Source organism: Nycticebus coucang, chromosome 10 (genome assembly GCF_027406575.1).
Source record: "Nycticebus coucang isolate mNycCou1 chromosome 10, mNycCou1.pri, whole genome shotgun sequence".
NCBI classification, from domain to species: Eukaryota; Metazoa; Chordata; class Mammalia; order Primates; family Lorisidae; genus Nycticebus; species Nycticebus coucang.
In genome coordinates, this window is record NC_069789.1 from 52,527,667 (window position 1) to 52,670,351 (window position 142,685).

The 142,685-nt window shown below is 47.2% G+C and overlaps 2 protein-coding genes across 4 annotated transcripts; one reads left to right on the forward strand and one right to left on the reverse strand.

The window, feature by feature from the left end:
* The first annotated feature begins 8,621 nt into the window (after positions 1-8,621).
* On the forward strand, positions 8,622-49,212 carry LAMB3 (laminin subunit beta 3). 3 transcript variants are annotated; one of them, XM_053607863.1, is made up of 23 exons: positions 8,622-8,814; positions 14,443-14,507; positions 15,809-15,963; positions 24,651-24,765; positions 25,352-25,425; positions 28,387-28,578; positions 29,783-29,846; positions 30,178-30,371; positions 31,685-31,805; positions 32,497-32,685; positions 33,955-34,110; positions 34,967-35,163; positions 35,548-35,659; positions 36,408-36,786; positions 38,254-38,414; positions 38,551-38,768; positions 39,052-39,249; positions 39,743-39,887; positions 43,584-43,791; positions 44,195-44,336; positions 44,697-44,873; positions 45,596-45,749; positions 48,686-49,212. In XM_053607863.1, the coding sequence occupies exons 2-23, from the start codon at positions 14,480-14,482 to the stop codon at positions 48,820-48,822; spliced, it is 3,516 nt and encodes a 1,171-aa protein (XP_053463838.1). In that variant the 5' UTR covers positions 8,622-8,814; positions 14,443-14,479; the 3' UTR covers positions 48,823-49,212. The 3 variants fall into 3 exon arrangements, with proteins under 3 accessions (XP_053463838.1, XP_053463837.1, XP_053463839.1); XM_053607862.1 differs by lacking the exon at positions 8,622-8,814 and adding an exon at positions 9,752-13,099; XM_053607864.1 differs by lacking the exon at positions 8,622-8,814 and adding an exon at positions 13,419-13,439.
* Positions 49,213-50,163: 951 nt separating this feature from the next.
* CAMK1G (calcium/calmodulin dependent protein kinase IG) lies at positions 50,164-78,926 on the reverse strand. Its single transcript, XM_053607872.1, has 13 exons — positions 78,837-78,926; positions 68,201-68,324; positions 63,377-63,505; positions 60,473-60,547; positions 58,239-58,377; positions 57,484-57,607; positions 56,097-56,172; positions 54,967-55,079; positions 54,129-54,207; positions 52,509-52,596; positions 51,851-52,275; positions 51,181-51,308; positions 50,164-51,052 (listed from the first exon to the last, which is right to left on the reverse strand). Exons 1-12 carry the CDS (start codon positions 78,856-78,858, stop codon positions 51,218-51,220), a joined length of 1,485 nt encoding a protein of 494 aa, XP_053463847.1. The 5' UTR covers positions 78,859-78,926; the 3' UTR covers positions 50,164-51,052; positions 51,181-51,217.
* Positions 78,927-142,685: the final 63,759 nt, after the last annotated feature.

The following is a 142,685-nucleotide window of genomic DNA, read 5'->3' on the forward strand; positions in this document are numbered from 1 at the left end:
TGAGAACTTGTTATAAATGTAAATCCTTGGGCCCCACCCCAAATGCACTGAATCAGAAATCCTCTATAGGGAGGAGCCATTTGTGTTTTTAAAAGTCCTCTAGGTAATTCTGGGCCAGGTGCAGTGGCTCATACCTGTAATCCTAGCACCCTGGGAGGCCAAAGTGTGAGAGCATCCCTTGAACTCAGGAGTTTGAGACCAGCCTGAGCAAGAGCAAGACACTGTCTCCACTAAAAGTAGCAAAACTAGCCACGTGTTGTGGTGGGCACCTATAGTTGCAGCTGCTTGGGAGGCTGAGGCAGGAGGGTTGCTTGAACCCAGGACTTTAAGGTTGCTGCAAGGTAGGCTGATGCCATAGCACTTTAGCCTGAGCAGCAGAGTGAGCCTCTGCCTTTCCCCACTAAAAAAGTTCTCCAAGTATTTTTGAGGCATCCTAAAGTTTGAGAACTACTGATGGTATGGTATGTATGTTTATGAGTTCCCATCCCCAAATTTATATGTTGAACTGTAATACCCAATGCAATGGTATTAATAGGTGGGTCTTTGAGAGATGATTGGGTAATAGTGGTGGAGCCCTCATGAATAAGATTAGTGCCCTTACACACGTATAAGAGTCTGAGAAGGGCTTACTTGTTCTTTCTATCATATAAGGACACAGCTAGAAGCTGCCATCTGTAATGCAGACAGTGAGACTTCACTAGATACTGAATCTACTGGTGCCTTGGTCTTGGACTTCCCAGTATCTAGAACTGTGAGAAATCAATGTCTATTTTTTGTAAGTTATTCAGTCTAGGGTATTTTGTTATAGCAGCACACATAGAGTAAGATAGTTGGCTTAAGTGCATCAAGATTTAGCGCTGAGCTGAAGATAGGGCAATTGCCCTGAGAACCTGAAAGACATTGAGAATCTTTTAGCAAGGAGGAAAGTAGGGGTAGGGTATATTAATCTTCTCAGCTGCCATAACAATACTTTCGGCTGGGTGGCTTAAACAACAGAAATCTGTTTTCTCACAATTCTGGAGAATAGAAGTTCAAGATCAAGACACACTGATTTGGAGAAAAGGAGGGAGGAAGGGAGAGGGCTCATGAGTGAGCTCTCTGGTGTCTCTTATTATAAGGACACTGATCCTGGCTCGGCACCTGTAGCTAAAGCGGCTAGGGTTTCGACCATGTACACCAGAGCTGGTGGGTTCAAATCCAGCCCGGGCCTGCCAAACAACAATGACAACTATAACCAAAACATAGCCTGGCCTTGTGGCAGGCACCTGCAGTCCCAGCTACTTGGGAGGTTGAGGCAAGAGAATTGCTTGGGCCCAGGAGTTTGAGGTTGCTGTGAGCTGTGACGCCACAGCACTCTACCCAGGGTGACAGCTTGAGACTCTGTTCAAAAAAAAGCTCAGCACCTGTGACTCAAACGGCTAAGGTGCCAGCCACATACACCTGAGCTGGTGGGTTCGAATCCAGCCTGGATCCGCCAAACAACAAAAAATAGCCAGGCGTTGTGGCGGGTGCCTGTAGTCCCAGCTACTTGGGAGGCAGAGGCAGGAGAATCGCTTGAGCCCAGGAGTTGAAGGTTGCTGTGAGCTGTGATGCCATAGCACTTTACCCAGGGCGATAGCGTGAGGCTCTGTCTCAAAAAAAAAGACACTGACACTTAGTGCCTGGTACAAAGTGCTCAATAAATATTTCTCAAATGAATTAATGAATTCAGGTTGATGTGTGGTTAAGTAGAAGTGAGTAGATTAATCACAAGGCAGACAGGCCAGCTTGGGCTGTTACCCTCTATGGGGCTGTCTACATGGGATGGGAAAGGAGAACTGTGCGTACAGAAAGGGGGTGATCTTTGACAAAGGACAGTGGGCTCTGGCTCTAGCAACATGGGAGGATCATAGATAAGGAGGGAAATAATAAAGAATATGCTATGATGCTGGATGATTCTGGGGGCAGTGAGAGCTATATATTTATTTTTAGGGTATAATTTCCCCATGTTGTCTCTACATTTTCAATAAAGTTCTTTAAACTCAACAGTTATGTGTTTTGTTCTTTAGAGAATGGAAGAAAGATTTGTTCTTGCTTTGCTTTGGGGGCCAAAATAGGCTGGAGAGATTGGAGGAAGCATGGAGAAATGGTTCCAAGAAAGCCGACGTGTTGGAGGGCAGCAGCCACCAGAATGGATTAGTCTGTTAGCATCTAACCTTAGAATTCTCAGAATCATTGTTATTTGGATAGTAGAGAAAAGAGTGACTCTTGGCTGGCTAAAGAAGTTGAGGTTGCAAAATTAATAAATTATTTTGTAATTATATGTTTAATGTCTGTGTCCCATGAGACAGTGATTGTGTCTTACTTGTTTACTGCTGTGTTGCTGGGTGACTGGCCAACTGGTGGATGCTCAATAAATATTTGTTGAGTGGATGAACAGTTCTGGATAGTTCTCTGCTTCTGGGCCATAAGTCAGAAGGGTCTGCTGACATGTGATGTGGATAACTGGAAGAAAAGTCCAGGCCCTGAGAATGGTACCAGATAGAAGCTGCAGGTAGAGGGGCGTCAATAAACAGACTGATTTGCCAGGAGGGTTCAGATGCACAATTCAGGTCCTAAGAACCACTGGAGGGATAACAAGCACTGTCAAAGACCCAGCCAGAAAGAGCAGAAAAGCAGCAGACCAGACACACAGAGTCCGGGGTCAATGAGAGAAGCTGCTCCGATTGTCCCCTGTGATGCTCTAGATCCCCAGGCACTGGACTTGGAGAAACACACATTTCTGGGCCCCAGTTTGTAGGGGGGAGGAGTCTTAGTGTATTTGGCTTGGAGCTCATTGGCCAAGGATTAGATGGGTCTGAAACTGCAGCACATTACTATTAATAGCACAGGGACAGGCAGTGACTAATAGACCTTTGACTACGCATGTTTCCTGACTCTTCGGGAATGACATAGAATCCTAAGAACATATTTAGAGATGCTGGCTTCCTGAGACACCTCTGTCTATCTGTGCCTTCCTGTCCCCCAAACACCCATTGGCCTCTTTATTATCTCTCAAGAGTCTAACAACTGGGCCTTAAAGCCTTGAGTTCTTACATCTATGGCCTGACCCCAGAACTATTTCACTTACAAATACCACAACAACCACCAGATTAATTCCTGGCCTTCCCATCCCTGAGTACCAGCCATGGTGGATAAAACAAGAAGTTGGCAAACAACTCAAGCCTGCATAGACTTGGAATTCTGCTGATGAGTGGATCAGCGTTCATCATGAATTTTCCCAGGTTCTAATTCTTAGGGGGAAAGAAATTGGTATTTGATTTTCTCTATAAGTTTTTCTGACTGGGAGTTAGGGGAGTAGTATTCACAGCATCATAGTCTTCAAGCACTTTTTATGTTTGTTTTTCCCTTGCTCTCAGAATCCATTCTAATAAATCGACGTCTGCTTATTGGGCACCTACTATGCACTGGCTGTGCATTCAAGCGTTGTCCTTGAGTTCAAGGAATTTACAATCCATGGTTGGGGAAGAATCACAAAATCATTAAAAGTTGAATAAACATAAGTGTGCAAATTGGAGCTATTTAGAAAAGGGATATACAAAACAGAAGGGAACTTAGTGCTGATTGAGTTATATAGGCAAGGTTGCTAAAGCTGGGGAAGAATTTACAGAGAATACCAGGGACGCCATCACTGACTAGGAATCTGATCTGAGTCTTGGACTTAGGATTTTGCCAAGCACATATGAGGTGGATAGTGCAGCGTTAGATGCATCAAACCTAAGTGTGGTTGAGGAAGCAAATGGCTGAATCAAAGCACTTGCATGAAGGGGTTTGTGTGAATTAGGGCTAAAATGCAGCTTTTTCATCTGTACCCTGAGTGTCTGGCTGAAGCCTTTAGACTTTAACCTCGTGTTGATGGCAAATGTGCAGGATAAAGTCCATGCCAAATCCAACTTACAGTAAACACAGCATACACCAAAAACTCAGAAGGTGATGAAATTCAGCAGGAAAAAGTGCATAGGTATGCATGTGTGTCTCTCTGTGTGCTTACCCATACACATCTTAAGAATAACACAAATTCAACTTGTTTTAATGGTATTTGACTTAAGAAAGACAGAATTGTTAGTGTATCTGCAAGTTCACTTTGGGTCAGTGATGTGATTTGACTGGGAAAAATGCTCTGCCCATCAGGACGCAGCAGTGAGCTATCTGCAGAACAAAAGCCACCTTGGCATGCCTCAGCAGCGTCTGTGGAGAGAGCTGCTTTACTAAGCGCCACGAAGGAGACTGCTACTCCCACGTGCTGTTTACAACCAGGTTTTTCCTGGACTCAGAGCAAACTTTACTTTCTCAGATCACTGCTCATCTTCTTGAAGTGTTTGCTGAACTACTTGAGGGACACTTTTAAAAGCTGTCTGGGAGAAAAAATACTGATGTACAACGAGAGTGATCAACTGTTCCAGTTTGCCTGGGACTGAAGTGTTTCCTGGGATGGAGAACTTTCAGAGCTAAAATTGTAGGAGTCTCAGACCATCCAGAATGATTGATCACCTGGCAACAGACCAGAATCATCTCCTGGAAGACTTGCTGCCACCCCTAGCGGTGTTCCTCTTAGGGACGGAAGCAGCATGCGTGTCTCATAGATATTTACCCTCGGCTATAATTTGCAGAGGTCTCATCTGTGTGTTTAAGGGCTTTTACGGGAGACATTCTTGTCATGTTCGAGGTTTTGCAAATTTAGAATATTCATCACAGCTGCATTTCCTACCAATTTCCTTGAGGTTTTGTTTCTGCAAGTTCTCCCATACGACATTTCCTTTTTTGTGAAAAATATAGTCCTTCAATCTCGGGAGGTTAAATGCTGTAGTGAAAAGAGCGTGGACTTTGGAAGCTTAAAGATCTGCCGTTGAACTCCAGTTTTACCATGTGCTAGTTGTGGTAGCCAGTGCTGTGTGTTCACCAGGTCCTTCCCTGTTTTCCTCTGTGGGCACACAGGAAGATTACTTGGGAACTCTGGGAGTAGTTCTGACCAGTGGGTTGTAAGCCAAAGTGATGTGTCAAAGCATGGAATAAGTGGGGGGAGTTCCTCCATGCTGCCTCTAACCCTGCTGCTGTGACTTTTAAGGCCATGTGTCCTGGTTAGGGCAACTACAAGAAGTCCCTGGGTCACTGTGTGGAACAGAAGGTCCCTCCCCCACTGCCGCCACTGCCTTACGTATTTCTTTTTGTAAGCACCATATTAACTTTTGCTATCTTAAACTACTGAGATTTTAAGGCTAATTTATTACTACACATAGCATATCCTAAAACACTAGCCTTGTTACTTTGTACAAATGACTTAACAATGCTATAAAAAGGGGATAATAATATCTCCTTCCCAGAGCCATCTTCAAGGGCTGCAGTGATGCTTAAATGGGATATTGTATATGTAGCAGAGCAACTGGCATATAGCAAGAGTTAGAAAGATATTTTGTTTTCTTCTGTTCTCTCAGGAAAATACACAGCCATTTCTTTCTGGAGTAGTATTTAAACAAGGGAGGAAATACACCCTACAATGCCCAAGAAGCACTCAAGTGGTCTCCAGATGAGGAGGGATAGGCCCATCTCTACATGGTTGGTTCAATGCTCAGTCCATTACCTGAAGCGCCCTTTGATAAAGGGGTTCTTTGTCCACAGGATGCCACCATGATGTCAAGGCATCCAGAACCCGTTGCACCTGTGCTCACTTCAAAGCATCATATTTTAGGAAGATAATTAACAGATGGAGGATCTTCTAGAGCAGCAGTTCTCAACCTGTGGGTTGTGACCCACGGGAACTGTATTAAATGGTTGTGGCATTAGGAAAGTTGAGAACCACTGTTCTAGAGGAATATGACCAGGTTAGGAAAAGTCTGGAAGCCATAGGACTGGGTAAACACCCTATTACAAGTGAGGTTGATGGGCCGGGTGCAGGCTCACACCTGTAATCCCAGCACTTGGGAGGCTGATGTGGGCGGATTGCCTGAGCTCACAAGTTCAAGACCAGTGTGAGCCAGAGCCAGACCTTGTCTCTAAAAATAGCCTGGGCATTGTGGGAGGTGCCTGTGGTCCCAACTGCTTGGGAGGCTGAGGTAAGAGAATCACTTTCATCCAAGAGTTTGAGATTGCTGTGAGCTAAGATGCCAGGTCACTCTACCCTTTGAGAATCTATCTCAAAAACCAAATCAAACCAAAAAACAAACAAACAAATAAACAAAAAAACAAAAACAAAACCCAAGTGAATTAACAAAAAGAGAGAACACTCAGTAAAATTAGAATTTCTGATAAATAATAAATAATATTTTGGAATAAGTGTGCCCCATGAAATGTCTGGAATCTACTTATACCACACAAGTATTTCTTGTTTATCAGAGATCCAAATTTAACTGGGATTCTCGTATTTTATCTGGCAATCCTAGCTCTTGTTGGAGACCGTGCATATGTATGATGTGGAGATATAACATCACAGTCATGAACATATATGCCCATTTATACTTGAACAGTGTGAACTTCCAGGGAATACAAATTTCTGAGTTAGCAATGGGAAAAACCAGGATCAGGTGGTACTATCATGGGAGCAATGCAAATGAGGGTGCTAATTTCAGTTATTTTCGTCATTTCTTCTTTCTCCCAAAATATAGATAAAGTGAGAACTGACTTTCTTTCTTTTTGATTTGCCCTGATACACAAAGCAGGAAGATAAGTCGCTGGTAGTTAATCACCATGTTTTCAGTGCTTCCTCCCTTCCTGCCTTCTTTTCTTCCTCTTTCCACACGTTTGTCCGGTGCTAACTGCTCTCTTGACCAAACACCTCCTGACCCAAGAATCTGAGATGATTTAGAAAACTTACAGAGCAAATGCTCAGTCAGTGGGTTTAGTAGAAGGGCTCTCAGATGAAAGAGTAGAAAAAGGAAGGACTAATCAAAGGCCAGGGGACAGAAATTGGTCTTCTGACCCTGAGTCTTTTTGCTTTACTGTTACTGATTATTTTAGTAAAAGACACTCATTGTGGAAGTTGAGGGTACGCAAAGAAATAGAAATGGGAAATGCTAACATTTTGGCTATTTTCTCCCTGTTTTCTGAGTGATTTCTTTTCTTTAGAGTTAAGTAGATTCAACAGTACTTCCTAAACATTTCCTGAAGTTCTAAAAATCTTTTTATCAATATTTTGGATAGAAAGGGGTTCATTTCTACATTCTGTTTTAAGGGGAAAAAATTAGATTGGGTAAGAACTTATCACTCTTGTCTGAGGGGAAATTGACCCGCCTTTATCAGTGAAAGCAGAGGGCCCAGGAGAAGTGTGTTTTCTCTGGTGCCCTCAGACTTGCTGAGCGCTTGCCCTGAGTTCAGCTGCAAATCTGCTGCTCAGTCCAGCTTTGACTTCTATCTTTATCAGGTGTTGGACTCTGGTTTTACTAGCTCTGAAGGCCATAAAGCCATAAGTCTCGTCAGTTTACATTTGCTCCTCTGTGCTCTGTATTTGTAAACATTACCCTCCACCTTTGGCCTTTTTTTGACTAGGAAGGTTGGAAGCACCCCTTGCTCCCAGGGAGCTCAGCTCTGGCCAGCCCCTGTGTGCCTTCTCTTCCTTCTGGGCCAGGTCTTGGCTTCTGGGAAGTTTACAGACCCTAAGGAAAAGGGTGGAATGATTAAAGCATAGATTCTGGGTCTGGGGCCAGGGGTCTGGGTCCTGGGGCCTGAGGCTTCCCTCGGGGAGGAAGAGGGGAGGGCCTCATGAACCAACTGGATGGGAGAGCTACGTGCTTTTTGTTAAAACTCCAAAGACTGCTGATCATAGCCTCTATTACCTGTATGTTATGTGTGCATGGACAAACACCCTTTATACAGCATGCACCTAGCCAGGTACTTTGCAGAGAATTATGCATGAATTATTTAATTTAATATTCACAGGATCCATGAGGTAGATATGTCACTATTCTCACTGCAATACAGGGGGCTTTGAGTATTAATGCAGTTGTTCAAAGTCACACAGCTGGTGACAGCAGAGCATCCGAGAGCTGGAGGGGGCTTCAGTGTCTCCCAGTCCTGGCTGGGTGTTAGAATCACCCAGAGAGCTTTAAAAACATACGATTGTCTCTGCCCATCTGCAGGCCAATAAATCTCTGGGTGAGGCTTGGCCTTGAGATATGACATTGTAAGTTCTCCAAGTAATTCTGAGGGGCAGCCTGTGTGAGAACAGTGGAATCAAACACATTTGCTTAAAAATTATGAAATTGAAGCCCAGAGAGAGGCCCGCCAGTTTTAAGCTTACACTGAGTAGCAGACCTAGGACTAAGTCAAGTTCATACACAGACCTCTGTGGAGCCGCAAGTGCTGCGGGGAGGTGTGGAGTAAACTCTGTTAGACAGCGGTGATTCCAGACAGGAAACCAGACGCACACATAACCCCTTCCCGCTCAAACCACAAGGTGCTTATTTCTCTATACTCAGCCCTCCTAAATGCCAATTTGAACACTGGGACATTTAGTTTGTCTAACAGCCCTTTCAGGGATCAGAATTTTAGGGTTCTGTGGGGCAGCCCTCTGATAGCTTGGGGAGCAGATCTTAGGTTGTAAGTGCCCCATATGACTCTCTCAGTTATTTCTCCGTCTTCTTTTCCAGAAGCTTACCACCTGCCACAACCTACCATGACCTGCCACGTGCCTACCTACATGTGGCCCCTTCAGACACATGTACGTTTGTCTCTCCTGAGGAGGCTGGGCCATGGTCCCGTGGCTCCACAGCCAGCTCCACGTGATAAATCTTGGCCAAAGGTCAAAGGCTCTGGACTTAGGTCCACAGAACCTAATTCGCAGAGGTCAGTGGCTGAGTAGAATAATGAATAGAGGAAGAGTGGTTGGGCTGGAGGACGGTGTGGCAATGGGCTGGCCCTTCTGCCGGGGCTGGGAGGGGATGGAGATGGCAGGAACAGAGGAAGCCAGCCAGCCAGGGGCCAGCCTACTGTAGGCTGCACTGGGCTGTGCCGCTCAAGAGGGGTGGGCCTCTTGGGGATGTGCCTCAGGAGACAGAGCAGCAGGAGCTGCAGCCTCTAAGGGGGCCCAGGAGCCTGGCTTCAGGGCAAGGCATCCCCTTCCCCTGGTGAGCATCATGCCTTCACTCATCTCCACAGAGATGTGATAGGTTTTGAATCAGTTACATGTAAAGGGCTTACAACAGTGTGAGTGTGCTATAAATGTTATTTTTGGCTGACTGCCCAATTTCTCCCAGCCCTCAGGCTCAAGCTAATGGGCACAGTTATCCACTGTGAGGGAATAACTGTGAGGGAAGAGGGAAGGGTGTGGAGCAGAGTCACCCATGGCAGCAGATCGTGTCCTGCTGACAGCCTGCCCCTCTCTGTGCTATCACACCAGGCCCACCCTTTCTCTGGTTACTGGGGAAGCACACAGAAGAGTGACCAATTATCTGGACAGCTGAGCAGCGGTGCTAGAGTGCAGGGCCACGCCAGCTTTAGTAACATGGCAAATCCTCAGGGCCATTCCTAGAATCCACCCAGTCCCATAGACAAGGACTCAGCCATGACTCACTGTCTCCAGGTGGTGCCTGGGCCATAGTCATCTGGTGCCCCTTCCTCCGACACTTGATTCACAGTCTGGCCTAGGCTCTCTTATCCGCTCCAGCCACTTCTCCCCTTTTCTTCCTCTTTTCCTCCTTCCTTTGCTCCCTTCTCTTGATCTCCCATTGATCAGATCTTGGCTGGTCTCCCTATCATTGGAGAGTTTGAGCCTGACACATGGATACTGGAGACAGTAGCTTCTGGTGCCACCCCCATGCCCTGTCAGAGATATTGCCAGGGATGGCTAGTAAGCAGGAAAAGAAGTATCCTGCCTATATCAATGTGTGACATTTTTGTGATCTGGGGGCAGGCACCTCAGAAAAGACCTCTGCACTGCAGCTGGCTGATGGATGATTTTCCACTGTTGATAATTCATCTTGGTAGCCAAAAGCCTGGACTGTCCCCTCTGAGAATGCAGCTACACATAAAAGGCATGAGGAACTCATTGGACTACATTAATTATTTACACTTCAGTGTGAATCCATTCATTCCACAAATATCGAGCATCTACTATGTGTCAGTCACCTGGAAAAGAGTATTGAACAAAACAGACAGAGATCTCTGCCTTCCTGGACATTATATTCTAGTGGTGGGGGACACAGAAAATAAACATGATAACTAGGTAAATTATACAGTTGGTTAGAAGGTGGTAATTGTTGCCTCTCCCCCAACAGATAAATATATAAATATAACTCAACCAAATGTAGGGTAGGTGGGGTTGGGAGTGCTGGGGGGAGGAGAGAGGGACCAGACAGGGAATTTGGCTATAGTTTTAGACAGGGTAGTCAGAGAAGGCCTCCTTGAGAAGTTAGGGTCTGAAAAAGACTTAAAAATAAAAATTCAGAGAGCTTTGCAGATGTCCAAGGGGAAGAGCATTGCAGGCCACAAAGGCAGCTGGAGCAAAAGTCCTGAGACAAGAGCAGAGCTGGCAATCTGGAGGCACAGCAAGCAGCCCCACGGCCAGAGGGTTAGTGATGGAGGTAGAGAGGTATAATATGGAGTGCTTCTGACCATCTGGGGCCTCCTTTGGCTTGGCCCTGGGTGGGATGAGGGTGGTGTGCAGGGTTCTGAGCAGGGGGCACAGAGGTCTGCTGTTGGGACTTGTATGCACACAAGTGAGGAGGCTGTTACAGATATCCCGGGAAGGGAGGCTCAGGCCAAGAAGGCGGAAGTGGATTCTAGTTGCTTTTGGAAGGGGGAGCTAACAGAATTTGCTGATAGATTGGTGAGGGTGCAGGAGAAACTGGGTCAAGGATGATCTTACTAGCCACTTCCTGACACAAATTCTGATCAGCCGAGACTCTGGGGAAGATGCATGAGTGCTCTGTCATGGGAGGATGGGAGGCAAGGAGGGAGGAAAAGTGGTGTGTAGAGGGGAGGCTGAGGGTCTCCAACCATATTCCCATCTCTTTAACCTTAGCCAGACTCTGCCCAAATCCCAGGCTCTAGGGTCCCTGGAGTTGTGGGGGTTGGGGGACTGGATCCCCACTGGGAAATGATCAGTGTCCTTGAGTAAGCCAGGTTGGACCACCCCTGGGCGTCTGCAGAAACAACTTCCTGGACTCTGCTGGGAGTGTGAGTGGGCTTGGGGGCCTACCCCAGCACAGCAATTAGCATTTCCCTCCTGCAAAGCCAAACCACTTCAGGACCTGCCCCAGCCTGTGAAGTCTGAGACACCAAATGCTTATTTACCTGGGCCCTGGTGGCCTCAGAAAAAGGGAGGAGTAAGGGGATTTAAAGGGCCCCAGCCACTCATGGTGAGGCCCACCACATGCCCGCCCCACCTTGTCTCCTTTGGGGATCTGGGATTGCAACATCTGCTCTCTTCTGCTGAGTTAATTATTAATGAGTTCTTTGTCAGCCTCTGGTGGTAGGCAGAGGATGAGAGTTTCCTGAAAGCTTTGAGTTCAGGGAGTTGGAGAAGGGGAGAGCTCACCAGGCAGGGGAACTCAAAATGCAGGTGCATCAGAGGTGACCCTTCTCTGCAGGAGACTCTCTGGGGGTTTTCTTGTGTTAAAGGGATGCTGGCTGTACTGATCCTGACTCACCAAATTAAGCTAAATTTCACTGGAATGTTTGTGGGGCCAAGACACTAACATTTATTAGAGTATCAGCGATGCATCTAACAACAAATTACCTATTTGCCAATTACACGATTGCCCCTGGCCCGCCTGAACTTAGGCTAAATAAGAACCTGAGGGCTCTAAATGCCCAGTTTGATGCACAAAATCCTGTATTTTTCCCTTAAGGGTTTTCAAACTAATTTCTTGGCATAACCATCCTTACCTCCAATGGTAGAGAACTTTCTATTTAGGAGACAGTGAAGGCTGGAATAGGTAGTTAAGAGTCTCCTTTAAATTGCAGCTTTGAGTCAATAGCATTCCAAAAATGATGCCAGGGCAGGTTCTCTAGGGCCAAGATATGGACTGGGTGACCTTCCAGATCTCCCTAAAAGTTCTCTGACCCCAACCTGGGGGAAGTGTGCTCTGAGACCAGCCCCTCTCTCTGGACCTGTTACTTCCATTCACAGTGGCTCTAGGCCCAGGAGCCCTATAAGGAGCCTGCCCAGGAACCCACAATGGCAGCTGTGTTCTCAGGCCTGGCAGGCGGCCAGGGGAAGTCTGCTTTGACTCTGTTAGTCCAGCTCTGCTTCAGCCTGTCCTCCCACCACTTGTGGCCAGGTCTGTTTTCTGGCGCTCCAGGCAGGCATTCTTGCCCAGGGAGGGAGGGGCTAGGAGACCAACCCTTCCTGCAAGTGGGGGCAGTGACTCACAGGTAGTTACCTGTCCCAGGGCTCCCTGCCAACCCTGCAGAGGGAGCTGGAGGGGAGGCATTTCAAGTCACTCTGTTCATTCCTCTTACACTTTCCCTGGATGAGTTGGGTTTTGATCCCTTCCTGAGAAACCTTGCCTTTTAAGGATTCTCCAAAGTCCCCATAAGCCGGGATTTTCCACTTATTTTTTTCCCTTGGGAGGGGGTTGGTGCTTTTTGGTGTCCTTCCTGGATATTTGGAACTTCTCACCCAGTGACACATCTGGGCCTTTGATGCTCTATATACAGGCCCTGATCTTTGCATCCTCTGTCTGGTCATCTATCCAGGGTGGTCTAGGACACAGAGGAAGCTGGCCTCAACTAGGGAAAGTGCCAAGTACAGTGCCTGGCACAGATGTGAAGGCCTTTCCTTCCCCTAGGAATTCTGATCTCTGATGATCACTCACTCTGCCTGGTGCCTCCCATATGAGGTGCCCCCAAGGCACCCCCAGGGAGGAGGGCACTGCAGAGCTTGCTTTGAGGCCTCTGGTACAGACCCACTTGCCCAGTCCCGTCCAGGGGGGTGGGGGTGCAGTGACGAGATGGGCGTGACGGCTGCCAGATTCCTGAGGCCCGCCCTGAAGTGGGGCTACGCCCAGCTAGGGAGTCTCCAGAGGTGAGGCTGTTGTTTAAAAGCGGGAGCCAGAAGAGGAGACCCCCACATTCAAGGGGAGCTCTCAGGTGATCTGGAGAAAGGACAGCAGCAGCACAGAGCAAGGTATGTTACCCATCTTCACCTGCCTGATGGAGACTGGATAGGGAGAAGGGCTGTATCTCTGTCTGGGTGCCTGGGGCCTGATTCATTCTTCCTGGGAGCTCACCTTAGTGAGCGTACCTGCAAAGCCTAGGTTAAAATGTCTGCTACTGTTTTGATTGCTGTTTCACATCTGATAAACGCCTCAGTGACTAAGAGGAAATCAGGTTCTGCTCTGGGGTTGAGCACAAAAGAGAAGTGGAGAGGGTGGACTGGCCCAGCTCAGAATGCCAGTTCTGGGGGGGGGGGGGTGTTTCTAGCTGGGGGCGGGAAAGGAGAGAGAACATTGGATGAAAATCAGAAGGTGAGTCTCTCTCTTAGGCCATCCTTAGCTGTGGGCCCTCAAGCCATATGTCCCTTCCCTGAGCTGACTCTTCTGGGAGGGGAGAGGAGGAATGATTTTGAAGCATTAGGATATATACTTTAAAGATACCAGAAATGCTCCCAGATCCCCTTGAACCCTGCCTTGCCAAGTCCCCAGCCCTCCATCCTAGCCAAAGGAGTCTGTGGCTGTCATTGGGGCAGAGTGAGCAGCCAGTCCAAGGCAGAGGGGGACACTGCACAAGTAGGATGGGGTGTGCTTGACAAGGCAGTTCTCTCTCTTGGACCCTCACAGTGGCTTTTGAGCCTCCTTCAGAAAGCCGCCCTTCTCAGTGAACCCCAGCCCATCATAGGAGAGATTTTGGGGTGTTTCCTGTTCAGATAAAGTCTTCATTCACTTATTAAAGATTTTGAGGCATACTTCTGTCCCTGTTGCTTCCCAGCTACCTGCTCAGCCCAGAATTCTGGGCCCCACAGCCACTGGGTGGCCCTGGGTAATATTGGAGAGCTTGTCAATAGAGGGAGATAGCTCACCCATTTACCTTTGGGCTTGTGGCTGGGTTAATGCTGCTTTCAGGCCATGAGAAAGGCCAGTCTTCTCTTTTGGGGCAAGAACAGGCCTTGGACTTCCCTACTGCTCTTTTTCTGCAAAGGGCCCAGCCCTTTCTTCCTCCCCAGATGGTGGCCAAGTGTATTTGGTCTTCTTTTCCATCCATTCCATTCCAGAGGAGGAAGCTGAAGTCTGGGAAGGAATGGGATTTTCCCAAGGTACCCTGTGAGTCACACACCATCCGGTCCAGGGGTCTGGAGCTCTGGTAGCTTTTTGCTATAAATGTCCCTGTGGCCCAGAAGGTTCTAGGTCAAGATCTTAGGTGAAGACTTCTGCAAAAAACTCAAGTTAAGAAACAGGGAAAAAGTGGCGGGGGGGGAGGTGCGTGTGCTCTAGGGGTTTGCATTGTTGTACGCAGGTGCTTTTCTCTGTCCAGGTGAGGTCCTCTCTGGGGATCACCCTGTTGGCTAAAGATGAGACCACTCCTTCTCCTGTGTTTCAGTAAGTAACCCTCCCCATCCTTCCAGGCCTTGTTATGCACCAGGGAAGTGACAGCCATGGGGAAAAGAGTTTACTGAAGTGTGAACTCCACCTGTCTTGGGTTTGGAACACTCATCTACTGGGGACACCTGTGAGATTTCTCCACTTCGTTGGGCCTTTGAGGAAGAGATTCTTTGACTCTCTTGAAAAGCTCCTAGGTGTCTTTTTATTTATTTATTTTTATTTTTAGATAGAGTCTCACTCTCTTGCCCAGACTAGAGTACCATGGCACTCTAGCTCACAGCAATCTCAAACTTCTGGATTCAAGTGATCCTCCTACCTCAGCTTTCTGAGTAGCTGGGACTATAGGTGCCCACTACAAAACCCTGCTAATTTTTTTTGCAGTTTTTGGCCAGGGCTGGGTTTGAACCCGCCACCTCTGGCATATAGGGCCGGCGCCCTGCTCCTTTGAGCCATAGGCGCCACCCTAAAACCCTGTTAATTTTTAAATTTTTAATAGAGATGGGATCTTGTTCTTGGTCAGGGTGGTCTTGAACTCCAGACCTCATGTTATCCTCCCACTTTGGCCTCCCAGAGTATAGGATTACAGGCATGAGTCATTGGACCTGGCCTCAGATGTCTTCTTGTTTTTACCTGAGGGTTGTTTGTGGTTTCCTGAATGCTCTACAGAATTTGTTTCCCCATCCTTTCATTCTCAAACTGGTGCCAGAGCCACGGTAGCTTGAGTTCTTGATGTTCCAGTGGATTGACACCAGGCACTCATAAAGTGTGGCTGGGTCAACTTTGGTTGCAGTGGAAAGACTGCAGGCCTCTCTCAATGTTTCCCAAGTGGCTCAGTAGTCAGCCCTCCATGCTGCTTCCCAGAGGCCATGCTGCAGGCAAACAGCTACAACCCTACTCAGGCAGCTGAGTGAACTGAGTGAAACTCTAGTTCAATTCTAAAAGCCACATACAGATGCCACATTTCATGGCCATCTGTGGGTTTTGGATTGCCAGTGTTTCTCTTTTCCTTTTTAAGTTTGAGATTCTAAAATATGAAATAAGCTTTTTTTTTTTTTTGGCCGGGGCTGGGTTTGAACCCTCCACCTCTGGCATATGGGGCTGGCGCTCTACTCCTTTGAGCCACAGAAATAAGCTTTTTAATTCTTAACAGCGTCAGGACTGTAATCATTACCACCAGCACCAAGTAGGAGCTTGACTGAAGGCAAGAGTCTAGTCTTGTTGACATTGGCTCCCCTGAGGGACACTGAGGTGGCCCTCGTCTCTTGGGGCTGCACCACAGCACTTCTCTGTGATTTCAGCCCTGCCTGGCCTCCTGTGTGCCCAGCAAGCCTGCTCCCGTGGGGCCTGCTATCCACCTGCTGGGGACCTGCTCATTGGGAGGACCCAGTTTCTCCGAGCTTCATCCACCTGCGGACTGACCAAGCCTGAGACCTACTGCACCCACCATGGCGAGGTAGGCCTAGGCCCTCCCTCGTGGCCTCCTGGGGTTAGAGGAAGGAGAGGATGGAGTGGGTGAGTCTGACATTTGTTCACTGAATACTTAGTGAACTTAGTGTAGGCTTTGGTGGGGGCTGGGGAATGCAAGAAAAATGTAAGGCTGATTCTTGTCTCTGAGGAATTGACTTATTGGTTGGGCAAGAGGAAATGTATTGAGAATTAACTGAATAGCTCTTTTCTCTCTTATCCTGGGCAAAGCAGAATCTTTTCTCAGGCCTCGACGTGGGCAGGATAGTCTTTCAAGTCTTGGGAATAGGCAAATAGACAAGCAAGGCCAAGCGGCATCTAATGTCTCATCATGGTGACATTCATGGTGACTATGTGTGTACTGTGCTATATTCTTGCAGTGGCAGGAACTGAGCTGCTTTGGGGTCAGTGAGGGAGATGAGGAAGTGATCTGAGGTTACCGAGGAAGGTCAGAAACTCAGTGGATAAATTGAGTGGAATCCAGGAGCTCCATGCCTTGAGCTATGATTAACATTGCCTATTAGGCAACTGACTTTTTCAAAGAGCTGTTCTACTGTTTCTTCCACATTGCCTCTGGGCCTTTATTGCAGGAAATTCTTTTTCTTTTCTTTTCCTCTCAAGGTGGGTCTTTCTTTGCTCCTGTGTTTACCAAAGTTGAAATCACTCCCTGTTTTCCTGTCTCCCAGCTGCCTCATTTGGCCATTTTGCTGTCCGCAAAACCTAGGCTTGCTCAGAATGGGTAAGGGAGTGGCTTGTTGGAGTCTCTGCAGCCTTTTGAGAAAAAAAAAGAGGGGGAGAGAGGGGAGAAGGGAATGAGAAAAATGGATTGTCCTGACGGAGACTGGGTTATCTTGGGTTATCTGTGGTTTCCCCTTTCCCGGCTGCCCTTGTCCTCAGGGCCGTGGGAGGTGGCATCTGATCTGGTCTCTGGGCCTTTCTAGTTTCTTTGTTTTCTTGGCTATTTCTAATCATAGATGCTGCTGGGTAGTGACTTTGGAGGTGCTGAGAAGAGTGCCTCTCACCCACTTGGATATGAGGAAGCACCTTTGGCAGTGTTGGGTAAAGTGACCAGCACTAGGCCAGCACTCCCCGCAGAACCAGGCTACTCTGCAAGAATTAAGGGGTCTGGCAGTATTGAGCTTTCTAGAAAATGGAGTGATTTTAGCTGCCCTCTTCCCACATACCCACCAAATTGTGTGTCTCTGAGCTTGTGTCTGAAAATTTCAGGGAGATCTCTGTTGATGCCTTTCCTCTGGCTGACTTGCCATTGGGAGGAGGAGCAAGGAGAGGACACAGGCCCCACGTAGACATGCACCCTCAGTCCCAGCCCTGTCTGGACAGCTTCTCCCCATCTACGCCTGGGGCTTTTAGCTTCACCCTGGCCTGCCCTCTGCCTCTTTCAGATGCCCCCAGGGAGACAACTGCCTTCACTGTTTGTAAGCAATACCCCCCCACCCCAACCCAGAGGCAAACTGGGTGCTTGCAAAAGAGAAGTCTAGACTTTTGCAACCCTGGGGATGGATAAAACTCACTTTTTTTTTTCTATGAAAGCTGAGAAGCAATGGCTGTTTCTTCCTTTTTCTATAAGGGGAAATAAATCTCTGTAGCCTCTTGGAAAGAGTAGGGGGTGGAGGCACCTTGAGGGCATTGTGTAGTCTCGAGTCTGCCACTAACTTGTGGTGTGTCCATAGACAAGAGATTACCCTTGACTATGCCTTGCTCTCCTCTTCTGGAAGAGAGTGTCACATGGGATGGCATTTGCAACAACATCCTTTGGGAACAAGCTGGCTGCTGATGACCGACATCTCTCCCTGTCTTGTTTCATTTCTCTTCCCCTCTCCCTTACATGTCCTTCTCAGAGGCCGCGGGTTTCAGCAGTGAAGACACACTAAAGGCACAGACACTCCCTTCTGGTCCTCAGTACAGATGTGCGCTGAACCCTCCCCTGGTGTCGTGGTGCCTGGGTAGTAAGAATCAGAAATTCAGGTTTTAACTCTGTTGAGTTCCAATTTCACTTTTTAAGTTTATTTGGTTATTAAAGGATACTAATAGCAACTATAATTTACTAAGCATATATATGTGTCCTGAGCATCATACTAGGAGCTTTATGTAAGTTATCTCAGTTTGGTTTTTACAGTACCCCATGAGGTGGCTATTTTTATTCCCATGAGCTTTTGGGAGGGTTTGGGTAGGTGCTGGGACCTCAAACTTCTGATGAAAACACATTGGGTTGAGTTTTCTGAATAGTTAGAGATGGGGATATGGTGGGAGGCTGGGGAGTGTCCTGAATAGCCACAGCTGGAAATGAGGGTAGCATAATTCAGAGCTAAATGCCTACCATCCTCTCCTTCCCTTTCTCCCCTCACCCTACTACTGGCTCCCATTCCCATATTCACACCTCTCTTAAGTCAAATCCTCTGGCTAGTGCTTCTGCTATTTCCATGTGGGGGTGACATGGCAAGCCATGTACCAAGTCCTCCGGACCTGCTGCCTGCCCACTGCTGTGGCATATGTACAGGGGTGGGGGCTCGTGACACCTGGACATTTCTGCCCCAGCTCCAATCCTAGCCAACTAACAGAAGAACACTCAGCAGACAGGGAGTTCTAGGAGTGGTGGAGACTCCTTCCAGTTCTGAAATTGTCTGTCCTAGCTTCTGACCTCTGAGTGTGGCTGCTCTTTTATGGGCCAATCTTAAGCTGTTTGCATGTTATGTCCTCTGCTCAATACTGTATCAGTGTTTAAACCTCTTGGTCTCAAGGCCTGGCTTCTGTGGATTCTGGGTCCATGTCACCTCCTTGAAGTGGACACAGAAATTGGCCAGCTTTGCCTATGGTCTTTCCTCCTCCATCTCCTCCTCAGCTTTGCTCCTCTGGGCTCACCTGTCTCAATGACCTGTTAACTGAGTTTGGGACTGGGTCCCAAACTTTCCCCTTATTTTCTTTCTTCCAGCTCCTAGATAACTTCTGGGAAAACTCACTGCACTGTTATTCCCTCCATCTCAAGGCATGGATGAAAATATCTGTGATGCCCTACTCTCATTTACTTCTGTGCTACTCTTGAGCCTCATTTGAAAAATGGAAGTAAGGACAGCGTCCACTTCAAGGGGTTGTTGTGAGGTACATATAAAAGAATGTACAGGGTGAACACCGCATGGTGACTGCAGATGCTGACTGTTGTATCCAGCCTTCTCTCCTCCCTGCCTCTTGGTGGCTGTGTCTGCTGTCCTACCTGCAAATCACACTCCTAACACTTCTTTCTTATCAAGACACACATTTGTATACCTCACTGAAATCAACCCCCCTCAGTCTGCACTGCTCTCTGCTTCCCAATGTGACTGCTGCCAGTGTAATTTGCAGTGGGCTGTGGGAAAATCCACAGGCTGTCGTGCTTAACAAGGTGGCCCTGGCCTGCTAGTGAAGTGTCTCTAGTTCCTAGGAGTAAGGATGTGAAAGTCACGGCTCCCCTCTAGACCACTGTTTTTCCATGAATGAAGCACAGGAGTTGGGTTAATCAACCTTTACCATTTGTTCAGGTCTGGCAAACTCTGGCTGAGACAGAGACCACTGGGCTACATGTATGACCCTGAGGGCCGGGCCCACTGTTGTCTCTCTTGGGGCGAGTGCTGGCAAGGGCTGAGTCATGTCCTTCTGCCATCTCTGGGTTGGTGCACACTCCTCAAGAATCAGCGGGTTTTATCTGAAAGCTTCCCAGCCCTGATTTCTGTTCCTGACATTGTCTCCTCCAATGTTGTGTCTTCTCGCCTCCATGCTTTATTTATCCCTCGTTCCCTCCCTTTCTGGGGGAAAACTTAATTACCGGCTTGTCTTAATAACAGTCTTACACAGCACATTCCTTAGGTTAATTAGCTGTGTAAACCAAACAGCTGTCATTTTTATCTCCTGGAAACAAGTGAAGAGTGGAAGCCAGTTGGAGGCTCCTCCTCCTCGGTACAAGTGCACACACATGTATGTCAGTGCACACACGCCCACATGCACACACCCCAACAGCCACTGCCTTTCTTTGTCTGGCAGTTGTCTGTTTACTTGACCTTCAGGAAGGCTAATATGTAGACAGAGAATGTGTTCATATATGTACTATGATCCCCATCCTCTGCCCACAGGAGACTTTGAGCCTGTCCCTGCCAAGATACCTAATTTTCTTGTTTCCCAGAAGCTGTGAATGGGTTTAAAACTTAAAAATTCTACCACTGGGGTTTTACTCTTTTGAATGAAGCATCCTTGATCTCCTCGTTTTAAATACAAACCTTCTTTGGAAAGGCACCCCATCAATCTGCAGTTTACCATTCATCCCTCAGTAAAAGTTTGTTTATCAGAAACTTAATTGTGACTTTTGCAAAGGATCCCAAGAGGGTAAGACCCAGGATGAGTCATTTTTGAGGGGATAGAAGAAAGTGCAAAGAGACATTGGCAGGAAAGAGTTGCTATCAGATAGAAACAAAACTTGGCTTGGTAGAATGTGAGATTCTTGGATCCTTCCTGGTTGTTGCAGGCTAAGGAGTGGGGCTTGTGGGAAAGAGAAGGGAACAGTGTAATGGGAAGGTCAGAAGACCTGGATGGGCTTATAACTTTGCTAGCTTGGCTTCTCACACCATTACTTCTAGGGTTCAGGCTCCTGAAGGCCTCTGGGCAACATCCTGCAGACCTACCTTGCTTCTTTGCCCAGCCTTCGGCCCTCTGCAGGAGGCCATGTCAGGGGCTCTACGAAGCCATTGCCACTGATATAACCTGTAGAGGCCCCAGGCACAAGCTAACTCTCTGTACTTAGATACTGGGGACATGTCTGTTTCTGGAGAGGTCTGTGCTGACACTGAGGCTGTTCTTCCTAGGGGAAGGGGGGGGAACGAGTTTCCTGCAAAACCGACTCTGAGATTTCCATTGGTTAAATTTGGAGTCAGCCTGGGACAAGAATCCTTGCTTTATCTCTTCCTAACTTTATGGTCTTGGACACATTTCTTAACTTCTTATTTACCTAATCTGCAAAATGTTGCTACCCACCATTTGTAAAATGTAATATATCTGCTTCAGAGATTTTGGAAGTGTAAAATAAGATAATATATATTTACATTGCTCAGGAGAGAGATTGGTGCAGTGTAATGTTTGAGTGTGTGGTATACATCATCTTTATAATCGCCTTCAGAATGTGATCTTTCTGAATTGAGTTTGGATAGAGATAGGGCCGTGCTGATTTAAGGCTTTTGTCAAAATTTTACTGCATAACAATGAAAAAGATGAAGTTGAAAGTGCCTCATAACATTGCCATCCTCTTCCCCAGCACATGCAGCAGGCCCTAACTTTTGATCTTTATAGGCAAAACCCAGTGACATAGAAATACCAAGGCTTTTGAATTGCAAGGAGGTCTAATGGAGACCTTGCTGACCAAAGGCCTTGAGGGTCCCCCTTCCCTGTGCTCTGGCTTCAAAGAGTGTTTCTCCCAACAGTATCTGGCTAATGTCTTATTTTCTTCTTACTTTTTTTTGCATCCTTGCTGGGAGTGCCTTTAGATTCTGGGCTGATAAGCTGAAGCAGGGGAGAATTCTACTAGCATGTCGGAGCAGGATGCAACTTCAGTATCTCATCCTATGGATGCATTTCACCAATGAGAAAGCTGAAATGGAGGATATGTATGAGCTAGATTTTTTTTTTTTTTTTTTGTCCTGACTGCCTTTCTTTTAGCCTTGGCTGGTGGCCGTGATCTTGAATGTAGCTGCTTCCATAGACATGGGTGGCCCCTGGCTCACTCAAAGGAGGCAGCTGTGCCATGCCTAACTATAGTCGGTTTTTGTATTTCTCTTCCCAGAATTAGCTCTACACCCTGCAAAGACACAGAATTTTATTCACTTATGTCTTCTTTTCTACCCCGTCTCCACTGAGATTCAGGCCCATGCTGGCCCTTGCTCAGTCCTTTGCCCTCCTCCAGCCCTCTGAGAGAAACTATCTTCCCACCAGACTGCTGAACTTCTAGAAAGCTCTAGGATAAGGGAGAAGGCCCAGGCTTTCCAGCTGGAGAGCAAGTAGGAGCCAAACTGGCTAGAGGCCTGACAGGCTGAATTGATAATAATGCTGCGTCTGAGGTAATGCAGCCAGGAGAACACTGGCCAGATGACCCCAGGGAGGGAGGTAGCTGCCACTGAGAGCTTTCATCTCTGGGAGAGACTGGGCATGTATCCCGTGGGAGAGAGAGCCTCACATTGAGAATCACACACAACCACATGCACACTTACACGTACTATGTGTATGCACACACTACATAGAAGCATGCAAGCATAAAATAGGGAACGGAGGCCTGGAGGGACAGAAGATATTGGCAGCTTGTCTTCCTGCGGGCCTCTGCCTTAAGCTGCTATATTTCAGGCCTCCATCCTGCTAGTAGTTGACTAGTCGAGCTACTTAAAATACCTGTCTCAAGCTTGTTGGCTTAGCCTGCCTCTGAGGATTGAGATAAATCCCTCCTTCAGCTATGTTACTAAGACAAGCAGCACATAGTTTTTAAGCCCATGAGGCCATCTGATCCCTCCATCACGGCCTGCACACGTGGAAGGAAGGTGGAGAAGGGTGGGAGCACCTGGAAGGAGGAGACAGGGAAGAGCCCAGGTCGAATGCCCTGGACATTTTTATTTGGTTTTGTTTTATCCTAGCACCCCTTTTCCTGAGCATAGAAGTTAATGTATATTCAAGTTGTAAAAGCTTAAACGTATTAAAAAAAAACAATGAAGGAAAAGAATCCCCCATAATCAATCCCATTACCCAGAGATATTAGGTTGAACTATCTGTAGGTGCCACTTTTGTAGGTCAAAATGGGTGAATATCAGCAATTTCATATCATTTTACCTTACATATTTGTGTATTTCCTTCTGAACATTTTCTCTTCCTTTAACAATGTATAACTGAGGTCCTAACGTATATGACAGTTTATGCCCCACCTTTTTTCCTAAAATACTATAATGTAATCATTTCCCCATGCAATTAAAAAATTTTTACCTAAACAATATGTTTAATAGTTACATAATAGTCTATCATTCAGGAGTATAAAAGGGCATTCTCGCAGTCTCTAGCTCCTTGTCCATGACCCAGGGAAAGAAAGAGTCTGGTTTTTGGCACTTTCTTGACCAGGGAAGGGCTGGGACCAGCTCACAGGAGAGGTGGGGAGAGAGCTCTGGTGACAGGCGGTGGGAAGGCAGCTGGCTCTTGTCTCTCCTCAGGACATGTGCTGAGTGCAGACAGAGGACAGGAGTGGAAAAGTTTGTCCCTGAGAGGCTGGGCAGAGTGCAGAGAAGGGCACACTCACTGCCAGGCACCAAAATAGGGCTCTGAAGGGGAGTCAGATTCCAGCAAGAGTCTTCTCTTGCCCAGAAAGGATTATTTTAAGTGCTCAGGTATATCAGTCAATGACAGATCCCCAAGTGTCTGTGGCAACTGAGCTAGATCAGCTGGAGAAGTCTGGATTCTCCCCAAGGTGCTCTCATTGCCTTAGGGTTCCCTCTTGATAAGCTTCAGGGTTACACCTAGGCCTTCTTGTGACTCACTGGGTGAGACAAACCCTTCACCATGCTTCTGACAATCTCTGTTGTTCAGCTGGCTCCTAGTGGAAGTGAAATGATGGAGCAGGGAGAGAAAAAAAGGCAAAGAGACAGGACGAGGCCCTCTCTGATGCCAGCAGTTGTGACTGGTTAAGAGGAAGGCCGTGTCACCTCCTTGAGCCTCAGAATACTCATCTGCATAATGGGGCCAATACATAGGGTGATGGTAAGATTTGAAAAGGAGATTGTATTGAAGTGACCTAATATACTTCCTGGTACATAGTTAGTTCCCCATCACTTGATGTTGATATTTTATTACCTCCTCACTCCCTCACTCACTGCTCCTTTTAAACTCCCTGAATGCAGGAAGGTGTGACTTATTGGGACCTCCTGAGTGAGGCTGGTTTCTCTCTTGTGAGAGAATCAGGGAAGGATGCTCCAGGCCCAGATGTCAGTACTGGAAGGCCTTAGAGATCATCTAAATGTCACTAGAATGTCACCTTCCTGAGGGCAGGGTCTTTGTTTTGTTCACTGTTATAATTCTAGAGCCCAGAGCAGTGAAGCACACAGTATCTGCTTCATAAATATTTGTTGGATGGGTGAAAGACTCTAGTCCACCCCCCCACGTTTAATTTACAGAGGAGAAAACTGAGCCTAGAAAGTGGGGTGACAGAGCGAGGACTGGGACCCCTGATTTCCTTGTCCTTTTTTGGAGTCCTCTCTCCCCAATCCTCAAAAACTCAGTATTCCCCCGGCCACCAGGATTAAAGGAGGTAAGATAGAACATTTTCTAACCTGTGTCTAGCGCATAGCAGGTGCTAAGTGAATGGGAATTTCTCCTCCTTTCGTCTTTTTGTCTTTGGCACATTTCTCAGGTTTCTCTTCGAGGCAATGTCATGTACCAGAATTATTCTTTACACCACATCACACCTCTTCTCCAACTACATATATATTTACTATTCACTTGATATTTGTTAGGAGGGACACAAAGGAATTAAATTAAGAAGTGACCAATAGTCCTGTTTTAAGAGATTAATCCTTTCAAATTGGTTCATGAAATCACCGGATCCCTGAGGATAGGATTTCCCTGGAGGGGACATGTTGGGATCTGAGTCTCTGCTGTTTCCTTCTCCCACAGTGGCAGATGAAATGCTGCAGGTGTGACTCCAGGCTGCCTCACAATTACAACAGTCACCGAGTGGAGAATGTGGTGTCATCCTCAGGCCCCATGCGCTGGTGGCAGTCACAGAATGGTGAGGGCTTGCCACCTACAGGGGCCCAAACATTGGAGGCCCCACAGGATGGAGATGGATGGAGGATGCCTGGGAACACTTCTTCACTCCTACGATAGAGCACCCTGGGGAGAAACCAACATCCTATGGTGTTGGGAAGAGGGTGGTTGATGAGCAGAACATTGGTGCTTTGTATTTGGGTTCTATTGGATGTCGTAGGTAGAAAAGTTTATTGGAGGTCGAGGAAAGGATCTGAAGACAGAGAAATGTCTTTTATTTCACCCCACTTAGTCTCAGTGGGTGGGTTTGTGGAAGGAACTGAGCTTTGGGATCTTGTCTGTGTCAATTTCACAGGTTAAACCCTCTACAGAGGTATCGGAGACATCAGGTAACTATGGGAAGGAAATTTGGCCAAGAATAGATAGGACTTTGAATAGATAAGTAAAAACATCCTGGTACAACTCCTCTCCAAGAGGGAAATTGGAAAATCAGGGTTAGAGAATTTCTGACTTCCTATAGCTACGCCAGTCCAGGGCTTTCTTCAGGGCTGGGAAGTGTCTTCAGTGGGAGGTCTCTAGCCTAAAGTTTTCACTTTGTATCCTTCTAGATGTGAACCCTGTCTCTCTGCAGCTGGACCTGGACAGGAGATTCCAGCTTCGGGATATCATGATGGAGTTTAAGGTGTGCTTCTTGGGGGGGTGGGCGTGGCATTAGAGAGGAGAGGGGATCCTGGCCCATGTGGGCTTGGAGCCGTGGAGGAGCCGTGTTCTTGTCTCTTGAGGCTGAGGGTGACAGCACCATGTGCTGTGTGAGCCCCCTCCCCAGGCTGGGTCAACACTCACCAGGGGCCTATATCATGTAGCAGCACCACCAGATGTCCTGTCTTGGTCATGCAGTAGTTGTATATCCTCTGCTTGTCTCTATCTCCCACCCTCAATCCATCCAATTAATTCAGCTCTGTCACGTACCAATTCTACTGGCCTGGTTGCTTATTATATTGTTGTGTTATATATTCTTGATATAGTTTGTTTGAATAAATTTGTGAATGACGTTGAGTTTAACAACTAGCTAACAACTCGCCTGTCCACATGAAAGATGTCCCTTTGGGACATCTTGGTGGGCAATTCACTCATTCAGTGCTATAACTTCTCAAAGTACTTTCGGATTCTGCTCTTAGGCTAGCCTTCTGGATTCTCCTTTGGGAGGAAACATTTTTATTCATTTGTGACAGGTCATTTTTTTTTTTTTTTATTTTCTGAGAAGATTTGATTTTATTCTTTCTATGGAAATAGTTAAATATTCAACAACCAAGTTTGGTTAAATGCCCAGGAAGGGTGATATAATTTTCAGGAGTTAAAATGAGCTTGGAATAAAAATGGCACCTAAATTCTTACATGACTAAAGAAGTTGGCTCTAAGAGCTTTGTCCAAAGTAAAGGTCAGAAGTATTTTGAGACATGCCAGTATCCTTTGAATAAATGCCCAGTCTCTAAAGGTGACAACTTTGAAGGACAACATTTGTTGGAATGGATACTGTTGAGTATTCTCATTGCTTGATTATCACTCTCCCATATGTGTATTTGTGTCAATTCTTATTACACACATTTTGAATACCGTTTATGTATTAGATTTGATGTCAGATGTTAGGGATAGAAAGATGAATAAAACTACATCGCAGTCTTCAAGCTGCTTTTAACCATATGTAGGGAGGGCAGAGAGCCAGTGTAGAGAGTGTCAAGCGCACTCTGATACTGGTAAGAAGCACGGAAGAGGCATCTCACTTGGTCTGTCTTGGGAGAGGTTGTCAGAGAATGCACCAGGGAAAGATGAACCTTCATGGACCAGTAACGTGACCAGGTGAAGGGCAAATTTCATCCTAGGCAAAGAGAATAGGAAGTGCAAAGGCCATGGGGCAAGAGGCTAGAAGGTATGGGTTTTGGAGGGGTCAAGGGATTGTGCACAGGATCTGGAGAAGAAACATCTTCATGGTGATGAAAGGTGGAAATGTGGAGGGCTGCAGTACAAATATAAATGGATGGAAGGAGGGGAGCAGACTGAACGACCAGACTGAGCAGACCTTACCATTCATTCAACAAACAAATACTGTGCACCCACGTGCTGGATGCTGGAGGCACAAGTGTGAGCAAGACAGACAATGAGGCCCACATTCTCAACCAGGGATGATTTTGCCCTCTTCCCTCTCCCAGGGGACGTTTGATAATGTCTGGAGACATTCTTGGTCGTCACACCCATAGGTACGCAATGACATCTGATGGGTGGAGGCCAGGGACGCTGCTAACCATCCTACAAGGTGCAGGACAGTTCCTATGATTGAGATTTATTCGAGTTAACACATCAATAGTGCCAAAGTTGAGAAATCCTGGTGCAGTGGAACAAGAATAAAAAGCAGGAAAACAACACAGAAATCATTGGAAATTATTGTGACATTTCTGAAGAAACAATGTGCTGGGATAGGAAATAATGGGGTGGTGGGGCGAGAGCTGAATGCATGTTAGGCAGGTATAAAAAGATCTCCATGAGGAAGTGACATTTAAGCTGGGAGCAAAGAGGGAGAAGAAGCCTTCTAGAGAGAGGAGAGCTCCAGGCAGCAGAAGCACCCAGTACAAAGGCTCTGAGGAGAGAATGAGCTGGGCGGTGTGGTGTAGGGCTTGGAGAGGTGGAGGTGGCCAGAGATGGAGTGAGAAGGCAGGTGGGACGCAGGAGCACAGGACCTCCTCACTCACATTTAGGGGTTCAGATTTTATGCAAGAATTGTGGGTTGGAGGACCTTAATTAGAGGAGTGATATGGCCCATTTTATGTTTTAGAAGAAAGCTGTCTTTACAGTGGAAGGTGTGACTGGAGTAAATGTGGGGAAAGCAGGTAGCACCTTCTAGGGAGGTCAGGGAAGAGGTGGCCCTGAAGCTGGAGATACTGTACTAGGTCTGATTCAGGATCTGTTTTGAGATTGAGTTTATGAACTTGCCGTTCTAAGTAGGGAGCCGTCAGCATAAAGACAGTATTTAAAGCCACCAGAAATGGATGAAATCGCTGAGAGAAGCAGCAGGGGGGGTAATATGTCAAGCTTAGGAGCTCATGTTTTATCTTTAGGCCAATACAGATCCATTGAAAGGCCTCACGAATCAGGGATCAGATAACCATCTGGAAAGATCTGCCTGGTGAAGTGGGGAGAGTGGTCTGGAGGGCTAGGGTAGGGGCTGGACATGAGTCCCAGGCTGTGGCAGTCAATCAGGCTCAGCATGATTGTGGCCTGAGTCATGGCCTTGGCAATCTGAGGAAGAGGGAGAGAGGAGAGAGAGGAGGGACAGAACCCAGAGCTAGGATAAAAATGGTTGGTGTGGAACGTGTAAGAGTGGGAGATTTTTCCAGCCTGGATGCCCTGAGGGTGGGCTGAGCCAGGGATCATGCCTCCTGGAATGCGGATCGAATTTCTGTTACTTTCCATGGTTCCCCTGGGGAGAGACTTCTGTGGCTTGCCAGGAGGAATGGACCTGGATGCTCCCGAGCTCAGCTGCTCCCACTGGTCCCCTCCCCTCCCTCACTAGGGGAGCCTGTTTCTGTGATGGTGTCCCCAGTGGGTGCAGCCCGTGCTTCCCCTCTCCATCCTGCCTGGGTCTCCACAGGGGCCCGTGCCTGCTGGCATGCTGATCGAACGTTCCTCAGACTTCGGCAAGACCTGGCAGGTGTACCAGTACCTGGCTGCCGACTGCACCTCCACCTTCCCCAGGGTTCGCCAGGGCCAGCCTCAGAACTGGCAGGATGCTCGGTGCCAGTCTCTGCCCCAGAGGCCAAATGGACATCTAAATGGGGGGAAGGTAGGTAGAGGGAACCCTGAAAAAGTGAGCATGGTTGGGGGGACATCCCCACCGTCCTACTGTTCACACTGTCCCATGGACTCTTGAGAAGAGATGAGAACATTTCTCCCGTTTGCTGCCTGGAAAGGATATTTCAGAAACATCTTGGGGCCACTAGGTCACCCCACCAACCTGCCCTCTTCTGTAGGCTCCTTTATGTGACTTATTGGCACATCCCTGTATTAGAAAGAATAAAACCAATGTTCCTACGTGAGACCTTTGTGATGGCTGGTTAGATGCAAGTGAGCAAATTATATAAATTAAATTTCATGTCGATATGATTTAACAGAAACATGAACTTTTTCAGTTTAATTCATCTATCTAGCCCAATCCTACCCCTGGTGTAACTTAGAGCTCACTTGACTTTAAAACCTGAGCTTGAAATGAGAACCTACCTCTAGAAATAGCCAGAATGTTTCTCCCCAGATCTTCCCAATCTGGGTCAAATCATTTTATTTCTTTCACAACTGCTCTTCCCACCTCTGGCAGAGGTATTTGCTCTTCTGTGGCCTGAAGAACCTGGTGAGCCGTGAGAGGTGCTCAGAGGGGTGCCCCCTCTGCGGGCAATGCCCCTCTTTCCTTTGTGTTTGGTTTTAACCCAGTTTCTTCTTGGTTATTCCCTTATTCCAATCTATATTAACCAAGTTCTCCAGACTCTAGATTAGAAAACAGGACTTTTTCTTAATTTGCGTGGGGTTGATGTGAAAACTCTTCCTGAAATATGCAGATGAGGTCACATCTAATGAGTGGTTTCTTATAAATAAGAAGCATAGTTGACATTGAGGTTGTCCAGAGTGCTGTGGTCACCATTGGAAAATTAGTATTTCCTAAACCCTCAGATATAGATTATATATCTTCCCATAATGTTTGATCCAGAGAAATTGGGAAATTCTCTTGACACCTGTGTTTTTAATTGGAGAGGAGACATTGTATGTACACACACACACACACACAAACACACACACTCTCATTTGGGGCCCAGTGATCATCGTGCTCCCCCACAGCAACTGGCAGGCCTTACATCCGTGGTCTGTCTCAAGTTCCAGGTAAGAAAGAGCTCAGCAAAGAGGAAGGTGGGCATTGAGTGGAAAGGAAGGTTTCCTCTGAGCTTGGGGCCTGCTGTTTATCTCGTTCGTCAGTTCTTCCCTTTCCCCTCCCTCTGTAGGTACAACTTAACCTTATGAATTTAGCATCTGGGATTCCAGCAACTCAAAGTCAAAAAATTCAAGGTTTGTGTGGCTACTTGTCTTGCCCATGGGACTTTGGGTGGGAAATGAAACAAGGTTGGAACTCAGGTCCTGGAAATTTCCTTGTCTTTGATATCTCTGCCAGCATAGTTGGGGATTTAATCCTTGCCCAACATGGAAGTGTTGTGTGCAGGACGCTGTGGGAATTCTGAGGGCTGGGCGGGATGGCCCTGGTGTAATGGCGTTATGAAGACAAGGAGGAGCAGGGTGGTTTCCTTGTCTGCCCTACTTTAGGAGACTCTATTTGCCTTTAACTTCCTTTCTTTATCTTTCCTTTCCCAACCCATCCTTCTATGCTGTTTGCCCCTCTCAGAGCTGGGAGAGATCACAAACTTGAGAGTGAACTTCACCAGGCTGGCACCCATGCCCCAGCGGGGCTACCATCCCCCCAGCGCCTACTATGCAGTGTCCCAGCTACGTCTGCAGGGGAGCTGCTTCTGCCATGGCCACGCTGACCGCTGTGCCCCCAAGCCTGGAGCCTCAGCTAGCCCCTCCACTGCTGTGCAGGTGACAGCCTAGGGAAAGGGGCAGGACAAAGTAGACTAAGGACCTACTTGGAGCTCCCATAAAGCAGGGAAGGCACTAAATTTAAGGCCTGAGCATCAAATACTTCAGCAATAGTAAAGAATCTTAGGTGATTTTCATTTCAAAAGTCAGAGTTCTAGACCTGCTTTATAGTTTGATGTTTCAGTTACATATAAATAGATGTTTTGGTACAGGATGGGAAGTTTATGGTGATGCCTCTTAACCCTGACAACATGCAGAGGAGTACAGAGGGAGGCCAGCTCAGGGAATGTGTTATCTATTGGGACCCATAAGACAAATCACTAGAACCCAAGGCCGAGGACACGTGAAGAAAACAACTTGCTTTTTTAGATGCAGAGGGAGGCCTTATGGTACCTGCCCTGCTCTTGTGGTCCTCAACTCTGGCTGCACAGTAGAATCACCACTTATAAAAGGTACCACTACCTGCGCCTTGTTCCCCAGGTTCTGATTAAATTGAGCCTAGACATGGATCTTTTTAAAAAAATACTTCTAGGTGATTCTGATGCGGAGCCAGATCTGTGGATTAGAGGGTGCCATTCTGGGTGCCATCCTAGTTGGAGCCTAAGGGACAGGATTTTGGGGGTGAATATGGAGAGAAGAGAGTTCTAGCAAAAGGAAAAACGTTAGTAAAACCCCAAAGAAGGGGAAAGTAGGAGCAGCTGGGAGTTCAGCCTGCTGTGCTGCTGACAGGGCGTGGGAGAAAGGATGGAGCAAACTTGATACAGGTCCTTCCCTGAATGCTAAGCTGAAGGTGTTGGACTCAATTTAGAAGGCAGTTAGCATACGATAACTATTCTATTTTTATACCTTAATGAGTCTAGTAACAAGTCATCATAACGGTTCCATTAGCTAAACAACTGTAGTCATAGATTGCTGGAATATAAATCTCCAGGGGGCCCAATAGCTTCTGGAATCACACCGTTACCAACAAGGGTGTCTGAGCACTTTCCAGGTACCTCCTTGAACTGGGAATCATGACAGTGTCCAAGTGCGAGGAATGAGCCTGTGAAGCCTCACCAGAGGAGCAGTGCAGGCACACGTGCCCGCGCACACACATGTGCTGACACGTGTATGTGCTCATATGCATAGCACAATGGTTGTAGGCAGGCCACTGGAAGTGTCACAGGGGCTGTATGAAGTCTGGAGGATTCAGGGAAAGTGTCCTGTGAGGCCCGGGGTCTGAGCCTGGCCCAGTGTGGTGGGTGGGAAGGTCATATCCATCCCTGGACTCTCCTTTGTTAATTACTCCTAATGACTGATGGGCCCCTTCTCAGGTGCACGATGTCTGCGTCTGCCAGCACAACACAGCCGGCCCCAACTGTGAGCGCTGTGCACCCTTCTACAACAACCGGCCCTGGAGACCTGCGGAGGCCCAGGACCCCCATGAATGTCAAAGTATGAGGCCCGGGTTACCCCTCTCCTGTAGGAACTGGGTCTTGTGCTGGTCCTGTAGGCCTTGGTGACCTTACCTGGGATATGGGGTGAATCTAGTTTTTATTATTTAAATCCAAACCAAATTGCAGCTCTGCAGTTGAAGCTCTGTGGGATTGGAGAAAGCATCCTCCATCTCAGTCAGGCCTGGAGAGACCGAGGCCTGTTGTGTGCTTCTGATTCCACATGACTTTCATACTATCCTCAGCATCTCCTTCTTCTGGCCCCTTCAGTTGCCTTACCCTGTTTAAGACATATCTCGTTCAATGTCATTTTGCCTACTTCAAATGGCCCCCTGGAGGAAGGGCCTTTGTCTGCATAAATGATGAGAAACAGGGATGCTTAGACCAGAGAGAGGCAGTGACCCACCAGGAGATCCAGGTGCCAGTGAGCAGGGTTGGGGAGAGACCATTTAACAGTGGCCCAGCATGGGCACTATTCTTGGGTTCATCGCAACACTGGGTAACAGGAGGCCTGAGTTCTCATTCTGCTCTGCTTTTGTATTGGTCTTCCAACCCTAATTAAATTACACGAGACTCCTCTCTGCCCGGAGCACTGTACTGAGCTCTTAGCAGTGCCAGCCAGCTATCGTGGCACATACTGTACATGGCAATGGTACTGATCGGATGTCAGCCCTGGGACTCTCCTTTTCCAGGGTGCGACTGCAATGGGCACTCAGAGACATGTCACTTCGACCCAGCTGTGTTTGCTGCCAGCCAGGGGGCACATGGTGGTGTATGTGACAACTGCCAAGACCACACGGAAGGCAGGAACTGTGAGCGGTGTCAGCTGCACTATTTCCGGAACCGGCGCCCCGGGGCCCCCATTGAGGAGACCTGTATCCGTGAGTAGGGGCTCTGGGGACTCAGAGTGCCATCCATCTGTCTGGTCTGGGCAAAACAGAGCACATGTCCTTGGGGACACAAAGGTATTTGGGGAACATGAAGACTCATGGGTCAGAACTTAGGAGAGATTGTTTAACTTAGCTGAGCACTCCCGAGCAGGTCGTTTAACCTCTTGGTCCTTCAGTCAATCAGTCGATCCATAAATATAGAGCCCTTACTTTTCATGGCCTCGGGGAACATGCAAACTGTTTGGAAATATAAATCATACACATGAAAAAGAGGGACAAAGGCACTTTCTCTATGTACATGCTATGTGCCTAGACCGTATGGTAATGTAGTTTGATATCTATTTTTTTCATTTCTTCCAACACCAAGACCTCCTCCGTGGCAGGAATTTCGTCTTACTCCCTCTGGCCTTAGCACAATGACTGGCAAATCATTAACGCTCAGGGAATGTTTGCTGAATGAACCTATGCCTGGAGTGGACCGGAGTCCCCAGAGGCAGCTTGACATGCCCACAAGGCTGGCAAGTTTGAGTAGGAGAGAGCAATCTGGACTGAAGTGATCTGATTTGGCCAGGTGTAATCAGGAAAGACTTTCTGGGTGAAGGAGCCTCCTATTTTGAAAGGCATGAAAGAAGTCAGGGAGTTGGGGTGGGGAAAAGCTGGGTCACTTCCTGTTGATATTATTTGTTTATGGGAAGAGTGAGACAGAACTGTGTTTGACCTCTGTGTCCAGCATTTGCTTGGAATGCGAACTTGAGTAAGTTCTTTAACACGTTTAAGCCTTGGTTTCCTCATCTGTACGGTGGGAACAATAATCGCCACCTTTCAGGCTTATCACAAAGATTACAGAAGGCAACATGTGGGAGTGCGCTGCTTGGTGCTTGGCACACAGTAGTTCAGCAAATAATGACAACAAAAGTACTCAACACGGGGGCGGTGCCTGTGGCTCAGAGGAGTAGGGCTCTGGCCCCATATGCCAGAGGTGGCGGGTTCAAACCCAGCCCTGGCCAAAAACTGCAAAAAAAATACTCAACACGGGCCAAGTACTGTTCCACTTATTTTATATTTACTCATGTATTCGTCCTAAGAAATCCATGAGGGCTGTATCATTTTCTGCAATTTACACACAAGGAAACTGAGGCACAGAAAGACTTTGGTAACTTGATTGAAGCTATAATGTTGAAATCCAGTGGCGGACCAATGATTTGACCAGGCAGCCTGCTTTTCTTCATTCCTACTGTGGTGGCTGCTTTTGTCTCTCAGCCTGCGAGTGTGATCCGGATGGGGCAGTGCCAGGGGCTCCTTGCGACCCAGTGACTGGGAAGTGTGTGTGCAAGGAGCATGTTCAGGGAGAGCGCTGTGACCTCTGCAAACCGGGCTTCACGGGACTCACCAACGCCAACCCACAGGGCTGCCACCGTGAGTAAGGGGCCTGGCCCAGCTTGGTGTGGGGCAGGGCACATGGAGCCCCAGACCCAAGACTGGCCCTGCTTACTGTGCTGTTGAGAAGGCCAGATTGACCCCATCTTGCACTCCCTCATCCCACACCCCCCACCTTCTCATGACCTGTCCCTGAGCACGTAGGCCTTGCAGAAATGGGGAGTGTTAAATAAACATACCCTGTAGAGACAGGGCAGATTAGCCCAGGACGCAGGCCCTTGTTGAACCTCATTTGGCTCCCCTTGTAATTGCTCGATCCTGACCCTTTGCCCCAAAGATCTAACCTCACCTTTTGCTTCTGTAAACTACTTTGTGTTAGGAATTCCAATCCCATCCCCAACTGAAAGAAGGGTATAAAAAACCCCTACCTCTCTAACGCTTTGCCGAGAATTTTTCAGGTATGAACCTATCTTGGTTGGCTAGCCAGTAAAGGACCCCATACCTAATTTGAACTCAGTGTTCTGGTGTTTTCTCTATAATTCCACTCGTGTTGGGTACAACACTGTCTTCAGGGGAAATCCCATCATGGGGTAGGCAGTGGCGGTGTGCCAGGCGGTCATCTTCTTGCCGTCTTCCCCAGCTCTGGTGCTATGCCACTGGCCTCCAGCAGGTGGCAGCACAGGTCTGGCTTGGAAAGCAGTACTGAGTCAGCTAAGGGGTGGGCAAGTGGTGGTGCGGGGGTGGGGTGAGGGACAAGCTGTCAGCCAGGTGGGTGGAACTGGTGGGAAAGCACGGTGGCCATGTGAGTCAGCCCTGGTATCTGCAGGGAACAGCCCTGCCCTGTTCTTTTCACAGGCTGGGGCCCCTCACCGGATCTGTGTCCTCTCTCCTACAGGCTGTGACTGCAGCCTCCTGGGGGCCGGTCAGGACATGCCTTGTGATGAGGAGACTGGACGCTGCCTGTGCCTGCCTAACGTGGTGGGCCCCAAATGTGACCAGTGTGCTCCCTACCACTGGAAGCTGGCCAGCGGCCTGGGCTGCCAACCATGTGCCTGTGACCCACACAACTCCCTTAGCCCCCAGTGCAACCAGGTATGAGCCGGGGGTGACCTGTGGGCCCCTCTGCAAGGGGCCAGCATTTGTGTCCAGGTTCCACGCTGCCCTTCTGGGCCTTTCCACGGTCAGGCTGAGCTTCTCCTGTTGCCACTCCCCTTTGGGGAGGCCACCAGATGTCCCTCTCTCTGTGGCTCACAGCCTTTAGCAATAACATATGCCTTCTGAAAGGCCCACTTTGGGTCTTGACTTTGGGGCTTGTCTCTGGGTGGGAGCTCTTGCTTTGGAGTCACACTAGCTCTGCAGATAGCCTGTGAGCCCTGGATCCTGTCTGTAGATGAAGGATCTAGGACACAGCCTCTGACACCAGGGCAAGGAGAACCTGCAAGCGAGGGTCCCCTGACTATGCTCTGCCCCTCCCAGTTCACAGGGCAATGCCCCTGTCGGGAAGGGTTTGGTGGACTGACATGCAATGCTGCAGCCATCCGCCAGTGTCCAGACGGGACTCATGGAGATGCGGCCACGGGCTGCCGAGGTGCGTGGTCAAAGTGTAGGCAGTGCTGAGGTTGTGGGGGTGGAGCTGTGGCTGGGCAGAGCGGAAGCATGGGTTTGTGGTACAGCAGGAAATCCCACATGGACACATGTGGTGTGGGCCTGGGCAACCCCACGAGTGCATGTGGTCTGGCTGGTCAGCTTGGTCCCAGCCTCCAAGGCAGGTCTGTTGTCTGGAAATGTCTCTACATTTCCCCAACATTGCTCTCAACTTCCCTGAGAAAGAGCATTTACCAGGAGCCATTTGTAGGGAAGTAGCAAGGAGGGGAGGACATTTCTCCCTCTTCAAAGATGGAGATAGTGAGTCTGGAGGAGGCAAAGGTCATCTCCCAGAGGGGGCAGTCGGATGTAGCCACAAGAGTACAGGACTTGCAGCCTGCAGGGCTGGCTCTGCTCTCAGCTCTGCCTCCCCCTTACCTAGTGATTTGAGCAGGTCACGTCCCCTCTTTGGGCTTAGTTTGCTCTTCTGGGGGAGAAGGCATACTGCACTTACCCTCTTTGCCCCACAGTTGCCTCATCTACAAAGTGGGAAGATCAGCGCAGCTAACCTCCAGAGTTAGATCAGATGAGTGAGCATGTGTGACTGCAAGTGGTGCCTGGCATGTGGTGGGTCTCACTGCTGTTGGGACCATGGCTTTTATTCTAAGCCCTGTAGAAGGATGCTCGGGTCATATATTTTCTTCAGGGCCCTCTGGCCCCTGGTCTCTGACTGTCTTTTCTCTTGGCCCTAGCATGTGACTGTGACTTCCGGGGAACAGAGGGCCAGGGCTGTGACAAAGCCTCTGGCCGCTGCCTCTGCCGCCCTGGCTTGACTGGGCCCCGCTGTGACCAGTGCCAGCGAGGCTATTGCAATCGCTACCCAGTGTGTGTGGCCTGCCACCCTTGCTTCCAGACCTACGATGCGGACCTCCGGGAGCAGGCCCTGCGCTTGGGCAACCTCCGCAATGCCACTGCCAGCCTGTGGTCAGGGCCGGGTCTGGAGGACCATGGCCTGGCCTCCCGGATCCAAGACACAAAGAGCAAGGTCGAGCAGATCCGAGCAATTCTCAGCAGTGCCTCGGTCACAGAGCAGGAGGTGGCCCAGGTAGCCAATGACATTTCCTCCATCAGGTAATTCCATTTCCCTGCCAAGTACTTAGTGGAATTACGCCACCTGGGTGCCCACAAGGGGGTCATGCTGGTCCTCTTTATAGCCTGTCGCATTGCTCAAGGCATGTGTGCTCTTTCTCTTAACTACATCGCTGCAGGCCTGGGAGGCTGGTGTGGGGGGGTATTTCTTCTGTCCCATAGGTGAGAAAACAGGCAGGGAAGTGAAGTGACAGAGCCATGTGGCCCCCCAGGGCAGAGCCGGCACTCAGAATGCAGACCTAGAGCCCAAGCCCTGCGTGCTTTCACGTGCCTGGTGGGCCCGTGGGAGAGCCAGTTCTGGATTAGTCACCCTGGTGGAGGGCATCCGAGAGGCAGGGGCTCTAAAAATAACTCACATTTGCCTTTGCAATGGAAGCAGTCCTGCCCACACCCCAGCCCACCAGCGGAGTCCTTCTGAAAGCTCCTGTGATTAGTTTGCATTCCCTCAGCTCTGGCTTTCCCAGGGCGCACAGAGCCTTCCAGGTGTGGGATTGGCGGTGGAGAAAAGGCAGCCCGAGAAGAATGAAAACTGAGGTTTTATGATTCATGGGTGTGCTAGAGCCTCTTTCAGCAGCCTTGGCAGAGGGGCTAGAGCCAATGCTGGGAATCGTTCTTTTTTTGATTCACTCTACATATTTTCTTAACCATCCATTATGAGGCATTGGGGGCATTGAAGTTAATGTGACATAGTCTTTGCCCCGAAGATGCTCATGTGTGGGAGAATGGTGTGTGAACCATGAACTGTAATGTGATGCGTGTTGTAAGAGAGAAACTCCAAAAGAGGGGCGCTCATGCCAGGCTTCGGAAGAAGTGTCATCTGACCCAAGTCTCAAATTTGGGTAGTCGGTCTGAGGCATTCAGTAGGCTGGAAACACAGGTGGGGTGAATTCCACGGAAGGGCACCCTAGACCTGAGTGCAGCCTGGAGGTAGAGGAAGTGAGGCTTGTGGAAGGTAGTTGGTGGTTGGGTTGCTGGAGCTGCACAGGGTATGGGGAGAGAGGAATCTTCAAGAGCTCCAGGACCTTGAGCCCCTTTCAGAGGGTGACCAGTGGACAGCGGTGGTGGGGTCTGGAGGTCAGTGGGAATTGTGGACTATAGAAGAGGGATTTGAGAGCCACACTGTACAGGTGGCCACTGAAATCAGCCTGCACAGAGGTAGGAGGAGGGGTCAGGGTGACACTTCTCACCGAACCCAGGGGCAGGGAGAGGTGGAGGAGATCAGGAAAGGTGGCTGAAGAGGGTTTTTGGGACCCACATGCAGAGGTGTGGAGGAAGGTTGGCGGGCACTCCCAGCCTCTGTCTGGGGAATTGTCTCTGGCCTGTGCATTCTGCCCTGCTTGCCGAAGGCCTCTGCTTGTCTTGACTCAGCAGTTGCTCCCAGAGGATGGCTGGCTCTGGGGAGACACAGCCCCCTCTTATATTTTAGTGAAAGCTTCTCTCCCACCTCAGGCGAACTCTCCATGGCCTGCAGCCGGACCTGCCTCTAGAGGAGGAGGTGTTGTCCCTCCCAGGAGACCTGGAGAATCTGGACAGAAGCTTCAATCACCTCCTGGTTATGTATCAGAGCAAGAGGCAGCAGTTTGAAAAATTCAGCAGTGCCGATCCTTCAGGTGAGGAAGGGGCTCTCAGACAGCCCCCTGTGCTGCTGCTGCTGCCTGGACCGTGGCATGCTACGGCTCCTCCTGCTCTGGCCTCTCCAGGCGGCCAGGCTCAGGAGCAGCACTGGTCCCTCCCCTCTTCCCACAGGAGCCTTCCGGCTGCTGACCACAGGCTATGAGCGGTCATCCCAGGCTGCTCAGCAGGTCTCCGACAGCTCCCGCTTGCTGCGCCAGCTCAGGGACAGCCGGAAGGAGGCAGAGAGGCTGAAGGTACAGGCAGGAGGAGGAGGCGCTGGAGGCCCCCAGCTCGTTGCACTGAGGCTAGAGATGGCTTCTCTACCCGACCTGACACCCACCATCAACAAGGTGACTCAGGAGTCAACCCCCTGGTGCCTCAACTCCAGCTAGTCACATGACTGCTGCCCCCTGTTTGCCGTAAGGCAAGACCTGCCCCATGAGACACCTATCCTACACTCCATCCATCCTGACCTTTGCCCCTCACTATATGCCCAGCAGTTGCAAAGGAAATAAGTTTCTGGTGTCTGGCTGTCAAGGAGATGTGTGGCTGTTTGTTTCCTGAGTGTGGGCTGGAAGTGGGTGTTGAGGGGCCCTGCTTGGGTGGCCTCTTTAATGCCCCATCTCTCCTTAGCTCTGCGGTGGCTCTAGGCAGAAGGCCTGCACCCCAGGAGCATGCCCTGGTGAGCTGTGTCCCCGAGATAATGGCACGGCCTGCGGCTCCCACTGCAGGGGTGCCTTTCCCAGGGCTGGTGGGGCCTTCCGGATGGCGGGGCAGGTGGCCAAGCAGCTGCAGGGCTTTGATGCCCAGCTCCAGCAGACCAGGCAAATGGTAGGTGTGTGGTGAGGCGGGTGGGCATAGGCAGGATGGAGCCCCTGGGCAATTCAGTTTCCATTTTATCCTTGGGAGACCAAAACCCAGAGATGTTAGGTGACCTGCTCAAGGTCCCACAGCAAGCATCAGTGTGTGGAGTCAATGTTTTGGGTTATTTTTTGTTTGTTTGTTTAATCCAATATCCACATATTTCTTCTGGGGCTGGTTACAGATGCTTCCTAAGTAGATGATTTTCAATTAGTGTGCTGTGGCTGGGAAAATCTTTAAAGATCATTAATTAAATTATTTTTAAAAGTTCAAAGTGCAATAAGTATATTCTTTAAAAAAATTTTTTAATCGACATAATTTAAGTGTGCTGCGGCAGTTTAACTATAGTGTCGAGTGTGCTGTGAGATAAGAAAGGTTGAGGAACCCTGGAGTGGAGCAGGACCCACAGAAGGCTGGGAGGCTGCGGAGAGGCTCCTTGGTGACGGGTGGTGTGTGCTGGCAGATCAGGGCAGCCGAGGAAGCCGCTGCACAGGTCCAGTCAGATGCCCAGCGCCTGGAGACCCAGGTGAGCACCAGTCGCTCCCAGATGGAAGAAGACGTCCGCCGCATGCGGCTCCTCATCCAGCAGGTCCGGGACTTCCTCGCAGGTGAGGCTGGTCTGCATTCTGCCTCTGGCTGATGCCTCCTGCCTGTCCCTCACTCTCACGTTCACTTCCTCCTCTGCCCACCTCCTCTCCTCATCCCCACACCTGCCACCAACCTGGCCCAGACCTTCATTGCCTCTCTGGACCATTGTCACGGCCTTCTCATTGCTCTCTTGCCTCTCTCCTGCTCCCTTGTGACCCATTCTCATCCTCAGCAGAGCAACTGGAAACATCTTTTTATAAGTAGGACCATCATACCCCACTCCCAATCCTTCAGTGGCTTCACCTTGTCCTTGGAATAAACTCCCAACTCCCACCAGGGCCTACAAAGTCTGGCCTCTGTCTATCTCTCTCCACTCCCTGGCTGTCTTCAAACCTGTCAGCCTCTCGCCCACTTTGGAGACCTTTGCCGGGAATGTTCTTTCCAAGGCTGCTACTGCCTGTGGCCTCTCTTAACCACCCTCTCTGTGGTTGCCCCCTTCTGTCCCATTCCCTGTTGGAGTCTTACCTGCATTGCACCGTTCACACGTGTGCATTTGTCTATGGGTGGGTTGTCACTCCACTAGCCTGTAAACTCCAAGAGGGCAAGGATAGTCGTCTGTCCGCCTTGCTACCGATCACCCGGCATAAGGCCAGACACTGGCAGAAGGAATCACTGAGCTGTACCTCCTCCCTGGCTGCCCTGAGGAGCAAGGAAGGGCTATGCAATGGACAGATCCCTGGACAGGACCTAGGGGTCTTGTGTGACTTTGGGCAGGTTGCGTTTCTCTTTGCCTCATCTTTTGCTTCTATAAATGGGGATGGTAGTATTTACAGTTTATTCTGAGAATCAAATAACTGATGTAGAATGAGTTTTGAAAAACTAAAGGTGCCTCAGAAATGAAAGTTGATATTATTAGGTTTCTGGTTCCTGCCAGTGAATTTGCTTGGCTGGCAGCCCAGGTAATGTAAGCTGGGGGCTTAGCATAATGACAGTGGCTCTTCACTGCTACTACAGTGTTTTTGCCCAAATAGGCTGAAGCCCCCTCCCAAGTGCAGGTGGCAGGTCAGAGAAAGGCAGGAAGGATCCACTGAGGTCCCATGACTTGCCTAAGGTTATGAGGCTCACAATGGAAGAAGATGGTACCCAACGAATGGAGATGACAGGACAGGCCAAGGGCTGGGACTCAGGCTTAGGGATGAGGGAGTCTTGCCCCAGGGCAAGTCCAGTGGGGCCAAATGACCACTCATCCTGCCTTCACCTCAGCCTGGGCCCTGGCCTCAGGGCTGGGAGGTGGGTTGGAAATCTCTCCTGTAGGGGAACCACCCAGGCTCTGGTGAACAGTGGGGAGCCGCCAGGCCCCTTTTGTCCTCTCAGTTACACTTGTGTCTGGGTCAAGTCTTAGAATGAGGCTAGGGGCAGAGAGAAAAAGCAGGGCCTGAGGGAAGCTTGGACCCAGGGAGGGACCCAGGAAATTTCATCATAGCAGCAAGTTCTAGTCTCCAGGGTCCTGGTGCAGTAGGTGCTGGGTGCTGTTGGGTACAAGGTCACGGTGTGGGAGAGAGGGTAGAGGGTCTGTGCAGGAAGAAGAGTCATCGTCTCTCCTAGTTCTTCAAATGGAATTGGCAAAACGAACAGTTAAGGTTCATGAAGTTGTTGTTACAGAATGCCAAGCCCTGTCCCTAATGCTTTGCATGTATTCTGTCATTTAATCCTGACTGTGTGAGCTAAGGACTGTTATTACTTCCCCTTTGCACAGAGAGGTTAGGCAGCTTGCCTGAAGGCACCCACCTTGGAGGTGATGTGAGCAGAAGCCAAGCCTAATAGTCTCGCTTCATCTTCAGGCTCTAAGTTGTCACACTGTGGGGTTGACACACACACGTGCACACGCTGGCCTCCTGGCTTTTGCTAATATTGTTCCTCTGCCCTCCCCTGCCCCTCCAGATCTGGTTCACTCCTACTCATCCTCTAAAAACCCTCTCTGGCATCCCAGGAAGTCTCCCTGGGGCTATCAGCCTGGGCCAGGCCCGCCCAGGGCCATCCCAGCACCTGAACCTGCCTCCTGACTCAGTGTGGTGCTTTCTTGTTTAGGCCCCTGTCCCTCCCAGTGGATTTCCAGCACCAGAAGGGCAGAGACCGGGTCTAATTTGATTTGCAGTCTTAACTCCTCCCACACTATTGTTCGAAGCGGGATATATTTGCTGATCCCACCCTGGTTCTCAGAAGGCCATGAAGCTGAATGTCACACAGGCTTGGTGTGTGACACACTCCCTTGGTGTGGCTGAAGCAATGCAGGATAAAGGCAGGGCCAGAGCTGAGCAGGCACATGGTCCTCGTGGGAGGCTTTCTGGAGGTGGAGTGTGTGAAACCTTGTTTTGAGAGTAGGGCTCTGGGTTAGATGAAGGGTTGATGGTCTGCATGTGAGGGGCCTTGTGAAACCTTGCACTTGGCATAAACCCACTGAGTTAAACTCAGCCACAGCTGCACTTGGGCTCCTGCAGTGGGCTGCTGCACGCATCCCTTAAGGGATGCAGAAGTGAACGGGTGTGGCTTACACCTTGCAGGAATGTCCTTCTAGTTGGTGTGGGGAGGGGCTGGAAATGGGACCTGTGTAGCCAGCTGCTGAGGAAATCCTCTGGTTGTGGAATGAGGCTGGGCCTGGGACCCCAGAGGAGTTCTGGAAGGTGGGTGCCCCTTCCCTAACACCTCAATACCAGAGAATCTGTAAAAGGGAACAGGGAGAGATGGGGGAGGAGATGTCATCTCTGTCCTTGTTCTATGACCCAGAGTTGGTGTAATGACTCTTGCTAATGGATTATTTCATGTTATACCCTCAGGTTGGGTTATTCCCATTTCCCAGATCAGGAAACTGCACTCAGAGAAGCCTCTTGACTTGCCCTAGGCTGCTTGAGTAGAAAAGGGGAGAACTGGATGTGGTGCGTTTTTGGTCATTCATTCACTTTTAGATGCTGAGACTTCCCAGTGCCCAGCCCAGGGCTGGGGCCTGGGTGTGGCTGTGCACAAAGCCCAGTTCCTGCCCTAATAGAGCTTTTATTCTCATGGGGAAAGAGACAGAAATCCAGAAAAATGAGTTCAGTGTTCAGAGGCGGGTGTTGCTAAGTGCTAGAGAGAGAGATGTGGCAGGGAGGGAGGAAAAGGGATGTTGATCTGGGGTGGAGGCTGCAATTCTAGCTTGGGTGGCTGGGGTTGGCCCCTCTGAGAAGGGGACATTCCAGCAAAGACCAGGTCATTCCTATCTGCCTTTGTGAAAATGAACACTCCGGCCAGGGGAGGGGTGTGGGGCAGGGGTCTTCCTGCCAAGGAAGCAGCTCCAGCTCCTGGCTGCTATTCCCCGTTTCGGGCTGAGGATGCATGTGCCTCAGGCATTGTTCAGTACCAGCTGTCTGGCACCGCCTCTTTCTCCCCAGACCGCAGCTTCCTGTGGCATCAGACACTGAGTTGCCACAGCTGTGCTGACACCCCCTCTCCATGCCTCCTCCCACCCCCGGCATGGAGCATGGACAGTCATGCTCCTACAGCATTCCCAGACATTTCCAGAGAGTGGGAGCCCGAGTCTGGCTGAGAGGGGCAGCAGCTCCTTGGGGTACCATAGCAGAGGCTGTCAGTGAGTGACTTCTGCTGTGGGGGCTGCTCAGAGTGGCCTCAGATCTTTGGGGAGGTGAGTGGGCTCTCACACATGATGGGTGGCTGTCTTCCAGATCCCGACACCGATGCAGCCACCATCCAGGAGGTCAGTGAGGCCGTGCTGGCCCTGTGGCTACCCACAGACTCAGCAACAGTCCTGCGGAAAATGAACGAGATCCAGGCCATCGCAGCCAAGCTCCCCAACGTGGACCTGGTGCTATCCCAGACCAAGCAGGACATTGCCCGGGCCCGTAGGCTCCAGGCTGAGGCTGAGCAGGCCAGGTTTGGGCTTAGCCCTGGGCTTCTTGCTGTGCAGGATTCGGCTGGTGTTAGACTCCCCAACCCTGTTAGTCCAGAGGGGTGCAGAGGGCAGGGAGACAGGAGGGGTGCTAACTGTTGTGGGGGTGGCTAAGTGATACACCAAGTCCAAGTTAAAGTTTACTTGCATGACCTTGTCTTCCTTATTGGAAGCTAGGCCAGAGGATATCTCAGGTATAACATTGGCATCCATCATGTCAGTTTGGTGGGATCCTGGGGTGTCAAAGCCACTGAGTTAATACTCCCTTACTCTTCGTCTTGCTGGGAAGGGTGTTCCCATGGACTGGTGAATGATCTGCCCCACACATTTATTCATTCCCTGTTCACTCATTCTCTCTCTCCTGTCCTTCCTGCTTCCCTCACCCAGGAGCCGAGCCCACACGGTGGAGGGCCAGGTGGAGGATGTAATCGGGAACCTGCGGCAGGGCACGGTGGCACTGCAGGAGGCTCAGGACACCTTGCAAGGCACCAGCCGCTCCCTTCAGCTTATCCAAGACAGGGTTGCTGAGGTGAGGTATTATGGGAATAAACAGATTTAGGCATGAGGCATAGAAGATACCAGAAACTGACCATATGGAAGCTGCACTGGGGTTCCAGAGACGTTGAACTATGGGTTTTCTGGTCTCGTGGCTGGGGTGCAGAAGGCACAGGTGAACTCTGACCTGCGGCAGGAGTTGGGTGTCAGCTGGGCTGGAACAGGAAGAGGCCAGGTTGTTGGTGGACATACAGGGGTGTAGGAGTGGGGACAGCCATGGCATCCTGGTTGGACAGAGTTTTTCCTGCCTGATTAGTTGAAGAAAAGATGAGGATGAAGGTCTCTGCCTGGGAGACTCACCCCAAACCCGCATCTCCTCTCTCTTTCTATAAAGGTTCAGCAGGTACTGGGGCCAGCGGAAAGGCTGGTGACAGGCATGATGGAACAGCTGGGTGACTTCTGGGCACGGATGGGGGAGCTCCGCCGCCAGGCCCAGCAGCAGAGGGCACAGGCCATCCAAGCCCAGGAGCTTGCAGACAGGACCAGTGAGCGTGCGCTGAATGCACAGGAGGTACCAAAAGGGCAGAGTCAGCCTGGTGAGGCACAGCAGTGAGGGGTCCTGAGCAGGAGAGGACTTTGCGCATTTTATAAGGCTGTGGACTCAACAGTGCTTGGAGAACCAGAGGGGACCTCAGGTTCAACCTACACCTGGAGGGGCATCTGAATTCTCACTCTGCTGCCTTTGGCGTAGCTGGCGCCGGACATTGGAGATGATCTAGTCTGATCCCTGTACAGATGAGGTGGAGTCCTGTCCATAGGCCTAATGCTCATCTGCAAAGCTGGTCTCTTGAGACCCAATAGGAGCGCATCTCCTGGCTTCCTATTACTGTCAGAATTAGATCACAGAGAAGATCAAAGAGCTGTTGTCAGCGTCTCAAATGTACCACCTGCTTCCCCCAGGGCCAGGAACATTGGCACTTGCAATCTTGGTGCAGTGACCAAGTTGCTACACTATTAAGTAGTAGCTTAAATTAACACACTATTATGTGTCTGACATGGTGCTGGAAGTGAGGTGGGAAATAACAGGAGCTGGAGACAGAGGGAGGGGAATGCAGAAGCTTAAGACAGAATCTGTGGCTTGGGGTTTTTATGGGCAAAATCAACCCTCTTGGGAAATAAGAAATAATAGGGAAATCATTATGTGTTGATTTGGGAGATCTCAAGTGTTTTGAGCACAGGCCTTTGGGACCTTGGATGCTAATGATGATACTGAGATTGTTCTACCTCTTTCAGGGATTTGAGAGGATAAAGCAAAAATATGCTGAGTTGAAGGACCGGTTGGGTCGGAGTCCCATTCTGGGTGAGCAGGGCAGCCGAATCCTGAGTGTCAAAACAGAGGCAGAAGAGCTGTTTGGGGAGACCATGGAGATGATGGACAGGATGAAAGGTGAGGGAACGGTCCAGAGTGAGGTCTGCCAGGCACCCAAAAGCTCCAACTCTGGATGAACGTAGAGGTGCTCAGGGAATGAGGTCAAGTCAGTGCCCTGAGCACCTGGGAAGTGTGAGGTACATGACCGGGCTCAGGAAGGCAAAGATAGTCACACAGCTTGGCCTTTCCAGATGGGGCTATTCTTCCTACTGCCTGCAAGATACACAAACTGTATTCAATAGGACAAGGTGGTCTGTGAAATAATAAGAGCTCTAAGGGTTGAGAGGATAAATAATTGCAGAGAGACATGCTCAGGGGAGGTAAGAATGGATAAGATTGGAAGTGGGCCTGGAAGGATGTGTAGGCCTGGGAAAGGCTGTGAAGATGAGGAAGGGACAGCCTGAGAAGGGCGATGAGAAGGAACAAGGCATTCCCTGAGGCTAGGAATGGGAGATCGGAGGATTGATGAAGAGAGAGGTGCTGTGGGGGGAGTGCGGCTGCGTCCAGTGTTGGGCCTCCAGTTTAAGGAGGAGGAGGGTGGCCAGTCCTGGAGGCAGGAGGGCACCTCCCAGGGGTTTTGGATGCAGCAGAGATATGTTGGAAGTAGCTTTTGAAAGGGTTCTGAGGTTTCCTCAGAAAGGGGAGGAGGGCCTCCCAAGAACCAAGGTCAGTCTCTAAGATGGGATGATAGCCTAGTAGGCATATGTGTCCAGTGAATGTTGCGGGGTTTCTATGGATTTCAGCAGAAGTGTTTGGCAGAAATCTCTCTGGGTGGCCAGGTGGACCCACAGAGAAGGTTGGGTCAGTGTGCAGATGACACAGTGAGGCTGTGAGACATAAGGGACACTAAGGCGAGAGGCTCTGCCCCAGGGAAGGAGCCAGCAGCCGGGTCAGTGCCTGCTCTGGCCTTGTTCACAACTCTTTTAATGATGATGAATGATTTCTTTATCAAAGCTGTGGGTGACAAGGAGTTAAGACACTAGACGGCAGAGCCAGTATTTTAAGGTGATAGCAAAAGTCTAAAAGGATGGGCTGAAACCAGTGGATGAAATTAAATAAGGAGGAAAGTAACCTCACACTTGGGCCTTATTTGGGATTAAACCTGCAAGTGCAGCTCAGGTGAGGCCTGGCTCCTCAGTAGCTGGGGACACTGACAATACTTTATAACTGGCGAGTGATAAGCAAATACGAATTGTCGCTCACCTGAGAAAGACCCAAGAGTTTTGAGTAACTGCAAGCTTGTTATAAGCCCTCAAGTTCTTGCTACTACCAAAAGAATTATTAAATACAAAGCGGCCAAAGGAAGGGGAGTAATAGCTCAGGGGTGATAGTAACAGTATTTAGTGGCTGATGTGGCACACGCCCACCAACCAGAAGAGGTCAAGTTGTAGCCTTGACACATGAGTGTGCTTGCAGGAATTTTCTCTCTTTCCTTTTCTTTCTTTTCTCTCTCTCTTCCCTCCCTTCCCTTCCCCTGCCTTCCTTCCTTCCTTTTTAATTTTCTCTCTCTCTCTTTCCTTCCTCCCTCCCTTCCTGCCTCCCTCTTCCCTTTCTTTCTTGTCAGAGTCTCATTCTCTTGCTCCAGGTACAGTGCAATAGCCTTAGCTTAGCTCACAGCAACCTCAAACTCCTGGGTTCAATTGATCCTCCTGCCTCAGTCCCTGAGTAGCTGGGACTATAGGCACCCACCACAATGCCTGGTTAATTTTTCTATTTTTTGTAAAGATGGGGTTTCACTCTTGCTTAGAGTGCTCTCAAACTCCTAAGCTCAAGGGGTCCTCCTGCCTCAGCCTCCCAGAGTGCCAGGATTACTACAGGCCTGAGCCACCAAGCCTGGTCAGGAATTTACCTTTCATTGCTGGATAATGGGGAGAATTATGTGGGGGGGGGAGCCTGGGATAGGGGCTGGATAACCGAACAGCAGCTATTTAACAACCACTATGGACATATTTCAATATTTTATCAAACTGTGGGTCCATATGGGTGCCCACTGGCTGAATGTCAACCCGGAAATCACACTGTTTTACTCTGCTCAGGGGATCTCACTAGGGGATGGTGTGCAAGTGATGGCTCCTGCATCCTCAGAAGCCATATGGACCAACTCTGTATACTTCAGGATGGGGGGAATGACCCACCCATTATATCAGATGAGGAATGGACAAAAGAACTTGAGCTGTTTAACCTAGAGACAATCAAATCTCAGACCTGTGAAGGTCTGTCTTGTGGGAACGGAGCAGATACGTTCTTGTACCTCCAGGAGACAGAGCTGAGACAACTGGGTGGAAGCAAGAAGTGGTCGTATTTTTGGCTTCATGAGAAGATTTTTTTTTTTTTTTTTTAATAATCAGAGCTGCCAAAAGTTGGAGCCTCCTGAGGCAGTTCCTGCTCCCTCCCTATTTCTGGAAAAGTTCAGGCTGAGGCTGAATATCAGCTTTTGTGGATGTGGTAGAGAAACTCCTGCCTAGAGGAAAAAGATCCAGGCTGGACTGGCCCAAGCTGGTGGTGGCATGCAGAATGGACCAGAGGAAGATGCCTAGATTTGTCTGGAGTGCCACTTTGGGGTGGGAGGGTGAGGAGGAATTCTAGGCGCCTGGCCAGTTGGTTTGCTGAGGTGCACATCTGAGGATTGTTGGTGGGAGGGCAGCTTTCTGGGTCCACCAATGTCAACTTGCTAATCTTGGTGTCTGTAGCTTCCCTCATCAGTCTGGGACAACAGAGAGGGGGTGGGGGAAAGGGATAATCAGGAATGGGGGCCTCCTAGGGCTGGCCCCTGCCAGGTTCTAAGCATGGGATGGAGGCTGGAGGGGTCCCTGCTGTAGAGACCAGATTTCCTCTGTAGAGGCAGGGGTTCTCCTGCATGAGCTTCCTCCAGGTAAGGGAGGAGAAGGAGGGGTCGGGAGTCTTTGGGTATCTCACTATCAACTCTTCCTCCCGCTGCTGTTCATTTGCCTCAGATATGGAGTCAGAGCTGCTGCGGGGCAGTCAGGCCATCATGCTGCGCTCCGCAGACCTGACGGGGCTGGAGAAGCGTGTGGAGCAGATCCGAGACCACATCAACGAACGTGTGCTCTACTATGCCACCTGCAAGTGAGGCTCCAGGCCCATTCCTGGCCCCACTCACCTGCCCCCTTTGCTTTTAGGGGGTAGGTTGGGTTGGAATGCTTTCCAGCTCCAGGAGACTTTGCTGCTGCCTGAGGCACAGCCTGGACCACCCCCGGTGTGCGGCTGCCAAGGTCACCCTGTGCTTCTGCTGAGCCTGAGCAGCTGGGACAACTACATGTGAAGGACAGAAGTGGTGGAGGTGGACATGTAACCGTGACTAGGAGCTCTCCAGGCGAGGGAGCTGGGCCGGGCAGTGTCCTTGTCCTTTGTTCTCTGTTATAGCCGAATCCTAGACCAACACAAACACTTAACTAAAAATAATGTAAAAATGAAAAGCCCAATAAAAACCTTTGGAAAGAAGCCCGGAGGTTCAAAGAGGGGATTGGGGAGTGGCTCATCTCCCCACTAAGCAAAGCTTAGAGATGAGCATCTCTCCTGCGGGAAAGATGAGCCGTTGCTACTTGTTTCTCCTCCCCTGTGGAGTTCCTGGGTGCTCCTCTGCTCCAGCCCCTGGCTTGCTCCCCTCTGCACCGTCAGCTTGCTTGGCACCTGAACCTAGGGGACTGGGCCCCTCTGCCCCGGGATCTGAAGTGTTCTGTCCTTGAGAGGCCAGCAGAGTGGTCTTCACCTGTGAACAGCTATATAGCTTCTCTTTTACAGACGGGAGATAGAAATCCGAGAAGCGGAGTAACAAAATCACCAAACTCCCAGAGACAGGACGAAGACTAGATTGTGTCTGTGGAGGTCTCAGATGTAAATGAATGTGTGTGTGTGTGTGTGTGTGTGGAGGAGGAGGAGGAGGAATATGAAATGATGTGAACATTTGTGTGCTCACCATGGCCCAGGTAAGCACTGTGCCAGGCATTTCATCTACATTCCCTTCTTGATCAATGTCAGTCATTTTAATTATTCACTCAGTATCATGCTGGGCCCATTGCCTGCCTTAGCTCATGATGTAGGTGGCACTGTTATTCCCATGGGAAAGTGAAGAGACCAAAGCACAAAAGGCTAAATAACTTACTCAAGGTCATAGATAAGGCAGGTGAGGCAGACCTGGCGCTCAAAGTCATGCTCATCTAATATGGTCATTAAGGGAACAGCCGCTGGAGCCAAACTGCCTGGGCATCCACAGAGCCTTCCCCACGGGGTTAGGAGGAATAGCTGAGTCAGTTGTGTAAGTCACGTTGCTGGGGGCCTGGCACCCTCTATGGTCCTAACACATCAGCCACAGCTGGACCCTCCCAGACCTCAGCTGTCCATGCCCTCTGCGCTCCAGGCAGGCTCAGAAGTCCCTGGGCTTCTGCTGGGTTTGAAAGAACCAAATGAAGCCTTAGAGAAAAATATGTCCATTTTATTGAGCACAGCACTGAGCATGAAGCTGGAGGGGTTGGGGGTGGTGAAGAAACTAAAGAAGGACGAGAACATGGAGCCTGATTTTCAGGGAGAGAAAGGGGCCCAGAGGCAGGATTAGAATTCCCGACTGAAGTGAAAAGAGTCAGCTTCCAGTAACTTCACTGGTTGTGTGCCTGGAAGGTATGTGGTCAGGATAAAACACCTTACAGTCCCTAGTCATGAGTGCCTTTCCATTCCACCCTGGAGGGTGTGGCACTGCTTTTAGATTGAGGCACAGAGGGAGGGGACAGAAGTGTGGCCAGGAACTGGTTGGCTGGGTCTCAGTGCAGGTGAGAATTGATTCCGCAGTTAGGGATCAGAATTTGGAGAGCTCACGGCAGGCCCCAGGGAGCTGTCCTTCGTGCAGATGGGCAGGCAATTACATCAGTGAGCCCATTCTGGCCATGAGGATGAAGCATGTGCAGAGCGGGGGCTGGGTAGATGCTCCATATGGCTTTGCTTGGAGAAGGTGACACAGCCTGGCCAGCCCATTAAGCTTTTCACGACAAACAGCACAAACCCAGGTGACAGCTATCTACGCACACTGCACAGAGCCACGGCACGTAGGGTGTGGGGGCAGAGAGCAGGCAGGTCAGGGGATCTGGAAGCCTGCGGTGGGTGCCCTCCTCCTGCCTGCAGCTTTAACGGAGGCCTCTATGCCGTGGGGCTCCCCCCGGGCCTCTGTGAGGGGCTGCCCCAGGCGGCAGCAGGCGGGTGCTTCTGAACAGAGACTGCTCCTGCCAGGCCCTGCTCCACTTGCTCTGCTGTCCTCCCTCTGCCAGGTAGATGCCACGTTTGGAAGGGCAGAGAAGAGATGAGCATCTCTCCTGCAGGAGAAGGGTTCAAGATGAGGGTGGTACTGCCATCTCCAGCCCCTGCAGACCCCATCATTGAGATCTGGTGGGGGTTCTCTCCCTAGGCCATGAGCCCTGGACCTCTGGCCTCTGGTCCTCACCTGAAAGTTGCAGTGACATGAGCATGGGCTCCAGGGATCACATAATGAGGCAGACTCCAGTCTGCCCTGCCCGGCAGTGGGAGCTGCCACCAGCCTTCACAGGCACCATGACCTCTGATTTGAAGTTCCTAGAAAGGAAATGAAGCAGAAGCCTTTGAAGTATCTGAGGAAGGGAGAAGCTTTGGAGAGAGGTGGATGGTTCTCTGTGCCTACAGCATCCACTCAGATCTCCCTTCAGGAGGTTCAGAAAGTTCAAGCATCTGCAGAAAACACATACAAGACAACCAAGTCCTGCCAACCCCTTCCCTCCTCCAAACACAGACGCTCTGGAAACTCAAGGAATCTAGTGCCACACTCACGTGCACCCAGTTATCTGTAGGCTTTTATAATCTGAATTGTAGATTTAGATTATAGCACCTCTGTGAGGCAGGCTGAGTGGGTAAATACACTTCAGTCAACCCATTTTACAGACGTGCAAAGTAGAGGCAGAGACATTGACTGGCTGTCAGTGAGTGACAGGGACACAAGTGAGCATTTCCCTGGCCCCCTGATGCAGGGCTGCCTGTAAGCAGGAGAGGCTTTCTTGTCAATCGCTGTCACCTCTCTTGCCTAAGTTCTTTCGGAATCAGGCTGAGCAGGGCTGGGTCTGTCTTTGGCTGCAAATACATACTGTTTTTTGTTGGCCTTTTTGAGGAGTGTGGGCTCGGAGCAGCAGGAGGACTTCCCTTTGCTCCCGGTGCTCAGGCAGCTGGAGCAGCAGCCACAGGGCCGGGCAGCGAGGGGCCCCTGATGCATGGGCACCAGGCTGCTGCTGATGCGGAGGGAGCCGTTGACCAGGCAATTGAGGGATCTGCCCCCAGGGGCAGTGGGCCGGCGGCCGTGCTGGCAGGGCAGCCGGGTCAGTGCTGGGAGTGCCACACTCTGGTCCAGGACCGGTGCCTCAGTGATGGTGACCTCAGGGGAACTGGGTCTAGAGGCCTCCGAGGCTTGAGTGACAGGCGGCCTGTTCTCCACCTCTGGGCGGACGCCCGGGCTATGCAGGTTCATGTGCAGTTTCCTCATGTGATGCACCACGGCTGCAGCGTTGAAGGCTTGCTGGGGGGACAAGAGCAGCTGCGGGCCTTCCACATCCTTAGAAGGCCTCAGGCCTGAGCTTTCCCTTTGCCTTCTGGCCTCGTGAAATGAGGGTGCCCACTTCTCCTTTCAGAGAAGGCATGGTGAACCCCAGTGCCTGCGGTGATGCCCCAAGGAAAGCCCTTATACCAGCCCCCGCCAGTCTAGCCTCCAGGGGCCCAGGCAGCCTGCTCCCCCCGGACAGGGCAGCTTACCCTCCACTTGCTCTTGGCAAAGTTCTTCTGGATCTGGAGGCTGACGGATGGGTAGATGTCCCGGTGGAGGGCTGTGTTTCCGTCAATCCTGTGGATGCAGGAGGGGACCCCTGGCTACCAGGTGGCTACACACACTCAACCGGGGTGGGCATGGTGCTTGGTGGGCCTGCCTAAAACTGAGTAGAGTGCCAGGAGTAGGGCAGCCCGCAGTAGGAAAGGGTGGCAAGCTGGGGCCCTCTCTCTCCTGGTCAGGTCACAGTGTGCTCATGCTTTAGCAAAACCAAAAACTTTCAGAGCAGGATTGCAAACTATGGCCTGTTGGCCAAACCTCCCCCTTTCCTGTTTTTGTAAGGAAGGTTTTATTGGAATACAGCCATGCTCATTTCTTTAAGTATGTCCTTGGCTGTTTTTGTACTACAACAGCAGGGTTAAATAGTTGCCACAGAGATAATATGGCCAGCAAAGCTTCAAGTATTTACTAGCTGGTCTTTTACAGAAAAAGTTTATTGACCCTGGCATCACTGGGCAGTTAGGTAGTCACTGTCCTTTAGCCCAAACCCTATTCAGAATCCACTTCCTCCTTGAAGCCTTCCTTGATGAGTACCATCTAGAATCACCCGGTACAGGCTGCTCCTTTCCTACCCTGTTAGCTTCTTCTTCACCTGTCTCCTGAGTGGTCCTCACTGCTGTGTGTACACTTCTCCGCCAGAGAAGTAAGTGATATTGGCCCTGACCCCTGGGGACTTATGGTCTAGGTGTGGAGTGTTGTCCATGCCATGGAGTAGGGTAATTTAGGGTAAGCTGTGTAAATTAATAAAGAGAAATAGGGAGGTCTGCATGGACTGCAGGGGTGAGGACTTCGGGCAAGGGCAGAGTCTGATTTCTATCCCGAAGGATGCCACATATAGGGCAAGAGTCAGGACATTGTAGGTGGGGAGAAGGGTCTGACCCAAGATGTAGTTAGAAAGGACCTTGGTGTGGGGGTGGGCAGAGAGAGCGGTATAGCTCTTGGGTCTCTCTGGAGCAAAGAATGTGTGTTGGGGATCCTGGGAAATGAAGCTGGAAGTAAAGAGTCAGACCAGATTAGCAAAAACCCAAAGGGCAAAGGAATCTAGGTTTGTGGTAGTGGGAAGTGGGGAGCTATTGTAAATTCTTGAGATGGGGGAGTAACATGAAAAAAGATGTTTCAAGGTTTTCTTTTCTTATTTTATCAATTGGTTGCTTCGTGATTGTTCTTAAATCACTTCACCTAGAACAAGCTTTGAAACCAGAGCAAAATGAAGCTCTTAAGGACAGGACAGAATGTCCTGTTTGTGGTGCCTCTCGAGTAACTAGTACTGAGTATTGTATCCTGTCCCAGAGCTGAAAGACAGTGCCTGGCTGTGCCTATCTCCTGCACTTGACTTGGACAACTCAGCTGCCACTGTTAAGTCCGAACATGCTCAATTCAATGCTATTTGCATCTCCACCTGGACCTGAGGAACAATCGCATGCTCCTTGAATGTCACAACTGTATGTGGCTCAGGGCAAGCAGATTCAGGGGAACAGGACATGAACAAGTCAGCGTGGCTTTGGGAACCACCAGGCTAGGGTGTGGGGTCCACCCCACTTCTCACTCACCAGGGGTGACTCAAAGCCTTCTCACAGGTGTACCGCTCATTTGGGTCCTTCTCCAGCAAGTGGCAAATAAAATCCTTGGCTAAAGGGAACAAGCAGAGACACAACAACTAAGGACCAGATTTCATGACTGATGGAAATTTACTTCCGGGCTGGTGGGTGGCAGTGAATGCATCTTTAGCTAATCTTCCAAAGAGGCAATTTTGAAAGGCTTACAAGAGAAAGAAAAAAAAATTCAAACCACCTAAAAACAACCCACCATAAACCACCAAAGAAGAGAGGCTCTAAGAGCCTCACCCACACAGAACCACAGAACATCACCAGTCACGAGGCACCAGGCGCCTCACATCCCATGTGCGTGCATTTGCACTAAAACCCGGGCCAGCACTGGCACATGGGCACACATGTGAGTGCTGGGTTGCTCCTGCTCTGATTTCCACTTGACAGGCCCCACAAGCATGCAGGGACCGTCTTCTCACGTACAGAAATGTTGCGCACTCCTTGCTGTCTAGCCCCTTGGTTTTGCTGCTCCCGCCCAGAACCCTCCCCTGCTGCCTGGCTCTGCCCTCCTAGCCTCTTCTCTAAGCTGCCACCCCCTGCTACCACTTTACCAGGCATACCGTGGTTCTTCCCACAGAAAAACAAAGACATGGCCCTTAGATGTAAATAATTTATCTGGCCTTTGAGGCAGATGAAGATTTCTCTACTTTCCTTGGCAGCCTGAACTGTAAGATCTACAGGGACTTTGAAGAGCCAGGACTGTCATCCTTTGTTAAGCAATTTCCTCTTGGCAACCACTGCCTCCAGCCCGTTATCTGTCTTTCACACCTATTGGCCTTACCTGACTCAGAAATGTCATCCCAGAATGGAGACTCAAACTCATAATAGCCCTCCTTGATCTTCTCAAAAAGCTTAGACTCAGTTTCTTCGTAGAAAGGGGGATACCCACACAGCCTGCAATGGGACAGGAGAAAGGGGCACCGCTGAGCAGCCCTGTCCAGCCTCCCTCTCCCCCAAAACCCCCATTGTGCATACAGCAAGGGGGATCCCAGACCAGTGGTGTGACCAGGACATGGGTCTGCCTCTGATTCAGAAATGGTGCAGGGCCCGTAAAGCATGTATGCAGGCTCCAGGGCTTGCAACAAGCATCCCTGGCTGGCCCCTTTGTATGTTATTCCCCCAGACCCTTGCCACCACCTTCCCTGTACTCCCCCTGACTCTGGCGTGCTGTATAAAATAGATTTAAGAAGGTTGGTAGAATGCCCAGTTGAATGTAAGTTTCACGAGGGATTTATTTAGACTGTTCTGTTCACTGCTCTATTCTTGAGCACCTACCCCAGGGATTGACGCAGAGTAGTCAGTGAATACGTGAGGAGTAAATGAATGAGTGAGAGTAATTGTTCAACGTAAACTTAGGGAAGAGAGAACTGAATTCACACTAAGGAGCAAACATCTCTTGGCAGGTTATTTTCCTAAGGGCAAGTTTGCTGTAGGGGAGAGAAATGGTGGAGAGCAGGTGATGAGCAGGTCAGGAGAGGGATAACCTAGGAGAGCAAAAGAGTGGCCCAGAGAGGCCCTGACCAGCTTCAGGCCACCATTCTGCCTGGGGAGAGAAAGGTGAGATATAGGAGCAATGGGTCTACTTGACTTCCAAGCCTGGCTGGGCCTGTCTCTTTTTTCACTGTTCATTCTACAGACGGGAACTCCTGCATTCACTGACAGATGGTAGGGGCGGGATGCAGGAGAGGGGACGGGTGCGTGGCAAGTGCTGGGGTCATGCTGGGCTCGGTTTTTATAACTTGGTCAAGACAGAGGAAGTTTTGGAGTGGTGCGCATGTGTGTTTATGCACATGTGTGTGCGCACCTGTGTGTGCATGCTATGGTGCAGGTGTTGAGATAGCAAAGGGGAGGAGAAGGGGTGAATGGACTCTGGATTTCCTAGGAGCTGAGCCAATTCTCACATCTACTCACAGTATGTAGGTGATGACACCAATGGACCAGCAGTCCACGGCCTTGCTGTAGGGCTTCTGGGCCAGCACTTCCGGAGCTGCAGCACACCAAGGGCAGAGTCAGGGCTGGGGCAAGAGGAGGGGGCTTTGGGGAGAGGGATGAAGGTTGGGGAGAGGCATAGGGAAGACCAGGGGATGGTGGTGTTTCTACGAGCCTGAAAACTCCAAGGATGGGGGCTGTGTCTGTTCCTGAAAGACTAAATCTTCCTGCAAAGAGAGACTGATTCTCCCTTAGACTGGGAGCTGTCTCTGGATAGGGTCTGTGACTGTCCCATCAGCCTGAGAGTCTCTAAGGCTATGTCTTCCCATCCGACTGACCACTCTCTGACATCAGGACCTGTGTCTCCCCACTCAGGCAGGGGATCCCCAGAGCAAGGGCTGAGCCTCTCCCTCAAGTGACGAGGTCTTCAGTTCTCTCTCCCACTAGACTGGAACTCCTGGAAGGCAGAGGCTACAGTACCCCCACCAGGTAAGGAGCTCTCAGAGGCTGGACAGTAACTCTTCCATCAGGCTCTGAGTACCTTCTGAGGGCAAGAGCTCAATCTTCACCTTCAGACTGAGAGCTCCGGGAGGGCATGAGCATGTTCTCCTCTGGGTGGGTGCCCCAAGGGCAGCAGAGAGCTGCCATTTATGCTTATCCCAGATCCCAGGGCTTTGTACTGATAGACTCAAAATCAGCTCGTGAGTGAACAATCTCCCTTTGTAGGAAAGAGTAGATCCCCTCTCTTGAGTCAGGGCTCTGCTTCCCAATCTCCAACCCCAAACAGGTGGCAATTGGCTAAGAGGAAGGGCGGGAGTAGATGTGCTGAGTTTCAGCCTTCTCTTCCATGGATCCTAGAAATACTCTCTCCAGGCACCCTGCCTGCTCTTACTTTTCTGGGGGCCTGGAATCTTATAGGGCTATTCAAACAGAAGGCTCCACCTTGGGGTACATTTAGGGACCCATATCTGGGTCCCTCAGGCGCAGACCCAATAGCCTGTGGTTTCAGGCTCCCAACAGTTAGGGAGTTGATGTCTCCTCCAGAGTGGGAGAGAGGTGAGAGGTCTGTGTTCAACCCATCAGCTCTGATCTCTGGGTTTGTGATCCTGTCTCTGCCTCTGGTCCGGCTGGAAAGGCAGAGGCCAAAAGTCTGCTTGTAGGGGTGAGAGCCAGGATGTAGGCAGGGGCTGTGGGAAAGGCTGGGGTATGCTGTAGGCTTTGACAGTAGTAAGGATAGTCCCGGAGATGAATGGATTGGCTGGTCCTCTACCAGGGATAGCCCCTGTCTCCTCAACAATCACCCCATAAGTAATATCCATGTGGTTGAACACAGCCAATTGCTCAACCTCCCTCCTGTTTCCAGACTCACCCACGTAGCCTGGGGTCCCACAGGCAGTGGACATGACACCATTCTGTTCCATCTTGGACAGACCAAAGTCTGTGATCATGATCTTAGAATTCTCATCAGGGGTAAGGTACAACAGGTTTTCAGGCTATAGAAAAAGAGAAACATCATGAGTATATCTCTTTCCTTCTCCTTAATATATAATTTCTTAGGAAAGTGAGCCCTGGGCTCCTGACTTCAAGGCCAGCCCATTTTTCTCCTTGGTTTTCTCCTGCCTCCTCCCTGTACCCTCATCTCTGTACCCCAGTATTCTGCTTCATGCTATGCCTCTGACTTTGCTCAGCCTTACAGGTATTAATATCCTGACCTCTCCCTTTCTTTACTCCCAAATATCCCAGGAACCTTTGATTTTTGAGGGAACTAAGCCTTGGTTAAGTGCCTCTAATATCTCCAAAGTCCAGTGCAATGCCTAGTGCAATGCAGACCTTCAGTAAGTATTTTGTTGCGTTTGATTTTGATTGTGGCTAAGTTCAAGACAGGTGGATCGTTCTGGTATCCAGATAGGGTAAGACATAGTGAAATGTTTAGACAAGACTGAGGGGCAAATTAACAACGATTGTTCAGCCATTCAAAGTTTGTTAAAGGAATCCGAGAGCAGATGGGATCTTGGGAGCCAACCATTCTGAGCCTCTTGCTCTACAGAACTTAGATATCCTATGACCCATGCAGCTTCCTTAAGGATCATGTCTATTTCCCCCCAAGGACTCCTGCTTTGGCACCTTTAAGTCTCTGTGGACGATACCATTCTCATGGAGGTATTTCACTGCTGACAACACCTGCTGGATCACCACACTGGCGTCCTTCTCTGTGTAGACACCCCGCTCTAGGATCCGGTCAAAGAGCTCCCCACCAGAGACACTGTGGGCACAGGGGCAAAAGAAGAAATTCAGTTCTCATTCAGGTCAAAGTGCTTGCTCTGTAGCCATGGGAGACATAGCTGTGATGGGACAGGCAGGTGTCCATGATCTGTGATTGGAGAATACCTCCTCTGGGCACCTGGGTGATATCACCAGGGGGTCATTTCTTTGGGCTGAGCCTTGGCTTCTCTTTGGAAACTTCCTTTAAGATACAAATGCCCTTGGTTGGGGTTATACACGAAGCCAACAATCCCTTAGTGTGGACATAAGTCTTAGCTGCCTTCTCTCCTGTCCTAGAACCCAGGAAGCTATGATCAAAGAAAGAGGTCACACCAAAATCAGGCAAAGTAGGAAAGAAAAAGTGTGCAAATGAGACTAATTTTACTTATATCTGGATTTCTTTTGAAAATTGAGCTACCTAAAACTGGAATTATGGGTAGGGTTGTAGGGGGTATTTTGAGACTCAGATGGTAAAGTATCTCAGAATTCAGGGAAGCTTAAAGTCCAGCCCCCATTTCTTGAATACCGTCTATGCTATTTTTGCCTAGAAGTTTTCTAGTCAGTACTGGAGAGTACTAAGTGTCATAGAACTCATTACCTCCTAAGACAGAGTGTTTGTGTCTTTTGGCTTCTTCTAAATATTTCTACATATTATGTTGAAACCTGATACCCTATAGTTTCTACTAGCAGATACCAATTATACCTACAGGGACCTCAAAGAATAACATGCATTCATATGACTCTGAGTATGCAAAGACAGTGCAATGCTCTCCTGAGCCCTTCTCTTCTCCAGGATAAACACCCCCCAACTATTTCAACCTTGACCCAGGGGTCCTAGTATTCTCACTATCCTTGCCCCCCTCTCCCTGTCCTGTGATAGTAGATGTGGCCATGCATGCCTGATAACACCATGTAGTGATGAAGAAATAAAACTTCTTCAATCAGAATACACATTGTCCTGCCTTAGGATTCTGCTATAGGAGCTGGAGGCCCACAGAAAAGATGCTCTTTTACATAGTTATGAATGCCTGATCCTGAGCAGCCTGGGTCCTGGAGGCTTGGTGGCTCCTCAGAGGCATCTCAACCTGCCCGCCTCCTTGCTCCCCTTAGCCTTCTGAGTGACCATGTGCTAATTCTGTTGGATTGGCCCATCTGGCCCCTGCTCACTTGTTAGTGTGGCTCTGGGCCCTTCCCAACTTATTCCCTTGACTGTCTGCTACCACTTGTCACTGAGCCTTGGGTAAGCCCAATAGTTAATCAGCTGCTTAGGCCTGAGTTATCTCATTAACGATTCTGATGAAACATCCCATCAGTAAAAAACTATATTGTGCTCAGCCATGCTGTGATTGCAGAGGGGTGTGTGTGTGTGTGTGTGTGTGTGTGTATGTGTGTGTTTGTACTTTATAAATACACATGTCTTTGAGGTCAAGGGTGAGCTCTCCGGAACACCAATTAACTTCTACAGCAGTCACCGCCAGGCAGAATTCTTATTAGGAAATGAGAACAACTGGGAAACCTCACTAAGGAAGCAACATTTCTTTCCTACGGATGGACACACTATCACAGCCTATTTTTAACTTTGGGTAGCTCTCTTTTGAAAAGTCTTTCTTTGTATCGCAATCTATCTACATGTGGTTTCCACTTTTACAGCAATTTTATTTTGGGGTGATGTTAAAACATTTCCTGTCCAGTTTAATTGAGCTGTACTGGTCAAAATGGACAAGATGTAGAGCCAAAAACGGATTCTGGTGGCTCTCTGCTATGCCCGGCATTTCTACCTTTGCTTGCCAGGTTGTGAGAGGTCCAGAATGTTCCAGGGGAGGGGTGGGACAGCAGAGAAGCATGGAAGGGTTGGAGGTACAGCTATTTGCTAACTGGTAGGAAATATTCTAACACTGCTAAGGCCCTTGGCCCACACAGAACATCCCCCCTCCCAGAGGCATACTGAGCCTAAGAGAGCTCTTAGCATTTCAGAGTCTCCTGAACTAATTCTTGACTGTGTCTTTGACTCACTTTCCTTCCCTCAGCACTGACCGATCTCCCCTGGCCCACCCCCCCAGAACTCTGTGGAGGAAGCGGGGTTGCCTTTCACTTACAGCTGCATGACCAGGTAATAGTGAGTGGCACTTTCGTAGATGTCCTCCAGGGTCACAATGTTTTCATGCTTGATCCTGGGAAGAATTAAGCGTATAGTAAGGGGGGCATGATTCAGGTAGTCCAGACAAACAATGGAGACCCAGTCCAGAAGTTTCTGTTGGAGGCTTTTGATGGACCCAAGCCTGGGTCCTTGTGAAGCCGTCATAATAAGTAGGCTGTCACAAAGTGATCCAGAGAAAAGATTCCCAGGGTGGTATACAATCTACACTTACTGAATGCATAGTTGATCAGTCTTCCTTTAGGGAACAGGAATCTCTTTAAATTTTACCAAAGAGAGTGAAAAGAACAGAAAGGCAAAGGGATTACTTAATACTAGATTATTCAATAAAATGGGTATCCAGGATTTCTTTTGAAATCTCACATGAAGAAAGTACAGGTTAGTATCCCTTATCTGAAATGCTTGGGACAGAAGAGTTGCAGATTTAGGATGTTTTTGGATTTTGGGATACTTGTATATACATAATGAGATATCTTGGGCATGAGACCCAAGTCTACACATGAAATCCATTTGTGTTTCACAAATACCTTATACATGTAGGCTGAAGGTAATTTTATACAATACTTTTAATAATTGTACGCCTGAAATAAAGTTTTGACTGCATTTTCACTGTGACCTGTCATATGAGGTAAGGTGTGGAATTTTCCTCTCGTGGTATCGTGTCAGTGCTAAACAAGTTCCAGATTGTGGAGCATTTTGAATTTTTGATTTTCAGATTAAGGATGCTCACCTGTACACAGCCGGAAGGATTTAGGTGAGCTGAGCCTCCTCTTGAGTAGCCATGGAGGAAGTGTTCAGAAATCATTGTCCCAGGACATTGTAACAAGTAAGGTAGATGCTTAGTTTGGGGGTCAGTTCTGCAGGATGCATTAGATTGGTGACTCGGGGCTATTTTGACACCAGAAAACATTTGGCAATACCTAGAGACATTTTGGGTCATCACAAGTGGGGCAGCTGAAGGTACTACTGGCATCTAGTGGGTAGAGGCAGAAGTGTTGTCCAATAATACACAGGACAGCCCCCAACACAACAAATGATCATGTGCTCTAAGGCATTAGTAGCATCGTGGTGGAGAAACCTGGCCCTAGATTATTACCCTGCTCCGGGATTACTCAGAGATTGAGGGAAGCAGAATAATTGTAATAACTGGGAGGCGTGGCTTGCAGGGCAGCCATTCTATGCATGCCTGAGAGGAGGCAAGTCTCTAGGAAGTTCACTCATGGCTGTGCAGCCCATGGCTTAAGAACTTAGTGGTTGCTTGGTGATTCAACTATGCTCATAAGCTGATAATGCTAACATTAATTTATAGATTTTTCACTCACTGCACAGAGTTTATTGAACACTTATGCTATTGATATGACACAATGATAAGAAAGACCACATGGTCCTTGCTCTCAGTCTCTCTGCCCTCATCTCCCAAGAGCCCAGACCTATGTCTTCAGCATCTGACTGGACACCCCATGTACGTGGACACCTATATCCAATATCTTCCAACCCATGTCTTTCTATTTCCTCCTCGCCTGCACATCTATTTTGTTCTCTATCTCAAGAAATTGATATTAATTGATCAATCTCAGTATCACTTTTAGTGCTTTTGTCTTTTACACTTTTACCAAACCCAATTTCTTCCCTCTTTGAAACATCTCTTGCTTCTAGCCCTTTGTCCACATATGGTCTCGCCACTACCTTTGCTTGCATTCTCATCTCCTGCCCAGGTTACCATGAAAGTCCTGTAATTGGCCTCCTGTTCTCTAGTCTCTAGTCTCTGCTATCCTCTGATCCATTCACCAATGCTTAAGAGAGATGGCTCCAAACTACCAATCTGACCCATGTGACTCCTCACTTAAAATCCTTTGATGACATCTCTCGCCCGCAGAGTAAAGCCAATATTCTTTATGACGACATCTAACATCCTTGAAACTCTGGTCCCACTTCATAATTTGAGTTTCAGTTTCTGTCCCTTGATGCCACTTGCTTTAAGTCTGGGGGCTTCCAGGACTTGCTCTTACCTAACAGCCTTGCACTTCCATGATTCTATGTTAAAGCTTATTCTGCTCTCGGCCTCAATTTCCTTTCTGCCCTGACCTTCTTGTCCCACAAAATTCTACTCATCCACCAAAGTCCTTCCTCTTTGAAAATGTACATAATAACCCATGCTAATAAAAACACACGTGTAATGAATCCCTGTCTCCTCTGAATTCCATCTAGTTTTGACTCACTAGTGTGACTCACATCTGATGGGATTAGAGCTTGTTAAGGGCATCTTTGTCTCCACCTGGAAAATGTGAACTCCTGAGGGTGAGGAATTTTTTTCTCCTCATCCTTCTGGTCCTGGCCCTGAGTTCCTGTGCTTAACACCCTCTTGGTACACCACAGGGGTTTCACAAAGGCTTGCTGAGAGAGTCTTGCTGTAAACATTTGATGATCTGTTAGTGTAGTGGGATGCTGAATCTACATTTGCTTTGGAATAAATTGAGGCTAATTTCCAAATTTTATACTACCTTCTTAATTATTGATTCTTTCTGATGTTGGTCCTTAATTGATTCTTGTTCCTTTGAGCTAATTACGCTCTGTGCACAAACCAGCTCTGTTTGGCAGCTGGGTATGACCAGCCAGTGGGTTCGCTGGTCAATTTGCTGTCAACAGCCACTTCCCTCTGCCCCCTCCCCCACAAAGTCAGCCAGGACAGCAGCTGTCTGACTAAACTTAACTGGTTGACAAATTGACCCATCGATCAATCAGAGGGAACAGTGCCTTTGGTTGTGAAGATCCAGCCCCAGTCTGATAATTTGCGAATGAAATGTTATGATCTCACATAACATTGGTGGCCCTAGGACCCACTCACATTTTCAGCACGGCGATCTCGTTCTCCAGGCTGCTGTCTCGGAAGGCAGGTGACTTCTTGATGCACTTCAGGGCGAAGAGCTTCCCAGTCATCCTTTGCTTCACCAGGAAAACTTCTGAAAAAGCTCCTCTGAGAAGACACCAGGAGATGAAACTTAGTACTGGATGGCTAGAGGCAAAGCCAAAGCCAAAGCCAGAAAGATGAAAGATGAAAGAAAGTGTGGCTGATGATTACTCTCCATTGTCACATGGCCCTGCTGGGCAGGGTTGATGGCTGGGACTCTCTGACATGCCAGTGCTCTCTCTCCTCCACTACAGAGTTAGGAACTATACAGTTGCTCTCTACTGATTTTGTCAGTTGGAGACAATTCCCAGAGACTCTGGTTCGGCTGTGGAGAGATTTTTTCTGCTTGGCAAGGCCATTCAAGAGAGGCCACTGGAGAGTCAATCCACGTCACTTGTGACATGGCATAGGGTGGCAAGCTGGAGCGGTTGTTCAGAGGTAGTGCTGGGGACAGGGCTCAGATGCAGTGAGAGAGAAAAGACTCCTGTATCAGTTTTGGGTGGTGATAATCATCCTGGACCAATTATCAGAGGACAAGATTGCTGAACATCCTCTCACTTATCATTAGGACCTGCAAAGAGCAAAGACCAAGCCCAGTAGTCTCTGAGGCAGGCTCTGAAGACAGAGCAAATGAAACTCAATGGGAACACAGGATAGGAGTCCAAATTGCAATTTCTTGGTTTGAAGAGGGTCCTCTGGAGACAAGGCCATCAGAACAGAAGTTAAGCGAGGGGTGGATGTTAAAGTCTGTTTGCCCATGTCAGAATCTCAGCTTTTAGGCTAACAAGTCACTTAACATCCTAAGAAGTCCTACTATCCTAAGTAGTCTGCTTTGTATATATATTAGGAAGAAGGTGCCTTTTTCGGTGCTGTTTCCTCATCTTAAAAGTGGGAGTACTGATAGTCTGATTCATAATGTTCAGAAGATTAAACGAGTTAACATATGCAAAGTGTTTGACATCTATTACAACCATATGTGTTAGATACTATTATTATCATCATCATTATCATTTGAAGGCCATTACAGAGAGCACCTAGTAGTACAAAAGGAGATAGAATCTAAATGAGAAACAGCTGAGCCATCCTCTCTCTTGCCATCTGGGTATTCTAGAATGAAATCCCAAAAGCAGTCAAGCTTTTGTAAGGATGTTAAAATCTGCATTAGAAAATACTTGGTGTTTTCTGTTTCCCCCAGCTGCACCAGGAACAGAGTTAATCAGAGCCTTCCAAGCTTGCTCTTATTTATCCATGCATTTATTCACCCCTTCAACCAAGATTTATTGAGCACTAGTGAGCCTCAGACACTGGAAATAAAATGGTAAGTATTTCTGTTCTTGAAGAGCCTACAAACTATTGAGGAACGCAGACAAATAAGCAATTAGCATTTGATTTGAAAAATGCTATCAGTCATTCAATGAATGCTTATTGAACTAATGGAATTTCTGTGTCACTTACTGAGATTAGTATTGGTCTAACTTAGAGTCCAGTGTGTGAGACCGACACAGGCAGATAAGAATGATGTATTATGAGACTACAGAAAACGGGCACCGAAGACAGGGCCTCTGCTAAGGTTGGGTAGGTTGTGAACCGCATGACTGCAGCAGATAGATGCCATTCACCTTGAGCTACTGTACGTGTTCATATGGTAATTATTACACTTCTCCCTCCCCACCCACCAGCAGACAGGCAGCTAGAAAAAAGGGCCTGTCTTCCTAATTGGTATAAAGTGACTACTTAGGATAGCTGAGGGGATATTATACATAGCCTCCTAAGAACACATTCAGCGCAGTTTTAAGGAATAAATGATAAGTTAGCCCAGTTTAAAAAAAAAAAGAGTTAGAAATCATGTTTCAGGTGGGGGTGGGAGGAAGCATGAGAAAAGCCTGGACGTGTGGCATAGCAGGTAGAGATGAGGTGTGCAGGGTGATGCAGGGATGATGGAGATGAATGGGGATGGGCACTAGGTCTTTTTGCACTGTGACGTACAAGGATCCATCTCTGGAGCTCTTCCTTTTACCTATATCTTTGGAACCACACACGGATGGTTCCCTGATTTCAAAGCTGATAGCCACTCTGTGTCCTCTTGTGAAATGGAATCCAATTATGGCCTTTGGTTTGCCCCCGGGGAGGTATCACACGCACTGCCCTGTACATAAATGGGTTCCCTAGAGTCGTGCAATGTCACGGCAATTTAAAATGCTGTGATTGTTCTGCCTCGAGCTGCTTTGGTCATATAGTGTGTGTTTGTTGAAGTGTGTGTCACAGGGGCAGGGGATGGGGACCAGAGGGCTTAATTGTGGCATCTTCCAGGGTGGGGGGGATAGAGAATTAATTTTGCGGCCACAACAGGCCTTCAGAGCCAGAAAATTTGCTGCAATAGGACTTGGTTGCATTTCCTGCTCTAAAGAGCTGTCTATTCTTGCTGAGAGCATGATGGTGGAGGAGGCAGGAGGGCACCAAGGGGAAACCTCTCTTCCTGGGCAGTGACTGGAGGAGGCCTGGGATGTGGGTGACTCAGCCCCTGCTATGGACTTTCATTGCACAGGCCCTGGAATGGTGGGTGGTGTCTGGACAGGTTTAACAAAGGCCTGTTCTTCCTGGAACACCATTCCAGAAGAGCTGAGGAGCAGAGAAGAGACCCCATCATGGAGTGCTGGTGAATCCTGATTCAGCGGAGTCTGCTCTTCCCCATAGCTTCTGTCTCCACTGCACCCCACTCTGTGGGAGCTGCAGCCTGCGGATACCTGTCTCCTTCCTGAGCACCCCAGAGTGCCTTCTCTTTACTGTTTGCTCAGCCCTGATTCTGAGGCTTGTCCCCTGTCTTGTCCTCTTGCTCCCCATAAATCATTGCTGAGCTGATACATTAGAACCACCAGACACACTTATAATACAGATCCCTGGCTGCTAGGTCCTGTCTCTCAAGATTCCAGTTTAGTAGGCTTGGGAATGGGAGTCTATTTTTCAAAAATTACCCAGGATAAAATGATATTGAGGAATTGTTATTCATTTTCTGGAATGTGACAATGATACTGAGGATATATTACAAAATGCCTTTACTCTTGGGAGACGCACATAGAGGATTCAGAGGTGAAGTGTTGTGATGTTTGCCTTTATTTACAAATAGCTCAGTGAAATGTGTGTGTGTGTGTGTGTGTAAAACAAACACTGTATAATGAAATGCTAGTAATTGTTGAATTCAGGTAGTGGGTATATTGGTGTTCATTGTACTAATAGTTCACCTTTTCCTTATTTTAAACATTTTCACTGTTAAAGGATGGAGGGACGAGCTCTCCAGGTGATTCTGATGATCCTCTAGGTTTCCCTGATGCAGTAGATTTCACTGGGCTCCGAGAAGGCAGCCGTGTCTGTCTCCTCGGTCCTACAATACAAGTCTAACAGGTGAATAAGCTCTTGTCAACCTGGGGTTACTTCTTTCCTCTTTTGAGGATTTTTGAGATACTTAGCAAATCATTTCTGATTCACCCATGAGACTTGTCTCTCTCTCCTGCCAAAACTCCCTCTCTAGCCACCTGTCTGGGCAAAGGCCCCGGATGGAAGGCCATCAGTCTGATGACCAGCAGGGATGCTCTTGCATGTGCAGGCCTACAACCTGCCTGTGCCAGGAGGTCCCGGAGATCTCCTCTCTGTCTATAGCGAGAGTGTGGGCAGCCATTGTTGCCTGAGGTGATTGCCAGCTTGCTGGGGCAGAGTGGAGCAGAACTGGCTAAAGAGAAAGCTTTCATGAATGGACAGCCCACTAACTGCTCCTCACTGCCCAGGCCCAATTAGCCCAGGCTAATTAGCTGAACAGCTGGGGTTCTGAGATGGTGGGGGCCGGTGGCCCAAAGCTGCTGCCAGCCTGCGTCAGAGGCTGTACCCCCACAGGGGAGAGGGAGGACTAAGAGGAGACTCAGCTCCAGACAAGCTGTCTCTGGTCTGCCAGCCGTGTAATCATCGTCAAGGGGCAGGCACAGACGCGCTGCAGGCTGGCAGGAGTCTGGATGACAGCACAGCCACAGTGGTTAAATACAGAGGAGAGAGGGTGTGGTGGGGTCCACTGAATCAGGCATGTGCAACCCATCCACTCTCTGCCCCTCAGAAGCCCCTTTTTTTCCATCTGTAGAAAAAGATGGCTTTGGTCTATTCACTGCGGAGAAAATGAAGAAGTTGAGGAATGAAGCCCTGTAAAGTTCTAGGGTCAATGAGTCTCCAGAAGTCCTCCAACTCTACTCTTGTGTGAGCAGGGCTAGAACCCACAAGTTTTCACAGAGCTCGACAAAGGTGGCAAAACCTGGGGTAAAGGGGCTGTGTTCCCTTAGGGCTCACCAGTGTTTTAACCCCCCAACTCCATTCCAGTCCACTCACTATTCTTCAGCACCAGTCTGTAAAATTCTCCTTTAGTCCCTTAGAGCTGCGAATCCCAATCCCCCGCCCTCTTAGGAACTGGGCCACCCAGCAGGAGGTGAGTGGCAGGTGAGCAAGCTTAGCTTCATCTGTATTTATAGCAGCTCTCCACTGCTCACACCATCGCCTGAGCTCTGCCGCCTGTTAGAGTCTTCCCCCTCCCACCCCGTTCTTCTTTATGGAAAAATTATCTTTCATGAAACCAGTTCCTAGTGCCATAGAGGTTGCCTTAGAGCCATGAGATTAAGTCACAGTGGCCTCAGTCCTGTTCACCAGTTGCAGCTAGCTGAGAACAACTCTTGTAGCTCCCCATAGCAGGCAGCCTGGCTTACCCACACCAGCAGCCCCAGGACTTACGATCCCAGCACTTCCATGAAGATGAAGGTTTTCCGGATGTTGGTGGTCTGTTTCTTCCAGGAAGAACTGCAGTCATCTTCTTCCTTTCGACCCATCTCCTCCAGAGTTGAAGCTTCTGGGGATGCTTCGTTGGAGGGAAGGAAGAAAAGGTCTGCTCAGCTGATTGCTCAAACAAGACAAAAACAGGTTGCAAAAGAACCTAAAATGCTCACATTCTTTATGTAATGACCAGAAGGAAGGATTAGGAGGAAAACCTGGATACTTGGCAAAAATATCTTGTTACTTGCTTTTAAAAATTACTTCATGTTCTGCATGCTCACAGAAGGGCAACCCCACATATGTTTGATGATGTGGGGGTATCTACCTTGAGGGGGTTTGAGCTAAGCAAAATAGCCAAGGTGTTTATTTTAGACTATGGAGTCAGCCAGGCTTCTCCTGCCACCTCCCCCAATTGTTCTCACTCCCACTTCTCTCCCACCTGTTATGGGTAAATTGGATGAGCATTAAATAAATGAGTGTTGTGTTTTCTTTGTAACTCCCACAACATTTAGCACAGTGCTAGGTAAATAGTTACTCACTAAAATCTAAATTGAATTGCATCCTAAGTTTATATACAAGCTCTAGAGTTACAATGGTCATTCGACAGTCAACAACTATTTATTTTGCACCTCTGATGTGCAAGAGCTGGAGGCGCACACACTAGTGATTAGGCAAGTTACATGGATGATGGTGTTGCTTTCATGGGCTGCAAGTCTGGAGGAGACAGGCCATGGGCAAGGAAAGTCACATGTGCACAAAATGTGGGGAAGACCATGACAGAACAAAACCCGAGCTTGTCAGAGACGAACAGGGACGATCTTCTCTGATAAAGGCCAGGGAAGGCCTTTGGAGCAGGTCCTATTTAAGCTGATACCAGAAATTTGTGAAGGAGCCAACCTAGCAAAGAGTGTGTGCAGGAGCTTCTTGGCAGAAGGCATAAAATACCGAAGGTCAAAGGGAGGAAAGAGCGTGAGGTGCTCCAGACGCTGGAGGGACAGTGTGGCTGGAACGGAGTGGGCTCAGCCTGGCGGGAGGGAGGTGGTAAGTGGGCAGGGAGAGGAGCTGGGGGGGCAGACCATCCAAGGCTTTGTAGACTCTGTTGATGACGTCAGGTTTTATTCTAAGTGAGACAGAAAGAAAGACATGAAGGATTTGTAGGAGAGGGGCTAAATTATACCACTGCTGTTTTAAAGAGCTCACTCTGGCTGATCCGAGCAGAAGGGGATGGAGGGTCAAGGGTTGAAGCATGGGAAACAAACAGAGAGAGGTGATGGTGGGAATGAGGGAGAGAATGGTGGGTCTGGGATATATTCTACGGTGCTAGGTTACATGCCGTGTGGCAGGGCAGGAGGAGGCCAAAATGACTCCCACATTTATGACAGGAGCTTTTGAGGGTGGGGGTGCCCTCACTGAAGTCATGAATGCTAGAGAGAAACATGGTCCTGAGGTAGGGTCAGGTGTGGGGGTAGGGTCAGCAATGAGTAAGATGTCATTTCTACCAGCACCCACTCCCCCACATCCTTAGTCCTGGCGGAGAAGTGGAAAAGCGTGTCTAATGGCTCCCTCTGAAGCAATGCCTTTCCCTCCTCACTTAAAAAAAGTACTGGTGGAATCCATGGGGTCTTCTAATAAGCTTAGAACAAAAAGGAAGTTTGTGCCTCCACAATTTAGCAGTAGGTGAAGAGCAGAGTTATGGCGGTCACTTGAGCTCAATTCCTACCTCTGCTAGTTACTAAATTGTTTTTAGGCAAGTTCTTAACCTCTTTAAATCTGCTTTCTTATCTGTAAACTGGGGACAAAAACTCCTTGTGATATAGTGAGGGTTAAATGAAATAGTGCACACAGAAACATTGCCCCACACGTAATAAACAGTTGTAACAGATAATATTTTAGAGACATTTTGATGTATTTAATTTCTTGTAATTGCCACCTAGAGGACTCATGTCATAAAATAGGTTCCATGGGATAGAGAGAAACCTGCCATTAAGACAGAAGTATGAGGCTTAGAGACCTGGGAATTAGAAAACTGTGAGAGAAGGGAGGCCCGTGGTAGAGGGGAAGAGGAGGTGGAAAGATGGGAACTTTGGGTTCAAGTGGATCACAGGAAGGAGATGGGGAGATAAATGGGGTAGTTGTTAGAGCACACATCTCCACATCTTTGCATTCACCCTCGTGGAGTATGGCACCCGTAAAGGAATGGCGGTAATGGTGACATGGATAGGTAGGTTGCCCAGGACCTTGCTAGTGTAAGCCTAGGAGGGGCTATGCCTGCAGCTGCATCCGACAGGGCAGTGAGTAATCACGAGAAGGCCTAGTGGGAGGAGGGGAGTCGGAGACAGTGCCACATGAGCCGCAGGGACTCCAGGTGTTCTCCTAGGGCCAGGGAGGGAGCAACAAAGACTTCTTGTGCGAGTTCATGAGTCAACTGTGCACACCTCTTCCTAGTCCTGTGTTTAGTGATCTCATGTTGGTAGTTCGAAATCAACCATGGTGAGAGTATTTACACCATAGAAAGTGGCAACTGCTATCATCAAGGCTTCTTCCCCCCTCCACCTCCCCTCTGCTTATGACCTGTCATTAAACATTTACCAGCTTACTATTGCTCATGCCTCTATGAGGGGATGTAGAGTTGATACAGAGCCAGCCAGCTGGGTCTGGGAGGAAGAGAGTTTCTTGGGTAGAAGCAAAGAGCTGGGATCAGGCCTTTTGTGGTGTATGTCAGCATGACCCCCATCAGCAAGAGGCATCTCGGAGGTCATGAGGCAGCTTCTGGTGAGATCCAGAGGACTATGGAAGCCAAGTTTCCTTATAAGTCTGAGGCCCCCTTGTCCCATCCTACAAGGTCAAGTAAATGTCTCACAAGATAAAATGCCATCTTGAAATATAGCAGGAGGAAAGGCAACCTCAAATCTGTGTTTTCCTGAAAGAGACAGGGTTGGTCAACTAAATGAGACTCCTTAAACCCAAAGAAATTGATACGCTATAGTGGACAAATTCAAATAGTGTAAAGTTCCCCATTTCCCTTTTTGCTGCCTAGTGGAGTAAGAGTTTGTGAAAGATGTGTATAAATAATAAAGAAGCTTCATTTTTTGTGTGTATTTTATTATAGTGTATACATTTGCAAACCGGCTACATCATAAGTTGAGGTTATTATGATTTTTAAAATTCTCGTGAGAAATGTTAGAATTCCTTAACATCTGCTTCAGCTGCATGTACATCTGGTGGCTTTGGGCTGTGTCTTCAGGCCACTTTGTTGATTTGCTCCTTTTGGCAGGGTGGCAGCCCAGAGGGACCCCACAATTCAGGGATTGGACAGAGGATCTCTCCTGCAATGGTGGGCTGACACTTGACTTGGAGGATACAGTCTGCAAAGCAGAGACAAATGGCCCCTGACTGGCAGAGATTTATGGGAGGAGGATGAAATATTAGGACATGGGGATCTCCTTAGCCAGAGGCCATTCTGTAGCTCTAAGCTCCAAATCTAGCAGTGTCCACTTATCAGGGTGCTTGGGATCAGAATATAGGAGCTCTCACTCCACCAGGCAGCAGAAAAGGGAAAGGGGGAACTTTAAATCTGAAGTTGTCCCCTCATAGCACATCAATCTATCTATTCAGGTTTAAAGAGTCTGATTTAGCTGAGCTGGTCTCCAGGGAGCATCAGAAATGCTTCTTGCTATGTAGACACAGTGCCATTGGGAAATCTTAAAGAAATGTAAGGGATGAGGGCAAACGTTGGGTATTTAAAGGAGCAAAATCAACAGTTAGTCTGCGTGTCTCTCTCTGTCTCTCTCTGTCCCGCAGACCAACAGGGCTGCAGACGCTGCTTATCCAGGTAAGGAGCCAACCATGAGCCATCATCATCTTCCCAGCTCAGGGACACCAGCTGGGCATCCCCCAGTCCCCCTTCTGGAGCCCCTGTGGAATGACTCCTGCTCTCCAGGAGGCTTTACCACCTCATTAGCAGATCTGTACTCACTGTTCCTTCTTCCCCATCTCTCCTAAATAGCTTTAAAAACATAGTATTCATAGCTGAAGCCAGGCTATAAGAAAACATCTTCCCGCCCACCCCTTCTCCCATACACAGAATCCTAACAATTTAATTCCATCTTCAGTGCAATGTGGAAAACTCGGGGCCCAGATCTGAAACCCCTACGCCCCAGGCGCTTCCTTGCCACCCCTCCTGGACCCCAGAGAAATCTCCTCAAGGCCCCCAGGCCCTGTATGCTAGAGGTCCAAACAGTGGGCTCTGGCAGGGGTTGCCTGCTCTTTCTGTTGCTGCATTCTGCTTTTTTCTCGCCCCCTCCTCTCCTGACTTCTGTAATCTAGGCCCTTTCAGAGGAAAAGAAAACAAATTCTGAGAAGCTTGAAGCTCCAATATTGCTCTCATTTGTTTCCAAAGTACTCCCTGCTTCTCTCTCTATTTCTGGCAACAATTTCCATTGGGTTGCAAAGCCCAGGAGCAGCCACTACAGATTTTTCTGGGATTTGGGGCTGATTTTACATCAAGGCCCAGGAGACACCCTGGATGTCTGGATTTACAGCTGGTCCAGGATCCTCACTCCCCAATAGAGCAAGACCTTCCAGAATAGTCTACAAAATGGCTCCCAGCAAAGAAAATGACCTTATTCATGTGGAGGTCACACTCCACTCATTCAACATGCATTTACTGAGTGCCTCCTGTATACTCCTTGGACTACATACAGACATTTCTATGATATGAACCTAGTCTTGAAAGTGCTTACAATCAAATTAGAAAGACCAAACATAAGTATATAAATAAACAGCTAAAAATGCAGAGGGCAGCCTGCTTAAAGGACAAGGACCACGGGTCCCTCATCTTGGAATCCCCAGTGCCTACCACAGTGCCTGGCACTCACTGAAGGTCAATGTTTGTTAAAGGAGGGAATGGGGAAGAGAACCCTGGGAGGGGGGTTGATCAGAGAAAGCTTTGCAGAGGACTTAGACTCCAGATGGATGTGGAAGAGCTGGAGGATGCATACTTTACATGGCTTTAGCAGGGGAGCCTGCAGCAAGAAGACCTGAGCCCTGAGAAGGGAAGCAGTGGGACCTTCTTCTCTACATTCCTGGGGTGGGGTCTGTGCTCAGGTCTCAGTCAGCAGAACTTCCCTGGCAGCTGGGAGAGACCTTTCCTGACCATTCTCCCCGGAGTCACTACACTGCCCCCTCAAAGTTACTCTCAGGTGAATGGTACTTTCTTCTGTGGCACATGTAACAATCTGAAAGCATCCCACGGATTTGTTCAAGGTCAACATCTTCACTAGAAAGCAACTCCCCACCGACAGAGACTTCCTCTGTCTCGTTGACTCCCTAGGGCCCACTGCAGGGCCTGGCCCCTCCTCAGTGCTTGGTCGTGAGTTTTGGATGGTCTTTTTGGCCTCTTGGGAGAAGGCAGCTGGGGAGGAGACCACAGAAGGGAAAGTTCTTCCTAAAGGGCAGACAATCCAGGCTTGGGTGTACACTGCCTCTGAGTACAGCCCCTATGAGCTTCTAGGGCCAGGCTGTGTGATCCTGGCAGCAGCCATCTGGCTACTTATGAGGTCCTGGTCAGGGATGTGCAGGCCACGAGCCCAGGAGGTCTACGTCCTGCACATGCTTCTCCCATGGAACTTTACCATCCTTCCTCCTCCCCAGGCTCCATCTGGACACAGGAGGAGCACTGGCCCCAGGCAGATGAGGCTTTTTGCAGTGATCGCCTCACCACTGTAAATACCCTCAAAGTGCCAGGTCACCTCAGGCCCCCACACTGCCTAGACCCTCTCTAGATGCTCCCTCCTGCCTGCAGCCCCATGTGGCCTCCCTATCAAAAGTTTCCTATTTGAGTCACTGCCATTTAGGGCCTGCTTCGAGGTGCTTATTAAATCAGTCAGTGGGGCTAACAGCTTAAGAGTGTTACCCTTCTAAGAAGATGTCCCAGAGTTTAGGGAGCATGAGGTTGTAATCCAAAGGCATGCAACCCAATCTGACGTATGTGTGATGTGGGAACAACAATAGTCTCCTTAGACTGGGCATGGACAAACCAGAGGAGGCAGGCAGGGAAGGAGAGAATCTTCCAGCAGCCTCTCTGCAGCCTGAAGCCCACAGGTGCAGGCTCTCAGTCCTACCTGTGGGATAGCCACCCTGCCTTTGCCAGTGCTGGCAAACTTCGGGCTTCTGAGCAAGGAGGCGTGAATCACTGTGGGGTACAGTGGGCAGGCTCAGAGCCTCCCAGAGCCTGCCCGGCTCTTTTGTTGACCGACCTTAGAGCAGTGGCCCTCAAACTGCGGCCCGCGGGCCACATGAGGTGGTGTGATTGTATTTGTTCCCGTTTTGTATTTTACTTCAAAATAAGATATGTGCAGTGTGCATAGGAATTTGTTCATAGTTTTTTTTTTTTTTTAAACTGTAGTCCAGCCCTCCAACAGTCTGAGGGACAGTGAATTGGCCCCCTGTTTAAAAAGTTTGAGGATGCCTGCCTTAGAGGAACCAGTCTGCCCTATTACTGCTTTATAGTCTCAGCTTCCTGGGTTTTCTATTCCTTGGGAGCCTGACTCAAAAAGGCCGTGGGCCTTGGGAAAGAGGTTATCAGTCAGATCATCTTTAATAAGAATATGCTCTCTGCCTCCAGCTGGGGCACATGGAATCACAGAAATACAGAGAGTACTTGTTCATAAAGGGGCAAAAGGCTAAGCTGGGAAGTTTTTGGCCTGGAACCCACAATTTCTCAGACTCTGGCCCACACTGAACGTACCTCATCCTCTAGGTTGAGAGGCACCTTAGAGAAAACCCCGGCTCTGGCTGCAGTCTTGGCTTGGCACCCAGGAGCTGGGCAGCCCCAGGCAGGTCACTATACGTCTCTGAGTTTCCATCTTTCTCCTTACTGAAAAGAGGAGACTGGACTAGACTAAGGTTCCCTGAAGTTTGCTTTTCAGACTATTAGTCCAAGTCTCACTCTCTGTGAGACTCTCTGTTAGCTGCTCCTCTGGCCTCCTTCTTGGAGATTCACGATCCACAGTTGCTTATTAAACCCTCTGAAGACTATTAATCCTTTGTAATTCTTCCCCCTTTTTTGAGGATTATAGAAAATTTCCAGCAGTACACTGCCATCAGTTGCAGGGCTGCCCTCCTTGTGGGGTCCCAGGCACATGACTGAGTCTTCGTAACTATCAGAACTCATTTCCTATTTATGGTTGCAAGTGGCTCATCAGCTTCCTAAAGCCCAGGCCCTGGGGCCAAAGACCCCTGGAAATTTCTGGCTATAGACTCCTTAGACCATCCAATCCATTTCCCAGCCCTTCTGCCACCCTGCATTTCAAAGGCCAACTCTGCACGCCAATTTGTGTTCACAAAAATGACTGAGGAAGAAGGATTTTCAATTGCTGCTTGCAGTTCATTTTGGATATAAACACACATTTAAGTTTAATCAAATCACCCCTGCCGCAGTGACAAGCCAGAATTCATGTGTTTGCTATGTGCTTCTCAGACAGGATATGAGGAACATTCTCCAGGGCTTCATTTGGCGGCTGAGAGGTCAACATGCAGGGCCACTGGAGAGGGTAGGGTATGCTATTTATTCTTACTATGCTCTTAACCATATTTGGCCTCAGTTTCCTTATCTGCTGAATGGGAATCATGACCCCTGTTCTATTTCTCAGCACTCCTTTGGAGGTCGAGTGCACCCATGGGTGGGAAAGCAGTTTGCAACCTTTTAAAGTACCATGCAGTGGGCCCACATTACAGGCACATGAAGGAAACGCCAAGCACTGGGGAAAGAGGAAGGGAAGCAAGTAACAACTGAAATAACGCTGAGGCCCGGACAGGAGAAGGCGCTGCTGCAGTTCCCTCCGCTGGTCCCACAATGTGAGCCTCTCACAATGTGAGCATCCTGAATCCCTGGGATTCTCCAGTGTTTAAAGATATATTGTTTTTCATACACCGCGGCCATGAATGCACGCCAACTACTTCATCTGGTTCTCAACCAAGGAAACCAGGATCTGTTGCAGCACCAGAAGGAACGACGTCTGCGTCGGGTTTCTCCATGGGCAATGTTCCGGGCTTCACTGGGGCACCTTTCTAAGGAGTTTTCAAGGGTAATGCAGACTGGGTGCTCCTTCAGCCTAACTCCCAGGTGAAAGGTGCCTCCGTTGTACAGGTGTGGGGCTTGTCACTATTAAATGTGTCAGCCGCCTCGACAGGCACCCAGAGAGGGGGCGGGGGTCTCTATCAGGGAGGGAGTGCAGAAGGACAGGCTGAACTCAGGATGGCTGTGTCAAGAAGCTTGCAGTTACCAGCCTTCCCTCCCTCTGAGGACAATTATGTAGAGTCCGTAGGGTCCCCTGGCCCCACCAATTTGCTTTCTTGCTGGCAGCCACTCCCACTCAGCCCAGCCCCCTTGCCGCGGACCGTGGCTGCGAGCCCACAGTTGTAGCGCCAGGCACAGGCACGCAGCCTATTTGCAGACTCGGCCGCTCCCCCTCATTCATGCGGCAGCTCATTCACGCCCAGGCTCCGGCAGGCTGAGGCTGGGCGCCGTCACTCGCACGCACTCGCACTCGTGTGGCAATTTATTTCTGGCCATGTGCACGTGTAGGGGGGAGAGGGCGTGAAGGAGGCACTTTCCTCTTAGAGGGGGAAGGGAGAGGCACTTTCCTCTCCCTTCCAGCCATTATTGCCCTCAGCCTTGTAGTATTCAGTGCTCTGGACTAAGCACCTGAGGGGGACACTGGGTTAGGCGCTTGGCGTGCCATCACCTCCATCGTTCAATGTCTCACTGCCTCTTTTCAAGGTAACTCCATTTGATTGCTGAGGGACTGATGGGTAGAAATGTTCAGGGAAAAATGCACCAAATCCCACAGGTAATAAACGATAGAGCTGGGCTGGGAGCCCTGACCTGTCAGATTGCAACACCAGTCTCCTTGCCACTGTACCACAAAACCTGTTGCCTCTTTTCTGGAAGCCGTTGCTGAGATTTCACTCATTTCCATCTTTATCCTGGCAGTGCTGGCATGCAATCCTAACACCTGACTGGTTTCCCTGGAACATGCAGATCGGATGATCTGGGAAAGGCGAGGTCCCTGGAACACTCAGATTTCTCAGCGTCAAGCCTGGGGGCCGAGCCTCTCGGCTCTGGCTTAAATGTTTTCTCACTCTAAACTTGAGCTTCTTCCCCAAAGTTTTGCCCCATAATTCTAATGAGTACTCTTAGTATAAATACACACCCCCCCATAACTATTTGTAGCATTATGGAAAGGTCGCTAAATTTATCTGAAAATCTGGGTTCGAATGCTCCTGCCATCAGATGGGTACCACTAGTATCCAGCCTTGCAACCCCAGGAATGCCAATGTCATCTCTTTGAGCCTCAGTGGGCTCATCTACACAGGGGATAGTAATGCATGCCCCATCATCTGATGGGGTTGTCATACAGATGGCTAATTAACAGCACACACACTGTAAAGGGTGGTGCTCATCTCAGGTATTACTAAGCACTTTGTGTTATGGCCTGTTTCAGATGGGGATCTCATCTTTGCTTCTGGTTGAGCATGGGTCAGAAGGAAAGACAGGGGCCCAGTTTTGCCTTTGGCCTCTGATCTATAAAAGATCATCTCCTTGCCCAAGACAGAACCTGCCTGACTTTCCTGACCCTTCTCAGAGATTTTCCTCAGGATCAATTTATCTGACTGGCTCCAGAGCAAGAGGCTGGCCAGCCAAGCACTGCAGCCACACCAGTGCGAGCCCTGGCAGCTGCCTCTGGGAGTCCGAGGGTTAATGTGTGTGCGTCAAAGTTACGTGGAGAGAAGGGGCCACGATGCCGATGGGGGCGGTGGTGGTGGTGGAGCCAGACCTCCTTTAAACATCTTCACCTGAGAACTAAACTAGGGAAGTTTAAAGACAGAGGGAGGGAGACGCGCCCCTGGGGAAGGTGAAGGCGCTGCCTTGTGACTGACCGTGATAGCAGCTGTTCTGCATCTTAACACAGCCAGGATGGGAAGCCGGGAACCTGTCCCCAGACCCTGCCAGGAGGGGCTGATCCTCCTTCTTTGGTTTTGCAGAGCCACAGGCTGTTTACAAATCTCTTTTTTGTCCACAAAAAAGAGGTCTCCTAGACCTCCCACCAACCAGAGCGGCAGGCAGAGTGGGCATCACCCTATCTGCACGGTAGGGTCAGAGAGGTTAAGAGATGAAGGTTGAGCAGGCGGGAGGGCTGCAAGAGAGCTGGAGGTCTTGACACCCCGCAGGTAGATGGGGGTCCCTTCTAGGCACAAAGCCCCAGGGGCTTGTCCCTAGAATGCAGGCATTGCAGGAGGGGGCAAATAAAGATATTTTGCTCCCTTTTCCCTGCCCACAGTGCAAAAGATTCCCACCTGAGCCAGCCCAACAGTGAGAGCCCCCAACCCCCGGACCCCTGTTCACGCTTATTTTCTAAGGCAGTTATAACTTACCCTTGATACCACAAGAGTCAGGGAAAACTGGAACAGGGGCTGAAATAAATGCCCAAATCATCCAGAAAGTGGCTCTTCAAATCCACTTTCTAGGTGCCGCGTACCTCCCACTAAACAATATAACCCTTAATAACCAAGGAAAGAAGCAGGCTCATCTTACCCAGGGACTCGGGAAGAATCATGCTCTTGGGCTCCCACTCCAGCTCCTACAGGTCTGTGAGGATTAGCTGCTCCAGTGCTTTAACAATAAACCCAATTAAAGGGGAGGAATGCAGGAGTTTTCTTTCCCAGGACCGTAACCAGGCAGCCTTAAAGGGGAGGGAAAGTAGCGAGGGTGGCTGGCATCTCTCCTTCCTTTTCTCGGCTCTGCTTTCTCTCCCTCCCAGAGAGCAGTAGCAAGTCCAATCCAGAACAACGCTTGTGTGAAGGGGCCTTTTTATGCCTGGTGTGTATGTGTGCGTGCGCATGTGCGTGTGGGCATGTAATTATGTTTGCACTGATGTGTGTGATGGAGAGAGAGGAAGAATAAAAAACACCAAAAACATCAAATTGTATATTTCCAGTGGCCTGAATGTGTGATAGGGAATATCAGAGGCTTTCTAGGACTATCTGCCTCAGTTTCCCTTTTCACCACTCAGTTGCTGGAGTATGTTGTCTACAACACCTCTCTAAACGACAGGATATCTACTTGATTGGCAGGCGAGACTGAGGACCTCTCAGTGTCCACTTAGTTTGTTGAGATTATAAATGTAGACCAGAACAGAAGCCCTTCGATGTCCTACAGGTTGGACTATCCTACCCAGTACCTCTGCCTTCTCTCCTTTCCTCCAGGAGCGTAACATCCTGATCCCAAAACCTATACTCCGTCCTAACCCATTAGACTCCAGGAAATCATTCCCCTCCCCTGGAAGCTCTCCGCTCCCCCATCCCCTTACACTCATCTGTCCCTTCTGCCCCTTGATCAGGACGTCACGGTCTCTAATTTAGTTCCTCTGGGGCTGCCCCTGTGGGATAGGTTCCGTAAACCTGTCTTCTGCCCTCCTGCGTTCTCCTTCTCTACTCCCCCTTAATGCTAACCTCTATTCATGGGGTCTGTCACCATCTTCATGAGAACCCCCCAAATGAACACCCCCTCTGAGTTGTCATTCTAACCTCGACACCTACATGTCCATGTCATCTACAGACAATCCTGAATGTGTTACAGCCACCTCCAAACACACTCTCCTCCTGTCTTCCCACTTAGGTTAATGGGCTATCATTTTCCCAACACTCATGTTAGAAACCCCAGTGTCTGATTTGTCTGTTGTCTGTTTCATTGTCTTCCAAATCCAATCAGCTCTTACACACTTTCACTTGTTCCTTGGAATTAACTTTTAAATTGTGCCTTTATTTTATATCATCTTAGTTTTTGAAAACATAACACATATATATGAGTCGCCAAAAAGAACTGTATTAAAAGACATACACTGAGGTGTAACTCTCTCTTCCCTTCCTTTTCTGCCCCTTGCACCGACACTGCCGTCTATAGGTGGCCACTTTTATTACACTGTTTCTTTATACGGATCCAGGCAAATCAGAATGTATATATTTCCCTCTTCCTTACACACAAGGTAGTAAGAAAAAGCTGCTTTCTTATATTTTCACCTCTACAGTCTTAATTCAGGCCCCCATCCTCTCTCTCAGGAGCATTGTGAGAAGATAGGCTCTAGTTGATCCCTGGGTGAGGTGGTGCCCCAGGATAGTCAAAAGTGGCTCTGGAGATGACTTTTAGAGTGGATTCCTGGATCTTTCACTGACTGGATGTGTGGCCAGCGGCAAGCAGTTTAACTTATCTGTACCTCAGTTTTTCCATCTATAAAATGGGATAATTACTGAACTTCTTTCATACAATATGAGGGTGAAGTGAGACAGACCTTAGGTTGTGTAGAACCGTGGCTGGTAGATGGGAAACACTTAGTAAATATCGGCTATGATCATTACCTCTTTATTATGCTCTGAATATTTATTTATTTGTTTGTTTTTTGAGACAGAGTCTCACTATGTCACTCTCGGTAGAGTGCTGTGGCATCACAGCTCACAGCAACCTCCAACTCTTGGGCTTAAGCGATTTTCTTGCCTCAGCCTTACAAGTAGCTGGGACTATAGGTGCCCGCTACGGTGCCTGGCTATTTTTTGGTTGTGGTTTTCATTGTTGTTTGGCAGGCCCAGGCTGGATTTGAACCTGCCAGCTCTGGTATATGTGGCTGGTGCCCTAGCCGCTGAGCTATAGACGCCAAGCCCTATGCTCTGAATATTTATGTGCCCATCCAAACTTAGATGTCGACACCTAGTCACCGGTGTGTTGGCATTAGGAGGTGGGGCCTTTGTGAAGTTATTAGGTCATACAATTAGAGCCTTCAGGGACAGGATTAGTGATTTTATTAAAGAGGCCCCAGAGATCTGCCTTTCCTCTGGGGTGTTCCCTAAACTTTTTGTCTGTAACTCTCCATGGTTCTAAATCTTTTTATGCATTGAGAAAGCTTATTTCCACTTCCATCTCTTTTTTTGAGTGGAAGCTTCTTTAAGGGCAGGCATGTTGCCTGCATTTTCTGTCCCTTTTCTTCCTTCCCCTAATCCTCCTCTGCGCCTCACTCTGCAAATGTTTATAGGAGCTGATAGGCTCATTATCCCTCAGGGGTGGAAGGGTCTTTGAGAGTCATTATAATTAGAAGTCCAATGTGCTATTCATTGCACAACAGAGCCACCTAAGAGTTATTATAATTAAATAAGACATGATTTGCTAGCGACTGGTGTACATAGGAAGTACTCAATAAATGCTAACTCTCATTAGTAATGATACAAGAATGATAGTATATTGTTGTTATTGGTCCAACATTCCACTTATTGCCTGGAATGTCTGGGTATAGCATCCTTGACTAGCCTCCATCCTCTCGTTTAAACACTTTGGAAGTGGGGAGTTTGTCTCAGCCCAAGACAGCCAAGCACTGCCCAGGGGCCTCCACACATGTTAACAAGCTTATCTCATAGGGAGCTGCCTCCTGTCCATCTGAAGTCTCTCCCAACACACACACACACACACACACACACACACACTCACTCTGTCTCTCTCATTCCTCAAGTAGCTACCAAGTGTTGACTATGTACTAGGTTATTGGTACACACACAATCATTACTGTGCAAGCACATGAATCAGTCATTTCTGTTCCTTGTATGAGGTCTGACAATTAAGTTAGCGAACTTGCCACCATGCCCTTACATTGGCAGCATTGTACAAATTCATAACCTTGGTATATCAGTGTTTCACCGCTGTGTTTGTGTGAACATGTGATGGTGTCTTGCTGAGTGGTATTCATTACTGTTGTTGCATGTTTTTGTGTGTCTTCATGAAAATGTAGGAGTTTGAATTAGAGCAATGAGCAAACATTAAATTTCTTATTAAACTTGGCAAGAGTGGAAGTGAAATCAGGAACATGTTAGTCCAAGTTTATGGGGAAAATTCCGGGAAGAAAATAGCCGTGTACATTGGATTAAACATTTTTCTGAGGGGAGAGAAAGTGTCACTGATATGGAGAGGTCAGGGCTGGCAATAATGCACAGAACTGATGAAGACATTGCAAAAATTTGTCAAATTGTGTGTCAAAACCATTGGCTGACTATGAGAAGAATAGCAGACCAAGTAAACATTCATAGAGAAACAGGAAAAACATGGCCAACGACTCACGGCTCTTGCATCACAACAAGGCACCAGCTCACACAGCACCATTTGTGAGGGAAGTTTTTAGCCAATAAGCAAGTAACGGTATTGGAACACACACTCGTCTCAGTTGATCTGGTCTCAGTGACTTTTTTCTTTACCTGAAGATAAAGTAAATATTAAAAGGAAGACATTTTGATGACATTCAGAACATCAACAGTAATATGATGACAGCTCTGATGGTCATTCCAGAAAGGAGTTCCAAAATTGGTTTGAAAAGTTGATTAGGCTTTGGTATTGCTGCATAGGTTCCCAAGGGGAATACTTTGAAGGTGAATGTAGAGATATTCAGCACTGAGATTTGTAGTACTTTTTCTAGGATGAGTTTGCAGGCTAATTGTCATACCTTACAATACACTCTGATGAAACATTGAATTGGGCAAGGAACTGCCTTTCACCATGAGACCACTGGAATCCTCCTCTTTCCTCTTTCTCTTTATCTTCAACACACCTGCATAGTGTTGGCTTTGGCACACACAGAGCCAGAGGTGATTTCTCTGCTGTGGAAACAGAAATGGGTTCAGCAGACATTGGGGGGACCAGAGAGGAAAGTGTTGTCACTTTATGCCAAGGTCAGAAATCAGGCCTCCTTGTTAGCTCTGACTGGGCCATTAACCAATTATCACAGGCCCAGATTAGGGGCAGAGCATCTAGCACTCAAGTATTTTCACATGTGACTAGAGACCATTTAGTAATGTTTTTCAAGGATGTGGAAGAGAGTTTTTGGCCTTGTAACACATGTGTCAGGAAGTTTTTACAGAAAAGATGAACTCAGTCTGCATCTAAAGGATGAATAGGACCAGATTTGAGAGATGTCACTGGTGGGCGGGGTGCAATTAGGAAAAACACACAGGTGGGAATGCTTAAAACCTGTGCTAGAAATGGGGAGGGGCCTTGCAATGACAAATGGCCATGTAGAACTGGACTAGGCCATGTGTATCGCTACTGCTCCCAGAGGATCATGCCTACACTTCCTCATAAACAAAATAGGTTCTCTTGCATTTGATGTAAGAAGGAGAAGAGAGGTGTACTCATGAGGATGAAGAAATTCTTTCTCTGTCAAAGAGCAGCTTCTCGGCTCACCTTGGTTCTGCATTGTCTTTTACATTTCATTAGGTCTCCAGATTGAGCTTTCTGCACAGCCAAATGATGAGATGTGCACAATGATGTGCTAGGGTGGAAAGGGACGGGAAAATGAATCAAAAGAAAGAAGAATTATCTACACGAGAAGGCAGAGGAACAAAAGAACAGCATGTGTAAGAACTGTGGGGTGGGTGGGGTGGGAAGGAGCCCTACCTGCTAGGGAGACAGAGAAGTGGTGCATTGTGACCGGGTGGGTGGACACAGTGGAGGGAGAGGAGCCCCAGAGCACCTGGGAGGCAGGGAAGGAGCAGATTGTGCAAGGCCTTCAGGGTGTGATAGGTAGGATAATGAGAGGGGAGGAGGGGCCACCAAGGAATAAAGGTTTTATAAGGCATTGCCAGTTGGAAGCTGGATAACAGAGAATGGATGTGCTCCTAATGAGGGAGTGGGGGCGGGAGGGAGGGAATGGAAATTATAGGACAGTGGAGACAGGCTGGCACACAGGCGGGGATCAATGCAAGACTTGCTACTTTAGTATTTACTTGTTTTAAAAATAAGACACCAGACTGCCAGTACTTCTAGGAATAGACATCTTCTGCTGCTGTGTCTTGGTCTACACTGCTCCCGCAGTGACGAGAAGTGCTCGTCTTTTTATTTGAGCTGGACCTTCAAAAAGTCTCTTCCTCTGAGCGCCCTTCGGCAGGTCCACAGGTGTAAAGGATGAGCCTCTGCCATCTGCCAGAGCTCTCGCATCTCTGCAAAGGCATCATCCTACTCTGCTGCGTTTCATGTTGGTCTGACACGCATCGGTGTTGCCTCCAGACGAGAAGCTCTCTGAGGGCAGAAACCATGCTCCAATGACTTGGATACTTCCACAAATTCATGGAAAGGCTGAGTAAAAACTAAAAATGGGAGTTTTCTGGTGTGTCCGAGTTTGACACCACAAACTGAAGAAGGAGGGGAGGGAGACAGTGGATAATAAGTACATGGGCTTAACACAGGCTGCCCCTACAGACACACAGGGTCAGAAGAACATAGAAAACAGCCCATTTCTTTGAGTTTGTGTTACACCTCCCAATTTCTTTAGTGTCTGCAGAGAGAGAGGTGTCAGGGTGGGCCATTTAGTCATGCTCTCTGGCTGTGTCCTCATGGCCACTCTGCTAGGAGGGGCACATCAGCCCTTTTTTCCACTTCGACTTTCTCTTCTTTTCTTTCCCACGGCCCTCTTCATTCTATGTACCCCTCCCTCAGATTTTCCTGTCCTTCCTGTCAGCCTCTGCCCAGGTTCACCAAACATTCAGTAATCCCTGGCTCTACCTTGGATGGAGGGGGGCTGGCAAAGGATCTTGCAGGTAGAACATCTATCAGGTGAGTAGATTTTCACCTGCTCCACTCCACACGTGTTTGCTGTGTGTCCGTGTGCTAGAAGCATCTATCACCTCTGATGCTTTCCGTCATATTCTCAAATGGCCCCAGCCTTGGTATATGCCATGTTCTAGGGAGAGGTGGGAGACAGGATAAAACCCATCCCGCTGGGCTTCTGACTTCTGGTTATGACCTAGGCAGTTTCTGTGAGGGAACCGGTCTCTGGTCCTTAGCAGAGATGGCAGTATTTTTCTCCTCTGTGTCCATCACTATCTGCAGGTACTTCTGTATCTGGAGATGGAGGAATTAGCAATGATTCTCTAAAGTCACCAGTGTGTGACCTTGAAAAACCAGTAGGTGTGTCAAGGCTAGTGGGTGGTTAGGGGTGTCAACCTGCCCCCTCCAGAACTTTATCGAGGGGGCCTACAAAGTATCTGATTGAGCAATTTGGTTTTAATTCCCTTTTATCCTGTTTCTTCCTCACCCTCCAGGGAAGGAACAAATGACAAAGTGAATGGTCTATGAAGGAAAGACGACAACTGTGAGGATTTCACTCAGGAATCTGTGTCAATGTGTCTGCAGACATCCCTGAGTCCGACCTGGGACTGTGGCTTAAGGCACCTGGTGTCTGTCCCACAGCACCTGTATTATTAACTGGGCACCTGGGCTGATCTAAAACTCTAAGATTATCCTTTTCTTGTCTGTTAAATTGGGATAAGATCTCAGTCCACCCTGTAAGTTTACTGTCAGGGTCAAATAAAATGAAAGGATGTGTATGAAAACGTCCAAAGCGATGCTACGGGTATCTCTGATTGAAATCACATGTCCACTTCCCTGGGGGCAGGTTATTATCTGGCAGGATTGCTCTGGCTTCCCTGGGGAGAAGGTGGGATGTCAGGGCTCCCTCACTCCCAGGAGTGAGCTGCACTGCCCTCTAGTGACAGCGTCCTGTTTGGCGACAGGCCTAGAGGAGCCTGTGTGCCCACTGGCTGGCCGTGTGGAGAACAAACAGATCATTATCTTGGCAGCACTGTTTCTGACCGGTTCTGCTTTCTGCCTTGCCTCAATGTTCTCCGTCTGTTTTGTGTGTGCAATGACTGCTACTTCTTTTCCTTAATGTTTTAAGAACCAAAAAATATTCGTCAGGTGTCTGTTAGGGGTAAGGCCATGGGCAAGGTGGAGAGAAGTCGCTCCTCCCTCTCCCCCTCTCCCTCCTCCTTCTTTTCTCCCTCTCTTCTTCCTTCCTCCTCCCTGCTTCCTTCTCCCCCTTCCCCCACTCCCTGCTCCCTCCTTCCTTCCCCTCCTCTTTCCTCCCTCCTCTGCCCTCTCTTCCCCGGGAGGGGTGGTTGGCTATCCTACTCAAGATGTCAGCCCTCTGGAAACTTCCCAGGCATGATTACTGAGCCCCCTCTCCACCTGTGGAAAGGACTCCACAGGACACAGGTACTACCTGGCAGTCTCCTCTACCCTCGTCAGGGCCTGACACAGAGCAGGAATGGAGCAGGCATTCTGGAAAGTTCTACTGAGTGAATAGTTGACTTTTACCAGTGCCTTCTCCAGAGAAACCCTAAATTCTGTAATATGTGTACATCTCTTTAAGAATAACTGTAGTGAAGAGGTTAAGAGTTAGATAATTTCTTAAACATTTCTGAGCCTCAGTTTCTCAGGTGGAAATTAGGCATGAGGGAATACTTTCCTTGGTAAAGGGTTCTGTGAACTCAATGAGAGAATGCGTGTGAAGTGCTTGGGGAAGACACTCAGGAAGAGGACCCTTTGGAGGCTTGAATCAGTATGAGACATCGCAGGGACCAGCATGGGTGAAGTAGCTGGGTAAAGGCAGCAGGTGGGGTCGAGGTGCAGGCTGTGTCTGCATCAAGGGCAGGTGCTCATTCGTAAGCCAGAAATCTGGGACAGATTTCCATGTATGGTGAGGTCTTAGCTTAAGAGGCTGTGACGCAGAGGTTACAGATACTCTCACCCCTTGGAATAACTGTCTTTTCCAGAAAGGAGCCATCCTGAACTCCTGAGCTCACAAATCCCCAAGGAGTTCAGTGTATGCCCTAGTTAAAGGACTTAGTCAGAAGTGGGGGGACAGTGAAAGACAAAACCTTTCCTTGATTATTTGTTTTGGAGGATGACAACCAGGATCCTTGAACAACTAGAAAGCCTCAGATCTGGGAACCAGGCAGCCTTCTGGGACACAGCCTCTCCTGGGTGGTACTGGGGAGAGCAGCAGCAGTAAAACCCTTCTTCAGTTGCCCTCTCCCTTGGCACCTTCCCTGCCCAGAGAAGTGAACCCCACTCCCCACCCTCCTCCCTCTCTCCTCTTCCTGGCTGTCAGGGTGAGGAGGAGGGTTCCTGAGGCAGCCGCACCACCACCTAAATGTACTTCTCTGCTATTGTTTCTGAGATGGAACATTTAAGTAGCTGAACTGACAATAAGCAGAAATTAGCAGCAATGATCTACTCCTAAGGAAGGAAACAATTGCTGGATTTAGACATCAGATATCTTGTCTGAGTGTTCTCAGTGCTTTGCTTCAAATTTGACCTTGGGAGAAGGATCGAAGAACCCAGTGGGAGGATGGAATGCAGGCACAATAACTCCAGGGCAAGGTCGGTGGGCTGAGAACAATGGCCTGGCTCCTTCTCCCTGCAGGGCATCGATACATGTGCTGCCTGTGCAGCTGGCTGGAGAGAGGCACAATGGACACCTCCAGTCCAAGGCTGGGTCCGCACTCCCACTCCATGCTGGAGGAGAGTCCATAGCATGAGGACAGGGAGAAGGCTGGCATTGCCACTCCTTGTTCTGGATTGTTTTCATCTCAGCTTTCAGTATTGCCACCTCCCCCTAACAGGTGGGAGGAAGTAGAGAGAATAGTCTGCTCAGGTTTTCTAAAACCTTGGGGAAAGCAACCAGCCTAAAGGATTGCAAAGAGACAAGGGATTATATCTTTGAGATGGTGGCAAGGCCAGAATATTTGGTAGTGCTCAGAAATTAATGATTGATCTTGGGGTTTAGAGGACCCTAAATCCATCTACTAAAATTAGGACCATGTTTGGGTACTAGGCTTGCAAGGAGGGGGTATGGGAGATAGAAGGGGAAGGAGACACTTCACCTTTCTCCTGGACGAGGGCATGAGAAGGCAGATTCCAGGGACAGGAGGAAAAGGTGGCACCAATGGCAGACCCTTTTACAACCTGAAGCTTTGCAAGTCTCAGCCTTGAAACGGGGCCAGGCCAGTCATTTGGGACATTTCTCTGTAAGGAAAGGTAGCCTGTAACTCAGTTGAGAATGAAAAGATTTAGAGACCAAGAGGAACTCAGTATCTAGATAAGATGGCAACCAGCTACTCCTGGTATGCTCCACAAATTGCCACCTTCCCAAGTGCCCACGAGAGGTGAGAAGGCATCCCAACACGTGCCGTAGGACGGGAGTGGGACTCTCGGAGAAGGCAGTGCTCCGAGATGTCATACCACGTGGCTTTGCATGGGCTGCTTCCTCCGCCTGGAATCTGTCTCTCCTTTCCTGTTTAGAGGATGTGAACTAAAATAAAATCCCAAGCCCCTCACTGACTAAACGTGTTACTGAAAGTCTGGTACTTGTCCCTGTGGGCCACAGCAGAATGAAAGATGAGGACAAGGGGTTTGAGGAGAAGGAAGGGGAAGTTTATTAATTTGCTGGCAAATCAGGAGACTGTCAAACTCCTGTCTTAAAGTACCAATGTCCTAACAATAAGCAGAAGGACAGAGCTTTTAAAGGGGAGCTTTTCAGCTTCAGGCTGTTCTGTTTGACTCTGGTTGACGGTTCTGATTCACCTCCTCTCTGACCTTATCTCTGGTGAGGACAGTCTGGTGACCTCTGCCTGGACAATTCCATTCAGCCATCCCCTTTGGCCCAAAGAAACTCCAAAGAGGGCGGTGAGTGGCGAGTTTGAACCCAGCCCCAGCCAAACTGCAACAAAAAACAGCCAGGCATTATGGTGGGCGCCTGTAGTCCCAGCTACTCAGGAGGCTGAGGCAAGAGAATCGCCTAAGCTCAAGAGCTGGAGGTTGCTGTGAACTGTGATGCCACAGCACTCTACTGTGGGTGACAAAGTGAGACTCTGTCTAAACAAACAAACAAACAAACGAACGAACAAAAAAATCCCCAAAGAATACTCGCCTGCACCTCTAATTACTGGCCTTGGGTGAGGATGTAGGTTTTAGTTCCCAGAAAGAGTGAGGGAATTTTCAAGAAATGGCTCATAAAACATTTTAACCCTTTTCTAAGCCATTCCCTCTGTTACAAATAGACCCCCTCTTGGCCAAGAGGATCTCAGAGAAACCTTAAAACTGAGTTTCCAGCCATTACAGGGCAGGAGGTCGAACATGCCTTATTATTCCCTTCCCTTACCAAGGACTATCAGGCTTTTTCCTAAGGGCTGAACAGAAACCCATCTAGTGATCCAGACCACTGTTCTTCCCTGATAATAGACTACTGACCATGGCCTGATTTTACCAGGTTGTGGAGCATGAGTGGAGTGGAGACAGGGTTTTGTATCCTTATTTCACCTTTTGACATCAGAAAGCTGCCATTTTTGAACAGACCCATAAAGTGGCATAAAGCTCAACTTTACAAGGGCGTGTTTCTCCTCCTATAGCCAGTTAAATTTATGTATTTGGCCTTCCTACTCAGCATGGATTCCTACTCCCGTTGCCTTTCCCCTGAAGCATGTGTTTCTGGCTTCTGCCTGGGGCAGAATGGCCACCCAGAAGCTGCAACACTTTATGAGAAATAAAGCCCTCTTTTCCAAATTTATGAACCTCATCCTTTCCTTTAGTTAACAAGGATACCAACTGAGCTTCAAGAGCAGCTCAGATCTTGCTTCCTCTGTGAAATCTTCCATAACAAAATCTATTCTCTTCATGGCATTTGGCAATACTTTATTCATACTTCCATTGCATTCAAACTTTTCAATTATTAAAATAATTTGTTTTACTTCATTTTGAGCCTTTAAGAGTAGATTTTGTGTCTTTAAGTATTCAGCACATACCAGCTAGTAATTTATTTATTCACACAACAATGTAATCCTAGCACTCTGTGAGACTGAAGTGGGAGAATCCTTTGAGCTCAAGAGTTTGGGACCAGCCTAAGGAAGAGCAAGACTCTGCCTCTACTAAAAAGAGAAAAATTAGCCAGCCGTTGTAGTGGGCACCTGTAGTCCCAGCTACTGGGGAGGCTGGGGCAGGAGGATTGCTTGAACCCAGGAGTTGAGGTTGCAGTGAGCTGGGCTGATGCCAAGGTGCTCTAGCCTGAACAACAGAATGAGATTCTGTATCAAAAAAATAAATAAATAAATAAAAAACCAGGGTAGGGTTTGGTAGAACTCAGGACAGTAGCCATCAAGACGAGACGCCAAGCATGGGGTGAGGTGGAACCAAAGCAAGGAAGTGTCCTTGTCCTACCAAAATTGGGAACCAGGTGGAGTTTTAATGTAAGGGTGGGACAAATAGTTGTAGGGACAAGGTGGATACTCAGTCACAGAGGTAAGCATTAGGCCTGAGAAAGGCTAGATGTTGAATGAATCTCATGGACATTGAAAGAAATGATCTTCTAGGCTCCTTTATGGAATACAGTCCTGGTGTCCAAGTTTGGGACGAAGCAGAGTCTGCTGCTGGAGACATCACTTTGCAGTGGTTTCAACTACAACTGGAGGACGGAGGGTGCAACAAGTCGGTAAGCCAGACTCCTCACCATTACCTTACCCTCTTTTCTTCAAAAAGAGAACACAGTCATAGATATCCTTGCCTTCCAACCCAGAGCATGGCCACACTCACATCTGATAGAATTGCTTGGTGTCTCCATTAGCTATTAGTATGTGCAGAACTGGGAAATGAAACTTGCAGCAGAGACACTGATACACCATCCATGCAGGTACTACCTGGACGAGATTGTGCTTCTAGCCCTTGGATTGGAGAAGGCGGGTTAGAGCTCAGATATGCAAAACAAAACATGTCTGTGGGTGGTGTTTAGTCAACATGAAAACAGAAAGTGATATGAAAAAATCAACTAATCCTAAGTCTTAGTAGAAAGACAGTTCCCATCCTTGTACTCATTTTCAGATTCTCATCTCATAGGAGAGGCTTTCATTCTAAATTTGAGTCCTTATTGGGTGACGTCAGATCTGAGTCTTGGTTTCTTCATCTATAGAGCGGGAGGAATAATGTGATGGGGACAGCATGGGAGTTGGGAGCAGCCTCTGTGGGGTGGAGGTAGCACTCTTTCCCCATTCTGGGCACACACTCCCCCACCCCTTTCCATTGGGCAATACTCATTTTCCTGCCAAGTGTCTCTAACTAGAGCTACCACCCCTGTGTAGAACCTAGGTGATGTGTCAGGTAGTGAGTTCAAGTCAATTCAGTTCAGTTTTGTGGCCAAATGAATTTACTTAAAATTTATACTTTAAAAAATTCCTTTGAGGTCTTGGTACCTGTAGCACAGTGGTTACAGTGCCAACCACATACACCCAGGCTGGCGGGTTCAAACCCAGCCTGGGCCAGCTAACCAACAATGACAACTGCAACAACAACAACAAAAAAATAGCTGAGCGTTGTGGTGGGCGCTTGTAGTCCCAGCTACTTGGGAGGCCGAGGCAAGAGAATCGCTTAAGCCCAGGAGTTTGAGGTTGCTGCGAGCTGTGATACCATGGCATTCTACTGAGGGTGACATAGTGAGACTCAGTCTCAAAAAAAAAAAAAATCCTTTTAGATTTCCAGGGCACTTTGGATTTTGGAATTGTGGAGAAGGGATTGTGGTATTGTAGATAGTTGAGGCTGGGCACATTTGAATCATGCATGTCTGTCTTCTTTATTGGAATGTGAATTCTTTGAGGGTATGGATGAACTCCTCTGAGGGATCCTTCAGTCAGCATCCTCAAATTCAGCATGTCTAAAGCAATACTTAAGTGTGGAGTGAAAAGGTTCATGGTAATGCTGAGCTGGGAAATGAACCTGGCATCTTCTTCCTCACCTGCCTCTTCGGTTACCTTCTCCATCCTCCAACCTGGGAGACTGAGCCACGTGCAACTACCACTCTCCCTTACCCTTCCACCTCCAGTAGGTCTCCACATCTTACTGATTTTAATTCCTAAAGGTTTCTTGAATTTTGTCTTGATCCTCTCGTGGTTTGATTTCATCATCTCCTACCTGGATGATAGTAATAACTTCTGAATTGGTCTTTTTTTTTTTTCTAGTTTTTCCCTCTCTCCTGCCTTTTCTCTATGAGTCCCACAAGTGGGATTGATTAGTAGTGGAAATCTGAACACTTGAAATTTTTTTCAAGACTTCCTGTGGCTCATAGGACCAAATCCAAGCTATATGGCCCAGCGTAGATCTGGCTCAACTCCCTGCACACACATTGCTGTTTCATCTTCCTGTACTCGGTCATGCAGGTGCCCTCCCTCTGTTTAGGATAATCCATCCTATATTTCTTCACCTTCCAAACCCATCTCAAGCATTATCTCCTTATGAAGGCTTCTATGGACTGGATAAGAGGGGGGGTCCATCAGATCCTATCTCTCTATTGATGTGCTTTTATCACTCAATTTATAATTTTGCTTAAAAATATCTTCTTTACAGCTGTCCCCCAGCTAAAACCACAAATTGTTTATGAGCCAAAACCATGTCATACTTATCTTTATAGACTTAGCTCCTAGCACATGATTGGACTTCATAGACTCTTAGGAAATGCTGAATGTAGGAAAGATAAAGACATACCTGGACTCATCTGGGAAACCGATGAGGTGGATTTGTCAGAAGTTTGCATGGAGGCTGAGTAGACCTTGAGAGAAAAACTCAATGCATGTCAACTGATGGAGCTCAGGTATAACTGGCCACCTGGTAAACCAGAAGGATTATTTTATAGGAGCCAATATGCAAGGGAAACCAAGGAGCCTTCTGGGAGAAGGCATTCTGAAGCATGAACCTGACCCTGGGGAAGAGACACTGGTTAGAAGAAAAGAGGAAAGAGGAAAACCTGTTATTTAAAGTCATCTGTGGCTAGGTGCTAAGAGGGGCTCTCCAGAAGAAAAGGTGATTCTAAGTAAAACAAGAAAGATTTGCTTCAACAAACACCATATGTATTAGGACACAAACAGCACTGCCATGGGAGGCCTGATAACAATGTTCTGTGAAGGAGAAAGAGCCATTTTCAACCCACTCCACCTCGTTCTCTAACTGACCTTACATGGCACCCAGAAGGCTCAGGATACTGGTCATAGTGTGTGATGATGGGTCAGTGACTGTCACCATGAAGAAATACAGAGCTCAGTAGAAAAGCAGGTGAGACCACAGTATCTGGCGGAGAACCCCCAAGTATGTCAGAAGACAGCCCCCATGGGCCTGCCAGCTCAGCAGAGCTACGGAGGTATCAGTGAGCTGGACTTGCTCAGGGACAGATGTGACAAGCCCCTTGAAGCAACTTGGGGTAATTTGGGAGAGGGCTTTGCACTTATTTGGTATGTATTGGAGGGGTGGAGCGAAAGAGACGTTTGGGTTATTATTTATTCTTAGTGAGATTGCCAATCTATGTTGATAGGCTGGAAGGCTGAAGACATTAGACCTAGAATGTAATTAAGGTATAATTTTGTTCACTTTATACCCTGGCCACTGGCATCCCCATCTGGCCTGGAAAGTGGGTTGCTGGCTGGGGAGGACACACCCTCCCGTGGTGGGTTGGATTGTGTCCCTCCAAAGATATTTTGAAGTCCTAACCTTGAGTGTCTCAGAATGTGACCTTATCAGGAAAAGGGTCATTGCAGATGTGACTGGTTAGGCTTAGCTGAGGGCATACTAGAGTAGGGTGGGCTCATAATTCAGTTGCAAGACTGGGTCCTTGTAAAGAGGGGAAATTTGGATGCAGACAGACACAGAGAGAACATCATGTGAGCATAAAGGCAGCAGAGATAGGGATGATGCTTCTACAAGCCCAGAAAAGCCAAACTCTTCAAGCAAAACACCAGAAGCTGGGAGAGAAAACAGAGAACAGAATCTCCCTCACAGAAGGAGCCAACCCCGCTGACCCTTCAACTTCAGATTTCTTGCCTCCAGAACTGGGAGAGTAGATTTCTGTTGTTTCAGCCACCCAGTTTGGCACTTTATTATTGTAGCCCTTGCACACTAATACACCTCCTCAGGGGTGGCAAAAACTAAACTCGGGGAGTAGGACTCTTGCCCAGGGTGGCAGGGTCGCAGCAGGAATTACGGGGCCAGCCTGCCTCCGCCGCACAGGTGCTAGAGGGAGAGCCCAGCTGATCCCAGGTCTGCCTTTGCTGCCCTCATATCTGACACCATGAACCCATTGCTGACAGCATGAAATTCTGAATCCTTGTTTTTCCCTTCCCAATCTGGAGTCAGAGTCCAGGGGGTGTCCTTTGGGAGTGTGCAAGATGCTTTTTGTGTCAGAATCAGCCAAGAAGCTGTTGTTGCCTGTTTTCCAAAGCATGATTCCCACTGCTGGTCCATCTGACAGGCAAGAAGGGAAAGATGTGTTTCATGCCTTTAACCACCTGGAGACAAGAAAGAGTTGTTTTCATCACTACCCCATGGAACCGTGCCTTTGGTAAAGCTCAGCACAGCCCTGAAAGGGTTGGAGACCCTTGGAGAACCTGTCTTCCATGCGGAACAACTTATTTCAGCACTAAGTTAATTCCTGGTCATTCTTCTTCCCCATCGGACGCCTGGCTGCAGACATGGCTTTGAGCTGTCAGCAGAAATTGTGACTTGTTGAGTGTGTGAGCGTGTGAGAGTGTGTGTGAGTGTGTGTGTGTGTGAGAGAGAGAGAGAGAGAGATGGATAGAATGGCTGACCATGTACCTTGATGGCCATCCAAACAAAATAGCCAGTATTTTCAGATTGCCTTGAAAAATACGGTGTCTCAAAATCATTGCCAGGGAGATTTTGAACTTTTATTAAGAAAAACAGGAAATGAGAGGATTGTAAAACTCAGGGAAGAAATCTGACATTTTGAGGCCAATGACTGACTCTGATGCACTAACAAGGATCATCCAGTATCCTGTGTTTTGGATTAAACAGAGATGAGGTAATATTCTCCTGAGATATCAGGGAATAACTCTTGTGGGCTGACCTGTAGCTCACATCTGACACGGTAAACCATCTCCCTCTGCTGGTCAGAGGCTCTCTGCAGCTAACTCTCACCCTTTCCACCAAGGTCATCTAATGCAGTGTGTCCAGGTGAGATATTTCTCTTCCATCTCCCAGCTGTTTTTCTTTTTCTTTCTTTCTTTTTTTTAATATCTATTTTTTTCTTTTTTTTATTGTTGGGGATTCATTGAGGGTACAATAAGCCAGGTTACACTGATTGCAATTGTTAGATAAAGTCCCTCTTGCTCCCAACTGTTTTTCTCTCTCTCCCTTTCCAAATTTCTTATGAGAGTGGGTCTTTGGTAAGACAGTGTAAAGGAAGAGAGTTTTTATTAGCGTACTCATTGAAGTTATGAGAGGCTATCATCATCAGTAGGGCAAAGGGTTCTTTTTGGTGTAGATGCTTCCACCTGAGGAATTGTTTCTTCTTAATGCAAAGACTTAAAGCCTCTTCCTGCAATAATGTCAAGTAAGAACCTGGTACTGGCTGCCCAATGTCGAGTCGAGTAAGAGGAGATTCTCAGATCTTAGGGAGAGGACACTACGGTTTGCAGTGTTTCCCCAGGTGGAATAGGGCTAAGGGGAGGGGTGGAGGTGACAGAGGGAAGTAAGCACAAGAACATTCCTGGCTCCCCCTGGAAGAAGGACCTGTATGATCTGGGAGGCGATTCATTGGAAAAATCAAGAAATGTTTTGTCCTATCCTCCCAATCTCTGATTAATCACTAGGAAGATTATGTTCTTTGGGGGAGAGGGAATAGAGACTATCTGGCCTTGCAGACATTGTAGGACATGAGTGAGGGCTCTTAAAGCCCTTCCATTGGGATTTGATACCATTTAAACATCTTTGGCTCGAACAAATTCTTTTGTGTTGTAGAGCAACTTGTGTGGAGATGCTGTCTCTATAGCACTGTGTGTCTTTAGGGCATTGCATCTGGATTATTAGCTTATCTAGAAATCGGGCTTTCTCTCACTAGCCTCTCCTACTCCCTCATGAAATAAAATTACCTGCACAGTGATGGAGCTGAATAGTGGCTAAAACATGGACCGGCTGGATTATATTCCTAGCTATGTCTCTTACCAGCTCTATGACCCAGGTGAGCTACATAATCACACTTTACTTCAGTTCCTCATTTATAAAAAGGACTGTAGGCTGGGTGTAGTGGCTTGTGCCTGTAATCCTAGCCAATCCTCCCAATCCTTTGGGAGGCCAAGGTGGGAAGATTGTTTGAGCTCCGGAGTTTCAGTCTAGCCTGAGCAAGAGGGGGGACCCCGACTCTACTAAAAATAGAAAATTAGCCAGGCATGCTGGTGGGTTCTGGTAGTGCTGACTACTTGGGAGGCTGAGGCAGAAGGATTGCTTGAGCCTAGGAGTTTAATGTTGCTGCGAGTAGGCTGATACCACAGCTCTCTACCCAGGGTGACAGAGTGAGACTCTGTCTCAAAAAAGGGTGGGGGGAGTTTATAAATGAAACTTACCATATAAGGTTATTTTGAAGATTAAGTAAATGAATATATTAAAACCCTTAGAATAGTTCCTAGGACATAGTAAGCACTCAGTAGTCACTGTATATTATCATCATCACTCTAAGATGCCAAAATGTGTCCCCGCTGACCACCATCCTACTTGGCTGTGATTGCAAGTGTTCTTGAGAGTGATGAGAGATACGCCTTGGTGTTGACAGTGCAAGTGTTCACCAGCATCCAGCTCCCTTATATGGACGTTGAAGACTCCTTCCTGGACATGGGCAGGGCTGTGTGAGTAGTTCTGATCAATGAAACATGAGTGAATGTGATTTAGGTCATCATTTCTGGGATGAGACAGTTTAAAGCCCAAACATCATTCTTTGGTTTCTTTTCTTTTTATTTATTTATTTATTTGTTATTAAATCATAGCTGTGTACATTAATGCAATCATGGGCACCATACACTGGTTTCATATACCATTTGACATATTTTCATCACACTGATTAACATAGCCTTCCTGGCATTTTCTTAGTTATTGTGTTGAGACATTTACACTCTACATCCAGTAAGTTTCACATGTACTCTTGTAAGATGCACCGTAGGTGTGATCCCACCAATCACCCTCCCTCCGCCCATCCTTCCCTCTCCCCTCCCCTCCCGCTTCCCCATATTCTTAGGTTATAACTGGGTTATGGCTTTCGTATGAAAGCCATAAATTAGTTTCATAGTAGGGCTGAGTACATTGGATACTTTTTCTTCCATTCTTGAGATACTTTACTAAGAACAATATGTTCCAGCTCCATCCATGTAAACATGAAAGAGGTAAAGTCTCCGTCTTTCTTTAAGGCTGCATAGTATTCCATGGTGTACATATACCACAATTTATTAATCCATTCATGGATCAATGGGCACTTGGGCTTTTTCCATGACTTAGCAATTATGAATTGGGCTGCAATAAACATTCTGGTACAAATATCTTTGTTATAATGTGATTTTTGGTCTTCTGGGTATATACCTAGTAGAGGAATTGTAGGATTGAATGGCAGGTCTATTTTTAGATCTCTAAGTGTTCTCCATCTTTGGTTTCTTTTCCTTTGTCACAGCAACCAAGAAGGTCATATGCTATAGAAGCTGCAGCTATAAGGTAGTAGGGCATCATCAGTTGGCCAGGGTCCTTGGGTACCGTGTGGAACAGAGCCACACCGACTCTTATTTCATATGTAGCACGAAGAAAAAATAAACTTTTTGTAGTATAATGTTAATGATATTCCAGAGTTGTTACCATAGCATAGCCAAGCCCAGTGGTTCTCAGTCTGGTCTTGGGTAAGCACCTGAGAATATTTTCTTTTTTTTTTTTTTATTGTTGGGGATTCATTGAAGGTACAATAAGCCAGGTTACACTGATTGCATTTGTTAGGTAAAGTCCCTCTTGCAATCATGACTTGCCCCCAGAAGGTGTGGCACACACCAAATGCAAATTCTTAGGCTTCACCTCACACAGACTAAATCAGAAACAGGGTGGAGACAGCAATCTGGATTTTAATGCCCTTTGAGGTAATTTTGTTCTAGCTCAAGTCTGAGAACAATTGCTCTAACTGATCTTGAACAAAACAGATAGCAAAGGTGAGGTCCTCCTCCCTCTGGCCACCAGGGTTTGGGTTGATTCATTCTTCTGTACTCCTTTCCATGGGTAGAGATATTTAAGCACCAACCACCTCTGATTGTTTAACAACAAATATACCATAGCCCCAGGTATCTACCTAAGTCAACAAACCACTTGGAAATGAAGTTGTTGCTTTAATAAGGTGAATGCTTTTTAGTTCTTCTTAGGTATGTATGAAACCATCAGTTTTCTCTCACCCTTCCTCACTCTTATAGCTCCTCTTTACAGCAGGGGAGAAAGTCTGGTGAGCCCTGTTTCACCAAGGAGGAGAGCAAGGCTCCGTGATCAAGTTGTTTATGCACAGCATGGAGGCAGAGCTTTGCACTGCACACAGCCTGAGTGCTGTGTCTCACCTGAGCAATCATTCAGCAAATGGTTTTAGAAAAATGAAGATACAGAGACATCTGCTGGCCTGACATATTGCTTAAGTGTGTGAGCTTAGCTGGGTTCAGTCTGGTGCCCATGTCTGTGCCAGGATGGGTCCCTTTGGAACCAAGGTGGGGCGTCGGTGGCTAAGGGTGGACAGAGGAGTGGCAAAGCAAAGGGATGAGTGGGAACAATTTGTTCCAGTCCTTCCCAAGCCCTTCTGTCTCAGAGCAGAGAGAGCCCACGGCCAGCAGAGGACAGTGTTGTCTTAGCGAACACATTAGTAACTATAGCGCAGAGGAGGAAGGCCCTGGCTCACCCAAGCTTTGGCAATATTGATGGAATTGACTGAGGCCAGAGGGTCTGGTCCTTTTGAACAATGAAAACAGCAAAGAAGACGGACACAATAAACGTACCATTTATATAGGATATTTTCTGTATAATTCTTTTATTTTTTCTGCCTGAAAAAGTTCATAATAAAATGTTGGAAGGAAAAAGCAGCTGCTGCACTACCTGTGCCTGCCTCAGCCCTGCTGCTGGGGAAGCTCACCCGGCGGTGCAGACCCACAGCACGGGGGCAGGAGCACTGGCCTTCACCGAGCATCTCACTCCTGATGCTGGTCACGATCTCACTGCTCTCATTCCTCCCCTGCCTCTTTTCTCCCCACACAATCCCCTCTATTGCCAAATCTAGGTGTGGGTCTCGGTGGGTGACTTATGGGTTGGCAGGCCAGGTACTGGGCGCCAAGGGAGTAGGCGTGAGAGACACAACAGATCCCATCCCTTAAGAGTTTACAGACTTGGGTGGCGCCTGTGGCTCAAGGAGTAGGGCACTGGCCCCATATACCGCAGGTGGCAGGTTCAAACCCAGCCCCGGCCAAAAACTGCAAAAAAAGAGAGTTTGCAGTCTTGGAAGACCAACCCACAGAAGTGGACCGTAGAGGAGAAAGGCGGAACACTCAGTCACAGAACAGAGGCAGGTTTGACTTTTAGTCGCAAACCTTGGCAAAAGTCTCTGTAGTTCTTCAGGACTTTCTCGTCTTGAGCTTTCTAGAACGCACATCTTCCACATCTCCAAACACCCTGAAAGGCTTTCCGAGTTAAAACCTGTCCCTACAGCCAAGAGCCAGAGGGGTGGATTTCTTGATTTGGCTGTGACGGGACATCCCAGCTTGTCTAAAAAGTCTCAGACGCCCCTCCTCCTGGTATTCCATGATCCATTTGTCTACCCACCAGACCCATCCAAGGCTACGTGACCCAAGGGTGAACTAGATTCAGTCTGGCCTCCAGGGACTGCTCCAGCCAGCCACAGAGCTCAGCCTGGCTCCACATCTTCAGGCACAAGGTTAGCCTTCTGAGAAGGGAGTTGAGAAGGAGCCATTTCCTTCTGCTTTGCTGCCAGGGGGAGCCAGGAAGCCCCATCCAGGGTGTGGAGAGGTGAGAGGCACCATTAGCGTCCAGGGCTACGCTGGCATTAGGAGATTAATGAGCCTTTTTGAACAACAAATGTAGCTTCAGCCAACTGTTGGTAATTAGTTAGAGCAAAGCCATGCTGTGCTCTGGATCTGTCAGCTGGGACCTCCAAAGGCGCAGGACAGCAGGAAGGAGCGGAGGAAGGAGAGTGGGAATTTCACCTTCCCCATCCCGAGCCAGCTGGATGGGTCTGCAGTGACCCGAGCTGAGCCTGCTCATAACCATATAATCTGTCTTCACTGCTGTCACTTTGAGAGACACAGGAGGCAATGAGGGGCCTTGACAGGGCCTCTTGTCACCATCCTGCCTCCCTCAGGACCACAGAGCCGTGTTTCTAGATGTTTAACCTGCACGTGGCTCACCCGGGTACTTTGCTCCCAGGTGATTGACAATTCCACGGGTCCAGGGAGCTTTTGGAGCCCCCAATCCCACAGTAGACAGAGGGAGAGAGAGAGAACGAGACAGGGGAGAAGACACGCTTCGGAGCTCAGAGCCAGGGCACATTGATTTCATTATTTTGAGATTTTAGCGTTTGTAACTCACTCATCGTTTATTTCTTCATTCAACAGTGTCTGCTCTGTGCCAGGCAGCTGGATTTACACATATTAGTAGAGACCTTTTTGTAGAAATAGCCTGGAGTAGCCATAGAGATTCCCTTGAGGTGGGAGGAGAGCCTGGGGGAGCAGAGAGGGCACAGGACTGGGCCTCCCAGGGCGGGCTCTGCACACTGGAGACCGCTGCTCCTCCCTTCCGGGAAGGCCCTTCTAAAGATGCAACCAGCCCTCAGCCAGGCAGGCAGGGGGCAGAGCCAAGTAATGCTCACATCATCTTCTCTTTAAGGGAGAAAATGCATCTTAAAAGCAGTGGGAGCTAATTTGCTCTTCTATAATCAATCACCCAGTACAGAAAACAAAAACACACTCCAGCAAGCCCAGAATGGCTGCGAGGAGACTCCAGGCAGGCAGGCAGGCCAGGGACTCTGGAGAGGGGATGTTTTTCTCTTCATAGGTTTAATAAAATGCATCTTAAGGACAGATGGCGTGTGTGTGTGTGTGTGTGTGAGAGAAGGAATATTTTGGGGCTCATGTTTGGTGCCAACCTTCTTCTGGCTTCCAAGTAGTCTCAGCCCCTGTCCTGCTTCTTTTCTGATGCCTGTGTGGGCAGTGGGGATCTACCAACTGGGACTTCTTTTTTTTTGTAGAGACAGAGTCTCACTTTATGGCCCTCGGTAGAGTGCCGTGGCCTCACACAGCTCACAGCAATCTCCAACTCCTGGGCTTAAGCGATTCTCTTGCCTCAGCCTCCGGAGTCGCTGGGACTACAGGCGCCTGCCACAACGCCCGGCTATTTTTTGGTTGCAGTTCAGCCGGGGCCGGGTTTGAACCCGCCACCCTTGGTATATGGGGCCAGCGCCTTACCGACTGAGCCACAGGCACCGCCCTAAACTGGGACTTCTTTATACTTCTACTTTGAGAAAAAGAATGACACCCAGATCCCACAGTAGAAACAAGAGTTTGGATTAACTCTCTCTGTCTTTAAGCTCATCAGTAACGAGGTTCTGCTCCTCCTGAGCTTCAGTTTCCCTGTCTGTGGAATGGGGGAGTCTCCCTCTTCCCTTCCCTGTCTGTGGAAGTCTCTGTCTTCCCTCTCTGTCCCACGCTGCTGGAGTGAGGAGAAGTGGCAGTTTTACCAACCCTGGGGACAGATAGACGGCAGAGGACCCCAGCGCTCTGGCTATTTCCATCTGGGGCTTGGGCTTGGGGTGGGAACTGCGACCTGGTCGTTCACAGCGGCTGAGGGAGAAGTACTGTCCTGGGAGTGCTGCGTGGCTGGCGCGCTGTCTCTCGCTGCTGGAGGTGCGCCCCCGGCCAGGGCCCCTCTCACTTGCTTTCTCTCCTTCCCTGCTTCGTCTTCCTCTTTCTCTCCCTTCTCTCTTGTCCTCTTCTTTTTACTCCTGTATCCATCATGACCATATTTTCCAAATTAAAAGTTGGAACGTAGCCTGAGTATTTGGAATATGGGTGTTGGTGGCACCCTGGGATGCACGGCCACTCTACACCCCCCTCCGTGCACCTGCTCCTCTGCCCTGCGTCTGCCTGGGGCCGTGGCTCCATGGCCTGAAGACAAGCAGTTGGGGTCAATTTGATGCCAAATATCCAGATGTTTAGAAATGTCCAGATGGTGGATTTAATATTTGCAGTTCTGTTTATTCTGGATGCCCTGTGGACACAATTCAGTAGAAACAAATGGATGAATAAATAAAGCAACCCTCCACAACCCAAGCAGGGAATGGTTCAACATCTTGTATTCAAACAGAGATAGATTTGGTTTCCTTTCTTTGTGCTGGCATTATTTTGGCAGTGTGCTGTGCAGACATCACATAAGCCATCTCTGACTACACTGAGTATCCTCCTAGGAAAAGACTCTTGCAGGGAAAGAACACCCCGGCCTGCTTTTCTGGCACCATAAAGTCTGTTTAATACTAAGTGGAGTCCAAGGTCCAAATTGCTATCATGTCATCCCTCCATCCATCCACACACCATCCATCTACCTACCCGGCTTTTTCCTTCCCTCCTCATTCTTTCCTTCCCTCCTCCCTTCCTCCTTCTCTCCCTTCCTTCCCTCCCCATTTTCCTCCTTTTCTTCCTACTTCCCTTCCCCCCTTTTCCCACATGTACCCACATGTTTCCAGCACCCCCTGCACTGTAGTCCTGCCAGGACTCACCCTTCATTGGTGAGAGATGTGCACACACCATCTCTTCTCAGCTTTATATGTTCCCCTGATCCCCAGATTAGGGGCTTTGTTTTCCAGAGTTTTCAGAATCCTAGAGAGGGCTACTCCTTTGCGGTAGGCCGATCTCCTTCCCAACACATTAAAAGAGATATAGACATAAAAAATTGAACGGTGTCCTCTTCTCCCTTTCTCTCTAGAACTCTTAAGTGAAATCTCTCTACAGAATAGCAGCCCTCCTGTCATGGAGAGCAGCACACCCCAGACAAGGTGGAGGACGTTTCCTCCCTCAGAATATCCTCCCCTCACATCCCCACCCCAGCTGGGACAGGAGGCAGAGCCATCTGTTGGTTTCAGTTCTGACTGGGGTCTGGCTTGGTGGTGGAGGGGTAACCAAGAGGAGAGAAGCCTCATGGCTTCTGGGGCTTCATTAAACATTTTTACAAAGTCCAGGCCTGGTTGACTAGTAAGACACAGTGAGACAGAGGACGGTGTTGCATTATAAGATTAATAAACCAATTAAATAAAGACTGCAGCAGCCTGGTGGCCCCAGTGGGGCTGGAGGCAAGTTTGACAGCTGCTCTTTTCTGATGATTGCCACAAATTTCAGGAGTAAAGACAGCCTGGGCTTCTCCCATTCCATGAGCGAATACCCCAGGCTGTTGTCCTATCTAATCACTCAGACTGCTAGTCAAGTTTTTTCCTAAGCCCGTAGGTTGGATGTCATGTTTAGCCAACTGGGAAAAAAAAAGAGCTATTTCCACTCCTCTAATCTTAAAAAAAAAAAAAGCAGCACTTATTTTTAAGACCACTTATTTTTCCCTGGGACGCACATTGCTGGGAGGAGTGGTACGGGGGAAGCGGATTCAGGGAACCCCAGCAGGCAATGGGCAGAGGCCACCTCCTGCTGAATGACAGTCTTCTGGTGTCTCTGTCCCCTTCTGTCAGCGTCAGCATGCTCCTCCACAGCTCTGGCTCTCTCAGAACTGAATCACTGTTTGGATTTTTGCACGTTACACTGTGTTTAAAAGACTTGCCCTCCCCATTGCCTGAGACATTCATTAGTGGTCAAAACAAGTCCTTATGCACCGTCCAGTGAAGATCCTGCCTTTGGGAAGCAGCAAAACAATCTCCCCTACCCAGAGAGTGGCCGTGAGGAGTGAGACCCACAGGCCACCTGTAGGCATGTTTTCTTTTTTGTCGTTGTTGCAGTTTTTGGCCAGGGCTGGGTTTGAACCCGCCACCTCTGGTATATGGGGCCGGCGCCCTACTCCTTGAGCCACAGACGCCGCCCTTATAGGCATGTTTTCTGAAGAGTCCTGCATATCCTTTCCCGTTATTCCTGGGCCTCCGTCCAAAGGCTCCTGCTCAAATACTCATGAGTGAGACAGTGGATGGACAGGTCCCCACGCAAAGAGGTGTTTCAGTTAGGAGCCCTCCTTGTCGGCGATATCCAAAAGCATTAAAGACTGTGTCAGGGCTTCTTATCCGGTGTGGCTATGCCAGCTGTGGGGTGCAGGGGCCTGGCATTGCATCAGCTCCTGGGCTTGGTTTTCACAGCTGTCAGACCGCTCTGATCAGGAGCTTGTGGGGACTGAGGGGACTGGCCAAGTTCCAGGATTTTAGCTGCTTCATTTGCAAACAAAAAGAAAATAAGGATGGGGGATAGTGATATAGTAAAATCAATTCTGCTCCCTTTATAAGGCTGGCAGAGAAGCAAGGGGAATAATGTACACTGTGAGTTCTAGATAAACATGAATATTTATAGTCATCAGGCTGTGCTTTAATTCCTCTCTGGAGCAAAACAGGGAATGAATGGATCAGACTGACCTGGGACTCAGCAATTGTGATCTTGGCAACTTGTCGAAACTCTGAGCATCCTTTAAAATGGGAATGACAATGCTTGAGGTCGAAAGTGCAGTCCTTGGCATCGTGATCAGTCTTTGTCACTTCCTGGGTGCTTAACCTTGGAAGATTTATTTAAGCCTCATTTTTCTCGTCTTCAAAATGAGGATGATAATAATTCCTACCTCACAGAATTAGTTAAGAATTGATTAAGATCATTTATGCTCAGTCCCCAGCTCAGTGCCTGGTACATAGTGAATGCTTAGTGCTAGCAAAGATAACCATATATGATAATAATATTTATTTTTTAGTTCATGATTGAGATTATACATAAAGCATCCTGTGTAGTATCTAGCACACGGCAGATGTCCTGTAAATAAAGGTTTTTACCCCTTTGCCTTCCTAAATGAACAAACCAGCTTTTGGAAACTCTGGCCCATGGAGGCACTGCTTTTTCGAAGAGGAAGATATAGCTGTAAGGAACAATCTAAGAAGGATGTGGGTAGGAAAAACCACTCCTCAGGCAGCAGGGGATGGCCTGGGCTGTGAGGACCCCTCCTGCTCCCAGCCTCCAAGGCACTCCCCTTTAGTTGCCTTCATACACTCTGAGAGGACCCTGAAAATGTATGTGTCTCCTCAAACATCTTTAAGTTACCATCTTTGTTTTTTCCCTGAGTTGGACCCATCCCAAAGGATATAATTTCAGGGTTCAATAAATATTGACTCTTTAAAATGAAACCATTATCACTTGCTAAATGTAGTCAATGGAATGGAAATATCCACAGTTACTTGGTCTCTCCCATTGTTAACTTAAAAACTATGTGAACAAGCTAGTCCTTTAACATTGGGAATTTTTCTTTCCTTCTCTAACCTTATTAAACTCATTTTTCTATTCTATCCCCCACAGAATTTTATCCAAATGTAGTATGTTTTTATGTTCGATAGTCTTTTTAAGGATGCGGCTCATAATGCGAAGTACCCTCATGTTGCATATGATCAGAAATTTTCATGTTAATGTATTTCCATAAGGTTCTAAATGGTAAAAGTCCTTCTTGAAGAAGTGATCATTATAATTCTTACAGCATACAAATGACCAAAATAACACCAATATGATGGAAATTTTGTCAACATTTTATCCCCCAATTAGATAATAAATATTGCTAGAGTAAGAAAGAATATAGCATCAATTCTATTCTTCATTGAAAATTTGGTTTGTTTTTATAGATGTGAACACTGCTAAATCTTGCTTACATGAATAGGTTAATGGGATCAAGAGGTGTTTTATTATGATAACTTCATTAATAATTTGAACACGTTTTTGGGTTCAAGTGCCCCAAATCACCCAGTGATCCATTGAAAATTATTTTTTCTGTCAATCTTGTTGAAGGACGAAAAGACTTCCTATGGGATATCTTAAGCAAAATTAGAACCATTCACTTTCTAAATTTCTGTTATTATCCAAAAAGTCCCAAAATTTATTCAATGAGTATTAATTATATCTATTTTTTTCACTTAGAGACATCTTATCTCATCCAATTTATTGAGAAAGGGTTGGAAAATTAAAATATTGTAAGTTCCAATGTACCTTTACCAATGTAATTTAAAGAAATAAGATGCATTTATTTTATTACATGCTTTAAGTATCTTTTTGTCAAACCTGTATCGCTCAGATTTAGCTTTTTCAATTTGTGGAAAATGTCTTGTGCATAATCTGTTCAGCAAAGCTAGTCTTCCTTGTCAAACCACTCTGCAAATCAGACTTATTTTCTGTAAGAAGTCTGGCTTCAATTTTCAATTCAAATCAACATTATGTGTTTTGAGAAATATAAAAACCACTATCAGAAGGATTACTTCTAATCTCGTAGCAAAGATTACTAAAAGCAGTTAAGATTGAAATCATGAAGGATATAATATACTGAATTTCTGTTATGATGAACTATGAAAACAAATATAAATCTATATGCTGTTTCTCATTACTTTGCTACAATTAAGTGTTATGTGCAGCCCAAGCCCAAACTGTAAGTTATTTATAAGACAATAGACATAATAAAAGGTGTAGCTTGCTTTCTTTCTCTCTTTTTTTTAGTGTATGTGTATGCATGTGTGCAGTAAACTTTAGAGTTCACTTTGGAAATAAATGAGAATCTTTTACGGGACACTGAAATAACTCCTTTAATTTCATTAGACATTGTTATAAACTCTCCAACTAATTTAATGGAAGAGGAAGGTATATATTGCTAAAAATAAATTGGCCCAATAGCTAGCATTTAATTTTATTTTTTGATTAATTGGAAGTGTAGGAAGAACAAATTTTAAATATTTTATAAGATGAAATAGTCTCAGGACTGATTGTAATTGGAATATGTATCACATTATATCACTTGATAAAAAAGACTTTAACTACCAGCTGGATAATGCACACTGCATTCAAAAGAAATCACATAAAATTTTTATCTATGGGTTTTATCCAGCACAACTTACAAACTGCCTTGAAAATGTCTCATTTGTGTTTAAAAGAATCAAGTTGACAAATCTGTGCTAGCTATTGGAAAGGTCCTTCTTTCCTCCTTCCCTCTTTCTATCTGTTTCTCTCTTCTTTCTTTTTTCTCTTTTCCCTCCATCCTAGAACTGGTATTGAGAATACTTGGAAAGAGTTCCTTATGTTTAATGTGTGTGTGTGTTGGGTGGGTGGGGAAAGCCATTTTTAGCCTCCATTATTCCTTACACCATGGTATTATTATTATTGTTATTGTTACTATTTTTGCTCTCTTCAGACCCTGTCAAAAGCAATATATTCTTTGACAAGCCTTGAGAAATGCCAAGAAGAGGTCCTTACTCCACATTACCAGCGTTCTCCCTGCCTATGAACCATAAAACATCTGATTAAAGACCACTCCTACCAGGGCCAGTTGATACAGCTGTGGTTTGCTCTTAACTGAAGGATGTGTCCTATAAGGCAGTGAAGAATCGGAAGCCCTATGATGGGCTTATCTTGTCATTAATAAGAAGACTCACCCCCAAATAATATTCTTAATTGTCCTTTCTGTTGGTGCCGTGAAGGATTTTACACACTGAGGAGTACGGCATAGTAAGGTTAGGAGTGGGTGAGGAAGCACCTTTCTTTGTAAAGTGGGGGACCAGCAGTTTAAACGGGGAGGAGAGCAAAGGGAACTGACAGGAAATGATAAATGTGGCATTTGAGCACCTGCAAGGGATCAAAATAGCCGCATCTGCACGGCCCTGAGAAGGTCCTCGGGAATGGAGGGTGTTTCTCCACCACCCTTTCCCATACACTCCCACACAAACCAGACACTCCCAATACACCTCACACCTCGAACACTCCTGCACTCACACATCTATCCTCACAGGCTCACCTGCACACGCACCCTCACAAATTCACACACTTATACACCTTTACACTTCACACTCACACAATGAAACACACCTACATTCACACACACTTAGGCCCCCTTCCACTCACACTGGCACACACCTACACTCACACACATTTCAGAGGTTGGTGGAAAGCTCAGAGAGGTCTGTTATTTGTTCCGGGGCACACAGCACAACTGTGTACCCCAGTTTTAAGATCAATGCTCTAGGACATTGTCTATATCTCCCTTCATGCAAGACAAAAGTCTTGTTTTCCTTTTAGGAGACTGGGAGTGATCAGACTTTGTGTTGAGATGCTCGGCCCCTTCCTTTTCTTGGGTGATAAGGCAGCAGGGCCAGGCATGTCCTTGTGGAACTTGGACTTGCCCACAGCTTCAGCAGCAGAGCTCTGCCTGTCCTGGGAGTAGAGTGTTGTTCCCTGAGGCACTGCAGCCGGGGAGACCTGTCCTAATAGCATACAAGTCCAGAAATATACTTACCTGATGGTTAGGCCCAGTGTCACTCCCTGGCCGGTGGCATACAAGGATCATTTTTAATATGTCCAAGACACACTTGTGCACCTTGGGTCCAGCCTCTCCAGAGGAAGACAGCATGACTGGCCGAGCAGTCACCTTGAGATATAGTTCCAGGCTTGTGTCCATTGTGCTATGTGACCTGGAGCAAATAAAGACCTCTCTGGGCCCCCAAGACCTCTGCAGTGTGTGTGAGGAGTGTAAGCAAGTATGCACACAAGAGTATGTATGTGTGTATGCACACGTATGCAGGAGCGCGAGTGTGCGGACGTGTGTAGGGCGAGCCTGTTTCAGCGTGTGTGAGACTTTGAGTTTCAGCATGTGTGTGTGTGATGCTAGTATGTGAGTATATAAGGGTTTGAATGTGAGAGTGTTTGTAAAGGTGAAGGTATGTGGGGGTCTGGGAGTGTGTGGTGAGTGTGAGTGTGTGCCTGTAAATGGAGATGGTGGAGAAAGGGTGAAGCAAAAGGAATCTTTAAAGGAATTTCTATTTTTTCAACTGATACCTATTTGGTATAGATGACACATGTTCGCTGCTGGCCTCAGTGGTGCTGGAGTTTAATGACGAACAAGACAAACAGAGTCCTTGTCCTCATGGAGCTGCGGTCTGGAATTCAGGGAAGAATATATCCTCCTGGAATTCCCTGTGAGAGTTTCAAGAGGGGCTGGTAGGGACTGTCATGTCCTGCACGAGTCTCCTCCACATTCGTATGTTGCAGCCCTAACTCCCAAGGTTGTGTATGAGGATTCATTCATGAGGGCTCCACTGTGGACACAAGGACTCCAAGGGCACTAACTAATAAGGCCTGAGGGAATTCTTCGGCCCTTCCACCGTAGGCGGATACAATGAGAAGTTGGCAATCACCAACTTGCCAACTCACCAGAACCCGACCATGCTGGTGCCTGATCTCAGACTTAGAGTTTCCAGAACAGTGAGCAAGAAATTTCTATTGCTTATGAACCAACAGTCTGTAGCAATTTGTTATAGTGTCCCAAATGGAGTAAGACAGGGAGCTCTGGGGGCACAGAGAGGATCAGCTGGACAGACAGGGGTCAGTTGGCCTGGGGGGAGAGCCAGTGGGGAGGTGCAGCGTGCTCTTGCCCTGCGCTGCCCACTGTGGTAGCCAGTAGCCATGTGTCAAGTCATTATCAAGATGTGCTGTAAGTGTATGTGGGTCATTATGAAAGTTTTGAGATATACAAAAATCAAGAAATGCAAAATCTGTCAGATGGAACCAAATGAAGCCTTCTCAGCAACACCAATAAGCCAAGCAAGTTGAAACTCACACAGGTGAATCATAAAGGACACTAATTGATGGTGTTTCTTGGAAGTGAAATAATGGACTAGAACACAGTCTGTCTCAAAACTTTCATCCTGACTCGCATAAAATACACACCAGATTTTGAAGACTTGGTATGTATGAAAAACAGTATAAACTCTCTTAATAATTTTTATATTGATTACATATTACAGTGATAACATTTTGGATGGATTGATCGTTCATGACAACATCACCCCTTTCTTTCACTTTTTTTTCACTGTGGCTATCAGGAAACTTAAGATCGCACGTGTGGCCCCTGCCCTATTTTCTATTGGCCAGCACTGCTCTAGGCAAGAAGAACAATCTTGTTGCCTAGTTTGATGGGGAGTTTGATGGGGTTTGGGAACTGGAAGGGATTTTGAATTGCTGAACGTGAGTTTGGGGGAGGGCTGGTGAGAGTTGAGACTGGACGGGTCACGGGGCAGCATCACAAAGGGTCCCAGTGAGCCTTTCAGAGTGGCCTGACTGTATCCTGAGGGCAGCGGCAAGGATGTCAAGCAGCAATGTGATGTGATCCGATTGGCGTGTTTGGAAATCCCACACTGGCTCCTTCAGGGAAAACAGAATGAGAAGTGAGGGCAAAACTGAAAGCAGGAAGACCAGGTGGCAGCTCAAGTTGGGGTCCCAGTGAGAGAAGACGGTGGCCAGGGGTTGGGTGTTCTCAGTGTGGTTGGAGGGAAGTGAACCAGCAACATGAGCACCTGTTTTACAGACAGCAAGGGGCCCTCCAAGAATTAAAGTTCCCAGTGTTTGCATCTGATACTCATGGAATTCTCAAACCATAGATGAATAAATAGCATGGGAAGGGAGCTTAGAAGTTACTTGGGCATTCTTCCTTAGGCCTTCTGATAGGACGGGGCCACTTCATCCCAAACCAGAAGAACTATACAACAGGCAGGTGCTTTTCTTCTTCAGCTGGAAAAAGGAGGTTCTCTTCCCCAGAGAAGATTGTCAAAGCAGTGACATTATGAGTGTACCTGGAATGCAGACCACAAAGCCCATCCAGCCTATTTTGCATGTCATCTATAACAGGTGGCTCTTCAGGCTGCTATCCCACTGAAAATTTGGACCAGTGGTTTTAGTGTCTCTTTCTGTAGAAGCCAGAGTTTTGGCAGATGCTTGGGGAATGGTAGGGTGCCTGTCAAGGGTGGCTTCTTGGGGGTGCCCACTTTTCTATTCATAGTATGACAGCCTTTGACATTTGATGCACCTGACTTAAAATATCAGATTCTACTTGACAGCTATTTTTAAAACAGTCTCTCAACCGCTTGCCCCATTGCTGATTATGTTCACTGGCCCTGACCTCTGATTCCTTGTGAGCTAAATGTAATTACTGTAGAACTTCCATAGTTGACCAGCTTCCTACAACTATCTCCTGAAGTTGACCTAATGTTCATAGACCAGACATACACCACATGTACACGTCAGTATAGTGGGCCTAGTTTCTTATGTTGATCACCTCTGTGTGTTGACCAGTTTGTCACAGTGACCAGTTGACCAGTGGTCAACTTACAAAGGTTCTACTGTATTTTACTCCCTGTCTTAAAATCTTGCAAGATGCCCTGTGGACCCTAGTCCAGATCCCAGCACTCCTTGACAGGGTATTCACAGCTCTCTACAATCTGATCCTCTTTCTCTGTGACCTTATCTCCCATCATTCTCTCCAAGTCTCTAAACCTCTAATGATGCTCAGCTACCTGATAGCCTCAGAACATACCACACCTTGATTTGTGGTTTTTGCTGCCAGCTATCAGATTTCTACTTTCCTTCCCTTGAGGTAAGCACATTTTCCAAGGCCCAGGTAAAACTACAACAGGTTGAACATCCCCAATTTCAAAATCTAAAATCTCAAAATGCTCCAAAATCTGAAACTTGAGAACCAAAAATTGCATACTTGACCTCATGTGATGGGTCACAGTCAAAGCATAGTCAAAACCTTGTTTCATGCACAGAGCTATTAAAAATATCATATAAATTATCTTCAGGATGTGTGTGTGAGCTACACATGAAACATACATGAATTTTGTGTCTACACTTGGGTCCTATCCCCAAGGTCTCTCATTATGTATATGCAAATATTCCAAAATGTGTTAGAAATTCTCCAGAGAGAAGGAAAATGAGAGAAATCAGAAATTCAGATCTGCATAAAGAAAGGATGAACACCACAGAAAGAATAAATCAAGGTAAAATAAAAACTTTATATTTTTCTTATTCTTAATTGATCTAATAGAGAAGTAGTTCAAAATAGTAGAAACAATAATGTATTAGGTAATTATAGTACCTAATAGACATACAATAGAGACAATTGGGAATGCTTTCTTCTACTTGTGAAGCAATATACTACCTGTGAAATAATATAGTGTTATTTGAAAGCAGACTTACATTATTGTAAATGTGCATAGGAAACTCTAAGGCAACAACTACACCGCTTTTTAAAAGTGGTAAACTCACATGCTAAGGGAAGAGGGCAAATGGAATCATGTAAAATGCTTGATTAAAACTGGAAAAACGCAAAAAAGAAGAGAAGACAAACAACAGAGGCAACAAATAGAACACAGTTAAAAGTGTGGTAGACATTAGACTAGCTACATCAATAATCACTTTAAATATGAATGGCCTACATACACCAGTTAAGAGACAGAGAATGTTAGAGTGGATTAAAATACAAGTCTCCTCTGTTTGTCTATTGAAGTTCCATTTTGTATTAAAGACACAGGTTAAAAGAAAAGGGTGGAGAATGACCGCTCTGGTCAAATCAGCCCTCAGGAAAGATCATTAAGCATTTATACTTTTTGTGAATTTGTTAGTGTTCATTTTTACAGCAATTTTTTTCTGTTTAAGCTTTTTGTAATATAAAAGAACTTGTCAACAGGTAACAGGATTTTAAGAGAGAAAGATTCCTTTGGGACTATTAAAATGACCAAACCCAAAAGCTGAACCTGACTAAGTTAGACTGTATGTGTACAATCATGGTAGTAAGCACATGAAATAAAGAGAAGCTAATGACTGTGTAGTTTCTACTTTACTAGGTCTGCCTGAGAAATGGATTTTCAAACATAGCTTCATTTGGAAAAGCTCATCTTTGAGCAACCCTGATTTTTGTTTGTATCCTAGGAAGCCTTCCAGGTGGGTTAGGGTGAGGATACACAGGTCAGTAAACTTCATGGAGCTGAGTCAGCACAGAAAGCAAACAAGAAGGAACAAGTGGGTGCTGGAGGGAGAGGCTTGCTTGGGTCATTCTAGATTTGAGTTATTGGAGCTGTTTTAGAGCAGGGAACCTGTGACTTTGTTTTTCTAAGACACCAATGACTAAATAGAAAATAAAACATTGAACTGTTCTGTCACATCTGAAATCAAATTAAACATTTGATTGGGATTGAACTGCTCAGGTGTTCAATATTCTGGAGTTTCAACAGATGGAGAATTATGTATTTATGTCATAGATTCTCAAATCATGCACCAAAGAATATGGGTTTTATATTGAGAGATACTCTACGTAGCTGTGCTGGGGTATACTTGTGTTTTGGTATAGGAGAGGGGGCGAACCCTGTCTCCGAAATGTCAGGTTAAACAAAGTGAATAAGTTTTCTTGTTAGGAACCTTTAGCAGGGGAAAACATGAAAAGAGAATCTTAATGGACAAAATGGGAAACCACACTGAGCTGTGCCATCTTTCCCAAACTTATTTGAGTAGGATTTAAAAAATATATGAAAAGCCTATACCAGACTCAGATACCCTCAACATGTTGCTGAAAGAAATAAGGGGTGTTTTTCAGGTGAAAAAGATAAAGAAGATAAAGAAATCCAGAATATGTTCCAGGATCCAGGGTGTTTTATCTAAGCTTTAATAGCCTTAGCTTATTAATTCTACCCCCAAAGTTACTACATTGTTCCCGATAGCTAATGCTGTACTGACCATCACATCCTTGTCCTAGGCAGGAATTTGGAGAAAGAGGATAAAAATTGTCTCTCTGGGTGAATACCTCTCTTAAGTTCTTGGAAGCCCGTAAGTTCTTCTCGCTGTAGGTCACATCTAGCTGCCCTGGCTGCTGGGAATTGTAGACATAGTGCTGGCCAAATAGTTCCCCTATAAAGAAAATTGAAGAAAGAATGTTGAATAGGCAAATAGTCTCTGCAGAAACATACAGCTGAATATTCCTCAGGGCCAAGTTTGGGGAATGCTGATGTATGATGCTATTTTCCTAGTCTCCAATGTTTTGTCCTACCCACATGCTAAATGATCTTGGCTGGTTTCTCTCTGTAGCTCTGTGTATTTTTATCTTTTTTTCATACAAGTCATATCAGTGATTTTCAACCAGTGTGCGGAGAGAAGATCTTAGGTGTGCCACAAAAATTTGTTAAAGATCATTAATTAAATTATTTTCAAAAGAAATTCAAATCACAGTACATATATTCTTTTTTCACTCTTTTTTTTTAATCAACATAATTTAAGTGCACTGCAGAAGTTTAAGTATAGGTTCAAGTGTGCCGTGAGATAAAAAAGATCGAAAAACACCGAGTTATGTCCAGAAATCACACATACATATGTATGTCCTACATTATTCATAGACTATAAAAGACTAATAGGATATGAGAACAAATAGGAAGAAATGTTAGATGTTGTCTACCTTAGAGGCGTCAACCCTGGTTGCACATTAGAATCACCTGGGGGACGGTAGCAACATACCTATGCCTGAACCCTACCATATTTAATCATAAGCTTTGGGGATAATGCCATGATGTTTATCTTTAAAATTTTTTTTTCTAAAAGGTTTTCAGTTGATTTTTATTTATAGCCAAGTTTGAAAGCCTCTGGGACCAACTTCATCATGTTATAGCACAGTTGTTTGTGAAATTCTTTCTTTCATGTTTGTTTCCCCCACTAGACGGTGAAACCCGTAAGAACAGGAATGATATCTGTTATTACTGTATTCATCCCCTAGAGCTTGGCACAAGGCTGGCACAAAGTTGAATGAGTGAGTGAATGACCAGCAAACCATCGCCCAGAGAGGGGAAGAAACTCATGGAAGGTCTCACAGCAAATGCACAGAAGAACAGGATTAGAACCTTTGTCTTTTGACTCCCTGCTTAGGCTTTTTTCAGTTACCCCAGGGCTTCCAGGGTGAGATGGCCAGCTCTTGGAACATTTTACTTTAGAACTGGTAGATGTACCCTTTTGTTCCTACAGGGTATATTGTATGTTGTTGTAATTATTTTCAAGTCCCAGGTTTGGAAATATCTTACTTCTTTGAATATTATCAGCCACCCACCACAAATGAGTGATGTTGATAACAGTTGGGGGAGGGGCGAGAGAAAGTGGGGAATGAAACCAAAGTCAATTTTGCTATTCCTCAGCATCGCTCTACTGTATCCTAAACCCTGGTTCAACATCTTCTGTAGCCAATGGCTCAGTTTTTTTTTTTTTTTAATTTTTTTATTAAATCATAAGTGTATACAATGATATGATTATGGGGCATCATACACTCACTTCATAAACCATTTGACATATTTTTATCCCAGTGGTTAACATAGCCTTTCCGGCGTTATCTCAGTTACTGTGCCAAAACATTTATATTCTACATTTACCAAGTTTCGCAAATACCCCTGTAATATGCACCACAGGTGTGATCCCACCGATTCCCCTCCCTCTACCCACCCCCCCTTTCCCACTTCCCCCTATTGTTAAGTTGTAGCTGGGTTATAGCTTTCATGTGAGAGTCCCAAATTAGTTTCATAATAGGGCTGTGTACATTGGATATTTTTTCTTCCATTCTTGGGATACTTTACTAAGAAGAATATGTTCCAGCTCCATCCATGTAAACATGAAAGAGGTAAAGTCTCCATCTTTCTTTAAGGCTGCATAGTATTCCATGGTATACATATACCACAATTTATTAATCCATTCGTGGATCGATGGGCACTTCGGCTTTTTCCATGACTTAGCAATTATGAATTGGGCTGCAATAAACATTCTGGTACAAATATCTTTGTTATGTTGTGATTTTTGGTCTTCTGGGTATATGCCCAGCAGAGGAATTACAGGATTGAATGGCAGATCTATTTTTAGATCTCTGAGTGTTCTCCATATATCTTTCCAAAAGGAATGTATTAATTTGCATTCCCACCAGCAGTGCAGAAGTGTTCCCTTTTCTCCGCATCCACGCCAACATCTCTGGTCTTGAGATTTTGTGATATAGACTAGTCTCATTGGAGTTAGATGATATCTCAAAGTAGTTTTGATTTGCATTTCTCTGATGATTAAAGATGATGAGCATTTTTTCATATGTCTGAAGGCCGTGCGCCTGTCTTCTTCAGAGAAGTTTCTCTTCAAATCCCTTGCCCAGCCTGCGATGGGATCCCTTGTTTTTTTCTTGCTGATGCGTTTGAGTTCTCTGTGGATTCTGGTTATTAAACCTTTGTCAGAGTTATACCCTGCAAATATCTTCTCCCATTCTGAGGGCTGTCTGCTTGCTCTGCTTACTGTGTTCTTAGCTGTGCAGAAGCTTTTTAGTTTGATCAAGTCCCAGTAGTGTATTTTTGAAGCTGCTTCAATTGCCCGGGGGGTTCTCCTCATGAAATACTCACCCAGACCAATTTCTTCAAGGGTTTTCCCTGCATTCTCCTCTAGTATTTTTATAGTTTCATGTCTTAAGTTTAAATCTTTAATCCAATGAGAGTCTATCTTAGTTAATGGTGAAAGGTGTGGGTCTAATTTCAGTCTTCTGCAGGTTGCCAGCCAGTTCACCCAGCACCATTTGTTAAATAGGGAATCTTTTCCCCACTGAATGTTTTTAATTGGCTTGTCAAAAATCAAATAGCGGTAAGTAGCTGGATTCATCTCTTGGTTCTCTATTCTATTCCAGATATCTACTTCTCTGTTTTTGTGCCAATACCATGCTGTTTTGATCACTATCGATTTGTAGTAAAGTCTGAGGTCTGGTAGTGTGATTCCTCCTGTTTTGTTTTTATTTCTGAGTAATGTCTTGGCTATTCGAGGTTTTTTCTGATTCCATATAAAACGAAGTAATGTTTTTTCAAGATCTTTAAAATATGACAGTGGAGCTTTAATAGGGAGTGCGTTGAAAGTATATATTGCTTTGGGTAGTATGGACATTTTGATAATGTTGATTCTTCCTAGCCATGAGCATGGTATGTTTTTCCATTTGTTAACATTTTCAGCTATTTCTTTTCTTAGAGTTTCATAGTTCTCTTTATAGAGATCTTTCACGTCTTTTGTTAGGTAAATTCCCAAATATTTCATCTTCTTTGGCACTACTGTGAATGGGATAGAGTCCTTAACTGCTTTTTCAATTTGACTGTTGTTGGTGTATATAAAGGCTACCGATTTATGAATGTTGATTTTGTAACCTGAGACGCTGCTGTATTCCTTGATCACTTCTAGGAGTTTTGTAGTAGAGTCCCTAGTGTTTTCCAGATACACAATCATATCATCTGCGAAGAGCGAGAGTTTGATCTCTTCTGACCCTATATGGATACCCTTGATCGCCTTTTCTTCCCTAATTGCGGTGGCTAAAACTTCCATTACAATGTTGAAAAGCAATGGAGACAATGGGCAGCCTTGTCTGGTTCCTGATCTGAGTGGAAATGATTCCAATTTAACTCCATTCAATATGATATTGGCTGTGGGTTTGCTGTAGATAGCCTCTATCAGTTTAAGAAAAGTCCCTTCTAGACCAATTTTCTTGAGTGTTCTGATCATGAAGGGATGCTGGATATTATCAAAAGCTTTTTCTGCATCAATTGAGAGAATCATATGGTCTTTGTTTTTTAATTTGTTTATGTGCTGAATTACATTTATAGATTTACGTATATTGAACCAGCCTTGAGACCCTGGGATAAAACCAACTTGGTCATGATGTATAATTTGTTTGATGTGTTGCTGGATTCTGTTTGTTAGGATCTTGTTGAATATTTTTGCATCTATATTCATTAGTGATATTGGTCTATAATTTTCTTTTCTTGTTGGGTCTTTTCCTGGTTTGGGGATCAGGGTGATATTTGCTTCATAGAACGTGTTGGGTAGTCTTCCTTCTTTTTCTACATTTTGGAACAGGTTGAGTAATATAGGTACTAATTCCTCTTTAAAGGTTTGGTAGAATTCTGACGTGAAACCATCTGGTCCCGGGCTTTTCTTTTTAGGGAGGTTTTGTATAGTTGATGCTATTTCTGAACTTGATATGGGTCTGTTCAACATTTCCACTTGATTCTGGTTAAGTCTTGGAAGGTGGCGTGCTTCCAAGTATCGGTCTATTTCCTTCAGATTTTCATATTTCTGAGAATAAAGTTTCTTGTAATATTCATTAAGGATTTTTTGGATTTCTGATGAGTCTGTGGTTATTTTGTCTTTGTTGTTTCTGATTGATGATATTAGAGATTTTACTCTTTTTTTCCTGATTAGGTTGGCCAGAGGTTTATCTATTTTATTGACCTTTTCAAAAAACCAGCTTTTTGATTTATTGATCTGTTGTATTATTCTTTTGTTTTCAATTTCATTTAATTCTGCTCTAATTTTGGTTATTTCTTTTCTTCTACTGGGTTTGGGGTTGGAATGTTCTTCCTTTTCCAGTTGCGTGAGATGTCCCATTAAGTTGTTAACTTCCTCTCTTTCCGTTCTCTTGAGGAAGGCTTGCAGTGCTATAAATTTCCCTCTTAGAACTGCCTTTGCAGTGTCCCAGAGGTTCTGATAGCTTGTGTCTTCATTGTCATTTTGTTCCAAAAAATTGGTGATTTCTTTCTTAATCTCATCTCTGACCCAGCTATCATTCAGCATAAGGTTATTTAACTTCCATGTTTTTGTATGGGTATGCAGATTCCTGTTGTTACTCAATTCAAGTTTTATTCCATGATGGTCCGAGAAGATGCACGGAATAATTTCTATTCCTTTAAATTTACTGAGGTTAGACTTGTGACCTAAAATGTGATCAATTTTGGAGTAAGTTCCGTGGGCTGATGAGAAGTATGTGTATTCAGTTTTGTTGGGATGAAATGTTCTGTAGATGTCTGCTAAATCTAAATATTGGATGGTTAAGTTTAAATCTAAGATTTCTTTGCTCAGCTTCTTTCTGGAGGATCGATCCAACACTGCCAAGGGAGTGTTGAAATCTCCAACGATTATGGAGCTGGAGGAAATCAAGTTACTCATGTCTGTTAGAGTTTCTCTTATAAATTGAGGTGCATTCTGGTTGGGTGCATAGATATTAATAATTGAGATCTCGTCATATTGAGTATTACCCTTAACAAATATGAAGTGACCATTCTTGTCCTTCCTTACTTTTGATGGTTTAAAGCCTACTGTATCTGCAAATAAAATTGCAACACCTGCTTTTTTCTGATTACCATTTGCCTGAAATATGGATGACCATCCTTTCACCCTGAGTCTGTATTTGTCTTTTAAGTTGAGATGTGACTCTTGTATGCAACAAATATCTGGCTTAAGTTTTTGTATCCAGTCAGCTAACCTATGCCTCTTTAGAGGACAGTTTAAGCCATTCACATTGATGGAGAGTAAGGATAAGTCTGGTGGAATTTTGGGTTTCGAGTTTTTCAGAGGTCCAGTGGACATTTTTAATCCTTTCGCCAGTGTGGAAGTTGGAGTTTGATCCGAAGTTTCTGAGTGAGTTTACTTTTGTGGTATAGGATTGGGTTGGTCATTGTGGAGGATAGGTCTGAGAACATCCTGAAGAGCTGGTTTACTTATGGCAAATTTTTTCAACATATGAATGTCATTGAAGTATTTAATTTCTCCATCATAGATGAAACTCAGTTTAGCTGGATACAAGATCCTGGGTTGAAAGTTTTTTTGCTTTAGGAGATTAAAAGTTGATGACCAGCCTCTTCTTGCTTGAAAAGTTTCAGCAGAGAGATCTGCAGTTATTCTAATATTCTTACCTTTGTACGTTATAGTTTTCTTTCGCCGGGCTGCTTTGAGAATCTTCTCTTTCATGTTAACTTTAGTGAAGCTAATTATGATATGTCTGGGAGATGGCTTTTTGGGGTTGAATCGTGCTGGGGTTCTGAAGCTGTCTGCTATCTGAATTTCAGATTCTCTAGGCATGTCTGGAAAATTTTCTTTCATAATTTCATGTAGAAGGGCCTCTGTGCCCTTGGCTGCCACGTCATCAGCCTCCGAAATTCCTATAACCCTTATGTTATGTTTTTTCGAATTATCTGAGAGCTCTCTGAGTGAGTGATCCGTTTTTGCTCTCCATTTCTCTTCCTCTTTGAGAGATTGGGAGCGTTCGAAGACTTTATCTTCAATGTCAGAAATCCTTTCTTCTGCTTGTTCCATTCTGTTACTTAGGGATTCTACTGTATTTTTCATATCTTTGAGGGCTGTAAGTTCTTGTTTCAGTGTGTCTAAGTCTTTGGTGGTTTTGTCTTTAAATTCGTTAAATTCTTGAGACAGTTTTTGAATTTCTCCACGAATTCCTAATTCTATTTTATTAATCTTGTCTGCAAACCAAATTCTGAATTCGACTTCTGACATCTCAGCCAGTTGTTTATGAATGGGATCTTCAATCACATCTGCCGTGTCTTTTCTTGGGGGGGTTGATCTATTCTGGTTATTCATGTTACCAGAGTTTTTCCGCTGATTCCGCCCCATGGTTTACTCCCTTTGGTTTTTCCCCTGGGGTTTTATCGAGGGCCCGTACAGTGTTGTGGCCTGAGAAACTGGGGCCCTGTCTGGTGTGGTGGAGCAAAGTGGTTCTGTCTTGTTTTCAGCTGGTTTCTGTTCTATCCTATTGCAACTTCTACTCTGGCTTGAAGTCTCAGCTGTGTGGAAAAATCAGCAATTAAGTCACCCCGCCTGCCCACCTCTGGCCCCAGTTGGAAAAGGAGAATCAAACCTTCCTACAATCGCACACCCAGGGCACCACCTGAAAAGTCCTCAGTCTATTAGCCCAGTTCAAAAGGTTCGAATCAACTGTCTCAATCGGCACTTGTCTCAGGTGGAAGGGTTCAAGAGGTCTCTGGGAACTGGATCACAGGGGCCTGGTGACTCCTCTGAGACAGCTCACTCCAGTGCAGCGTGGAGTCAGGAGAAGCCACCCCGCAAACAGAGCAGTCTGGGAAGGTTGACGTCTCCTTCCCCACTTTGCCCCTCCGTCGGACCCAGTCACTGGTATCTCTGCAGATGGCTAACCCAGTTGCCTGCAGTGAACAGACACTCCAGGGGTTTGCACCTGCCTGAATTGCGAGGAAGTCTGCCAGGCCCCCGCAGACTGCCGCTATCTAGCAGGAGGAGATGGGGCCTGACATCTTTGAGTGTTTGATGCAGGTGATGGGAAGGAGGTGTTCACTCAGGCTTAGCCCCGTCCCTGATGGATGCTGCTAACAGAACAGAACAGAACAGACAACTTTGTGAGGTTCTGTCTCTGTTCCTGTCGTCGCCTACAGGAGACGGGCTGTTTTGAGTTCAAACGTCTTTGCTGCTGGAGAATTGCGTCTGAACACCTCTCTGGGTCGGCCCCGCCCTGGAGGCTTCTGGGTTTGTGAGCCGTGACACCGGTGGCCTCCTCTGGTTGCCCAGGGAGACAGGGGGTGTGGCCTCAGAATATCCAGAAGTGAGCGTTCTGCCGTTAAAGAAAAAACGGCTGTTGATCTACCTCCAGGGAACTGCTGCTCTGGTGTGGGCACTCAGGCGACCCTTTTCTCCTCTGTCCCGCGCCCCAGAGTCAGCACTGAGCGGCCGCAGTTTGTGCTGGGTCCACACCCCTTAAGAGATCCCCCAAGAATCAGAACTCTTGGGGGATGGGCGCCCAGACCCGGATTGGGAGTGGGGCGGGGGGAAGCTAGAGTTTCATTCAGTTTCACGCAATACTACGGTCCGGGGAGGGCTCCTGCACTGCACCGCAGGGAAGTGCCGCCAAGGCTTGATTTCCCCTCAGCGGAGTGCCCTCTCCTCGCTCACGTATCCCAGAGTCAGCGCTGACCTGACGCAGCTCCGGCACTGTGCACTCCCCTCGAGAAATCACCCAAGGAGCCGAACTCCGGAGGGATAGGCCCTCAGACCCCGAGTGAGAGTAGGGGCTCTCAGCTCTCAGCGGGGAGGCCAGAGTCTTATTCAGTCTTGTGCCCGGGGAGGGCTCCTGCACTGCACTGCAGGGAAGTGCCGCCAAGGCTTGATTTCCCCTCAGCAGAGTGCCCTCTCCTCGCTCACGTATCCCAGAGTCAGCGCTGGCCTGACGCAGCTCAGGCACTGTGCACTCCCCTCGAGAAATCACCCAAGGAGCCGAACTCCTGGGGGATAGGCCCTCAGACCCCGAGTGAGAGTAGGGGTTCTCAGCTCTCAGCGGGGAGGCCAGAGTCTGATTCAGTCTTGGGCCCCGTATGCCCGGGGAGGGTTGGTGCACTGCACCGCAGGGAAGTGCCGCGAGGCGTGACTCCCCCTCAGCCCGGTGCCCTCTCCTCACTCGGCGCACCTCAGAGTCAATGCTGACCAGACGCAACTCGGGGACTGTCCACTCCCCTTGAGAAATCACCCAAGGATCCGAAGTCCTGGGGGACAGGCCTCCAGACCTCAGTGGGCGGGAGGGGAGCGCCGGGGATTCAGGGTTGCCGGCAAAGGATTCCCAAAGTTTTATTCAGCCCTATGTCCGGCAGGAGAACGCCACGGCACCCCAGTAGGGGAGGTAGGTCCAGTTTTTAGAAGGTCTCTCCCGTGGAGTGTAGTGGGAGGGGCTTTAATTTCTGCCCACTTGTTCAATTGTGGGGCTACAGAGCCGGTCTCATAGGGGAGGGGGACTCCCGTCCGCTTGGTGGTGGATTTTGTACCTTTTGTTTGCGTCCTTGTGATCACAACTTGCCTCAGCGGTGTTGATGTGCGTTCTTCAGCCTTCTCTCTTGGTGAGGCTCAAGTCCACCAGGATACTTACTAAATTCCTGTCCCTTAACTCTCCTTCTGGACGGGAGCCTTTGTTGAAAGCTGGCTTCAGTCCGCCATCTTGTCTCTCCTCCCCAATGGCTCAGTTTTAATTGCCTATCTCCAGTTTGTTAAGTCCTGAAAATTAATTTACAGAAAGGTGTTAATGATTGATAAAGTGATGGAATACGCCTTCCTGGGATCTTGTGTATCCACCAGGGACAGTGTCTAGACTCAAGGTAAGTTAAGTCTCATTGCAAAATTTTAAATAGAAGGAAACAGAACTCAGGAGGGGTAAGTCAATGTATAAGCAAGTGGCCTACCTGGGGAGACTGTCATCCAAGCAACCCGAGGAAGCAGCTGGGCATTCACTTCCGCATCTGGAAGACCCTCCTGGGGGTCAAAGCCTCAGGTCCACCTGGGTTAGATAGAGGTCTACTTTGAACACCACTTTTTCTCTTAGCCCCATCACCAGTAGTGTAAGAGACCAGCAGCTTCCCTGGGATTCTGTGGGTGGTGTGGCCAGGAGGGCTCAGACCTGTCCTAGTCCTGAAGGAAGGAATGTGTGAGTGCCCCAGGCAGAGCTCTTAATAAATGTTAACTCTCTTTCTTCTCTCAGCAGGGATTGCTTAGCCTGCAGCCCCAGAGGGAACAATTAGGTTGTTTATCCAAACCTCAGCCACTTTGCTATGTAATTGATTTTTCATTGAGTGTACTTAGGAAATGGTTATTTACATGAATACAGGCACGCCAGGGACAAGGCAGCATCTGATCTTAGGAAATGGGAGAGGATCTAGATCAAAGGGGTTGCTGGAGGAGGAATAGCGGGAGGGAGGGTGGGCTCTCCAGGCAGACAGCCTAGCCTGGGAGACAGACTCTGCCACTGACTGTTTATGTCTAGGCAAATTGTTAACCCTCTGAGTCCTGGTCTCATTTAAAAAGGGGGGTAAAATTTATTACAGGTAGGGTTGCTTTGAGCATGAAGCTAAACAATGCCTGTAAAACACAAAGAACTAGCGCTCAGTCACATGCGCTCAGTAGGTTGTTGTTACTATTTTTACTACTTTTTGTCCATGCCTGGGAAGCTTTCCTATCTTCCACTTCGCCTTCCTGTTCCTAAACATGCCTCAGCGCTTAACCTAAGCTTTACCTCTTCCTCAAAGTCCTCGGTGACGGCCACAGTCCTTATCTAGTTACTGCCATCTTCCACAGATATTTATGAAATTTCATATGTATATTATATTTTAAACCTATGATAAGCCACAGTGTTTTATTCTTTTTTTTCTGCCCTGTCTAGACCAGGTATTGGCAAAACTACAGCCCACGGGCCCTATCTGGTCTTTGGATGGTGTTTGTACAACCCCTCAGCTAAGAATAGCTCCGGGCTTCTGGAAGTCCGCGAAAGGCCGTTTGTACAGCAGATATTTGTGATGATCTTTGTGTCCACAAAGATCTGACGTCCTTAAAGGCAGGGAGACCAGTTCTTGTTGCAGGGGCCAGAGAAGATGAAAGGAAGGAAAGGGAATGAATATTAACAAGCACCCACCTGTGCTGAGCACTGGGCTGTGTCCTATGTATACTTATCTCATTTCATACGAATGCGTGCATTCAAACAACAACTATTAAGTGGCTACCACACACCAGGCACTGTTCTAGGTGCTGGCAATGTCACAGTGAGCAAAATAGACACAAGGGACGCAACATCTGCTTTCCCAAATGTTGTCATACTTAGGAAAAATGGAAAATTGTAGGTAAATGTACCTTTATTTACAAAATATTTGTTACACAATTTTGTAAAATAGTCACAAAATATTATCTACATGTTGCCTACCTCTTTGTATTTAGAGGTGGGGTAGGCCTTATAAAACAATGCATAAGCACAATATACTAAAATACATTGTATATTAGATGGCATTAAATGCTAAGGAGAAATATAAAGTACGCATGGGATAGAGTACGTGCCAGTTTTTCTTGGGAGGAAAGGGGAGTGTTGGAATTTTAAATAGGGAGGTCAGGAGAGGCCGCTCTGAGAGTTGAGCAAAGACTGAGGGTGTGAGCCATGAGGACATTTGGAGAGAAAGACATACGCAGAGGAAACAGCACGTGCAAAGGCCCTGGGGCAGGAGAGAACTTTATGTATCCAAGGAACAGCAAAAAGTGCAGTGTGACTGGAGCATGGAGGGGGAGGAGAGAGGAATAGAAGAAAATAGAGAAGGCGGGAGAGGGAGAGAGAGGAAGAGACAAATTCTAAGAAGCTTTTCTATCATATCACTGTGAGGGTTGAGCAGCTTTTACTCTGAGATGGGAAATCGTTGATGAGGTTTGAACACAGGATTGAGGATATCCACTTTTTTTTTTAAACAGTAGCTGTATGAAGTAGGTGTTACTTGTTTTCGTTCTATAGATAAGAAAATTGAAGTTGAGAAAGGCCAGGTGGTACATGGTTATACAAGCAGTGAGGAGCAGGGGTGGGATTTGAACCCAGGTGTAATCAGATCCTCTCTCCTACCTCTCCGCCTTCCTGGCTGGCACAGAGCAGAGCCTCAGTAACTGTTCGGTTAAGTGAATTCAAAGTAACTTGTGAGGCTTGGACATTGGAACAAGCAGCACAGCCCCACACGCTACCCCATCTGCTCAGCCCTCCTTGGTGCCGAGGACAGCCAGCAACTTGGTCTAGGGGCCAGCCAGCAGGTCCTGTCTGCTTTTTTAACCTTGCACCAGCCATATAGTAGCCGAATGACAAACATTAATTAAAGTACGAGGGAAGAACTTAATTAGCTCCTAATAGTCACATGCTGCCAATTAAACACCTTGATGACTAGTTTACTCTGGAGCTTAATTAGGTGTTTCTCAGTAAATCTAGCTCTGTGCCACCACCTGTCAGTTTAGGAGCCAAATCTTTTCTTGGATTTGTCCTCTCTTACTTGGGAGGGAGGGGAGATGGCTGACTGGGGAGGAGAAGTGGAATTGGATATTGGCATTTCTCAAGATTACTTCATAGTCCTATTGCATATTTTAAACTTGATGAAAATTACTGTGAAGGCAATATTTCACTCCCTGCCTGTGCTACTTCTGTATCTCTGACAAGCGCCTTTCGCTAGCTAAAGGGCCCTTAAGAGAGGACATTTGTAACATGCGTTTGACTGTTCCCTTTCTGCAGGTAATGTGAAGTCCCCCTCTGTTGTCCCTGTGAGCTGCCTAAGCATGGGCTGTCCTCTCAATAACTGTAGGAGTGGGTTTCTTATGAATGAAGGGCCAGGGTTTAATAACTTCACAGGGGAGAAAGATCGAGGCTTCTGCAAACTCAGTATGTGTTGACAGAACTACGGCTGCTGATGCCACCAGACTGTATTGTTGTTGGAGTGGCCACAAGGGAGACGATGCCCAGGGGTATGCAGCGCAGGGTGGCATTCTCCAAGGAACATATATGATCACAGACATTTCTCAAGGATGCTGGCTGGTTTGGTAAAGGGCTTTGAAATCAAATCACTTAAGGAATAGATGAAGACATTGAGAATGCTGAGTCTGGGGCTTTGGTATTTCATGGGACTAGGGATTGGGTAAGGAGGTCATTTACTCTATGGCCAGCTGCCATAAGCAGAGGGCACAGGAAAATTCCATGCTGCTCCACAGGGCAGTATAAGCATCCACAAGTGAGCATTGGTATAACCCACGTTTTTAACCCTTGTACTTTATGAAAGGAGGGGCAAAGGCCAGCTGGGTTTACAGCCCTCATTTTTCTTCCTCTGGAGAGCTAGACCCATTTCTTCTCGACATTCAGGGTCTGGCAGTTTTAAGACAGGACTTCAAAGGTTTTTGACTGTCTGATCACCAAGAGATGGGGTCTGTGTCTCCTCTCCTTAAATCTATGCTCTGTGACTACTTCACCAGTAGAATGTAAGGGGAAGTAGCAATGAGCCAGTGCCCCCCGCTGAGCCTTCAGAAACTGGCAGCTGCCCCTTCCTCTCTCCTGGGACGCTCACTCTTGAAATCCAGCCATTATGCTGTGGGGAAGCGAGCAGGCACATGGACAGCCACAGTGAGGTGTCTCAGCCGACATCTCCAGCTGACGTCCCAGCCGGTGGCCAGCATCAATTGCCAGACACATGACCAAGCCTTCTGATGACTCTGTGCATGGAGCAGGGATGAGCTGTCCCCGCTGAACCCTGCCTACATTGCACATCTGTGAATAAAAATAACCACTTGTTGTTTTCAGCCATGAATTTGGGGTGTCTTGTTAGATAGCTGGAACACAAGCCAAGGCAGGCTCCCAGTCCATCCTCAGAACCAGTCCCAACCTGAGGTGTTGGATGTTTCTGCCTCTGCAGTGAGCCAGATTAGCCTGACCTTGACCTGACACATAGTAGTGACTCAGAGTGTTTAACAAATGAATGAATCTAGTCATAAAATCAAAACCATCTGCCTTGGTTCTGAGACCCAGTCTTTCTTGAGTAACCTAGTTCAGTAGTTTTATAAACCTTGATTTTAATGACAGTGTTCATTTTTCAAATATAATCTGAAGGTATTCTCAATATGTAAAAAAAGCTAAGTGTTAAGTTCCAGTGGGTGAGTTGAGGGGAGGCTCCCAGCCCTGCCAGCCCGGCCTTGCCATCACCACCCCATAGCTGGATAAACCAATGTCCTTGTTTATCTCTTACCTTTTGCCTTTGGTCCCGCACAATCACTTTTCTCTCCCTTTTTCCCTTTTCTCCCATAGATAGCACTGGGGGTTAAACTGACCTGGAGTAATAGTAACAGTCCTGTTGAGCTTTCTGGGAGGTTAAGTGCTTCAGCTCTCGGTAGATGAGAGTCAGGCTGCAGGGGATGTGTGGGGTGGTGACAGGCCCTCCTTTTGGAGGTGAGATGTGTGAGCTGGCTGCAGTCTACCTGTCACAATGAGGAAAGGGCAGAGGCCAGCAGGAGGGGATCCTTTCTGTACCTGTGGGCGACAGAGCACTTAGCCAAGGGTTGAGCAGAGGCCCTGTGACTGTCACCTGGGGGAGGGCTGCACACTCACCTCTTCTGGGTGGAAAAATGCAGGGGTGAACATAGGTTTGGAGGGAGGAAAGTGAGCAGAGTTGAATTGAGGGAAGAAAAAAAGCAGAACCGTTTGTCTGACCTCCACCCGTTTTGTACTGTGTGAACTAAGGGGTATGGGCGTGCCGCCCGAGGACCCTCTCCTCTGGGGACGTCACAGGAATGCCACTCAGCGGGAGAAGTGCCCAAACCCATCCCGTTCCTTTGGAACATGTGTTAGTTTTTCAACGTATTGATTTTCATTTTAGAAAACTTAGAAAATTCAGAAAACGAGTGATCTCTAAGGTTATCAGCCAGCAGCACAATATCAACCCTAGTTCTGTCTCTTGCTACACACACACACACACACTCACACACATATACACAGGATGATATTGGACTATTCTCTGCTTTTCTCACTTGGTTATATATGTGAACGCCTCTCCTTATTGATGAATGTGGATTGACATCGTCATTTTTAATGGCTTCATAATAATTTTATAGTGTGAACACAACATCAATTATTTAACAAGTCCTTATTGTTTGAACTTTAAATTTCTTTCCTTCTTTATTTTGCTATTATAAGCAAATAGCATGAAAATGGCATTATGCATAGATCTTTGCACACTGACCTAATTATTTCCTTGAATATGATGATTTTTACAGCTTCTGATATATATTACCATATTACTCTCTGGAAGATTTGTTCCCATTTATTCTCAACAGCAGCGTATAGATGTCCATCTCCCAGCCCTTTGCTAATACCAGGCATTATAATTCTTTTTAATGTTTGCCATCTAAAAGTAAAAAGGGCATGGCATTGCATTAATATAGTCACATTTCTTTTATTGCTGCTGACGTTGAATATTGTTTACATTTTCTTATTGTCATTTACATTTCTTCTCTCCTGATTTGTTTTTTCATATCATTTTCTCATTTTACCCCTGTGGTGTATATATTACTTTCCTAGAGCTGTAATAATGAATTTCTACAAACTGGGTAGCTTAAAACACCAGAAATGAATTCTTTCATAGTTTGGGAACTAGATATCTGATATTCAGGTGCTGGCAGGGTCATGCTCCCTCTGAAGACTCTGAGGAAGAATTCTTCCTTTCTCTTTCTAGCTTCTGGTGGTTACTGGCATTTCTTGGCTTGTAGCTGCATTACTGCAATTTCTATCCCTTCCTTCATATCCCTGTCTTCTCTCTAAGCTTGTCTTTGTGTCTCCAAATCTTCCTCTCTTTATAAGGACACTAGTCATTTGCTTTATGGCATACTCTAACCCAGTATCTCATCTTAACTTGATTACATCTGCCAAGATCCTATTTCCAAACAAGATTACATTCATGGACACTAGGGTATTTATTAGGACTTGAATGTGTATTTTGGGGGGGGACAGAATTCACTCTGCTATACTGTGTTTGACTTTTTCTTATTAATTCATAACAGCTTCGTGCTTTGCCTTTTAGACCCTTCGGCTCACACCTGCCTCTCTACTTGGCTAGAGAGGTACAGAGAAGGTAATGACTTAGACTTGAGGAAAGTAGGTTCTTATGGTTAGCCACTGTGTGAGTCATGAATCCTGTGGGTCTCAAGAGCTCCTGCATTAAGCTTTTTTTCCTGGAGAAGCTAAGTGGTGGTGTGGGGAGAGAGGAGGGCATCTTCCTGGTGCTGGTATAAGTGGCTATTGGCAACTCCCCCACTGACAGGTCTTAAAGCCAGTTTTGTAGGTGGATAAGGATTATGTGGGAAATAGGCTGGGCCAGTAATGACAAATAGGTAAATGGATAACCTCTGGAGCTGGGAAGGGGCTATCCAGTGTCATTGGGACTTTCTGGTTTATATGAGGCTGTTTTGCTAATAATGCTATCTCAGAAGCATCATGCGATCTTTTTCCTGTTTCTCAAGCACTCAAGCATTTGAAATGGCACCTTAGCCCTGAACACACAGGTCTCTTGCACTTGAATGGATCATGTTCATGGTAAGAAGCAGATGATTAGAAGCTAAGAGGATTCCCTGCTCTCTTCGACATCTGCATGTTTCTTTCTCAGAGGGTAGGAGGATGGAGAAAATTGGCTTACATTTCCAGATTGGTTAAACTGGAGCAGTAATGTAGTTTCCTTAGGGGCACAGGCAACCTTGCCTTTGAGGAACAGCTCTGCAAGAGGAACACTTGAGATGGGATTCCCAAGTGTTTCTGAGAGTGAAAAGGTTCTTGCTCTGAGGTGTCTAGGGGGTTATGTGCCAGGTGGTCTGTCCCCTGATGGGCCCTCAGCAAGAACCAGTGTGTGTAGCTCAACCTACTTCTTTCTCTAGAGTGGCAGGTGGCCTCGGGGCTGGACGAGGGAGTGGGGATGAAGCAAGTTGTCTCATGTCCATCAGCACTGGCTTCTGCTCAGAAAAGAAGGTTAGTGACCGTTCAATTGACCGCCTGAAGCGGAAAGCCTCAGGGATGGTGAAAGTGTTAGAGTAGAAAACCTCTGAATTTAGGAGAAAATGTAGAGCTGGTTTGAATCCCATCCCTGCAATTTACTAGGTGACTATCACGAGTTAATTATCTCAATCTCTTTAAGTTTCAGTTTCTGTTTTGTTAAAGAAAGATGATATTTTGATAAGTTATATATAGGGTAAAAGAAAATAAAGCGTGTGGAAAAGCCCATTGAAGAGTCTGGCACATAGTAGGTACTAAATAAATGGTAGTTTATTTCTTTCTTAGAGCATCTTTCATCCTATATAACATGATTTGATTTATACTACTGAATGATTTTTCCCTAAAATAATTCCTCTGTCCAACTAGTTGAAGTTCTATAATTTCCAACTCTCATTCCCTTGTTAATTTACTCTCCTTATAATATGCTTTTGAAAAGTAACTTTAGCTTTTGGCTGATGAGAAAACAGTGTATCTGTGACCTCGCGGGCTATCGTGGAACAAGTGAAGGCCAACTTTGATGGGAAAGGTGGAGGAGGACACCTAGGACACAGCTCAGCTCCAAGACAGCAGGTCGGTGTGGCTGCCCGTGGGCGTGCACTGGATGGGAGGTAAGAGACACAGGAAAGGAGTGTGGACAGCCTGGGTCACATATTCTCCTCCCTCAGGAGATGTCAGTTACACAGGATGTCTAATCTCCCCTCCATGAGGGAACCTGGCCATCCTGGGAACTTGAATAGGTGTGTAGGTGAGGTCATTGCTTGCCTATGAGTGAGGAATATGGGACTGAGGGGGTCACCTTGGGGAGCAGTGACCTAAATTTGCAGCCCAAATTTAGGCAGACTATTAAAACAAGTCTTCAGTTTGAAGGGGCTAGTCAGGAAAGGAGAATCCAGGTGGGAAAACAGAAGGAGAGCATCCAGGGCAGGCAGCGTAGCCTGTGTTCTGCCTTGAGATGGTAGCTGAGTGCCTGCTGCCCTGGGCTGGAGCAAGGATGATCAGAGGGGTGCATTAGGATTTTCCTTGCCATCCCAAATTGACCTTGAATCTTCACCTCTCTCATTAGCTTTATAACCACTTTTCTTTCTTTTTTTTTTTTTTAGAGACAGGGTCTCACTTTGTTGCCCTCAGTAGAGTGCTGTGGTGTCACAGCTCATAGTAACCTCTAGTTCTTGGGCTTAGGCGATTCTCTTGCCTAAGCCTCCTTAGTAGCTGGGACTACAGGCGCCTGCTACAATGCCCGGCTATTTTTTTGGTTGCAATTTGGCTGGGGCTCGGTTTGAACTGCCACCCTCGGTAGGTGGGGCCGGCGCCTTACTTACTGAGCCACAGGCACTGCCCATTAATCACTTCTTATTTCTTACCTTATGGTGAGAAGGCATGACTCCTAAAGTTTAGGTCTCAAATCTCAGCTCCTTCCTCCCCCTCTGAAGCATCTGAAGGATCTACAACCACAGAGACTAATGAATTAAGGCCATTCTAGTGAGCATAGATCAACTCTTCCAGAAACTGCTTCATTTCTTTGAAATAATTCCTCATAGTATTATAGTGGCCAGGAACCTTACTCAGGGCAGCTGACACACTCTGGCCTTGAGGCTTAGGGAACATTGGCCCCCTCAAAAATCAGTCTTTTGAAGGATTAGGCATTTTAATCACCAGGGGGGAATGAGATACCACAAGGACTACCTTGGTCTTCTTTCTAGGGTGTCCATAATTCTACAGAAAAAAGGCTGAATTGTGTGTGTGTAGGGGAACAGGGTGCTCTGTATGATTGAATGCGTGATTCATTTGACATTGAGAATAAAGCCAGGTTGAATAATAAGAAAATGCAAGCCTCAGAGGATTTGAAGTATAGCCTTGATATCATTGTCAATTCATAAATTAGCACCCATAATGAGAGTAAAAATTTACACTGAATTTAGGACACTCTGTTTTTATTTTTTTCAACTGACTTTAAATGCTTTCCATAAATCCCAAGTATTTGGGTGCTGTAAAAATGATTAAACACCTCACATGTAGTTTCCTGGGACATAAGAAGAAAAATATTAAGCACTTTCTTAAACAAAGTCCACGAGTGAGGACTGAGTTATGGTTTCTTTGAAGAGTGAGACTGTGCTTTCTCTGCTGAGGTCAAAAGGAAATAAAGGGAAAGGAAATCAATTGGAAAATGACTCTCATGCTTGAATCATTATTTTCTTCTTCCACCAGGCACCTGCTATTGGTTTTTATAGGTAATGATAAAGTGATTAAAAATATACTAAAACCTTGACACAGAGTCTGGGGGAAGTGACCTGAGCAAAAAGGTCTTTGGTCCTTTATTATTCTGCCTCCTTCGTGTCCCTCTCCCCCCGTTTTTCTATCCATCTTTTGAACAGAACTCATGCCTTAATGCTGTTAATACATTTACACGGTGATTTGTCTTTTAAGACAGTTTATGCCTAACCTTGCAAACAGGCCACAGGTCCTTTCTGCAAATACTGGACTGTGCCTCCCTAGGACCCAGAAACACTGTTCTTGAGTCCCTCCTTCATGCTTTAGCAGGCTCAGGCCTGTAGCTTGATATCTTTAGTTGTTAAGTCAAGTGGTCAAGTCACTCAGTACTGAGCACTGGCTCTCAGATTCTACTCTTTGATGTGTGAGGCTAGAGAGTAGTAGGCTGGTCAGTTGGCCCCCAGAGACTGGGGACAGAGGCCTCTTCCCCATAGGCTTTAATGCCCACATTTTTGGGGGAGAAGTTAATTTATCCAAGGCTTTAGGTTAAGGAGAGGCAGATGTGAATCCAAGTCTCCCTCTTTTTTTTTTTTTTTGAGACAGAGTCTCATTATGTCACCCTCAGTAGAGTGCTGGGATGTCACAGCTCACAGCAACCTTAAACTCTTAGGCTTAAGCGGTTCTCTTGCCTCAGCCTTCCACGTAGCTGGGACTATCGGTGCCCGCCACAATGCCTAGCTATTTTTTTGTTGTTGTTGCAGTTGTCATTGTTGATTAGCTGGCCCGGGCTGGATTTGAACTCGCCAGCCTGGGTGTATGTGGCCGGCACCCTACCCACTGAGCTACGGGCACCACCCGAGTCTCTCTTAAGAGAAGAGGAAACTGAGGAATATCAGGGAGGGCACCTGAGAAGTCTAGATGAATTCTGAAACTGGCTCGCCAACTGTCTTAGGGATTTTTTTTTACTCCCTTCTGGCGTGCATTTATTTGGGTGAGTTGGGCTTATTTTTCGGGTTGGAATGGATGGTGACCAAGTTTGTACTTAGCATGATTCCAGGTTCTCTGAGGTTGGACACTGCCAGCCAGGACCTCACTCCTGCAATTTCTGCCACTGCAGACTTGAGTCAAAGGGAAACAAGGTTGGAGTCTTGAACCTGTAAACTAAGAAATGGTTCAAGTTGCCCAGTTCACAAAGTTAGGCAGGTGGCCGGGGTGAGATAGATACGAAGGGAAGGACCAGCCACAGAGCTCATGTGAGGAGAGAGAGGGAGTCAACTCCCCATCAGAGGAATCTCCTAAGCTGTTGGGATGGAGTGGGGGGACCGGAGGAGTTGCTAAGAGCTTGGAGTTGGTCAGGATCCAAGACAGTTTTTTTTTCTTCGTCTGAATGACTGCACTCTAATTTGATGATTTTCCCGTCTGTAAGCCCAGCCTCTCTAATGCTGGTTAGCTAAGTTAAGTCCCGTCCTGGTGCCTGAGGGACCCTGCCCTGCTTCTCCCTGGATCTGCAGGACTGGGGATCATGCCCCCGCCTGCCGCTTAGGGTCTAGCTTGGTGATTTTCATCCGGTGAGCTGCAGCATGTGCTGGGAGAGGATCTTAGGTGTGCCGCGAGAGTTTTTAAAGATCATTAATTACATTGTTTTCTAAAGAAGTTCAAAGCACAGTAAGTATATTCTTTTTTTCCCCCTCTTTTTTTTTTTTTGATCAACATCATTTAAGTGAGCCATCGAAGTTTAACTATAGGTTCAAGTGTGCTGTGAGATAAAAAAGGTTAAAAAACGCTGGACTAGCTGGGAGTGGAAATTCCTTGGATGGTTTCCACTTCTTATTATCTGAATCCTAAATACAGTTTGGTTTTCTGTCCTGTGCTGCCCTTTGCCCTCCCCTCCCCCCAACAAGTGGATCTGCCCAGTGACTGTGACCTAAGTTATGTCTGCTGTCATGACAACCTATATTATTGCACCTCAGCATCACCCTAAAAAGAAGACACTGCTGCACTCTGCTCCCGTAGAGTCCTCAGTCCCCATTTCACTCCAGTGGGAGACCCTTGAGCAGATCCTTGCCCTGTCTCTTTCTGCCTCCTTGACTCATTAAGTGAAGCCTAAAATCTGTATCCTGTTCTCAGGGAGTCTGCAATCTTGCTAGAGAAGCAAGAAGCTTGCAAGCAAAACAGATGGGGAGCTGCCAAAGTAGGACATAGTCCAGTGCTGAGCTGCGTGATGTGGGTGCTGTAGGGACTCAGGGAGGGAGAGTAGCTCAGAGTGTGGGAATCAGGAAAGGCTTCAGGGAGGAGGTGGAACATGGGTTGGACTTTGAAGATGGAGAAGTCAGCCTGTTATCTCCCAACCATGGCTGCAAGTGCTCTGCGCTGCCCTGGAAGAAGGGTTGTCTAAGGTATGTGGGCTTCACAGCCCCCAGTTGTTGTAGCAGACGTACCAGCACAGGGACCAGGTGGATTAGAAGGTCACACTCTGCTCTAGATGGTCATCAAGAGCTATTAGTTAGGAAAGCAGTTAGTGACCAACAGATATTAAATCTTGGCTGCTTGTCCAGATGGGTAACGATCCTAATGAAATCTGCTCTCCTGCCAAATGGATATGGATAAAATCCTAGAGAAAGAAGAAACATGAGGCTTCTTTGCCAGCAGTGGCATCTATCAACAGCATTCTTAGGGAAGGCTGCAGGGAAGTGTTAAGGGTGTGCGGGGAGCATGGGGCAGGAAGGTGTGGAGTTACAGTGGGAAGGGGGCTGGAGTTAAGTCTGGTACTAAAGTGGTGATGGGGGGGGGGTTTGGACCCAGAGGTTTATATAAGGAGGTACATGTGGAACTTTGGTGAGTTGTATGTCACTTCCATTCCCATCCCCAGATTCTGATATCAGAGGCCTGGGGTGAAGGGAAGTCTGAGGTACACACTTGTGGTTGTAATCCTTACTCAAATCCCAAGTCCACCTGAACCCTGCGAGGTACCGAAGGAATGAATGAAAAAACCACATCAACAATGGTCAGGATTTGGAGACCTGGTGGGGCAGTGGTTCTCAAATTCGGTCTGTGGACCACCTGCATCAGAATTGCCTCGGATCTAGTGAGGGGTGGTAACCAGGAATCTGCTCTTGTAGCAGGCACACTAGGGGGGCAGTTATTTACGGTTTCAGAACTGCGCGAGACACAGAAGCCCCCACGCTCATACAAGCAGTAAGCATTAGAGCTGGGTGTCAAATCCAGATTTGACTGACTCTGAAATACATCTTGTTTTGTGTCGAGCTGCCTGTAAGAGCAGGTAACAGGAAGAAACTCAGGCTGGCAGAGCTCAGGCAGGGGCGCCTACTCACAGACCGAATCTGGAGGTGGGTAAAGAGGACCCCATCACAAAAACTCCTGGACTGAGGCAGTACCCAACCTCAGAGGGATTGGATGGAGATACTAGCCCCAAGGACGCCTTCCTGATGTTAATTTGTGATTCCTCTTGTCTGCTGTCTGTTTTGCCTAATGCTAAAGTGACTAGTTTCCCTTTGGAGAAGGTTGGAAAACTCCAGGAAGTTGGAAGAGACCAGGACATGGGATCTGAAAAACAACAATGGATGGCATCTGGTAGATGAATAATGGGTACAATTTGACCCCAAGCAGCTCGCCAAAGGTGGGGGAACATATGCTCTCCAGGGGGAACTGTCACCACTTCCCCTGGGAGACCCATTTTCTTCTCAGTGGGAGGTAAATGAACTTGAAACTGCCTTGGAATTGGCTTCTTGAAAAAAAAGATTTTTATTTTTGACCATCACCCAGGCTCTCAATTTTAAATCTGGAAACCTCTGGAACCAGAGTTATGGGAAGGGAGGGGAATGTGAGAGCACTAAGGGTTCCCAGGGACCCCAGCTGGCTGGTCTCTTACTGGGGTCATCTGTTAACCCAAGAAACTATTTGGATCACTTTCCAGGATGTAGTTCAGGCCCCGGTAACAGCTGTAGGGCTGCCCAGCGCACGTCTAGACCAGAGAAAAGGTGCATATTTGGGGGGAATTTTTTAAGCACAGAGACATTCCCCTCTGCCCCTCACACTTGGTGCTGGGTCTCTTCTTCGCTTCCTGGCACCTTTCTCTTTCTGTCTCCCTCTCCTGTTCCTTATTCGGCCTCCTCTCGTCTCTGCCTCCCTCTCTGCCTGTCTGTCTCCTGTCTCATGGTCCCTCTATGCCTCTAGTTTTCTCTGCTCATGTTTCTAGTTTTTCTCTGAGTTTGCCTCCCATTTCCTTATTGAATTGTGTTGCATAATGCCCCCCACCAAAATTCCAGGGTCCTACCTAGAGCCCTGGAATGTGATCCTATTTGAAAACAGGGTCACTGCAGATGTAATTAGTTAAGATGGGGGCATACTGGCTTAGGGTGGGCCCTACCCTGTTTGGGTGGTATCCTGATTCAAGAGAGGAGACAGGATGCAAAAACAGACACATCCAGGGAGAACACCAAGTGACCACGGGAGCAGAGATCAAAGCCAGGCATCTCTAAGCCAGGAACACCGTGCTTGCTAGCAATTGCCAGGTCCCAGCAAGAGGCCAGGAAGGACTCTTCCCTAGAGCCTCCGGACAGAACATGGACCTGCTGACATCCTGAGTTTGGCTATCTAACCTCCAGGACTGTGAAGGAAGATGTGGTTTTAAGCCACTTAGTTTGTGATACCCCAGGGGATGAAAACATTTATCATTAGGTTCCTGTATACTTCTCTTCTCAATCAATAGCGCCCCCGGCCTTTTTTCAGATTCAAACCATTAACCTCCCCCGGGGCATTTGTGGCATCAGTTATCAGCTGGCTCCTTCTCCTTTTCTTGGAGGACAAAGCTCACGGCTACCTGTCTTACAGCTCAGGTGCTGTGTGGGCTCTATCTCTGCTCAGAGTGTCGGGATTTGCAAATATTCCATAAAGGGGACCCTCTTTTGACCCGATCCTCCAGGTGTGTATGCCTCCTTCAAGAACCACGGAAAGGCTGCTCAAGAATCTGGGTTGTAGATTGGGCAAGTCTGTTAACCTTTCTGTGCTCCTCCAAAGACTTCATTGATAAAGTAAGGAGACTGCTTTCTTTTTGCCCACCTCCAGAGGATGTTGTTACTGAGAAAGACCCACGAGCACAGCAAAGAATTCTGCACACATTTTAAGCTCTTTATTATCTAGACTTAGGAAGCTGGGATGAAATAAATATTTATTGAACTCAAAAGGTGACGCAGACTTCTTTGGATATTATTACAATCATGTCCTCAAAGCAACCTACCAAATAGGTGATCCTCTTTTATTTATATATATATGTTTTTGTGATTCTCATTTTTAAATCAGAAGAAAACTAACTTGAAGAGAAGTGAGGAAACATAATTTGCACAAGAAATGGTGGAGGTCCCAATTAAACCCAGATATCCTGATGTCTGATTGAGAGTTTATTCTACTATATCATACTAATATCCTCTTATTTGTCGATATATTGTTTTTTGTAAAACACTTCTTTCCCATCTTAAAATATTTCTCCTTCTCCTGAGAAGGAGCTGCTAACCCAATAGAATCTGATCCCATGTGCAAGGACAGATTTAATTTTCAAGTATGAATATTAATAAAAGGCCCACAGAAGAAACATTTTGATGGAACAATTGATGAGAGCAGGCAGGAACCTATTTGTAAAATTGAAGTTTAAGGCAAACCTTTAGAGGGGAGACAGGACATGCTGCATTCAGAAAGGAGAAGGGGTCAAATTTAGGATCCACAGTAGGGTAGAGATTTTGTAAATACCGTCCATGCTCCGTGGTGGAGGGCAGTTGGGAGAGGTGGAATTTTCCCGGTATATGGTGTGTGTGTAATATGTATGTGTGTTCACGTGATATGGATGTGTGTGCATGTGATATGCACGTGTGTTTGTGAGACATGTATGTGTCAGAAAGATAATTCTTTCCATGTCTTAGACTTCTTCTAAAAGTGCATATGCTTGAGAAATCACCCCCCTCTCCCCTTCCAGGGCATCTTCCTCCTTGCTGAGCGTTCCCTTTCATTCCTGCACCTGCCAGAAACGCCAGCTCCTCTGTGTATCTGACATCCACTTCACTGCTCAACAGACTTCTTTTTGTCCTTTCTTTAAGTCCCAATTATATCCGCTATCCCCCCACCCTGAGTGTGATTAGAGTGAAGAAAAGCTCATATAAAGGAAAATCAAACATCACGTAATTACGGCCCATAATTTGTTTATCTTTCAGAAGCCCGTATCGGAGGAGCGTAACTCACTGTGAGGCTCCTGGCACAGGCAGACACAGTCCCTTACACTGAAGTATATTATCTGCTGTGATATTTATGATGAAATGAGTTTGCCAGCCATCGTCTATCAGTTATAAACATCTTACTCAGCCTTGAAAAATGGCTTTTAATATGGTCTTGTTGCAAGATTGGGGTGGATGTACAATATGTGACTTTCCCAATTCTGCTGTTCTGGGAACAGGGTGTGCAGGGCTATGTCCCAGGGTGGGGAGCTGTGTTCTTTTACTCCACTCCAGCCCCCACCCTTGGTCCACTGAGACTGTGGATTCTTTAAGGATGAGTCGGTGTCTTACTCATTTTTGTTTCCCTTTTGTACAGGGTCTGGCACATGGTTGATTGTTAAGGAATATGTCTTGAAAAAAAAAAATACACGTTGAAATAACATGAACTGGCTCGGCACCTGTAGCTCAGCAGCTAGGGTGCCAGTCACATGCACCTGGGCTGGCCGGTTTGAACCCAGCCTTGGCCTGCCAAACAACAATGACAACTATGACAAAAGAAAAGAAAAATAGCCAGGCGTTGTGGTGGGCGCCTATAGTCCCAGCTACTTGAGAGATTGAGGCAAGAGAATTGCTTAAGCCCAAGAGTTTGAGGTTGCTGTGAGCTGTGATGCAACAGCACTCTACGGAGGGTGACATAGTGAGACTCTGTCTCAAAAAAAAAAAGAAAGAAAGAAAAGAACTGATTCACACATGAGGAAGTTTAACTTCTAGGTTCATAAGCCTGTAAATTCCTGGAGGAAAAAAAAAAAAAAAAACTTACCTCAGTGTAACTGGCTTATTGTACCCTCAATGAATCCCCAACAATAAAAAAAAAAAAAAAAAAACTTACCCTCACCTGAGATAATTTATTCATTACCTCTTTTATTTAATCATGCATTCAATATTACAAATGCTTATCAGAAACTATTGTGTGAAGGGCATTGTGCTAAGTGTCATGTGGCTGAAATGATAAATAAGACATAGGTTCTAGTTTCTTTTTTTTTTAATGTAAGGATTTTTATTTTATTTTTATTTATTTTTTTATTTTTGTCCAGGGCTGGGTTTGAACCCGCCACCTCTGGCATATGGGGCCAGTGCTCTATCCCTTTGAGCCACAGGCGCAGCTAATATAAGGATTTTTTTTTTTCTGGCACATATTGAAAATTTATTAATCTTAAATCAGAATTATAATAGTGTGCATTTCTTTCTTTTTTTTTTATTGTTGGGGATTCATTGAGGATACAATAAGCCAGGTTACACTGATTGCATTTGTTAGGTAAAGTCCCTCTTGCAATCATGTTTTGCCCCCAGAAACATAGGTTCTACTTTCAAGGAGCTTATGGTCTAGGATTGAAAGTAAGAGAAATAAATGGTACAGAAAAGAAAATAAAGCCATAAAAATACTCTGTGGGTTCTGAAGATGAACAGATCTCTTCTGGCTGGAGGCATAGACAGGATGTAAGTATTTGAAGAGGATTGGAATCCATGGCTTATTAGTTTTTTGTTTGCAAGTAAATTAAATCAAAGCTAATCTAACTTTAGTAATGAAAGATGTTCATCTGAAGTAGACTGTACTATCTCATGGAATCCACAGAAGAGCCCAGCAAGTAAGTTTCAGGTAGGGTAGGAAGCAGAGATTCCCCAGGGACCCTGTAGTGGACTCTACAGACTTTTCCTGGAGAGTTCCTATCGTTATGATTCAGTGATTCTTTGGTCAAACCTTCAATTTACAGGAGATACAATCTGATTAACCAGGCTGAGTGTCAGGAGTCCAGTCCCTACACTAATCAGCTATGACCAGAGTAAATATCCCCAGAAACAAAGCTGCCGTGATAGGTAAGATTTGGAGGTGTGTGGATATGGTCATAAGGACATGTCAGGTGTGGGGAGCACCGGGACTCTCCGCCTCTGCTCCCATCTTTTCTCCCCAACCTTCGGGATGTTCGTTCTTTCCCTCTGGCTCTCTTCCAGGTGAGCTTACCTATGAGTGTGTGTATATGGGTTCACACCTGTGGACATGTGTGTGCATGCAAGTGTGAGCATGGGTGATTGTGGTTGCGTATGAACATCTGTGCAAGTTTGAGCACATGTGAGTGTGTCTGAGTTTGTGCGTGTGCCAGTGTGAGTATGCATCAGAGTATGATTATGTGTGTGCTGTTCTGGATTCTAGGCCAGGCCGTGGGGTGGGGAAAGCACAACTGACCTTTCTTGCTGCCAGATGGGCTTTTAAGCAGAGCTTTTATCGACTGTTACCTGTCCTGCAGCACAGCAGTTTCTTCACGTCCAAACCCAGAGATTTCTTTCTGGGTTGAAAGAAATGAAGCAGAAGTTCATTTCATCCTCCTGAACTTTTTCTGAAGGTTTCTTGTTATCATAATCCCTAGTCTGAATATAGCCATCTCCCTCTCATCTCAGGCCCCTCCTTTCCAGACCAAATAATTCTGGTTCTGTCCACTCAGTGTGGGCTTCTTTCCCAACCCCTGCTCCACTGTGGGCTCTTCCTATTCCTCCATTTCTTCTAGCTCATTCCTCTCTATACCCACTCGAGTCCTGTGCATTCCCAAACAGCTTACAATGGGGGAATTTGATTCTTCTTGCTGCAGAGGGTCAAGTAGAGGCACCTGCCTCTCCCAGGGGATCTAAATCTCATCTCAAAGGCCAATGGGATGGGGTGTCAGGCATGTGTCTGTGGCTTGCTAAAACCCCCAGATGTCCTTCCTGGCACAAAGAGTAGACACTGCCAAGCAGGCACCAAGGGGAGGGTACTGCTGTGCATCTTACTGGAGTTTTGTGTGCTCAGAAAATATTTGTGTGGCCAGGCACAGTGGCTCACACTTGTAATCCTAGCACTCCAGGAGGCTGAGGCAGGGAGGATCACTTGAACTCAGGAGTTTGAGACCAGCCAGAGCCAGAGCAAGACATCCATCTCTATTGAAAATAGAAAAATTAACGAGGTGTTGTGGTAGGTAGTCCCAACTACTTGGGAGGCTGAGGCAGGAAGACTTGAACCCAAGAGTCTGAGGTTGCTGTGAGCTGGTTGACACCACAGCACTCTAGCCTGAGCAACAGAGCGAGACTCTGTCTCAAAACAAACAAAAACACCCAACAAAACAAAACAACAACAAAGATTTGTGGTTTGACTAGAAATGCAGGCTCCCTACATTCCTGTTACATGGGAAAGAACAGGAATCTCGTCCACCCCTCTAAACCTTTTGTAAAGGAGCCCGCCCTGCCACTTGGTTCTCAACTGGAAAAGGCTGCAGGCACGTGACGTGCTTCTGCTGCATCCCAGCAGCAGAGGCCCGATTTTTTTTGATCAGCTGTAGTTCATTTGTAAATTATTAACCTTTCAAGAGCCAATATTTGCTTAGGGGTTTCTAATCCATCTCAAACATCAATGCTTGGGAGGTGGAGGGGTAGCGGAGAATAGAGAGCTGAAGTCAGGGAAAAGGATGATGCTTGCCATTTTGGGGGACATAAAATGCTTCCTGCCCAGCAGAAGGATGTGACCCAAAAGGAGAATGTGATCCAGCAGCAGTAGAACCCCAGCCCAGAGCTTTTCCCATCTGGGAGAAGGAGACCCAGCCCTGGGAGAACTCATGTAGGAGCAAGGGGCTTTGGAGCCCTGTGCCCACATTTAGAGTCTTCTCTGCCCCAAACAACACCATGCTGGGCTGAGGCTTAGAAGGCCAACGCATTTCTGAGGATAAAATGAAAAGGGAGCTCAGGACCGTGCACTGAGAATACTTCTATGATATTAGAGCCTTGATTTGGATTCATAAATAGGAATTTTGCTTGTCATCCCGTGTGAAGTCAATTCCCTTGCAAGTTTCTCCCATGAGATGGTAGGTGCTTTGGGAGCAGAAATGGTGACTTAATCATCTCTGAGGTCTCAGACTCGCACAAGGCCTGGGATTTATCAAGAACCCAGTGAAATTTTTTTTTTCACCCAGTGAAAATTTACTTTTATTTTTTTTCACACAGTGAAATCTTGCTGAATGAGAAATTATCTCTAGTTCTTCATGGTTCTCAGGACCAAAGAGTCAGCCCTTATAAAAGCAGATCCATAATTCAACCCAGGCAAGTATAAGACAGGGTG

Coding starts and splice junctions, on each gene's coding strand:
- LAMB3 (XM_053607863.1), top strand. CDS start 14,480: ATGAGACCACTCCTTCTCCTGTGTTTCA. Junction 32,686..33,954: donor CATTGAGGAGACCTGTATCC/GTGAGTAGGGGC, acceptor TTTGTCTCTCAG/CCTGCGAGTGTGATCCGGAT. Junction 44,874..45,595: donor GTGCGCTGAATGCACAGGAG/GTACCAAAAGGG, acceptor TACCTCTTTCAG/GGATTTGAGAGGATAAAGCA.
- CAMK1G (XM_053607872.1), bottom strand. CDS start 78,858: ATGATTCTTCCCGAGTCCCTGG. Junction 56,173..57,483: donor TGGGACCCCAGGCTACGTGG/GTGAGTCTGGAA, acceptor GGTGTGCTGCAG/CTCCGGAAGTGCTGGCCCAG. Junction 52,597..54,128: donor AAGGCTTTGAGTCACCCCTG/GTGAGTGAGAAG, acceptor CTGCATCCACAG/GATTGACGGAAACACAGCCC.